The sequence below is a fragment of the Dermacentor silvarum genome, chromosome 2 (genome assembly GCF_013339745.2).
Source record: "Dermacentor silvarum isolate Dsil-2018 chromosome 2, BIME_Dsil_1.4, whole genome shotgun sequence".
NCBI lineage: Eukaryota > Metazoa > Arthropoda > Arachnida > Ixodida > Ixodidae > Dermacentor > Dermacentor silvarum.
Genome location: NC_051155.1, coordinates 81961550 through 82105728, shown reverse-complemented (window position 1 = coordinate 82105728; position 144179 = coordinate 81961550). Strand labels below are relative to the sequence as shown.

General features: G+C 46.2%; 3 protein-coding genes across 5 annotated transcripts; all 3 read right to left on the bottom strand.

The window, feature by feature from the left end:
- Window positions 1-26191: 26191 nt before the first annotated feature.
- On the bottom strand, window positions 26192-142488 carry LOC119441579 (uncharacterized). 3 transcript variants are annotated; one of them, XM_037705119.2, is made up of 5 exons: window positions 47318-47805; window positions 45990-46347; window positions 39329-39561; window positions 36437-36869; window positions 26192-26889 (listed from the first exon to the last, which is right to left on the bottom strand). In XM_037705119.2, exons 1-5 carry the CDS (start codon window positions 47382-47384, stop codon window positions 26595-26597), a joined length of 1386 nt encoding a protein of 461 aa, XP_037561047.2. In that variant the 5' UTR covers window positions 47385-47805; the 3' UTR covers window positions 26192-26594. The 3 variants fall into 3 exon arrangements, with proteins under 3 accessions (XP_037561047.2, XP_037562115.1, XP_037562114.1); XM_037706187.2 differs by lacking the exons at window positions 26192-26889; window positions 36437-36869; window positions 39329-39561; window positions 45990-46347; window positions 47318-47805 and adding exons at window positions 119226-120608; window positions 122406-122910; window positions 128501-128758; window positions 133824-134169; window positions 142372-142488; XM_037706186.2 differs by lacking the exons at window positions 26192-26889; window positions 36437-36869; window positions 39329-39561; window positions 45990-46347; window positions 47318-47805 and adding exons at window positions 119226-120608; window positions 122406-122910; window positions 128501-128745; window positions 133824-134169; window positions 142372-142488.
- LOC125943070 (uncharacterized) lies at window positions 62981-67274 on the bottom strand. Its single transcript, XM_049661421.1, has 2 exons — window positions 65752-67274; window positions 62981-64491 (listed from the first exon to the last, which is right to left on the bottom strand). Exons 1-2 carry the CDS (start codon window positions 67048-67050, stop codon window positions 63190-63192), a joined length of 2601 nt encoding a protein of 866 aa, XP_049517378.1. The 5' UTR covers window positions 67051-67274; the 3' UTR covers window positions 62981-63189.
- On the bottom strand, window positions 78018-89546 carry LOC119441004 (uncharacterized). The gene is made up of 5 exons (XM_049661422.1): window positions 89275-89546; window positions 83428-83780; window positions 81815-82043; window positions 80784-81201; window positions 78018-78382 (listed from the first exon to the last, which is right to left on the bottom strand). Exons 3-5 carry the CDS (start codon window positions 81954-81956, stop codon window positions 78088-78090), a joined length of 855 nt encoding a protein of 284 aa, XP_049517379.1. The 5' UTR covers window positions 81957-82043; window positions 83428-83780; window positions 89275-89546; the 3' UTR covers window positions 78018-78087.
- Window positions 142489-144179: the final 1691 nt, after the last annotated feature.

Sequence of the window (144179 nt, the reverse complement as noted above, 5' to 3'; positions counted from 1 at the left end):
TTGTCACAATATTTTGCGCTGCAAGTGTCGCAACCCATTGTCCTGTATTCACTGGACTAAACATTCGCGCATGCTGGGGATCAATCTCTATTCGAGAAGAATAAAACTTTCTGTAATGTTGGCTTTAGTCCACGTCGTCTTTCTCTGTGGAGGGTGGCGCTGTCCAGCTGTAAACAAGCGGAGAGACACCACCTCTTTCTTCTGTTTTCTAATTGGCCTTTCTTTGTTTGGATAAATACAGTTTCTGTTTGGATAATTTCACCTTTGGTATATGTAAGTTGCAGAGCGTTGCACCCTTCGCTCCTCACTTTATTTAAATTAACTCCACTGGGTGGTAGTTAAGAGGTGAGCTGCAGAATGCGCCGTCAGCCCACCGAAGCAGTTAACAGCGTGGCCACATTCACCAGGCGCAGTAATTTCTTTACTGTAATATCGCTGGAATCAGTCGACTGTTCAGGACCAGCCTCCAGACTTAATGACAATGCTGGCTACATAAAAATGCTTACCGAAATTTGACTTGCTCTGTGTTTATTATGCTACATTTCTGGACATGTTTGTGCTGTTTACGCTTGTGACCTTGTATGTATTAAAAATACTACCCGCACATTTATTGCTTTGAGATGACTGGCAATGTGAATGATATTAACACTGCACATTATTATTATGGGTGTGTAATTGGAGATCTGTTTTATCTTTTATGTCCATTATTCCGAAAAGTGGCACAAACCCACTAGTACTCACTTGTGGTATATACCGGATGGCTAATAAATACCAGGTGGCACCTACCCAGTGGTATAATTTCAGTGATAAATGTTGGTGTGAAAGAAATGCGGTTAGATCTGTACATAGATGGATATCAAAAAGTCAGTGAAGTATCTTACAAATGCTAATTGCATTAAAATGTGGAGTGGCTAAGGTGTAAACATACAACTGCCACTCTGCGTGACCGGCGTTCATGTTCACTCAGCGCTGTGTATTAAGTTTTTGTTTATGAACTTCTTTGACACAACTTTGGCATTACTGTAATGGACGCCAGCGGATGCCGGCGTCAAAGGCCCGATATCAAAATGACTAGGAAAGTCAGCCAACAACAGCTAGCGCTTTAAATACTAGTGTTTTAATTGTAACTGTAACTGCCTCTTACCTCACAGCCAATGTAGACAACTGGCCTCTTGCCGTGACTGAGGCTGACACCAGAGGAGTGTGGCTCATGAAAGAGTGGGCAGAAAGTGCTGCAATTTCAGCCGCCTTCGCAGTCATTTTTCGCAATAAAAGGGCGAAAAAGGAAGCTTACTCTGCGAGTACTCTCTTCATTCATCTCATTTTATAGAGAGTGTACCATATATGACGTCAGTAGGGCGAGCTATTCGATTGGCTGCCCAGGGCGCGTCATCGATAATTTTTCCAACATTATGGTGAACAAGTGTTGTTCGTAATAGTTGAAATGTTAGTTAATTTGTTTGTATAAAAAATGTCACAGTTTCGCCCTAAGGGCGAAGCAATGAATGCGATAGCAACACAGCAATGTCATACGAAGTAAGGTGAGCGGCTTTGGTAGCAACAACACGCAGAACTGTTGTCGACGCCATCGGCGTTTTGCCCGCGTTAGCTCAAAATGCGTGCGGCGTTGGTGACTGTTGCTGGAGCCTCTGATATAAATAGGCACTTGGTGCCGCAGCTAAACGTCGCCTCCCTTCCCTCCCCCACCCCCACGGCCTCTCGCGCGTCGGAAGAAGGCGCGTTTGCTCTACATATATGGTGATTGTAAAGGAGAAAAGAGACGCCTACTTCTGCAGCCCTTAAGCGAGCACGGCGCAGAACGCGCGTTTGTTCTCCGCCGCGCGTTCACTCCCCGTGATGATGATAAGTGGTTCTTGAGGGAAAGGGAAAGGTTGGCGCTATCTTCTGCAGCCCTTGAGGGAGCACGGCTCAGCGCCAAAAGACGCGCCCCTCGCGCCCTTTCACTCGCACATACAGCGTTCGGCGCGGCGACGATTTCATCTCCAAATGACGTCATACGGAACCTCACGGCGACGGCGACGGCGACGGCGACGCCGACGGCAGAAATCTGCTTTTGAGTGTCCATATAATCGCTATCGCAATAAAAAGTTGTCGCAGTTTCACCTGAAAGGCGAAGCATCAATTGCGATAGCAAATTTGAAGAGAGCTATACGGAGTAATGATAGCAGCTTTATCAGCTGTATAAACTTGGACATGCAGCAGCACCGGCAACACGCAGAACTGTTGTCGACGCCGCCGGCGTTTTGCCCGCGTTCGCTCAAAATGCGTGCGGCGTTGGTGACTGTTGCCGGAGCCTCTGATATAAAAAAAAGTTGTCGCAGTTTCACCTGAAAGGTGAAGCATCAATTGCGATAGCAAATTTGTAGAGAGCTATACGGAGTAATGATGTTAGCTTTATCAGCTGTATAAACTTGGACATGCAGCAGCACCGGCAACGCGCAGAACTGTTGTCGACGCCGTCGGCGTTTTGCCCGCGTTCGCTCAAAATGCGTGCGGCGTTGGTGACTGTTGCCGGAGCCTCTGATATAAATAGGCACTTGGTGCCACAGCTAAACGTCGCCTCCCTTCCCTCCCCCTTCCCCCCCTCCCCCACGGCCTCTCGCGCATCGGAAAAAGGCGCGTTTGCTCTACATATATGGTGATTGTAAAGGAGGAAAGAGACGCCTACTTCTGCAGCCCTTAAGGAAGCACGGCGCAGAACGCGCGTTTGTTCTCCGCCGTGCGTTCACTCCCCGTGAAAGAGCGCGTCCCTCGCGCCCATTCACTCGCACATACAGCGTTCGGTGGCGCGCGGCCACGATTTCATCTCCATTGACGTCATACGGAACCTCACGGCGACGGCGACGGCGACGGCGACGCCGACGGCAGAAATCTGCTTTTGAGTGTCCATATAATTGCTATCGCAATAAAAAGTTGTCGCAGTTTCACCTGAAAGGCGAAGCATCAATTGCGATAGCAAATTTATAGAGAGCTATACGGAGTAATGATAGCAGCTTTATCAGCTGTATAAACTTGGACATGCAGCAGCACCGGCAACACGCAGAACTGTTGTCGACGCCGCCGGCGTTTTGCCCGCGTTCGCTCAAAATGCGTGCGGCTTTGGTGACTGTTACCGGAGCCTCTGATATAAATAGGCACTTGGTGCCGCAGCTAAACGTCGCCTCCCTTCCCTGCCCCTCCCCCGCCCTCCCCCACAGCCTTTCGCGCGTCGGAAGAAGGTACGTTTACTCTACATATATGGTGATTGTAGAGGAGGAAAGAGACGCCTACTTCTGCAGCCCTTAAGGGAGCACAGCGCAGAACGCGCGTTTGTTCTCCGCCGTGCGTTCACTCCCCGTGAAAGCACGCGTCCCTCGCGCTCTTTCACTCGCACATACAGCGTTCGGCGGCGCGCGGCGACGATTTCATCTCCATTGACGTCATACGGAACCTCACGGCGACGGCGACGGCGACGGCGACGGCAACGGCGACGGCGACGCCGACGGCAGAAATCTGCTTTTGAGTGTCCATATAATTGCTATCGCAATAAAAAGAAAGTAACAGAAAGAGAATGCACAAGGACAGTGTATCACTAAACTCTTGAAAGCAATTCCGGCACCCAGGAAGTGTCGTCTGCTTGTGTTCATCCTGTAAAACGCCCAGTACACCTGCGCTTGCGTTTACCCGATAACCGGACACGCTAAACTCTATTGTGGATGTAAAAATGCTATTAACAATAATATTTCTACAGTTTCGTGATATATTTAAACCACAGGCATGCAATGGGTGCATCATATCTGAAGGAACCACTTGACTGGCCCTTCAACCCTCATGCACGGGTAAAGTGGAACAGCGACACAAATTAAACCACGTTCTGTCGCGAAATGTCTGCAGTAGTCTGCATTAAAGCAACCATAAAATGATTTTGACGATTTTGTACAAACGTACTAAAAAAACGTTTTACGTAAGTAAAAGTATGACGTCAGTAGGGCGAGCTATCGGGTTGGCTGCCCAGAGCGAGTCATCGATAATTTTTCTAACATTATGGTGAACAAATGTTGTTCGTAATAGTTGAAACGTTAGATAATTGGTTTCTATAGAAAGAAAGTGACAGAAACAGAATGCACAAGGACAATGTGTCACTATACTCTTGAAAGCACTTCCGGCACACAGCAAGTGCCGTCTGCTTGTGTTTGAACGTGCTCCGTGTTGACGAGAGCTGCGCTGTCAGTGTTGGTCTCGTTCTTTCTTTTCGCGAGCACTATTGTTTGCCCTTGTTGCGTTGTGGGCTGCAAACGTAACCACCGGAAATATGAAAACTGCGACATCGTGTCCGTCTGCAAGACAGCAGACGAGCACAAAGATGGTGGCTGCAGCACATCGGACGGTTGGTATCCGAACGGCGCCAGCATCGACGCGTTTTGGGCTGTCACTTAAGTTAAGAGTTAAGCGTGTCAGGTATTCAAGTCAACGCAAGCGCAAGTGTACTAGGCGTTTTGCAGGATGAACGGGGGCGCAAATGTGAACTGCTTGTACGGTGCAGCCACCTGGTGGCACAAAGCTCAAGCAAACACTGAGCTAATATAGCAGTAACCAAGTGTATTCAACTTTGCGGCTGGTGAAAATTTTCGGCAAGAGCGTAATCTTGAACACGTTGTCTTTTTAAATGTTTAAAATGTTTTACACTTGGTTACAGCAATATTAGCTATATGTATTGCTGGTTAAGCTCTGCGCCACTAGGGGCTGGACCGTGCATGCCAATCAGGCCGCTCAAGTACGTCTACGCTAAAGCTCCCTCATCACAGCGGTATGAGGGGACTTTACGCCTCCGCCCATCCGTCAAAACGCCCAGCTCGCATGTGGTTACCAGACACGCACGGCGCTACGACAGAAAGCTCGCAAGGCACGCTCCTTGGATCGCTCTCGCTGGGTATCGACGGCCAGGCAGCTAACGGAGATATGGAGAGCCTTCGCTCGCTGGCTCCGAGTCAACGGGAAGTATCGAACACGGGGAAACGCGATCGGCGTCAGAAGGAGATCTACGCGTCCCACTACCACATAACTTACTCCTCCTCTCCAACTCGCACCCGAAAATTTCGTGGCGTAAACACAAAAAGTTGTCGCTGTTTCACCTGAAAGGCGAAGCATCAATTGCGATAGCAAATTTGTAGAGAGCTATACGGAGTAATGATAGTAGCTTTATCAGCTGCATAAACTTGGACATGAAGCAGCACCGGCAACACGCAGAACTGTTGTCGACGCCGTCGGCGTTTTGCCCGCGTTCGCACAAAATGCGTGCGGCGTTGGTGACTGTTGCCGGAGCCTCTGATATAAATAGGCACTTGGTGTCCCAGCTAAACGTCGCCTCCCTTCCCTCGTCCTCCCCCCTCGGCCTTTCGCGCGTCGGAAGAAGGAGCGTTTGCTCTACATATATGGTGATTGTAAAGGAGGAAAGAGACGCCTACTTCTGCAGCCCTTAAGGGAGCACGGCGCAGAACGCGCGTTTGTTCTCCGCCGTGCGTTCACTCCCCGTGAAAGCGCGCGTCCCTCGCGCCCTTTCATTCGCACACACAGCATTAGGCGGCGCGCGGCGACGATTTCATCTCCATTGACGTCATACGGAACCTCACGGCGACGGCGACGGCGACGCCGACGGCAGAAATCTGCTTTGGAGTGTCCATATAATTGCTATCGCAATAAAACACCATACCCCATACCAGCTGTGCGGTAGCTTCGCCGAGCTGGGGGAGAGAAAGCTGAGACAGAGTGAAAGCAGAGTATAAAAATGTGGTCGCAGTTTCACCTGAAAGGCGAAGCACCAATTGCGATAGCAAATTTGTAGAGAGCTATACGGAGTAATGATATTAGCTTTATCAGCTGTATAAACTTGGACATGCAGCAGCACCGGCCACACGCAGAACTTGTCGACGCCGTCGGCGTTTTGCCCGCGTTTGCACATAATGCGTGCGGCGTTGGTGACTGTTGCCAAAGCCTCTGATATAAATAGGCACTTGGTGCCGCAGATAAACTTCGCCTCCCTTCCCTCCCCCTCCCCCCCTCCCCATAAGAAGGCGCGTTTGCTCTACATATATGGTGATTGTAAAGGAGGAAAGATACGCCTACTTCTGGAGCCCTTAAGGGAGCACGGCGCAGAACGCGCGTTTGTTCTCCGCCGTGCGTTCACTCCCCGTGAAAGCGCGCGCCCCTCGCGTCCTTTCACTCGCACATACAGCGTTCGGCGGCGCGCAGCGACGATTTCATCTCCGTTGACGTCATACGGAACCTCACGGCGACTACGACGGCGACGCCGACGGTAGAAATCTGCTTTGGAGTGTCCATATAATTGCTATCGCAATAAAAATAGCATCGACAGAGAGAGAGATTGTGGTTGTGAAGAGGAAGAGGCGCTATGCTCACAACCGCAATCTCTCTCTCTCTCGATGCTATACTCTGCTATCACTCTCTCTCAGCTCTCTCTCCCCCAGCTCAGCGAAGCTATCCCATAGCTGGTATGGGGCATGGAGTTTTGTGTTGACGCCACGAAATTTTCGGATGCGAGGGGAAAGGAGGAATGAGGTATGTGGTAATGGGACGCGTAGAGCTGCTGCTGACGCCGATCACGTTTCCCCGCGTTCTAGCCGAACGCGCCTTGTGTCCGTGACTGCAGCCGATGCCTCTGGTGGCGGCTTGGCAGGTTTCGACCAGACAACTGGACACTATAGTTGCTTCCGAAAGACTGAAGCGAGTGCTCGGGAAGCTGAAACCAAGCGTCGCAGAAGAGAACATCCCGACTTTCGCATAGTTCGTGCGTTCGCCGAGATTTCGCGTAGGAGAAGAAATGAAGATCCGGAGGCTTTTGAATGTGGCTGGTTGAATTCATCGCGATACTCCGCAGAACAGCGCGAAGAAATCCCGAGCGCCCGGAAACTATGTGTGTGGTTTGCCACTACTTTGCAAGGCTTCCTCCAGCCTAGTAAGGATGGGGAGACCCGTCTAGCAACTCATTCAGTTCATTCTAAGACTGCCATGGGCATTGCGCATGCGCCGACAGCGAGCAACGGCTATGTAACAAGGTGCGCGGCGGCGCTCTTTCAGATGTAGCCGTGGGTTGTATAAAGATAGTACGTACTCCCGAAGAAGAAGCGGCGATTCGAGAAGCGAGGCTTGCCGCTGTACGAGAGCCACAACGGCCGCGACGAGAAGATCCAGAATACGCGGCCAGGGAAAGGGAGAACAAGAAAGAGCGGCAACAAGATCCCGAGTAGAGTGCAGCCTCGTGAGCTGACCTCGCTACAGCCAAGAAAACGCCATTAAATCGGCCAGCTTCGCTGTGTCTTAAGCCTTGCGCGGTCGAGTGCAATATTTCGACTCCTTTTTTTGTGTTTTTTTTTCAATACCGCTTTTTTACCGTGAGAGCGCTAAGGGCCCCGTTTCGCAGGAAATATGCTGTCGGTGTAGGCGGCATTGTCAGTGAGCGAACTGTTGTATATGTATGTAATGCGTAGGATGCATAACCGGTGGACCATTACAGTTGCAGAATGGATAAAAAAATAAGGGAAGCACAGTCGAGGACGGCAGAAAACTAGGTGGGGTGATTAAGTTAGGAAATTTGCAGGCGCAAGCTGGAATCAGCTAGCGCAAGGCAGGGGTAATTAGAGATCACACTGCAGGGAGAGGGCTTCGTCCTGCAGTGGACATAAATATAGGCTGACGATGGGGATGATGAAGATATGCCACGCTTTGCCATATGAGATGTAGTATATGCGGGTTATATTGCGACACCATTCTATCAGTAAAGTTGCTCATACCTTGTCTTACATTCTTGACAAAGTTATTCCTTGGAACTTTGAGCATGGCAACCCACAAACAAATGTCATGAAGCGAAACACCGACAGCGCATGCCTTCTATGTTAAATCTTATAAGACTTAAATATTGAAAGTGCCAACAATACTGGAAATCTGAAGATGACGTAACTTTTTTTGGCACGGCTGTGCACTACCTTCGGGATCGGTCCACGCAAGAGGCCGCGTTTCTACCAGAAAACATTACGGTTTCATAAGCTGCAGTTGCCGGGAAGCGTGAGAAGCAGTCCGGGATCTGTGCATGCGGTCGCGTTCCACTCTTAAAGACGAAGCTTGAGCGCCCTCATAGTTTTTCATCAATAAGGTTGTGCCCGTAAGCGCATCTCCGTTCTTCATATTTACGAATAAATCAGAGCATAATATCCTCCAGTTCATATATCTCTCTTACTTTATTTCTCCCCTACACACCAATGCCTGTAATTACAGACCACTTGTTATTGAACTTATTGTAGAGGTGTAACACATAGGTTACACAGTATAACACTTTGTTTTATATACGAACAAAGCAAAATGCAATGATGGTATCGAAATAAGCTTATTGCGTTTAACATTTGGTGCAGGAATCATGCTCTGCCAAATTTCGGTACAGCGCAAATATGTCTGAATAAAGAACATCAAGCCGAGCATTCTTTTATTCAGAGCAATCTTCTCTGTGTGGTACGTTTATTAATTTACACTCCAACAAGTGCCCTGAAGAGCTGTGACTATGGCAGTGATGCCTGAAAGGTTAAAGCACATTGCCCTGAATAGAAACTTCTCTATCTCCATGCGTTCGCAAAGAAACATTCAGGCTGCGCTTTCCTAGTTTATAACAGCGAGTTCTGCACTGTTACCGCTGCTTATTCTCGGTAGTACTGCTGCAGGTAATGACATTTTCTTCGAAGACGTTCGATTGCCTTCCCGTGTAACTGCAAGCAATCTGCCATGTCGAGCGTCGAAAGCCGTGCGAGAGTGCCGGAACTGCTTGACCTTTTTTGTGTGATGGCGCCGGGACTGTTTCCCTTTTCCTCTACTTGACGGAAGACGAGTGGGAGTGGTTGTCAAGTGCAATGTTCGCGACGTTTTCTTCGAGGAACGCGCCCGCCTATGAGACCCAACGTTGGTCCTCGAAGCACGGCGTCGGCTGCGCCGGGAGCTCGAAGAACGTCGACGACGCGTTCGGTTTTGAGAGCGGCGCGTTGAAGTCGTGATCGGCACTGTGCTCTCCGTAGACTCATTCTCTCCCTCATCAGTTTCGGTATACCTGGTCATGATGTGTGTCGTTTCTCCCTCGTCAGTAACACCAACCGGGTAGTTACGTGACGCACCACGCGGTTCCGAGGGCGATTTGTCTACCAAGGGCCGCAGCGCCGCTTCCGTGAAGCTCGGGTCCTCGGCGAGTCCACTGCTCTGGAAGAGCCGTTCCGTGATCAGTAACGCGGCCACGATGCCCGCAACCAACACCGCGGCCGAAATGAGACGCTTGAGGGGTTGTGGTGTCAGCAACTTCCCTTGTGGACGACGCAGGAGGCTGGTGTCCGTGGAACCCGTAGCGGTGCCGTGGTCTCGCTCGGTATCCGGTATCAGTTCGTGATGTGGCGTCGGCGATGACTGCGAGCCGACCGCACATGACCGGAGCGAGGCCGTTGTCGCTGGAACCGGCGCTTGGTCGGGTACGTGGCTGACGGCGGTGCAAGTCAGGGCAAGAGGTGGCATCAAGTAGTATTCGGACAGGGCCGGAGCCGACAGGCTGCCTCGAGGATGCGGTGTCAGCTCAGCCCGAAAGATCTGCATGTCTTGTTGTCCTGCCGGTTAGATAGCCCGTAAGGTGCTCACGCAGATATGTGCTTTAGCTGGCTCTGGTTACCCAATGCGCTGGTGGTCGATGTTTTTTAGCAAGAACTTGGGAAAGCGCCTGGCAGCTCGGACAGCCAAAGATGGTGGCCTTCTTCTTCTTCTTCCGGTCTTCCTTGGTCGGTTCGATTCACGGCTTTCTTAGCCACCAACGCCAGCATAAAGGGGTGAAGAAAAATATGCAGGTTCGCCGTTAAAGCGAAGCAGTGGCCTTATAGCTGGCACAATACTTTCCGCAGTAAGTCATGCAATGTTTAGTCTTCTAACCATTTTACTAAACAACCGCACATGCACCACAACCACGTGCTGACATGAAGAAGAAAATTTTGCTCAGTGTTGTCTTTTCGGTTCTGGAGGTTGCGCTTTATCTAGATCCTTTCAAAACCACGGTGCTTTATAAATGTGAAGCAAAGAGCGGCTTCGGCTCTTAGCTTTTCAATCGAATTATTATTCGTTTATTTCCAGAAGCTAAATAGCCGGTGCAGTAGGTTTTGGACAATTTTGCGCGGTAGCGGCTGGAGCACACATTAGCTCTTGCGAGGCGGAGCAATTTTCTATCCAGAATAATAAGGCTTTATTGATTTTATCTTAGTGCTACCGGTGGTAAAGTGAAGAGGCACGGTTGTTTTTCTTTTCTCTCCTATCCTGCCTTGCGCACTTTGCCGCTTTGCAGCATTGCAGTGCTTATTCGTAGGTAAGCTGCTGAGTGAGAGAGAGAGAGAAGCAACTTTATTTAACCAAGGGATTAGGGCACGTAGGTCCAAGGGTCCCCGCACGACCCCACTGCACTACACGTTTGCGATTTCATGTAGTTCCATGACGCGGGCCAGTGGTGATCTTCTGCCTAGCCGGGTCCCTCGAGCGCAGCAGTCTCCCATTCTTCCTAGGTCGTCAGCAGCTCCGGGCCCCACCGTGGAGGGTCCTCCGCGCAGTCAAGGAGAATGTGCGTGAATGTAGCATTAGGGGTGGGTGCATAGAGTACAGGAGAGGGTGTATATGCTCCCGGATGGATGCGGGAGAGGAAGTAAAGGGGAGGGAAGGGTGCGGGTCTGCATGTAGTGCCAAAATATTTAGCGATAATTGTCAAGGGATTGCTGAGGTCGGGGGTATAACTGGTGTTCAGCGCGATATGCACTAGGTCAACTCGCTAAACGAGTGCATACAACTCCCAGGAAGAGCTCGAGTCCAATTCCGCTACCACCCGGTTCATGAGACCTCGGGCGCGGTCATTTGCTGCTTCGTTACCGGGATTCCTAAAGTGCGCAGGCACCGAAATCAGCTCCACATGGCGGGGCGGGTTTGTGGGACGACAACCAATCACTGCCAGTGGCGTAGTCGCGCTCTCCAGGTGCAGTATTTTTCAGTGAGGTGCAACGCTGAAGTGTGTGCACGCTGCTTAGGAGCAACCGCAGGAGTTGATGGCGGTAGTAAATTAAGGAATATGCTCAATTAAACTTTAGTTGTTTTTTTTGCTGTTAAGGATGCAGCATACTCTTTTTGAATTTGTTGGTGCTTTGCGCTTTGATGATTTTCCATGTGTGTGGAGTACCATACCATGGTAATAGCGTTCGAGTCCACACGACGACGCCTTTGCAAAGTCATTTTAACACGAAGGTGTTTTATGCCGGGGTCCACCAAGACTTCACTGACGTATTTCCGTCACGGAAATACGTCATAGAACATAATACAAAGAAAGAAACCAGAAGAAAAAGTTCCACAAACATGCAAAATTTGGAAATCGAACCCACGACCTCTCGGTCCGCGACGATATATCGCCGAGCGTTTAACCCATTGCGCCACAAACGCATTTGCAGAGAGCTACACAGACGCGCCTTATATATCTAACACTCCTCCGTGTACCCGCGCTCTTGCTCGGGGTGGTGCCGCCGCCTGCGAGCAGAAAAGAGAAGTACTGCATTATGACACTAACGCGCACCGACAGTGAACGCTTCGGTGGTCTCAGCACTACGACGCCTCGATTCCAGCATTCGAAGGGACGCTGGCATCAAGAAGCACTACCAACGCCACCTAGGTGGCGTTCACCGTACTCAGCACAGCGGAGCGTGGCCTCCGCAATTAGCTCTGAAAATGTTTCTGAAGTTGATCGCGGAGGCTGCAATTACGACGCGCTGTACGCGCTGATTTGACTCGGTGACGATTCAGTTACGTGCTTTGTCTTGCACGTTGTATTAGTGTGTCAGTTACGTGCTTCGTCTTTCGCGTTGTGCTAGCGTGTGCAGCGTAGTGCAGCTTCCATATGCACGACGGTTGCTCATGGTCATCGACGTTGGTAGTCGTGATGGAGGAGACGTGCCACCAGGCGTCAGCGTGGGTGCATCAACGCCTAAGGGCGCTTTAGCCACAAAACACCAATAGACATTATATATCAATGTGCAATAAACATTACACTACTTCTGTGAAGACACGTTTCACTTTCGTGTTCTATACCAATTCCTATATAAGAGGGATCAACCACATTTTTTGCAAGTCATCCTTACTTCACCAAACCCTGACCGTGACTCAGTGCTTCTTGCTTAGCCATTTTCACTCCTTGCCCATATTTTGTAGTCATTTTTGCAAGTGATCCTTCATTCACCAAGCTCGGGCCGTGACTAAGCACGTTTTTTTGCTAAGTCATCATCACTCTGAAACCACAATTTACAGTCATTTTTGCAAGTCATCATGTTTTTTTGCATGCCACCCTTCCTATATTTCACCCAACTATAACCTTCACTCAGCACTTTTTCCGCTGAGTCACTCCAACTTGGACCCTCTAATCTGACATATATTTTTTGCAAGTCACTCTCCCACTCCCATAATACTTTGATTCAGTCTTAATTGCCAATTGATTCACTCTTCATTCACCCTATCACTTTATGGTTCACCTTCTATCACACTAGCATCTCGGTTTTATTTCTATCACACTTGGTTTGCTCTATTACTTACAATTTCCAATTTTTATCACTCTTTGTTCACCCTATCACCACTTGATTCGCATTCGCTCACCCTTCAGTCACTGTCATTTACTATTCATTATCTCAGCTCACTCTATCCTAACATTACGTTTCGTTTCACACTTATAACTCAACTAAAGCCGTTGAATTCACCATGAATTCACTCTTAATCCACCTCATTCACCTCTATGTATACCCATTATCCCTTCAGTTAACTTGCGTTTTCCACGCTTAATCGCGGTTTTGTGCGCATTATCGCTTCTTCGCATGATCCCACCATCGCAAGATTAAGCAGATATGCTTGAAAAGCTTGCGGCCTCACTATTTCAAGTGTACCGTAGAGCTCGAACAACACCAAAATTATACTACTCCATAATAAGGGAGTCGTTAAAGAATTGAAGAATTATAGACCCACGAGGTTGTATTCAGTATTGTATAAAATATTCACCAAGATAATTGCCAATGAAATCAGGGCAACACTTCTCTTCAGCCAATCAAGAGAACAGGCTGGCTTCAGGAAGGGATGGATCAAAAATATATATCCACGTCATCAATTAGCTAATCGAGAAATGTGCGTAGTAGAATCAACCTCTCTATATGGCTTTTATACATTACGAAAAGGCATTTCATTCAGTAGAGATACCAGCAGTCATAGAGGCATTGCGTAATAAAGGAGTACAGGAGGCATACGCGAATATCTTAGCAAATATGTACAAGGATTCCACAGCTACCTTGGTTTTCCACAAGAAAAGTAGAAAGTTACCTATCAAGAAAGGGGTCAGGCAAAGAGACACAATCTCTCCAATGCTATTCACTGCATGCTTAGAAGTACTGAAGCTCTTAGACTAGAAAGGCTTAGGAGTGAGGATCGACGGCGAATATCTCAGCAACCTTCGCTTTGCAGATGACAATGTCCTATTCAGGACCAATGGGGATGAATTACAACAAATGACTGAGGATCTTAACCGAGAAAGTGTAAGAGTTGGGTTGAAGATTATTATGCAGAAGACAAAAATAGTCTTCAATAGCCTGGCAAGAAATAGGAATTCAGGATCGCCAATCAGCCTTTAGTGTCTGTGAAGCTTAGCACGTTTATCTAGGTCGATTACTCACAGGGGACCCTGGTCATGAGAAGGAAGATTACAGAAGAATAAAATTGGGTTGGAGTGCATACGGCAGGCAAGGCCAAATCCTGACTAGGAGCTTACCACCGTCGTTGAAAAGAAAAGTGTACAATCATTGTATTCTACCGGTGCTAACATATGACGCAGAAACTTGGAGGTTAACAAAGAAGCTCGCGAACAAGTTAAGTACCGCACAAAAAGCGATGGAATGAAAAATGGTAGGCCTAACGTTAAGAGACGGGAAGAGAGCGGTGTGGATCAGAGAGCAACCAGGGATAGCCGATATTCTAATGTACAATAAGAGAAAAAAATGGAGCTGGACAGGCCATGTAATGCGTAGGATATATAACCGGTGGATCATTAGAATTACAGATATAGATACCAAGAGAAGGAAGCGTGGTCGAGGACGGCAGAGAACTTGGTGGGGTGATGAAGTCAGGAAATTTGTAGGGGCAAGTTGGAATCAGCTAGCGCAAGGCAGGCGTAATTGGAGATCGCAGGGAGAAGCCTTCGTCCTGCAGTGGACATAAATATAGACTGATGATGATGATACCAACAGTGGAAGGGTTAACGCGAATAGGGATTGTAGGGTTTGATCGCTTCTTATCCTAAGTGGACCATTTCCCGGCGATGACGCGGTTTTGAAACGGTCTTCATGCGGAGACTTCACCATGGGACATATAAGGTTTTCACCTTAACGAAGTGGGTTGATTAAGTCATAGATAGTGCAGTGAAACTGTATGTAATGTTTCAATGTTCAGATACAATAATAGTTGCGCGTAATATTCTAAGCCAAAGAAGCATAAAAAAGAACGCTTTGCAAATGAAGATTAGTGTTAGGAGGCTTCAAGGCGCTTATTTATTTAACTCTAGGGAATTAGTAACTTTGCATTTTTTCAGTATATAGGGCTGGTTTTTAAACGAGGACTTTTTCACGCTATTTGATTCGTAAGTCTTCATTTAGAGCTGCATAACATCAGAGGAAACGAGTTGCTGTTTGTAACATATGCCTACTAGCATTTTTTTCCATTATCATGTGTTGACTTAAAGCAAGCAACTCTCAAGATCCATGCCGGGCATTTTTTTGTAACTAAAGCAAGCCTTAGAAGCAAGTGGTCGACGCAAAAAAAAATGCTTACACACACTCAGCGCCCGAATTCCGAAGCTTACAGTCAATGACCTCGTTAAGAAGCTGCAATTACACGCATCCATTCGAACAACCTACAAACCCAGGTTATATGACTGAACAGATGTTAAGTAAAGCAATGCTAAAGATTTGGCTTTCGCTTGAACGCCACTTTGGCCTCTTCAGTAACTGTCGTTAATTGTTGCCTCAGAAAGCTGGCCAATTCATTTACAGAGTGGAAGTTAGAGTTTCAATTTCAGCTGTCCCGCAGCACATGAGTAAGGAATAACCCTGTCAATGATATCCGCCTAGAGAACGCAGCATGCAGAAGGGTAGCGATCGGCCACCGCTCATCATCCAGGGTGTTAATCTAGAACGACGGGAGGTTGAAAGGCGGTAATATCGGGTTTCTAATCAGGGCGGCGTTGTAACTCGTGATGGCCGTGGAGGAGGCAAGTAGCCTGCAGCACGCTCAGCTTGATGGCACGCGTAAACATTGAGCGGCGCATGTTTCTGTTACAGTGCGTGAGGTTCATTCGAAATCACAATAGGTTATTACTTAAAGCGTTCTACACAACATCAATGAAGCAGAGTAAGAGATTGGTGACGTCAGTGAATGCTTTCACGTTGCGAACTTTTGCTCTTTCCCGTAACTTTGTTCCCAGTACGCGTAGATTCCAGGAACCACAATGACAGTTGGTTTCGTGAACGACAAGAATGTCTTCGTTACACCTGATGGCCCATGCCATCTCATACTATGTCCTTCAAATAGTTTAATGACATGATCACATTTCAGCACGTGATCAACACTTCTGTTTCGCCTGAAGGGGTCAATCCGTATTTCTTACCTAAATTACGTCCTCGTCACTGTTTTTTTTTCCTCGCACCACCACCGCTTTTTGTTAATTCTGTTTATTTATTTATTTATTTATTTATTTATTTATTTATTTATTTATTTATTTATTTATTGAATACTGGAGGCCAGAAGCTCTAAGCAGGAGGGCAAAATATTTAAAAATGTAGAAACAAGTTAAACTCTTCCGAGAGCGAAAGATACAAAAGTACAGAACACAAAAATTTTCGTTATTTCACGTTCTTTCATCTAGGTGTCACCTTTGCCTCCGCCACAGACCTAGTGTCTGTCAGCTTGTTGATTCCTCCGGCGTGTGCGAGACCAAGATTAAGTTTGTATGGCGCAATGTTTTTGTGCACAGAAGGCCTCACTAACGCCAGTGGTCAGGCAATCGGTGCTATAATATCCCAACATACGCCAGGACATGACGGTGGAATTGCATAGTAATGTTTATGAATATATTGATAACCAAACGTGGATACATTACGTCACGGTACATATTACAAATATTCATTTCAATATCTTAAAGCAATTTTCTATGCTCTCATCCGCTTCTGCTTGCTAAGTGAATAATAGCATGGTTTTAGCGGGAAGTATTTTCACACCGCATAGAGTTAGTGACAGCTGTCACACACTGGCTTTGGCGTCATGCTGCTAAATACGAGGTGACAGGTTCAATTCCCGGCCTCGTCGGGCGTATTTTGGTTAACATTACATAACGCCTGGTGGTCACATCATTTCGGAGCCATTCAGTAGGGCGTCCCTTTTAGCTCCAGTATTGTTTTTAACACGAAAGTGTTTTATGCCGGGGTCCACCAAGACTTCACTGACGTATTTCCGTCACGGAAATACGTCATAGAACATAATACAAAAAAAGAAACCAGAAAAAAAAGTTCCACAAACATGCAAAATTTGGAAATCGAACCCACGACCTCTCGGTCCGCGACGATAGATCGCCGAGCGTTTACCCCTTGCGCCACAAACGCATTTGCAGAGAGCTACACAGACGCGCCTTATATATCTAACACTCCTCCGTGTACCCGCGCTCTTGCTCGGGGCGGTGCCGCCGCCTACGAGCAAGTACTGCATTATGACACTAACGCGCACCGACAGTGAACGCTTCGGTGGTCTCAGCACTACGACGCCTCGATGCCAGCATTCGAAGGGACGCTGGCATCAAGAAGCACTACCAACGCCACCTAGGTGGCGTTCACCGTACTCAGCACAGCGGAGCGTGGCCTCCGCAATTAGCTCTGAAAATGTTTCTGAAGTTGATCGCGGAGGCTGCAATTACGACGCGCTGTACGCGCTGATTTGACTCGGTGACAATTCAGTTACGTGCTTTGTCTTGCGCGTTGTATTAGTGTGTCAGTTACGTGCTTCGTCTTTCGCGTTGTGCTAGCGTGTGCAGCGTAGTGCAGCTTCCATATGCACGACGGTTGCTCATGGTCATCGACGTTGGTAGTCGTGATGGAGGAGACGTGCCACCAGGCGTCAGCGTGGGTGCATCAACGCCTAAGGGCGCTTTAGCCACAAAACACCAATAGACATTATATATCAATGTGCAATAAACATTACACTACTTCTGTGAAGACACGTTTCACTTTCGTGTTCTATACCGATTCCTATATAAGAGGGATCAACCACATTTTTTTGAACTTTAAAGGGCCTGACAACCGATTTTTAAGGGCCCACTTTTTTATGGCGCAACGAAAAACTCACCCTCGGTAGTGCTTACACCTGCAGCGGTTACTTCAAAAAGCGCGTGGATATTTTGTAAGCAGAATTTTTCGATCCGAGTAGCCTCTAAAAAAGCAAGAGTAACTCCTCCAACAGCGCTGAGAAGTGTAACCAATGCCGATAGCCCACCTCGCAAATTCTGAAAGCCACCCATCGTTCTGCTTTCACAGGAGTGAGTGCAACTGTGGTTCACCACCTACGTTTTGACCTTTTGAGCCACTTTTGAAAATAACAAGCTGGCACAATAAGTTTGCGTTGTCGTACGGACCTTTCTTATTATTGTATCGCGTTTTCCCCCAAGTACACGTCTGCGCCATGGCTGGCTGGCCCCCGCCGTCGCCATTCTGTCAATAGACGACTCAAGCCAACTCATCGAAAACGGAGACGAAGGCAGCGCCACTTTTCTACTCCCTATAAACGAAGGCTTATCTGCACCATGTAAGTTAGAAAAATACTGTAACAATAAAAGGTATACGGCATTTCAATACTAATAAATAGACCAGGAACCACGTACACGAGTAGGTCACGTGGTAAACCTCATATGGATCTTCAGGTTTCTGCCGCGTTGGGCACTAGAGGTCATTTTTAGCGACTTTCAGTCAACAATTAAAGTATAAATTCACGTTTATGAGAAAAACGTGGCTCGTTTTAAGCAGTACGACAGGCAATGTTTCCATCAGCGGGGTTATCTTGATTCAGAATAAGAAAGCGTGCATCTGCTTTTGTCAGTAACTACCACCTGTTGTGTGTCTCATTGTCCTGTACAGTATACAGTATATTAGGTATGCTTTTCCAAGAGTCAGTGAAACTGTGCTACACATTGCAAAGCTAGACGAAGGCGTGGCTCACTGTTAGCTGAGGGACTACCGGCACCTGCCGGCAAGCGAGATAAATACTTTGAGCGACTGGCGGTAGAGGCGGGAGAAAGGATATCACGTGACGACGAGCGTGCGAGGCGTGAGGACGCGCCCGCCGAGATGCTGATCATGTAATCCGAATGCATCGTTAATAAATCAAGTTGTTTTTGGTCGTCGACGATGCCATCATCTGCGTCAACCACTGATATGGCGACGAGGATACGTTAACAATACAAACGCGGACACGCCGCTTGAAAACATGGATGAATCAACGCGAGCGAACAACGACGGAAATGGCACGTGACATGGCGGCACAGGCACAGACGAGCACGCAGCACGGCTTTAAATACTACGAATTAACAATAGATCGCAATATACAATGAATCACTGCATAGAGCTTTCGTTTTTTATTCGTGTCGTCGCGTTGCAAGATTAGGGGGCCACAAGGTACTACATGATTTTCTTGCTCGCCCATAATCTCTACAGACAGGCTGTGCAAAGCCCTTTTGCAAAATTGGATTCCCTTCAAGCTCTTTTTATTTATGCGACGACTTCTTCTTCAGTGTGTACTGAAATGCTAGTCAGACACTTCGTTTAGAGCAGAGTATCGCATTTTTGCGACTTCAACTGTTCACCACATACTTGAAGATTTTCCACTGTGTTTTCTGATGCATGGACTCTCTTCTTCCGAATCATCATTTTGATTCGGATTTCAGTTTTTTTGCAACTATACGTGCAGTCGTTGCAGCGAGTGTGACGCAGAATTAGCAAAGCCTCGATTAGTTGTGAACAGCCAAATTAAACCTTACCTTTATAGTTAAGCCGATGTGCGTAGGCGTTTGCGAAAATTATTTGCAGGCAGCACTTAACCTGTATGGTCCACTCACAACTGGATGGTATGTTGAAACAACGAGCAATATTTACATAAAAAATACACGATACATGCGAGATTCTACATCTTGACATATAAAGATGTTAAACTAGCAATTCGATAACTGGATTTTTTTATTGGGTTGAGTATGCTGTCCTATATTGAATGATTTGCCCTTCTTGCCAACGCTCTCGTGATTCCTGCAATGCTGCTAAAAGATTGGAGTAAAAGTAGATCGTGTACTTAAAAGAACACGATTCACTTTGTTGACGGACAGAGAGATGCCAGTTCTTCCATAGCACATCGCAGAAACATTTACTCTGAATCCGGCAAATATGCTAACCGGGAACTAGGTGACACAACTCTTCTAAAGACAATGAGCTAACATGTTCTTTAGATATTTTATTGCGAGTACTCCGAACAATCATTTAGCACCGACGACGTGTTCGTTCTACAGATATGCTAGATATGCTTTGGGCGTTACTATGAGGCAGATTTGATGACGTATCACAAATAACGGCGAGTACAGTGTTCGTAGTGCGCAGTGGGAAACCTATACTTCGAACGGTGAAGGAACGTCGCAAACGTATTTCCTGGACTTGCCAATTTCATAGTACTGTGACGTAATCTTTACGTCTGAACATACATAAAAACGCACAGCAATGCACAGCATTGGTCGATTGCGCGCTCACCGTGACGGCTCAGCAAAATTGTGAGTACAATTCGCAGTGAGCACGAAGTCGACCAATGTTGTGCGTTGCTGTGCGTTCGTATATATGTTCAGAGGTAAACATAAACTTTTCAAAGTGAAATCCACCCAAAATACTCAGATATGGCTTCAGATAACCAAGCGCAATACGCAAGGTCTGAAACGCTATCCGAGTTTCAGTTCAAAAAAAGAAATATCTGTAATAGAACTGAAATTGGGGCGAGTTGCAATCTATTACTTGCATTAAAAACCTGCAACCACAACGAGCCTAAAAATTACCAATTTTGAAATAACCATGATTAATTTACCACCAAAACTTTCACTTGTGAACAGAAAAAGCACCAACTCAAAACAGGGTAAAAAAAAAGGAAAAGCCAAGCAGTGAGGAGGAAAGGCCATCGGGGGCGTATAAGCATTTAAGCGTAAGGAGAAAAAAAATGTGGTTGATCCCTCTTATATAGGAATCGGTATAGAACACGAAAGTGAAACGTGTCTTCACAGAAGTAGTGTAATGTTTATTGCACATTGATATATAATGTCTATTGGTGTTTTGTGGCTAAAGCGCCCTTAGGCGTTGATGCACCCACGCTGACGCCTGGTGGCACGTCTCCTCCATCACGACTACCAACGTCGATGACCATGAGCAACCGTCGTGCATATGGAAGCTGCACTACGCTGCACACGCTAGCACAACGCGAAAGACGAAGCACGTAACTGACACACTAATACAACGCGCAAGACAAAGCACGTAACTGAATCGTCACCGAGTCAAATCAGCGCGTACAGCGCGTCGTAATTGCAGCCTCCGCGATCAACTTCAGAAACATTTTCAGAGCTAATTGCGGAGGCCACGCTCCGCTGTGCTGAGTACGGTGAACGCCACCTAGGTGGCGTTGGTAGTGCTTCTTGATGCCAGCGTCCCTTCGAATGCTGGCATCGAGGCGTCGTAGTGCTGAGACCACCGAAGCGTTCACTGTCGGTGCGCGTTAGTGTCATAATGCAGTACTTCTCTTTTCTGCTCGTAGGCGACGGCACCGCCCCGAGCAAGAGCGCGGGTACACGGAGGAGTGTTAGATATATAAGGCGCGTCTGTGTTGCTCTCTGCAAATGCGTTTGTGGCGCAATGGGTTAAACGCTCGGCGATCTATCGTCGCGGACCGAGAGGTCGTGGGTTCGATTTCCAAATTTTGCATGTTTGTGGAACTTTTTCTTCTGGTTTCTTTCTTTGTATTATGTTCTATGACGTATTTCCGTGACGGAAATACGTCAGTGAAGTCTTGGTGGACCCCGGCATAAAACACTTTCGTGTTAAAATAATTGGGGCTGAAGCCAGCTGACGATGACTGTCGAGGGTAATGCGTGAGCACCGAACTTGTTTAGCGACGCAATGTATTGCCACCGCCGACCCGACTTATGCATGACACGAGCACTGCAGCGGGGACTCCTCCTTCACGGTTCCCCGAGAACACTCGTCGCCATCGAGCGCCGCCGCCTCGAAGCATCAGGTGACATTCGAAATACAGGACGCGCCGGTGCGTGCCCATATATTGATTAACGCGTCATGCTGCGACCGAGCTCCTCCTCGCGCTGCTTTCTGGTCTCGCTGCAGCATCTAGTGGCACTGCTGAGAAGCCCGTGTGTGGCCTTCGAGACGACAAGCGTGACGCGCCGGTGCCTTTGAACGCTAAACGTGTTTCTCTCTCTTGCCACGCAATCAGTGGCATATACTCAGTGAACCATGTTGGCGAGAGGTTTATTAAAGTGTCACGCATACGCATTTCATTCATGGCGCAGCTCGCTAAAAGCGTTGGCGAAAGACGTTCATTGCGAAGCGGTACATACCCAGTGGATTGGTTGCTCAGCCTGCTAATGCATGCTAATGCATCGCCTGATAATGCATCGGGTTGCGGTGCTTGAGTAACTCCTGTGACGTGGGTTCGATTGCGCTTAACATCGGCGAAGTTTAAGGGATCTTTTTCGTCGTTGTAGAGAGGGGCACACACCTACTGGTACATACCCAGTGGCCGAAGTGGACGTCAAGAAGGTACTTTGGAGGCCAGCGCAGACCAAGTAGCGCATACCCCAGTACTCCAAGTCGGCGTCAAGGAGTTTTGTCGTACATCGCTGCCTACCCAGTCAAGCATCAACAGTGAGCCATGGCGGCGTCAACGAAATGCGTTGAAAAGTGACACGTGTGTACACATGCGTAGGATGGATAACCGGTGGGCCATTTGGGTTACAGAATGGATACGAAGAGAAGGACAGCGCAGTCGAGGTGGGCAGAAAACGAGATGGGGTGATGAAGTTAGGATATTTGCAGGCGCAAGTTGGAATACGCTAGCACAAGACAGGGGTAATTGGAGATAGCAGGGAGAGGCCTTCGCCCTGCAGTGGACATAAAATATAGGCCGATGATGATGATCATGATTATGATGTGTACACATTGCCACATACTCAGTTACCCAAGTTGGTCCGATCGTTGGTTTCGAACCATCTTATGAACAGCAGCCGGATGAGCTACCCATTCGTCCATGTAGGACGAATGGGTAGTGACCCCCCTGAACTACCCAGTGACCTACCCAGTGACCAAGGTAGCCTAAGAACGCTAAAGCATTAAAAGAGCGGAGGGAGTACATGTGGCAGGGAGATTTCAAAAGACGAGGTTGTGGCGAGTGGGTACAGTGATCTGTGCCTGAGGAAGGCAGTACCCCTGTACTTCTAAAGTGAGTAAAACGTCAAAACGGGCAAGTAATAATAAGGAGAATGCATACAAGGACTGACTTCCAACACGAAGCTTATTTCCGACTTCACAGATCCATCAACAAAAACCTATGAACATACATCTTTCAATGGCAACACACGTCGACAACAAGTGAGAGTGACGTAATTCGTACAATACAAAGCTAATGCAAACCTACACTATAGCTGCAAACGAACATTACATAAAACATTAGCCAGGTGTGACCGTTTTATCATGGAGATCAGAAATACATTTTCACTTCTTCCTCGTGCATTACTTATTTACTACTTTTCTGTGAAAAAGGGAGGGAAAAATTTCCAGAAACCTACTCCAAGAAATGGGAATATATGCACTACATCAGATGTAGAGGAAAACTAAAGAAAGAAAGTAGATTTCACCACATTCATATATTAACATTTTCCAATCTGAGAAAAGCGGCATCCTATCGGTAATGGAGCCTTAGTAAGCCTGAAGAAAAAGAAAAAGAAACACAAGAACGAAAGACAACTAGGTGGTGACGTCACCTTCAATTCCGAACATGATGCTCTGTGAGACGTCATGCATTTTGACTGCCACTGCTAGGTTCTAGCTAAATTTTGTTTTTGTTGGCAAAGAGGGTCTACATTGTATTATCAAAGGACCACAAACATAGCTTAGAGGCTTTTAAGATTATTGACGGGGGCCCGAAGATGCAAAAGTATTTTGAAGCCCGCGACTTTCATTCAAAATATGAAAAATATATAAGGGTTGGTCTTCCAATATTCGGCCTGTAGTCACGAAATTAAGGAAAATATCAGTTTTCAAGGAATACGTTTTCCGTCTGGACTGATTAACTGATTCTCCCTTCAACGTTTTTAACACAGTAGACGTAATATAATACGATGGAAAATATTTCGGGAAAATTTCACTTTAATATATTTGCTGGAGCACATGAACGCAAGGTTTTATTATACCCTTGGTTGAAGTATTCACTGTCGTTGTAGTGTAAAATTAAGCCAATGTTTTTTTCCGCTGCATTCATCACTAGTTTCCGGAATACTAGAAGATGAAGGCTTCTAGCGATTGTGCGTAAGCAAGATTTTATTGTACGGTCAATGCTATTTAGGTTGTAAACTCAGCGTTTAAAGTTTTTTTATTACCGCTAAATTGACTATGATTCATTTCATATTTGTGCTCTGACTTATTTCACAATTCTCCTAAATATTTCTCTCCAGTCCATCTATCTTGAGTTTTTCCTGCCTATTCCTAAGTTCAGTATTTTTTTTTGCAATTGGTATTTATCGTTTTCGTTTGATTTACACTGTTCTCACCAATCCATAGTGGGTACGTGCCACTAACTAAACGCATCTACATCTACATCTTTACTCCAATGGGCAAAGAAAGATGGCCTGTTGGTGCCAGGGTTGCGAATGATTTGCACTGCCAATGAGTGTATAGTACGGACATGTATTAATGGCTCGGCACTGCCGAGCCATTAAGGTTTCCACGCATTAATGTTTCCACGCATTTCCTCACATTAATGTTTCCCATGTTTCCACACCCTACCACAGTGTCCCTATGAAACCGAACGTCTGGAAGTCCTCTGGACAGGACTGCGTATCCTCAGAACTCTCTAACGATCAATAACGGAGATCAATGCACTTGAGCGGGTTACCTGCTGACTGCTAGCTGCTTAGATGGTAGTGTTGAGGGGGTAACAATAAAGTTAGTGTTGGTGCATTGGTGCCCAGTTAGTCGTGCACAATAATTGTAACAATCGCAATGAATGTCATGGTCTTCTACAATATATGCTATGCCGAACTTTTTCTGAATCGTCCGCACGTTTTAGTCATGGAATGCGTAGACGTTGTTGCCATGGTAAGTCAATAAACGAATAGAATTAAAACACGTTCTATCCATATAGCGGCGGGCAAAGCCCCTTAACGTGCGAATCTGCATATAGTAGCAATTATCACCGTGGCAGCGAGCCAATCGTATCACATTGGTTACGTTATACTTCAGGAGGAAGAAAGCAGGACAAAACGTTAAGAGAGACAGCGCCTACGCCCTTACTAAATAACAGTGCCACAGTCCTATTGTTCCCTCACATAGCCACAGATGGTCGTACAATCCAACCGTCTTCAACAAGCACAGACGGGTAATTTGCGTTTTTGTAAAGTGAACGAGACTACTAAAAATCAACACAGTTTACGGGTAACAGTTTACTTCGTAAATTGTGCACAAAATGTGTATGTGTGCGCAAAACAGGTACAGTGACAAAAAATAGAGATCGCGATGTTTCCGTTGAAGTTTTGACTTGTACAACATTCTCCTATTTTGTATTGGCTATTATGAATACAGAAGATGCTGCACGCTAGTTGATGTAAAGTTGGTTGCGCTTCAACATGTAGTGCTTGTATTTGCCCTGCGGTGCATTTAGTCCGTAGCTAAATGTCAAGACAACATGTTGCCAGAACGACCATTCGTATCCGAATGATCTTACTGTGTCCTAGATTGTAATCCTCAAGAACGGTGGTAAATAAATGCTGCGGCACTTTACCATTTGAAACATACAAGTTTTCTGTTCGCCTAGATAAGTGATTGTTGCGGGCAAGGACTTCCGGTGTAATATAATTCCCCATCGCTTCCGAACTAGGAACACTGTTTTCACTGTCAAATTTACCTACAGAGAGGGAACGCGTGTTCCAGCCAGAAACTGTACTAAGGTCTGCTCTAAAGTCGGATCTACACATACGCTTGACGGCGCGCCTACGCATGCGCACATGGTGCTAGGACAGATCATAGGCGTCGAAGCGCGGCACGAGCACGGATATCGATCCTGATAAATATGTGGCTATGGCTGCCTCACATTTCCAAGCGCCTGGCTAGGCAGCTGCCACTGTGGTACAATAAACACTCGGCAGATTTCTTCCATGCGAACATGTGCTTTTAATTTCAAAGCATTATATGCCCCATTACACGAAAATCCGTCGGTGTGAGCGAAAGATGGCGCCAGAAATGGCCGATGGCGCAAAGCAAAAGCACGTAAAAGAACACTCAGATTAACGTCAAATTTCCCAGACAGGTTCCTCTAAACAAAGTAAATTAATGGCTTTTAAAAGAAAACTTGGTACATTTCGGTCTGGGTGGGAATCGAAACCTGGCCTCCGGGGGGCGAGACGAGCACGCTTTCCCGATGGCGCGGTGGCTGCACGGTTCTGGCTGATTAAAGGTGTGCCTAGTGCGTGCGTCACTGCACACGTCACATCACAGCCATCTGGCTGGCTAGATTAGATTATGTGGTTTTACATGCCAAAACCACGATCTGATTATGAGGCACGCCGTAGTGGGATACTCCAGAAATTTGGACCACCTGAGGTTCTTTAACGTGCACCTAAATCTAAGTACACGGGTGTTTTCGCATTTTGCGCCCATCGAAATGCGGCCGCCGTGGCCGGGATTCCATCCCGCATCTGGCTGACTAAAGGTGTGGCCTTGTGCGTGCGTCATGGGGCACGTGACAGCGCATAAATGGGGAGGAGGTGACTTCATGTCATGAGTCTATAAATGAGTGCGTTCACGACGTTGCGTGGTCTACTAGCGGTATGATGCTTTCGCATTCCCACACGTAAGCAGTCTTAAGCTTCTCTGCCGAATGCTTTTTTTACTTATCGCGCTGACCTAACGGCTCTAAAGATAAAGCAATTGCGATTATAGATATTTCAGCATTTTGAAGCACTGTCTACAACAAATTATGATACGATGTCTGTCAAAACGCCTGTCAGCGAGCCAAGTGGGCTCGCATAGGCACGTGTCTCTTAGTAGATGCAAACCAACTTTCCTTATACCTCCTTTTATAAACAGCCATTCTTCGCGAGGCGCAGCAAACGCAGGGCGCGCCGTCGTGAGCTTGCGCGCACCAGCAAGCGTACGTGTAGTTTGGCCTTAAGACCCCTGTTGATCTCTAAATCTGCTATATGCTTCTATAATAGAAATATTCCACGGCATCCAAGGAGCGGGATCTTTGATGAATTCTGTAACTTCACCTATAGCTTTCTTGATGTATTTCTTCGAAGCAGTTTCCAGACTTTTCTCCTCGTCTGCCGTTAACAGCCTTCTCATGTGTCCATTGAAGAGTCGAAACAGCCGTCCCATGATGGATCCTTGAACATGGACTTCATACTCCAGTGGAACGGGAAAACTCAGCTGGTAATCTTCGATCTCGATTGTCGTGTTCTTCCTGTGTAAAAAGAAATCGGGGCATATACAGAGAACATGAGGCTTTTGCAATTTAATCTAATCAAATTACACATTTGATTTCAAACTGAGCAATATCTGAACACTCGTGGGACAACACGACAACACACAGCGCTGTGACACTGCGGAGACAAGAAACAGGCGCTACTGAGGCACAGCCAGACTCAACAGAGACTCCGCTGCAGTGTGCGGAATGTTCCTTATAAGAGGCATGACACAATAAATGCAAGAGAGAGAGAGAGAGAAGTTTAAAGATGCGAAATGCAGAGAGGTCGGCCTGAGGTAAATTCTTCTAGCCAGCTACTCGGCATTGGGGGAAGGGGAAGAGGGAAAGAAAGAGGGAAGGAAGAGGCGCATGATGGCTGACGATGACGAGAGAAGGAGGATGTAAAATACAAGACACACCTACCCGCGTGCAACCTTCCCGAAAAAAAAACAACAAATTAGCCATACGTCATTCTACGTATTCGGCGGCAAAGCCCGACATGGGCGGTACGTATCAACAAGGACGCCTTTACCACATCCATTGTACATGCATTTATTACTGAGACATCAATTACTCCTTTCTTTAGCGATAGGTGTGACATGCAAAAACGCCCACGTACGGTTCATTGGGTGCATGTTAAAGGCAGTAAAAATGATTGCGGGGTCACTACGGTGTGGTTCAGCGTTATATCGTGGTTCTTACTCGTAGAACCCCATAATTTAAGTTAGAATTTTTTCTTTACTCCTATCTTTAGCATTTTGAGTCCATTCTATTTCTTTTACCTCATTGCTGACCTTGGTTGAGGTTTCAGTGGCAGGCTAGACAGTTATGATGTGGCCAGCCCCAAGATTTCCTCTTCCCTGCCAACCAATCTGTCTTTCACTTGAGACACATTCGCGCCATTGTCCCCCGCGCCATCCTGCTATCATGGTATAGACGCGCATGGTTACAAGAAGCGCAGATTGTAGACGCGCAGGGTTAGAAGATCTTCCAGATACGGTTGGCGAAATGCGCTGATAGCGTCGCGGCCACGCTAGCCCACTCCGATGGGAAGGAAAACTCCACTCAACCGCGATAATAAAGGTTTATTCTCTCTCTCTCTCCAATACGCTAGAGACGCGTTACATTTGCCTGCAAAAATTAGGAAGTCAAGTGGACGCTCCGCTCAATCAGCTTTGCCGTGAAGCCATAGGGCAGCCTTCTGGCCCCCCGTTGCTGGGATGAGCGCTGTGCGCACAGAGATGAGCGTCCCTGCTTAGCAGTTGTGTGAAATGGCACCGGCCATTGTATGCACCAGGGTGCATACAATGGCCGGTGCGGGGTGAACAGTAAACTTCAAGCTACAGACCGTTTCAGTGATTACAAACATAGGCCCTGTACGGCTTCCGGTTTTGCCCACTGACGTAGTTGCTGAATGTATCTGGCAAATAAGAAACAATGCGTTTTCAAGCATAAACCTGATAAGGCACGTGACCGGAAGTTTCTTGGGGGCGGCACGCTCGCTGCTGTTATCGCGAGCATGAAACCGTCTATAAACGCTGATGCTTTCCTTTGGCCTCATCTCAACCAATTTTGAGGCGCAACGCCTGCAAAAGATGTGACAGCGCTCCTCACCAACGAAGCGTTGCGACATGATGAATATCTGCCTACGGCCGCGGGATAAGAAAAAAGACGTAGTTTAGCCCGAAAGCCGAATCATCGATTGCGATCGCAAAAAAAAAAAAAAGCCAGGCCTGCGCGGCACACGCAGCACACTCTCAGCGTAAACTAGACGAGCGTTTCGACAGTTCTATCTAGTAATTTGAGTGAATGCGTCAGGAACGCGCTTGTGACGCCGTCGCGCGTGCAAGCGTTCCATCGCCGATGGCTAGCTCCGATCGGCCCAGCCAAGCGGCCGACAATGCAACTACGGCCGTCACATTCGCTCCCATTGCAACGCGCCCGACGCGGCCTGCTTGTGACGCCGTCGCGCGTGCAAGCCGACGCATACCATTGCCGATGGCTAGCGCCGTTCGGCCCAGCCAAGCAGCCGACAATGCAACTACGGCTGTCACATTCGCCCCCACTGCAACGCGCCCCATCTAGCGAAATCAATGTGATCCCGAGTGTCCATTAGGGTGCCTCGATGCCAGCGCCGCCGAACGCTGGCATCGAGGCACCCTACCGAACGCTGGCATCGAGGCACCCTACGTCCGTCGGTATGTTAGCGCCATCTAGTTAAGCCGGCAGCAAGATTTACAGTGTCGTTTGCCGGCACCTTAACTAGATGGAGCCACCATTCCGGCAGATGCTTCGGACCGCGTTGTTTGCGTTCCGCGTCTGAATCGCATCTCGTCCTCTGCGCCTGCGCGCTTGCATAGGGCGCCTTTATAGGCGCGTTTCCCGCTCTAGGATAGCAAGTGCTTGCGTGGCTCAGTGGTAGAGTATCCGCCTCCCACGCAGAGGGCCTGTGCTTGATCCCGGCGGAGAGCGGGTACTTTTTATTGCGATAGCAATTATATGGACACTCAAAAGCAGATTTCTGCCGTCGGCGTCGCCGTCGTCGTCGCCGTGAGGTTCCGTATGACGTCAATGAAGATGAAATCGTCGCCGCGCGCCGAACGCTGTATGTGCGAGTGAACGGGCGCGAGGGGCGCGCGCTTTCACGGGGAGTGAACGCACGGCGGAGAACAAACGCGCGTTCTGCGCCGTGCTCGCTTAAGGGCTGCAGAAGTAGGCGTCTCTTTCCTCTTTTACAATCACCATATATGTAGAGCAAACGCGCCTTCTTCCGACGCGCGAGAGGACGTGGCGGAGGGGGGGGGGGAAGGGGAGGGAGGCGACGTTTAGCGGCGGCACCAAGTGCCTATTTATATCACAGGCTCCGGCAACAGTCACCAACGCCGCACGCATTTTTAGCGAACGCGGGCAAAACGCTAACGGCGTCGACAACAGTTCTGCGTGTTGCCGGTGCTGCTGCATGTCCAAGTTTATACAGCTTATAAAGCTAATATCATTACTCTGTATAGCTCTCTACAAATTTGCTATCGCAATTGATGCTTCGCCTTTCAGGTGAAACTGCGACAACTTTTTTAGATGCGAAGCATTTTATGGTCGGGGCTATGTCACTCCCTCCCTCCGCCGTGCGGCGTCCACACCCCTACTGTGAATGCGCATCCTCCTCCCCCGCCTCTCCTCTCCTTGTCTCATCTCCTCTCCTCTCGGCACACATGCGCATCCTCCTCCCCTCCTCTCCTTGTCTCATCTCCTCTCCTATCGGCATTCCTCCTCTCCTCTCCGGATTGCGCAACGAATGGCAAGATCTGCGGCTCCGCGCGCGATAATGCGAAGCAGCTTAGGTTAGAGGCGCGACATAGAGGCGCTGCATACTCCGCAGGGGGGCGCCACTGTAGCTCGCGGTATTATGATGCGCGCCCGGGCTCCGCTCCTCTCATTCTCCTCCCGCAACGCACGGTAAATATAACGGAAGCTACGTACCTCAGCCTAACGGAAACGACGAACTGAAAACTAATGGGAACTTGAGTCTACCCCATCGCTGCTTCGCATACTAGTCAGGGTTCCCCTATGGGAAGATGGCTGTAATTTTTTCGCATGCGATAGCGGCTACGGAGGGTGGGGGGGCGGCGGCATCATCATAACCCGAAACGGCTATTGGAATGAGCTCATAACAGCTTACGATGTAAAAAGTGGACAGCTTTATGAAGTAAGGATAGTAGTTTTATCGGCAGTATGAACTTGCAAACATAGGCATACTAACTAAATGAACAAGGATGGTGTCACGCGCGCACAAGCAAACATGAATGCATCTCACTCGATGATCGCAGAAACTCGCTGTCAAAACGCTGCAGTGAGTAAGCGCAGCAGCAGCAGCGAGCGAATTGACCTATGTGCCGCTACTCGCATCAACGCGAACTATGCGGCGAAAACAGAGCGCACAACGCTGATCGCTTTCAAGAAAGCGGCCGCGGGGTAGCATCATACGCAGCAACTGCGGAAGTAAAACGTCCCCCTCCCTTCCCTCCACCCTGTGCCTTACACGCGACGGAAGGCTGTTCGCTTCCTCCCCGCTTTCCTCCAGCGCACGCGCGAGATTGAGCCGCCATCGTCGGCTCCTCCGCACACTCTCATTCGCACATACAGCATACGGCACGCGGCTACGATGTTATCGCCGTTGGACTTCATATGGAACGTCACGGCGAGGACAGAAATGCGCCTCGAGTATCCACATAATTGCCATCGCAATAAAACTTTAAGAATGTTTAATTGGCCAACTGATATAGTGACAACTCCCTTGCCTGATGACAGTGCCTGCTACTCTCCCAGCTTGACGTTACTTCCGTCGACATTGGGACCATCGCTTCCGAGGAGCGCAAGGACCCCAGGATTTCTTCTTGTCATAGACTTCCTTGTTGACCCGTCATCGCAGCCAACCACTCATGCGTTGCGCCGTCAAGCTCGCCATTTCTGCATTTGCGATGACCTGCTTCACCGACGCAATTACACCTCTGACGGCCGCCAGTGGTTATTAGTAGTACCTCGAAGCCTCCGTTCTGAGATCGGCGCATCGTTCCACTCTGATCCACAGTGTGCCCACTCGGGACTTTTCAAAACCTACCAGCGCCTCCGACAACGCTACTATACTGGCGAGGAATGTACAACTACGTTCAAAAGTTCGTTCGCTCATGCCCCGACTGCCAGCGCCATAAATCTTCACCCCAGCTCTCTCCAGCTGGTCTGCAGCCTCTACCCTGCCCTACCCGGCCGCTCGGGCGCGTTGGCATCGATTTGTATGGGCCACTTTCCTTGACATGGGCTGGTAACCGCTGGGCCATTGTGGCAGTAGATCACCTTACACGATACGCCGAAACCGCCGCTCTCCCTGCAGCTACAGCGCGCGATGTTGCCTCATTGCTGCTTCGTCGATTCATCTTGCGGCACGGTCCACCTCAAGAACTGCTCAGCGATCGCGGACGCGTCTTCCTGTCGGAAGTAGTTGAAGCGATTCTCAAGGAGTGCCACGTTGTTCATCGTGCGACTACGGCGTACCACCGTCAAACGAATGGCCTCACAGAACGCTTCAACCGTACACTCGGCGACATGCTTTCAATGTACGTCACCTCCGACTACACGAACTGGGACGCCATTCTGCCCTTCGCGACCTACGCGTATAATACCGCTACGCAGAGCACCACTGGATTTTCACCCTATTTCTTACTGTATGGTCGACACCCTTCGCACACCATCGACACCATTCTACCTTAGCGGCCGGATGCAACCGAGTGTGTGCCTATTTCTGCCACGGTCCTCCATGCAGAAGATTGCCGCGACCTAGCACGGGCCTTTACTTCCGATGATCAAGAGCGCCAGAGGAGCACTCGCGGTGACGCCACTTCCACGGTCACCTTCGATGCGGCAGCGCTCGTGTGGCCCTCAGTCCCTTTGACTGCCCCTGGCCTCTCATCAAAACTGGTCCCGAAGTATGAAGGCCCTTATCGTGTTCTCAAACGCGCATCTCCTGTCAACTACGTAATAGAACCAGTTGAGCCATCTTCAGACATGCACCGCCGTGGACGAGACATTGTCCATGTCGACCGTCTAAAGCGTTACTTCGACCTGCTCATCGTGACGAGCTGTTAGGTCGCCGGACGGCTCCCTTATCGCTCCCGGGGGTGATTGTAGAAGACAGATACTAGTGGGTTCAGCACTACTGGATCTAAACGCTAGTGGGTCGAGCGCTCTCGCTCAGCAACGGCTCTCGTGCTTTGAAGCTGTAACTGCCCTGTCCGTCGACGTTGCGCTGCGCCGAGCTCTTTCAAATAAACACCTTTAGAATATATATATATATATATATATATATATATATATATATATATATATATATATATATAGTCATTATTGACTATATTGAGCGTCTTCGGCATGTTCGACAAAGAGCAAGGACACTGGAGTCTTGTTCTCGCCCGGCAGCGATGGCTAAGTAGTGCGTTTGCTGCGCCAAGTCCGCGCCATTGTCATAGACTACCGTATGACCCAGAGCGTCCATAGCCGTGGCACACTGCACGGCAGCGTCAGGATCCTGATGTCAGGATCCTGGAAGATGTGGTTAAACGAACGTCCATCCCATAGCGAGTCCAAAGGGTAACTGCTGACAACAGCGCTAGCGCGATCTCTACGTTACGAGACCCAGGGACAGAAACTATTGGTGGGACGTGCCGCCGCGGAGTATCGCGACACTTGTGAAAGAGGCATCGGCGATGGCGAGGGGTACAACAATGCGCCATCCATCGTCCGTTTTGGCACCTGTGCTAAGGACACAACTGGCGGAAAACCGTCACACACAGTGGAGGCAAAGCTAATGCTGATGATGATAGTTTTTTTTCCTACACGCGTACACCAACCTGGGGAACCTATCCCTTAACAGCGTCGCTGTAAAAACAGGTTTGAGCCGGGGCCTGAACTTTACGTTAGAACGACAATGGCATTGTACCGGGGCGATCAAACTATAAAACATCGTGGAGCTAGGCCGACTGCGTAGGTGGTACAGCGTAGCATAGTTTCTACATAGCATTAGCAGTTACGAGGAAAGTACTGGGGAATTTAGGAATATCCCGGTTACGGTGCCGTCTAACACAGCGTCTCAAAGCGCGAGCTCCCGCAAACAAAGAAAACGAGTAAATGGCACTGAACTGCGCACTGGACGAAGGCGATACATCTCAGAGCTAGTTGGCCTGCATGAGACGATCATGCGTACAATCATGGCCTGTTCTTGGTTGGATTCGATCAATTTTAACGAGAACGCGTTAAGGGACCCGTGTCGTGGTTTCGCCCTCAGCGTCGGCGGAGTTGTCAGTGAGGGAAAAGTTTCTGATGTATTTAGCTATATGTTTATGCTCCGGCTAGCTATATGACATGCAGGATAGGTGGGGTGTATTGCCACCCAATTATACCACTATAGTTGCTCATACTTTGCCTTACGTTCTTGAATGAGTTATTTTTCGGAACTTTTAGAATGACAGCCCATAAACAAATAGGATGAACCTAAACATCGACAACGCATGGCTTTATGTTAAATATTCTCAGACTGAAATATTAAACGTCCGAAACAATAACAGAAACCTAAAAGAATGTAATTTTCTTGGCGCGGCTGCGCACTACCTCCGGGATCGGCCCAAGCAAGCGGCCGCGTTACTGCCAGAACGCTCGCTTTCGTGCATAGCGTTCGCCGCCAGCTGCACTTGCCGGGAAGCGTGAGAAGCAGTCAGGGTTCTTTGATTGTTATCGCGTTCCATTCCATCCCCCCCCCCCTCTTGAAGCATCCCACAAGCTTTAATCCTCTTGTGCCTGAAAAAAAAAAAGACAAGACAAAAAAGAAAAAAAAACGGCGCAGTTTTTTCTCTAAAAAGGCAACGCATAGATTGCGTTAGCGCAGTATTTGACTGCTATTAGAAGGAAGGATAGTTCATTTATTGGCCGTATAAACTTCTAAAGCTTAGCTGACTAATGAAATTAACAGGCCTAGTACCAGGCTCATACAGGCAAAAATGAACACATCTCACTCAATCACCGCGGACACTCGCAGTTAAGACACTGGCCTGAGGTAAATCGGCAGCCGTAGCGAGCGAATTGCCCTTTGTACAGCTTCTCTTTTAAACACGAACTTAGCGGCGAGAACACAACGCACATGAAGGCATTAGTCCTTGGCGTGACGCAGATATATACCGGCCGCGCCATATGCAGCCACCTCTGCCGCAGCCTGTTGTAATTCCTTGGGCAGTTCCGCTTGAGTGTATTTATGTATACGTAGTTTTCCGGCAAAAAAGATAGAAAAAGCTTGGCATAATGGTTAGAGCACCGGGCAGCTGTTGTCGACGGCAGAGGTCCGATTCCTCCGTTGGTCCCATATCCTTTTCGTTTTATTGAAGCGTGTCAAGACAAAAATTTATCTACCTATACTCTGTTTCAGTAGTTCCGTGCAGCAGAGCCAGTGCTACGTGAACCATCGAGCGCAGATTCCATGCGAAGCGAGATGTAGTGCCATTGTTCGGAACCCGTTGCTTGTCTTAATGGCCTTAATAATTGGTCTAGTCGGAACATGTTCACTTGAAGGCTTCTCCGCATGTTCGAGCAGCGATCTTTTATGTGATTTTGCTTGGTATGCGCACTGCGATTCTCCACGCAAAGCGAGAACACTGCGTCCGTAACCTATTATATATTAGTCAAGGCGAATAATTTGACTTGGACGCGATGAGTCGCCAAATACGACTACCGTAGCGTTGCACCACGTCGAGAAAGATTGGTAAGGGGAACAGTAATTGGAGATACTCCCGCGCTGCAGTGCTCGCCGCTAGCAGACGGCTGGGCGCGGAAGGACACATTTAAGATAGGTCGCGCTACAGATTGGTCGAAGAAGCCTGTACCTTTCACAGTGTTGCACGGAACTACTGAAACAGAGTATACAGCAAAATGCCAAGAATGAGGCAAAGAATGCTTCGCATTAAAAGAGTTTTCTTTCCGGCCTCTTGCTCCACCAACACTGCCTCGGCGGACAGCTCAAAACGTCTTAAACCTGAACGCCGTTTAAAAGCCGCACGCTAATTGAGGTGCATGGAACGTTATTGCATAAGTTACAAACACAGACAGGGTTCAAAAAAGAAACGGACGTGAACATGGTTTCCAAAGAAGTGAAGTAGACCAAAGTTTCAAGATCCCAATCCATTTATCGCGTCTCACTGCTCAATTACACAAAAACTCTTTTGCTCGCAGGCACACCTTCTTATCATCTGCTTTATTATTGGCTGTTTACGGGACGTAAATCTACCCAATTCTTGGCTCGTCCTCCATTGTGCATACGTACCATGGTTTAAGGCACAACAACAACCATAAGCTGCCGATATTACCCAAATTAGCGCAAGATCTGCCGGATGAAAACGCGCCACTGCTTCTAGATTTCCTGAGACTGAGACGCATCGTTTGAATTTTGTGACCACCATGACTCTTCGTACACAATTTTGCACTTACCTGTAAAATAAACTATGCTAGTTTCTTGATTGTCACTCACCTATTTAGATTCACTGTTGCCTACTTAGAGAGCTTATTATGAAACGAGAATATTTTGTTCAGCGCAAGTTGCACACGGCGTATAAAAGAGTTAATACACGCATAAATTGCGTAATCACAACCTAGCGTTTAAATAGTACAGTATGATCTCTTAAGTGATAAGTTTGGGTGCACAACTGAACCTTCCAAGGCGACAGATTGTGAGAATTTTTCTTGTTACTCATTAATTGCTTTGGTGGTGGCGTATGAATTCTTTTATTAGAAAATGACTGTGACTTATGCAATACGTTTAACGTACGTTATTGTAGTTAACAAGATTGAACAAATATTACCCCATGTATACGCTTGTCATGCTTATGCGATGAACCTAATGTTGACAGCGGCAATTTAACGAGACACATCTGCTAATTCTACTCCATCATTAAAAGATATTGCCAGCTGCTCCATAAAGTGCATTCTAGCGCAATGCTTCAGAAACAGTACTCACTCTTTCACTTGGAGGACCACGTCAACTGCTTGGATTATTGCGTCCACTCTTAATGGAACCTGAGGCCGCATGGTGCTGGCGTACATTTGGACACGAATGTTCTCCAATGAAAGTGCAACGCGAGCGTCGATGCCGCAGGGCGTGACAGCAGCGTAGTTGTCACTACCCCGGCGCATGTGGCGCAGACCCTCGACGGTAACGTTGGATATCTGGAAGTCCCAACCTTGCCAGGTGACGTCGTCTACATCAGTGAACACAATCGGATCCAGTTGAGACGCCAGCACGATTCGCTTAACGATGCGGTCGAAGATTCCCCACTTGCTGGTATCCTGCCATAGGCCCAAGGGAAAGTTTGAGGAAGAAGCACTGGCTCCAGGTCTCGGCAAACTGATGGCAGAAATGTGAGCCGGATCCGGTTGTGTTTTCATTAAACCTATAAGAGAAGAATACGAGTAAAGGCTGTACATATATTAGTCATACAACTGTGGCCAGCCAAGTTGTGCGCAGAAACCCTTCTAAGTATGTACCTTATGGAAGTGAATGCGTCTTGTGCTGGTGAATTTCGCAATATTTTGCGTTCATATATTTCTACACGTTCTTTCATAAATCGTAGAAGAGATGATGCGACAGGCAAAGGCCGCTCTGTCATGGTACAACTTCTCGTTCATTCTAATGCACATTGGATGTTGAACATAATCTTGAGGATGTTGAACATAATCTTCGTCGTAGAGTGTTGTAAACATCGGAAGCTATGAAGCGCGTCTGGTGTCTTCCTTGCGAAGCGTGGCTCAGGCTCAAGTTTGGTCGGTGCTAGTGAAGCGCGTCTGGTGTCTTCCTTGCGAAGCGTGGCTCATTGCTCAAGTTCTTTTTGGCTGGTGCTGCAATATCTAATCGATAACACATGCATAAAATCTACATACACAATAGTAAATCGAGTAAGCAGTGCTTTATGCTTTTTTGAGAACGCAACAAATGCGAATAATAACATTACCTCCAGTTTTCCAGCTATCACGCGCATAAAAAAAAAGACTTGAAAAGTGCCATAGGCACTGAAGAAGGGGGCCGGTGGGGTTACGGTGCGCTTGCAGCATAAAACTCTGGCATTTTAGTGACTACGGACATCAGCACATGCTTTTGGTTCACAAATTGCTTTGTCTTAAAAAAGGCGTTTATGGCGGCGAGAGAATTGTTTCTAAAGACTGCATGCAGCTCTTCTGCAGAGCCGTGGTGAACGAGACGGACACACGTCGTTGCAGTAACAAGGTCTAGTTTATTTCTGTACAACAAAGAGAGATTTTAGGGGGCGCGCCTAGCGCGCCAGATGTGGCAAGAGCTTTAGAGAGAGAGAGAGAGGATAAAAAAGGGAAAAGGTACAGGGAGCAGTACAGTGCGCGCAGCCAGTGCGAAAGGAAAGCAGTAAATAAAGCAATGAGAAAAAGGGAGCTCGCGAACTAAACGACGTCTGCACGGCGGGTCGCATCATGTGTCAATGTGTCTGGTGAGCTGCACTCACGACGGTCCCTTCACGGCAGGCCAGCGGGACGCCCCGCGGAGTTCTTTATGGCTGTGAGGGTGGTGCGCCATCGCCGCGCCTCTACACTTTCGAGCGTTTTCATGCTTGAGTATTGTGAAGCAACTTTGAGTAGCCTTATGTGCGAGATCGTTTAATAGTAATGTAGAGGATGTGAGTAGAACGTGGACGTGAAATATTTGGAGTAACTGTTACTAAAAACACAATAAAACAATTACCGATCTCTCTATGGCAAAGAACGACAAAATATGAACTAAAAATGGCCCAGAATCCAACTATATGTATTACACGGAGTACAACCACTTTGGCATTAATGCTCATGGAGAAATGAATACAATGGCCACTGGTTTGCGCAATAGTGCCTGTTCAGTTGTAGAGGCAAACTCGCCCTGACGCACACAGCTATGTTGAGCGATAGTGCTGCTACGGAACTCTGCTTAGGCCAAATATGTGGAATACGAGACACCAAGTGTGTATAAACTGCAGAATATTGCTGGGAGATGTTATCAAGATCAAACAAGAATCCCTATTGTACGAGTGTGCGTCACAGGTGCGTGGCTCAGGCTTGTGGTAATTGGTGAAGACTCGTTTTTGTCTTCTGTATGAACTTGAAGCACTGGCGTGTGCATCATGAGGAACAATCGGGCTTTCTGCAGTACCACTACAGGTGAAATACTACGTTATTTTTTACTACAGTTACTCTAACTACTGATGTAATATCACTCAACCCACATTACTGCCGCTCATAAGTTTAGGAAGCGCGTACTTTTTTTTTTTGCTCCCACTGCGCATACTGTTATCATAACGACGTGTCTATAATCCTAAGAATGCGCTTTTGTACAAATGTGCTGAATTCTTCTGAGATTAGTACGGCTTTCAGTGGTCTCCTATAAGGAGTATTAAAGATTTCGAATAAGGAGGGCATTTGGATATCTCTTCATTAGGGAAGTGTGAAGATTATTCATGTGCCTGATTCTTGTGCGGCAGAAATTCTAGGTTGACCGGATAATTAAAACTGTTACTGTATATGTGAGAAAACATCGTAAACTCTGTGACATGGCTTACTTCGTGTGGCTAAAACAATGTTGGAACAACTACTAAGAAGTTAGCATGGATGCACGTTTTACGGAAGCAACGTGCTAATGGAATGTTCTTACATACGCAAATTTGTGACTATGTGGGAAAAGGTTTTCATAGAGAGCTTACAGAAATGAAGGTAAGTCAGTTCAAGGTAGCGCGTACTTCGCATTCAGCACACTCCCATGCTTTAGTTTATTTAACTTGTACTTAAAGAAGTTTAAATTTAACATTCTACGCCATCCCAAATTCATGTCTTTAAAAGAGCCGCTTGAACTTCATACCTCCGATTGTGGTTCCGTCCCGGGCAAATAGCTCAACGTTGTTGACAAACTTTTGGACGATCTGCAGCATAATGGCATCCATGTTCTTGTCAATGGATTTCCCAATAGAGCTTCTGGCGATGGAATGTAGATAGTCAAACAAGGTGGAACTTCCAGTAATCTTGAAAGCATTAAAACGCACAGGGGCGGCCCAGAAGCGGAAATCAGTAATTCTAAGATGGTTTGGAGATGACCTGCACAAAGCACCGGTTGAAGAAAGAGATTGACGGTAAGCATATTTAGAAATCTCACACAAAGTTAGAAGAAATCAAATTCATTCCGCAATTACGTTCCCACCACTCGAGAAATCCCACAGCGTGGCTATACTCCGAAGCACAGGGACAGTGAGAGGCATCCTTGTGCATCGTCGAGCAGTATGATTTATCCATACGCCAAAGCAACAACACCGTCATAAAAAATGCACTTTTCCATGCGTTAGAGTTTACTGAAACGGTAATTTTCTTCCGTAATGAATCTTTAGTAACTTCTAGCCACATAGGTTCTCAAACCTGGGGCGCTATAACGTAAAATGATTCCAAACTGTTTTGATTTCAATTTCTGCAATCAGACTCCACGATTGGTCAAAACATTTTCGGGCCACTCCCAACTTCGCCTGTCTGTCACGCTACGTCACGAAAACCGCGATGGCTCCCCATCTGATATAACGTGTACACACTGATTATGCATGATTAAACCGCACAAAAGAAAAATAATTATTCCTGATTCGACGCCTTTCACCATTAGCCCTCTGCTATTGGTCCAATGTTTTCTGGCTACGCCCACTTCGCCTGTCTGTCACGCGACGTCACAAAACCGCGAAAGCTCACCACGTCAAAATGACGTGTACGCGAAAGAAATGCATTAACATGCCGAAGAAAACTGGGCCGGTATTTTGTAGCGATGACTTTAAAGTAATAATGCCTTTTCGCACTTATCGCGCTTTGTCAGTGGTCAGAGTGACGGTCTGCTCGCGTTATCAACGGGATCAGCCGGCCGTGAGCGGTGGATGATGGGACTATTCCAAAATAAGTCATAAGGCATCGCTACATAATCGCGGCCCTGGAAAATTTCCTGAATAGCCACAGACTGTCCCGTTCCGAAAGGAATAGAAGATGGCTGCCCGCCGATCGCTCAGGCCCTCGCTACTCTCACCTTCCGGTGAGCATGTATTATTTGCGCATAATCAAGCCGTTTGCGTGGCAGTAAAACGTTATCCAGCCCTTTGGCATGCATACGACATCGCTCTGCCAACTGTTCCTTGCTGATGATCTGTTTTAGCGAAAGTCTTATCGTTCCGGTGCACGCCGCCGCGATTTTCGACCAGCCACCGCAAGCTAAGTAAGGCGAAACGGACTAATCCGAGAAGCCGGCACCACCACCCTCTTCATGAGGTTATCTATTTTCACTGTGCTGGCTCGGCCCCATCGAAACCCTCTCCACTAGAGCGTGCTCCTCGACTCTTGTCAGCCAATTAGATAAGAAAAACCGCTGAGTGTAGACAATCTTATTGGTTTTGAAAGCGAACAATTGTTACCTCCTGTAAACGAGGATAAACTGTTTGATTGGGTTGCTCAGACAACGCTGCGGGTCACCGCCTGATGCTTTAGTCGCTGGTTAAGTAAATTGGACGTCAGTAGTTTGGAATCAAAACAGTTTGGAATCATTTTACGTTATAGTGCCCCTGGATAATGAAGGTCATAGCTTATTCTGCAGTGCAGCCAACTACCATAGGGCATGATTTAAATGCCTGAAAAAAAATCAACCATAAAGGTTAATAATGGCACCTTCCAAAAAATTTACACTTGGTTGATGTCAAGTCTCTCTGATAGCCTTCTCCGGAGTGATGGCATTTGGGGTGGTTCAAGACCTCTTCCCATAAAATATATCTCTTAATAAAAAATGTGCTCGAAAAATTGGAGCCACTGGCCGCACTGAACAATTTTTTTTCCACAAACCCTACGCAGTGTTAATTTTGAGTCGTAATGTGGCTGGCAAACGTAAACATTTATAGGCTTGAAAACCTAGAGAACTACGTGTTCACTCACGGTATGGATGCGAAAACAAAAAGACACACAGAAAACGCAGACCCACATCATGTTTTCTTTTCGTTTTTTCTTGTTTCTGCACTCACCTTCTTTCTATCTGATTTACAGATCACCCGTGTATATATCCCTTGCTTTGAATAAATAGACTTTAGAATGCACTTGTTGTGTCTCGGTTTTCTCTGTCTACATTTGTGATCAGTGATGTGCATTTGCCATGAGTATATATTAACTAGCTGAGCTCTCCACCGTTTTAAGGCATATGTGTCGCGTTTGGCGAGTTTGACAAGCAGTATCAGATACGGCGTGCTCGGGAGCGTTAGACAAATAGATTTGCCCTGCTACTCCAATCTTAGCGCACAAAACAGCTGGAGTGCAGAAAGTATGGACGCGTCATCTACGAATCCTATATTAATGAAATAATAATAGCAATTTCTGACAGTTTCTTGCGCTCCTGGGCACCCAGTCATTTTCGTACCACGCAGACTGTGGACTCACACATCTTGTATGAGTAAACTAGCTACGCGCGCTGGTGAACCGCGAGCTGTTGTTATATCTGAAAATTCAGACTGAAGTGGCGTCATGGCATCCAATGTTATAGGCTGATAAAAAAATACGCTATATAATTTTGTTCGAATTACAATTAAGTGATGCGTGAAACTGTAATAATATTTCTTATCTGCTAAGGTACATTGATGTCGGGCTTAGGTGCGAACAACCTTAAGGTTCCAGTCTACATATTTTTATGCTGTCTCCGTGCCAGCACCGAGAAGGTGCTCAAATAAAGGCGAACTGCCACATTCACGTACGTAGATGACAAGTTGCCAATACTTCAATTCCGCCGTGGGAGTCTGTTCCTAAAAAAATATTGTTGTGCAAATATATTTCTGGCCCCATGATAAATGTTTCAAATAGAATCAGTTAACTCGCACTCTCAGGACAGTGTATTGCGCCCTTCCACTAAGGAAGGAAGGAAAGAGTGGAGAAGGAAAGGCAGGGAGGTTAACCAGTTCAGCACAACCGGTTCGCTACCCTACACATGGGAGTGGGATGAGGGGGAATGAAAGATGGGGAGGAGAGAGAGAGAGAGCACATAACACAGCACACTCATCGTCAGTCACAGTCCGTCACTCTTGCGTGGTGCGTGACATCACTGTCACAGCCGCTTGTCCAAGCCCGTTTCTTTAATGATATTAGCTTTATCAGCTGTATAAACTTGGACATGCAGCAGCACCGGCAACACGCAGAACTGTTGTCGACGCCATCGGCGTTTTGCCCGCGTTCGTTCAAAATGCGTGCGGCGTTGGTGACTGTTGCCGGAGCCTCTGATATAAATAGGCACTGCGTGCCACAGCTAAACGTCGCCTCCCTTCCCTCCCCCTCCCCCACGGCCTCTCGCTCGTCGGAAGAAGGCGCGTTTGCTCTACATAAATGGTGATTGTGAAGGAGAACAGAGACGCCTACTTCTGCAGCCCTTAAGCGACCACGGCGCAGAACGCGCGTTTGTTCTCCGCCGTGCGTTCACTCCCCGTGAAAGACGCGCCCCTCGCGCCCTTTCACTCGCACATACAGCGTTCGGCGCGCGGCGACGATTTCTTCTCCAAATGACGTCATACGGAACCTCACGGCGACGGCGACGGCGACGCCGACGGCAGAAATCTGCTTTTGAGTGTCCATATATTTGCTATCGCAATAAAACTTAAGTAACCCCTGCGTCGCCTTCAGCTGCGATGTCTTCTGTCGACGACACGTGAGAATCGTTTCAATTGACAATGGTCGATTGTCCAAGTGCGCTAGAACGGACGCCAGGGACTGTCTCGGAACATTATATTCAGGACAGTCGCATAGAATGTGTTCTAGCGTCTCCTCGCAAAGACAGGCATTGCAAAAAGCGTTGTCGGCCATTCCATTGAGAAATGAATAATATTTCGTGAATGCCACCCCTAGTCATAAGCGATAAAGCATAGTGGCCTCTTTTCGGCGGAGTACAGTTGGCATACAGAGATGCATCAAAGAGGGCAGGTTGTAGTGATGATTGCTCCGGTTGGTCTGGGTACTTGGTGTGCACCATAGAGAGAGCCCTCCACTAAAATACGCTCATAACCACTAGGGCTAAGAACACGCATCGGCTCCTATCCTTCGTAGTCACAATAAAAGCAAATGATTCAATTTGACTCGTTTATTCTTCACCACGCGTAAATGCGAAACACCACAAAAAATGAAAGGCACCATGGCGAGACAGACCTGCTTAAGGCGTAACAAAGGGACACGTTCGGGACGAGAAGAACGCAGTGTAATAATATATGGTATCCGGAGTGAAAAAAAAAAGCCTAAGCAAATGATGACAGTGCTCCGTGCGGGGGCGAAGAGGGAAGCGGGGAATGACAGAGAGTATCCCGTGGGGTGTGCCGTGAGCGAGATTCGGCGTTCGAAGGCAGATTTTCTCGCTGGGCGTCCAGCCCATGGGAACAACCGCCGCCCACGTCACTAGGCCTGCACCAGAACCAACACTCTCACCAGCTGCGAGACCACCTCGGCTGGTACTTCCGCTGGACAACTGGTCCAGGAAGGCTGCCATTGAATGGGCTGAATGAGCGTTCGGGAGACCGGAACGAGGGATACCGTGCCGGCTGTGAACGTGACGCGGTGGGCAGCAGCTGTGTGCTCCCGAGCACAACCCCGCCGTCGGCAAATTGGGCACGCAGAGGCTCCGATTTCTGGCAGGGCCACCTCAGCTCTACGCGGTCAGGCGACATGTAACGCCAGCCGTACGACCCTAATATCCGAAGCCAGTGTCACGACGTCCCCGACACGGCGGCTTGCTGCTTCTACATGAACTGTAGGCTGCATGCTTACCTATGACTAATTCATAGATATCCGCGTGTCCTCTGAAATGTAATTTGGAGAACAGTCGCGTGTGTGTGCTGTTTCTATGTGTGAAGTGTGTAATACAAGTCTGACATGTGTTTTTACTTCTGCGTACTTTCTCTATCTCTTTCTGGAGGGATCCTGAACCAAATACAATCACAGACTGACAAGGTGAAGCGCATCACCTGTCCTTTCTTGCGCCTTAAAGAGCGTGTACAGCAATAATGTTTCATCGACTAGCCCTTTCCCAGAATTACTTGGGTCAGATGCAATCGCACAAGAAAAACGCAAACAGTTTGAAACATTCTAAAAAAATAAGCATAAGGTAATTCAAGGAGAAACTCAGTGCACCCTTCAATACTCCATATCAGAAGTTCTTTGCAGCACTGCGGAGTGGCAGGACTGCTTAACCAATAGGAAGGCAGAATGCCCCTCGAGGTGCGTTGATCCCCGCCACGTCGTCTGCTGAGCGTCTGCTTGTCATCCTCTCGATACATGCTGCAGGCGTTGTGGATTGATGCAAAAACATGTTTTGGTGTTGTAGCCATAACCTGTATCTACATGAAAACGACAGTGATGCTTTGTTTCATCTGTATGCTTTCTCAGCTGGTCGTTGCCGCCTCCTTAGCCAGTAATAATGGCTAAGGTCCCCAGAAATGTTCACCTGCGCCGCATCACTTGCTCGGCGTCTATTAGGTCTTTTCTCGCCACCATTATCACGTACCATGCTGGAGCGGCAGTAGTAAATAATTGATGCAGTGAACAATTAGGCATTTATCGTAATCCGCATCGTCAACACATCAGTGCCAATGCTGTGGTGCCATCTGCTAACTGAAAATCAAACCAGTTTTACGGCTTAGGCGACGTCTCTGGAGTCTTAGCTGCTTCAAAATCAAACAGTTTACCTTAATGATTGCGACAACATATAGCTAATGCGCCACCCTCAGTGTGTGATGACACTAAGCTTTGAAGGGTTTTATCACTTATTCCTTGCTGTCAGCGGGGAGCACCAGTAAAAAGCGCGAATTCGGATCGAAGCGGCTGGTCTGCGTTGTATGTGCGTTGCCATGTTGCTACGTAATCACCATTAGGAGGGCTATTGCGGTTACCGATTGCAATCAGTAATTCGCGGCATAGGATGTGTGTGCGCAAAGGTCCTAACATGCCTTGTAATGCTGTACCGCGACATGCACCAATCAGTAATAAAACGCTGTAATCCCACCAATATTCAGACAGGCACGGAAGAATATTCCGCTGCTCAAAGATATTGTCTATGTATGCCTTGCGTATTCGGCAGTGCTGCAAACGGTGAGTGAGATGCATTATAGAATGAAAGAAGACACTGAAAATTGAAAGATGGAAGTGAAGCTTTGCCGTAAACGAAGAACGCCCTCTGTAGACGCTAACGCCTTCCTTAACCTATCTGCATTAGGAAACGCCAGGGTTGTAAATTCCTGAAACCATGCAGTGGTGCTTGTCTCAGGTTCAAATATTGTTGCGAGAGTTCCGTTAGTCCCAGATGGAAAATGTTTGAGCTCCTGTTCGCCCAGTCAAAGTGAACGCAAGCTGTTGCTGTGTACAGGAAGTACCAATAATTCTACCAATATTTAAATAATAAAATAACTACCAATAAACAAAGTACACACTCCCGCAAAACGAGTTGCAACGCTGCGTTTCTTATTCTAGGCCAATTTTGATGCCTGTGTACTCACTCTTCCACGTAGATGTGCATGTAGATCTGCGGAATGTAGATGTCTACGTTTACCTGGGCGTCCATCAGAACAGAGCGAATGCTGCCCGTGTAGGTGACGGCAAGGGGTCCACCAGTGATATCGAAGTGGGCAACGACTCCACTGTCGGTGACATTTATGAAGTTTCGGTCACGCCGTCTGATGTTTTGCAGGCCCAGGAGTTTGCCATCCCACAGCCACACTCGAAACGTGAAGAACTTTCTGAACGTTTGGCGGATCTCCTCCAGTCGAAAAGCTATGAACGATGACAAGCCGAACACCCTGCTCAGCCCGATATCGAACAGCGTGTGGTGATGATGAGGATCATCACACGAGTTGTCTGAAAGAAATAGAATGTTGGAGAGTATGCTTAAATTTAGCATAATCGAACTACTCAGTCTGTGTGCTGCCTGAGTCTTTTCGCCGAAATCAATCAGGCACTCAGGCCTAGTTGCGTACGTATCTAGCAAAGAACTCTTCAGCGTGCGCCCTCTTTCTATATTGACAGTGCTTTTCAGCAATTGTAGACGCTTATAACAACACCGGGATAACTCTTCCATTAAATGTAGAAAACTCAGTTAAGCATTGGCGTAGCAGTGCCAATGGTCGTTCGTAAATTATGAAATTCACGCTAAACGGGTCTTCTTAGTCCCGATAAACAAATGGGAAATGCCATACGTTTGAAGAACAGCATCACGTCAAATAAAATTTTAGACTTCTTTCAAGATGTGGAGTTAGCTTTCTAGCTGTATAAGTGGTATATCTTTACAGAAAAGTCAACAGTGCAAAATGAAACAGACAGTGGAAGATGACGACAAGCGCTGAGTCACAATTTTTTTTTAAAGTGCAGTGGCTATACAACACGGAAAGTCACGGGTGCGTGCTGTGAGCTGGAATCAAAGCTAAACAGTAAGACGAGCAAGAAAACTAAAAGAAGGTGTACTGTAGTGCAATCTCCTTTTAAAAAGTGCAAGATGACGCATGATTTAGTGGTAAAGAGACACACTTCCTCGTTTCGCGCAACACACATGGCGCTTTCATTAAGCCGTTTCTGGTATTGTTAACTTATTTCTACTAAAGCCCTTAGAAATAGGGGACTGGTTCTAAATGCAGCGTCTTTGCTTTACCCATATATCTAGAATGTACGAAGAAAACAAATCAATGAAATAAATATTTGTTCTTTCATTAACAAAATTCGGAGACTAGTGTGCACGTCACTGCGAACATTGTTAAATTCAAAACTTCACTAAATATCTGAGCGAGAGGGACGGCTCATAACGACAATGAGAAATCCAAGAATCCAGACTCACCAGTAGCGGCTGCTGCGCACGTCATTGCCGCAAGCAGAAACAGCAGTGACAGAGTCACTATTTTCATGGTATCTTCAGAGTCGCGACGGTTCCAAAAGACTCGATCGTTGTGGCAAGGGTTTTGGCCCACGATAGATGAACACAGCTTTCGTGACACGCTTCCGACCTGCTACAGTGCGACTGCTGACTGCATGACCATAGATGGAGTAGAACAATGTACACCAGTGAAAATCGCTGGTTATTCTAGTTACATTTAAGGAGAGTCGCGCGATGCATCCCGCTTCTACTTGGCCCGAGCGCCGAGTCTCTGGCCGAGAGCCCTAGAGAAACGAATGTTTACACTAGAACGGGGGCGTCGCACTAACATAGACCATGGCCCCCAACAGGAACCTCTGCTTCTCGCCGTTGCGTAGTGTTGGGGGGTACTCAGCGCACGCGGCTCGAGACGTGTAGTGTTGTGAAGCACCACTATACCCGCAATGCGCAAACTCTATGCGAAACCAATTTCTGGTGCCCTCTGTAAGTCGAAGAAGGAACGCTGACGACTGGTAATGGCAATCGTTGCTTTTACGCGCCTCCGTTTTAGTCTTCTTTTTTTTTTGTTCGGAGAAAATAAGGTGGGAAGGGGGGAGGGGTAAAGAGAAACACTTCCTCGTTTCGCGCAACTGAGAAGCCACAAGTGCATGGAGTTCATTTACTGAAGTGAGATAACGAGTGCAACACAACCACCGTTCTTCCAGAAGCGAGCCTTTCCGATAAGGAGGTGCTGAATGAAGGAGAAGTTGATCGCGCTGATTCAAGGAACAACTGAGCTAAAGAGAAAGAAGCAAAAGTTGTGACATGTAGCATTTTCCTTGAAACGGTGCTATCTCGCTCAAGAAACAGGCGCACTCAGTTGCGTCTGCGAGGGTGACCGGGAGAATTACGCAGCACTACAAGCATGTAGTCACACATAAATGATGCATCCAAGAACGTCAATACGTAAAACACCAGAATAACATCCGGTGTATTCTCTTGAGGAAAGCAGGCTTAAGCCACCCCTCTTCGTACACAATGATCTTGAGCAGAATGTGAGTCGTGGTATTGGACACCTATGCCGTGCGTGTTGTCTTACGCATAGCCAAAGCCGTATCAATATCAAAATCTGATTGGTGGCATTTTTTGTCGCTGTGTATTCTGGTGTGTGCTCTTCTGATAAACTCCGTGATTGATTTGCTTTTGCCTGGCGAGTGATGACTAGTGGCACGCGGAGACTGTTTTGAGCACCGTTCAATAAAAATGTTTTAGACCTCGCCTAGGTAGTGACCACTACATAGTGGCATCTACTATAACTGCCAAGAACCTCATAGATAGAGGCTGGAAACCGGTACAAATTCCGGACTGGGACAATTCAAACAACTCAGAGATCAAACCGCAGGGAATGAGATGAGTAACCTAGAGGAATGGGTCAAATATCTCATCCATGATGTTAAAACAATAACCAAATCAATCCCCTCCTCAGAGGCACCACAAGCTGTGGACAGTCGGCTGCTGCATATGTGGGAAGCATACGGCAGTCTGCAGAGAAGGTGGCAAACGCAGAAACTCAATCGACCGCTGCGCATTAAAATTGCAAAGTTATCCAAAGAGATAGAAGATTATGCACAACAGCTTGCCAGGCAACAATGGGGTCAAGTCTGTGACCAAATGAGTGGCAAACTTGGACTCAAGGATACATTGGCACCTCTTCAGACACCTGCTGGATCCTTCGAACAGCAAAATAGCGCACAGCAAAAACATCATTAGAGTAGTGCATAACCATGCGCTTACAGATAAATAACTCGTCGAGTAACTCAGACAGAGATACGTAGACACATCAAACAAAGTCTCTCTGCCGAGCTACTTGGGAACCCCGAACCACAAACTGGACGAGGAAATCGAAGAGTCTGAAGTGCGAGCAGCGCTTCAAAGACTTCGGACCTCCTCGGCTCCAGGCGCGGATGGGGTGACAAACAAATCACTAAGAAACTTAGATGATGCCTCGATCGAAGCAATCACTAAATATTCCAACGATTGTTGGGAAAGAGGGGAACTCCCCTCATCCTGGAGGCATGCAAAGATCGTCTTCATCCCGAAACCGGGAAAGAAGTTTGACATTGCAGAACCTCAGGTGCATATCTCTCACCTCCTGCTAAGGCAAAGTGCTCGAGCACGTAATTCTAAGCAGGCTACAGAGCCACATGGATGACAAGAATTACTTCCCGCACACAATGATAGGCTTTAGAGCAAATATATCAACACAAGACATCATTCTAAGGCTCTCAGAAGAGGTCTTACACCCTATTCACAGGAAAAGAACTGGAGCTGTCTTAGCCCTAGATCTAAAAAAAACCTTTGACAAAGGCGTTTGTTAGATCAAAAACCTTTGTCAAAGACAAAAGCTTAGTCAGTCATCGATAGGCAATAAATAGCTGATCGATATACGACAAATAATCAATATTCTCCGGAAAATGCTGGGGATGACTTGGTAGTGCTTGCCAAGCCCAAAAGCCAGGACTAGCTAGGTGCCCATCAGCTCCGCTGTCTCTTGAGCATTGCGCCTCCAGTGCTAGCGACGCATTTTTTTTTATAAGAAACGTTTATTAATTTATGTATATGCATCAGTGTGCATGTGTTGTACAACTGTATGTTGAGTCAAGATGGTAAAAAAGAAAAAAGAAAGTTGGCGTGGCTCAGTGGTAGAGCAGTTGACCCAATCGCATCGGGCCCGGTTTCGATCCCGGCGGGAACTGGCTATTTTTTTTCTCATTCCCGGCGACATTACCACCGGCAGCGGCGACGGTGGCAGACACCATCGCCAACCGAAACGGCTATTGAAATGACCCGATAACAGCTTACGCTGTGAAACAATACAATTAGAAGCGCCGTATGGTGGAGGACTATGGAAGGATACAGATCCTCTTAAGCTCTTTATTATAACCTCAAAGGGTCTGACACCATTATTTTACAGCGTAAGCTGTAATGGGCTCATTGCAATATCCGTTTTGGTTGGCGATGGTGTCCGCCGCGTGTCCGTAGGAGGTATAGCCGGGAACAAAGAAAAAATTCCTGCCGGGATCGAACCCGGGCCCGCGATGTGGGATCAGCTACCCCACCACTGAGCAATGCCAGTGCTTTTTTTTTGCATGGAAGCAGAATCTTCAGCAAAACAAGAAAAGACAAAGCGCTACAGTCACCTTAAATTTCGGGAGCTACGCCAGCGCTTGCCAGCATGCAGCGGAATAATGCCGTATTAACGCGTTCTAGCGCGAGAGGAGACACGCGATGTGACATGCGCGCCGCGTAGCGTTGATGCGTGCACATTTTGAATTGCAGTTGCATATTATTACACCAGGTAGACCGCCATGAAGCAGATGCACAGGTAACGGTACAAGATAGTTAGAGAAGTCTCGGGGAATGGAAAGAAGATTATAGAGATGTATATATATTGCTGTAATTACAACATGTATAGCATACCGGATTAAATCAAGCATGTCAGTTGAATATTTTCAACGTCCCGTTTCAAAGGGAATGCCCTCAAATCATCATTATCATCGTATCGTACCACTTGTCAAATCAAGCTGTCTAGGTGACTGTGTCACCGCCGCGTTTCAAAGCAGATGCCAATAAATAAACATCATTATTAGCATCGCATCGTGCCACTTGTTTTGTGATGTGAGATGCGCGCCGCTTAGGAGTTATACGTGCGCCCTTTGCATCGCAGTTGCACCAGGCTATTACACCTGGTGCCAAGCCTTGTAGCTGCTGCATAGTAGTGATACAAGGTAGATAGGGGAGACTTGACGAAGGAAAACGAGGTTATGGAGATGTACAAATATTGATGCAATGAATCACATGTATTGTATACCTGATAAATTCAAGGAGGCTAGGTGACCTTTTGTGACTGTCCCGTTTCAAAGAAAATGTAATTAAATCATCATTATCATCATTAGCATCGTATCGGCGCCGCGTAGCTTCCAGTACGTACAAACTTTACATTGCAGTTCCGTTATATTCCACCAGGTTAACATGCCAACTACATGCATGCTGCATGTAGCTGGACCTGGTTAATACAAGCAGGCTAGGTGACTATTTGTCAACACCCCGTTTTGAAGGGGATGCCAATAAACCATCATTATCATCATCAACAACAGCAAGGTACCGTACCACGGGTCAAGGGATGTGACATGTGCGCCACGCTGTCTGGATACTTGTGTTTACGCTTCGGTACACGTTATGGTGCCTCCTCGCAAGGTACGAACTGCTGCTGAAGAAGCGAATCGTAGAGCTACGCGCGCGGCTACAGCCAGGCAACGGTGGGCTCAGCAGACCGCTCTGCAGAGTGCAGGACAAGCCGCTGCACAAGCCGCAGCTCGCTGTCGTCACCGGGCGGACAGTTCAGATCGTTCTCGTGGAAACGACGCGAAGAGTGATCGCCGCGAAGACCCTGTAGCGCCTGGTGCAGAAAATGGAGCTGCTATGGAACCGCTCCGCCAGATTACGCTGAGACTGTGCGGCGTGTGCCGCGCAGACCTGCGACTTTTTTGCATTACATTTTCATTGAAATGGGACCACCGAGGCCATGTAAATGCCTTGCGATAACCGGCTCAATAGCACGTAGTTAGCCACATAGTCAACACTGCGGGCAGAAATACGGGAAAAAGGGGTGTTAATAATTCCCAATGTTGCTATTTTGGCGGATTCAGCTGTATATCAAAACGATTCCAGGATCACTTAGCGGCATTTATTGTCTATTTGTCGTTGTCGACCTGTATGTAGATTGTTCCCCGTTGAATGCAACAATCGGGGTGTCTCGTGTACTGCAACCTCCATTTATATATCAGGGACTCCGTAAATAGTTTCAGTGTACCGCTGTCTTCCAAATATCCGAAACAAAATAAGTATATGATGTTGTTGCATACTAATATTTGTACGCGTTCCTTGGATACATCTTTAATTACTTTTGCCCCTTCTGCTTGGGCCCTCTTGCAGGTCTGCAGTATTCTTTAAATAAGTAATACTGGAGGTCTGTTTCAATATATATGTATATTTCAGAACGAAGGAGCACCCTTACGATAAAAGTATGTTTACTTGCTTAGGTATCGCTCGCGACACGGTCTTCGTCAAAATAAGGTTTACTCTGATGAAGGCCGTGTCACTCGCCGAAACGTAACCAAGTATGTTTTTTTCGCATATGTGTGTACAGAGTGTCCCAGCTATCACGCAGCAAGATTCAAAAAAAGAGGAACGGTGTTAGGCGAAGCCAACCTTGTGCTTATTGTTTCCAGTACAGTGGAGTAGCCGCCAGTAATTTTTTCGCTACTGAGATTTATTTAATTAATTGTAATTATTTATCTAAGTCGAGAAGTACTGTCCTAATTATGAAAGTGTCAATGAGAAAGTTGTAGAGCAACATGAAAAACTCTCGATACAGCTTTCTGTTGCTCAATACGTGCTACATAAATGTGTTTTTCTGAGTGTGAAAGAAGTCCGCGAATACACGCAGAATTGCCGCCCGACTGGCCGCTCGAGGCACTTTGCGTGTATTCGCCGGCTTCTTTCATGCTCGGAGACAACGCTGAGAACAATAGAGAAGACGACGACGCTCCCTGATGTCTCGCGGACTGGTTTTACATCTTGTATGCCATGTATGCCAGTCGGCGCTTTGTAAATATTCTGTAAATATAATTTAAACCTCCCTTTCTAAGTAACATTTTCGTGGAAGGTGCTGGATATCTCAGACGCACAATGGATTTACGCAGTAGGCGCTCCTTGGCTGCAGCGGCCATGCCAGCTGAAGGCGAGAATGCTTCGGGCTCGTCGCCACCCGCGCCCACCGTCATCCTGGCACAACAGCGTGACGCTGGCACATTTTCCGGAACGGATAACACCGACGTCGAACGGATAACACCGACGGTAACACCAGTCACTAGGACCAGACCGTCATGCTCGCCATCCTCCTCTTTTACCTCGCGGGAACGGCACATCTTCTGTTTTCAGACCCACGAAGAGGAGCTCAGCAGCTGTGACTTGCACAAACAAAAGCTCACTTATTTGTTTGGCAAGCCTGTTGGCCGCTGGCGTGCCGCGCAGAAAGACCTTGCTTGCCGAGTTCAGACTTCCACTGACTCGTATGTTCTATTCAGGATGTGCTTGCGCTTTGTCGCAAGGTAGACAAGAAGATACCGGAAACAGAAAAGGTCTGACACATCCTCAAAGGCATCACGGACGACGCGTTTAGTCTCCTTGTTTTAATGAGTTCTTCGACACTGCAGGAGATCATTGCTGAATGCCGCCGCTTCGAAGAAGCTAAAAGCCGTCGTATTGCTCACTTTGGCCTTCCTAATACGGCTGCAACATCTACCTGCGAGGACCTCCGTCTCCCGCCCACGCCGGCTGCATCCGACAGTATTGCGCGCATCGTCCGCCGGGAGAGTGAAGGTGCATCTCCAGTTCCTTCCCGGATTCGGGCCCCAGTCGCGCCCCAGACGATTCCCACGCAACAATATCTCTCATGCAGACCGTTGTACGGCAAGGGTTGACCAATGTCGGTCTCCACTCACTTAGCCCAGTCCACAGACCCGACTATCGTTCACCCGGCGTACCCGATCTACCACGAAGTTCTACGCTCGTTTTACTTATCGAAACCCGGAGGAATGGCGCACCTCTGATAACAGGCCTATCTGCTTCTGCTGTGGACGCGTCGGAGATATTTCTCACAACTGTCGCAGTTCTTGCAACTCGCAGCCTTGGTAGAGCTATCGAAATACGCAGCGCCCGCCTGGCAGTCTCCGCCCCCCGACGCACATTGGAGAATACAACGCGTCAACATCTCTGCCCACACGACCAAACCGTTCCCCTTCGCCACGCCCACCTCTTTCTCGCTCACCTCTGCCTCGTCGCTCTCCGTCTCCTTCGTACTCCCGCCGCTCCTCGGAAAACTAACGGGCGCAGCTCCGAGAGGTGAGCTTGCCATGACCACCGGACCCGAAATTCCTCTGCTTACACCGCCTAGCCATCACAACCTCATCAACGTGGACGTGGATGGTATACCTGTAACAGCACTTAACTGACACAGGAACACACATATCGGTTATAAACTCGAACCTCCGTACTGCGCCTAAAGAAAGTTCTAACTCCTGCCCCGCTCACCGTCAGTCCACGTAGCCGACGGTGGAACTCCAGCTGTCGCTGGGATGTGTGCCGCCCGTGTCACTGTAGCCGGATACCATACGTCTGTTTGTTTTATGTCTTGGAGCAGTGCCAACACGAAATCATCTTAGGACTTGATTTTCTGTCGGCACATTCAGTCCATTATTAACTGCTCTGCGGGTGTTGTCCAACTCGCCCTACCGTATGCCGTTGACCCTCCTGGTCCTACGCCCAGTCGACTATGTTCCACCGATTACGTTCGCCTACCTGGCCGAGCCGTGACCTATATTCCCGTTTCACCTGATCCACCTTTTCCAGCTGATCCGCCGACTGCGATTATGTCGTGTCGCCCAAATCTACTGTTCTCCTGTCGCAGGACTCCGCATTTCCCCACACGGTTGTCTGCATAAAAGACAATGCCACCTGTCTTCCTGTAGTGAATTTAGGCATCTGTCCTCAAGTGCTACCTCAGGGCATACCTCTTTCAACCTTAGTCCCCGCTTCCGACTACCATATTTTTGGCTTATCTGGTGATACTGCGTCATCGGCCTCTGCTGGTTCGGGCCCTACAACCCGAGTTTTAGAACCTTTGACGGCAATGATCGCTCCTGACCTTCCGGCCCACCATGCGTACGCACTTCGTAGCCTTCTCGTCTCGCACCGCGACATTTTCCATCTCGATGACCGGCCACTGGGTCAAACGTCCGTTGACAAACATCGTATACACACGGGCGACGCTAGCTCGATACACCGACGGCCATACCGCGTCTCCCCTACTGAGCCAAGTCATACAGAAGGAAGTCGACAAGATGCTTGCCCGAGATATCATTGAGCCTTATAGCAGTCCCTTGGGCTTCTCCGGTCGTGCTCGTGAGAAAGAAGGATGACAGCTGGCGCTTCTGCTTTGACTTATCGCCATCGCAACAAAGTAACAAAAAAGGACGTGTATCCCCTGCCGCGGATAGATGACGCCCTCGATTGTTTACATGGTGCAAAATATTGTTCTTCGATAGACCTTCGCTCCGGGTACTGACAGATTGCAGTTGATGACATGCACCGTGAAAAGACCGCTTTTATTACACCTGATGGCCTCTATCAGTTTAATGTGGTGCCTCGTTTGGGCAGTGGGTAAATTTTGCCTCTACGTGTATGGCCGGCCGTTCACAGTGATCACCGATCATCATGCCTTATGCTGGCTTTCATTCCTAAAGGATCTTACTGGCCATCTAGGTCAATGGGCAGTTCGACTCCAAGTGTATTCATACACAGTTGTGCATAAGAGCTGCCGGTAGCATGAAGATGCCGATTGCTTGTCGCGCCATCCAATAGACCCACCGGAGCTTTCCGACACGTGCGAGTATACCTGCGTGCTGTCGCTTACGGCGTTTCAGAACATCGATAGATGAGCAACGCCGTGAGCCCTACTTGCGAGATGTCATTCTCCGGCTGACTTCTGAGACACATTCCGCTTCTCTGAGTACGTTTGTGCTGCAGGATGGCGTCTTGTGCTGCAGGATGGCGTTACAGCATGTACCCTGACGGTCCTGAACTGCTCTTGGTTATTCCTGCACACATGCGTCAAACTGTTCTCACACAGCTACATGACACTCCTACCGCGGGTCACCTCGGAGTCCCTAGGACCTATGACCGTGTTCGACATCGCTTCATTTAGGCCCGGCATTTACCGTTCCATCTGACATTACGTCGCTTCCTGTGAAAAATGCCAGCGCCACAAGAAACCAGCAGTACTCCCAGCAGGCCGCCTTCAACCCCTTGACGTGGCGTCGGAGCCATTCTTTAGGGTTGGCCTTGACCTTCTTGGCCCTATCCTGCTCTCTGTCTGAGGAAATAAGTGGATAGCAGTCGCTACTGACTACACGACCCGGTACGCGATCACTCGGGTGCTTCCAACCAGTGTGCAACCGACGTTCGCCGACTTCCTGCTCGAACACGTTATACTTCACCACGGCACTCCTCGACAGCTCCTCACAGACCGGGGCCGCTATTTCATATCGAAGCTTGTCCAGGACCTCTTGTACTCCTGCGCTACAAAACACAAGTTCACAACGGCGTACCACCCTCAGACCAACGGCCTCACAGATCGTCTTTACAGAACTATCATAGATATGCTTGCTATGTATGTTTCCGCCGACCATCATGACCGGGACGCCGCTCTGTCCTTCGTCACATTTGCGTATATTTCCTCCCTACATGACTGTGCGGGTTTTTTTTCGATTTATCTCTTGTACGGAAGAAATCTCACGCTGCCATTTCACACACTGCTTCCCGCCGTTCTTGACTCGACGTCAGAATACGCCCGTGCCGCTTACTTCCGAGCTGTCGAGGCCCACCACATTGCACGCCTACGCCTTACCGCTTCGCAGGATAAGCAACGACGCTTCTATAATGCCTGCCACCACGATGCCCACTTCAACCTGTTGATATGGTCCTTCTTTGGACACCATCACAGCGAGTTGGCCTTTGCGAAAAGTTGATTTCGCCATAATCTGCCCCGTACCGGGTCTTGCGCCAAGTGACCGGCGACACATATGAGATCACGCCCCTCGATTCCACCACGTCTCGATTTTCCACCGATGTCATCCACGTCACACGCCTTAAGCGATACCACTCACACGATCTAGAATCCCGGCCATGGCGGCCGCATTTCGATGGGGGCAAAATGCGAAAACACCCGTGTACTTAGGTTTAGGTGCACGTTAAAGAACCCTAGGTGGTCCAATTTACCGGAGTCCTCTACTACGGTGTGCCGCATAATTAGATCGCGGTTTTGACACGTAAAACCCCATACTTTGATTTTTGATCTAGCAAGCAATGCTCGAGACAACGCTAAGGACAATACAGAAGACGACGACGCTCTATGATGTCGCGCGGACTGGTCTTGCATCTTGTATGCCTTGTATGCCAGTGGGCGCGTTGTAAGTATTCTGTAAATATAATTTAAACCTCTCTTTCCCCGTAACAATATAAATACAACAAATGATTGAGGACCTTAACTGAGAGAGTGAAAGAGTAGGGATGAAGATTACTGTGCAGAAGGCAAACATAGTGTTCAATAGCCTAGCAACAGAACAGGAATTCATGATAACCAGTCAACCTCTAGAGTCCGTAAATGAGTACGTTCATCAAGGTCAATTACTCACAGGGGACCCTGATCTTGAGAAGTAAACTTACAGAAGACTAAAAATGGGTTGGAGTGCATACGGCAGGCATTACCAAATCCTGACTGGGAGCTTACCAATGTCGTTGAGAAATAAAAGCGGGCGATAATTGCATTCTAGCGGGGCTGACATACGGGGCAGAAACTTCGAGGTTAACAAAGAAGCTCGAGAACAAGTTAAGGACCGCACAAAGAGTGATGGAACGAAAAATGTTAGGCCTCACGTTAAGAGACAGGAGGAGAGCGGTGTGGATCAGAGAGCAAACTGGGAGAGCCGATATTGTAATGGACATTAAGGGCAAAAAATGGTGCTGGGCAGGCCATGTAATACGTAGGATGGATAACCAGTCAGTCTTTTGAGCTTAGTCAGCTCGGGAAAGAGTCGCTACTCCCGCCTGCTGCCCATCTTCAGCCTCTCGACATTCGATATGAGCCGTTTCATAGCATCGGCCTCGACTCGCTGTCACTGTGGAAATATTGTATATATTTCTTTTTTGCCTTCTCCCCGTAACTTTATATACTTAGCCGCGTTAGTGGCAACCACACTGCTCTGACCGCGCTGCCTGCGTATGTGAATGTGTGCTGGCTCTCTGCTAATGTGACGTACATTGAGGTGCATCTGCTCGCTCGACCTACATTCCTAATCCTAATCTACCTTTGCCACAGTGCAGTGAGAAATTGTAATGACACAGTATGCACGATTATAAGCCTTCTTGTTGGCTTTTGCACATGACGCTAAATAATGCAGAAGCTTAAATGTGATGAAATGTTCCACACATAATCCATGATCTGATATTAGAATCCAAATTTTGCCGCTTACCACGGTGGTCCATTGTTTCCCTACCATTTTCATCAACAGGAAACCTCTGAAGACTTGAGTCTCCTAGGTCTTTCGGGGCAACGTAGCTCATAGGCGTACTGTGCTTCTTTCGTTGTAAAACCATAGAAGAAGGACGGCGCCTATTGGACCGCACACGCACCAGCGAAACCCAGCGGCTATGATGAGAGACTTAGCGGCTTGGGGGCGCAGTGCCTACCGTGCGTAAGTGGTGATGATGATGATGATTTATTGGCATCGCCTTTGAAACGGGGCGGCGAGAAATATTCACCTAGCCTGCTTCATTTATTCAGGTATACAATACATGTGCTTTATCTAGCATTTTTGTATACCTCTCATTATTCTTTTTCTTTTTCAAAAACTTATCTTGTACCGCTACCTATGATTTTAAGAGACCAGGTCGTATCCATCTTTTCCCTGATTTTTTTCCACCAGTGCTCTAATCGTCTCTTGCTGATCTCTACGGCTGATCTGTTTATGTTTCCTTCCACTTTAAACCCAAGCGCTTCTGGGAGTTGCACGTTACCTACGGTTCTCGCTGGGTGGATCCCGTCGCATTCCATTAGGATGTGCTGAGTGGTCTCTGGATCTTTACTGCAGCATACACATGCCTCATCTAGTTCCGAATATTTGTTCCGGTATGTTTTGGTCCTTAGGCAACCGGCTCGAGCCTCAAATAGCAAGGCACTGCCCTTTGTGTTGTCGTATAGATTTTCCCTTCTAATTTCTTTCTTCTCATTCTTGTAAATATTCATGGTCCTTTTTGTTTCCATTCTTTGCATCGAATTCACGGTCTCTATTTCTCTCACTTTCTATCTGATGACCCCTGGTTGTCTATTTACAGTTTCGATTATGCTGTACTTGGTTGCCAACTTCCTTGACCTCTTCCTCCATTCTGTGTCCACGCTTTTCATGTAGATATACTTGCGTACTTTAGCCGCTCATTTATTTTCATCCTTGTTCCTGAGCCTTTCTTCAAAACTAATTTTGCTCTGTGCTTCTCTGACTTCAAAAGAGGCCCGACCCATGTCACCCTGCACTGCCTCATTTGTGGCATTACCGTGGGCTCCCAAAGCCAACCGGCGTATACTGATCTTTGGTTAACTTCCAAACCCGACAAGATATCCGATTTTAAGCATATAATGGCATTTGCGAATGTTAGCGCTGGCACCATTACTCCTTTCCAGATTCCACGCACCACCTCATACTTATTGTGGCCCCACAGTGCTCTGTGTTTCATTAATGCTGCATTCCGCTTCCCCTTTATTTTCAGATTATCTTGGTGGTTGCTTGAGTAATTCTTTCCTTCGTTTATGTGTACGCCGAGGTACTTATATTGCTTCACTATGGGTATTACTTGCTGTTGAATTGACACCACGAAGTTACTCGTGTGTTCATGAAAGATCATAATCCCTGATTTCTCTGTGCTAAACTTAAGGCCTAGATTTGTCGCTGCGTTCCCGCAGATATTCGCAAGTATCTGTAAATCTTTTTTATTGTCCGCTAGTAGCACAATGTCGTCTGCGTACATCAATCCAGGGATCTTCTGTTGCACCATTTGTCCATTACGCATGTAGGATAAATCAAAACCTAATTCGCTGTTTTCCAGTCGTCTTTCTATGCCCTTGACGTAAAGCGTGAACAACAATGGTGACAGAGGGCATCCTTGCTTCAATCCTTGGTGAATTCCCACCATTTCATTTCCTTTTCGACCTTCCCATGCCACTTGTACTTGGTTGTCTCGATATATCTCCCTCAGCAGCTCCACGAAATCGTCATCTACGCCTTCGTATTGAAGAATATCCCACAACAATTCCCTGTCTACGTTGTCATAAGCTCCTTTAATATCTAGAAATGCTACCCATAAAGGTCTTTTCTGAGCTACTGAAATCTCTATGTACTGAGTTAGTACAAACATATTGTCTTCTAAGCGTCTGCCTGGCCTGAACCCATTCTGTAGTTCCCCCAATACACCGTTTTCCTCCACCCACTTCGACAGTTCTACTTTTATGGCTTGCATTGCCATTCTATATATCACCGACGTTACTGTAACTGGCCTGTACGAGCTCGTCTTATCCTTATCTCCTTTGCCTTTGTAGATGAGATTCATCTTGCTTTCACGCCAGCCAACGGGAATATTCTTTGTTCTAATCACTTGCTCTATGGCATTAGTCAGCAGTGCCTTGCTTTTTGGACCGAGGTTTTTGATTAGCTGTATTGGGATTTCATCGGGTCCTGCAGTCAGTCACTCCCGCCGACAGCGCCACCGCAGCTTCGTCACGTAGCGCCGTGGTGTAGGGCTGTATGGCCGCGCCTGTGTACGCGCACGCATTGTTGTCTATGCGTGCTTTGTAAAAAAAAAAAAAAAAACCACCTGTTTGCGTGTATGTATGCGTGCGTGTTCGTTCGTGGGTGTGCATGTATATGTTTTTGTGCTTGCGCGTGTTTGTGTTAGCATACGAGCGTGTGCGCGCCTGTTTCGTGCGTATGAGCGCGTAGGCGTGCGTGCGTATGTTTGTGTGTGTTTGTGTAAGTGTTGGCGCTTGAGTGTTTGTGTGTGTGCGTGTTTATGTATATATGCGTGCGCGTAGGAGCAACTGTGTGTGCGTGCATATACATTCGATACGATTGGTAGAGTTTAACCGACACATTTATGTACAACAAAATCCTGCAGAACTGGTCCGGTGATTCCCCAGAAAAATGGTTTCGGCGATCATATTAAATTTAGATAAGAGCTTCTAAGTAAACCTTCCTTTTAAATAGTTAATTTAATTTGATGAAACGTTCTTGCGAATATATCAGAAAAAAGAGCACTCCTTTTTGCGCAATTCTGACTTCCGACTCACTTTTCTCCCGAGCAAATGGATCATTCCACGCCAAATCAACCAGCGTTTTTTTCGACCGTCACAGATATAGTTGAAAAAACTTCCACGTGTTTGTTAAAGTTCAGAACTCAATGTCCCCGTTTATATTGCTTCCCAAGAATGTTCTACCATTTTGGCGAAAATTTATTGTTCTTGCCCAGCTGACCAGGAAACATAGATCAACATTTTTTTTTATCCGACACATTGTGTGATTGAGTCGTTCAAATGGTGCGTATGGCAAGAAAATGAAGGGATGTGACTGCCAAAATAACCAATATTCCAAATATTTGAATATCTTGGGTGCGATTGGCACCGGAAAGAGCCGATAAAATTGCGAAGTTAGAATTTTTTCTTGGAACGCGGGAAAATCCAGAAGCCACAAATTAAATATAGAATAGTAGCCCGGTATACATAGCATAAACGAAAATATTTGGAGCTTTGAAGATTCAGCCGATCGCCTGAAAAATAACTGAAAAATATATTTTTTTAAAAAGCTTCGTGTTCAAGGTAAAAAAAAAGTCGCTTTGATGGTCGGCTTAAAATTATATGTGATAAATCATTGGATAGTTCTACATGTTTGCTACTCACGTGATAAGTTACACAACAGTAGAATTATTTTTAACGCGAGAAAGAATTTAGTGAAATTTTGGTACGCGGATCGCGCAGACAGCATAAGTACGAGGAAGTCTTGGCGTCTAGCAAGCAGAGATTGTTAATAAAATGAGCCCGAAATATGTTCAACAAACTGTGACTGGCTTTTTTCTTTATTAATATAAATGCACATATAAAGCAGCGAACAAAGTGTCCTGCTCCCTCTATGTCGCAGTGCATTGCATGTCGCAATGCGTGTTGACAGTGTTGCCAGGTTTGGCTATATATAGCCAAATTGGGCTACGGGAAATTTTTTTTGGCGTCGACTTGGACGAGTTGGCTATGTGGCTATATTTGAGCTACTGAAAATCTGCGACTTGGCTGTGTTTGGGCTATAAGTGGTGCCCTAATCCACGCTCCAGAGGTGGCTCTGATTGCGTAGAAGCAAATCTCGAAGGCTCTATTTTAGCTGGCTGAGCCGGGCGCGTGGCTGTGCGTGTATGCGTGCCCGAAATGACCCCCTCCCCCCACCTTTCCTTCCCTCTCTGCGTTGTTGTCTGAGCCTGTGGCTTTGATATTTGATGCACCTAAACTTACACCCTGCTTGACCGTTAGGCACCCGATCCCCGGACATCGGGATGAACCTGGGAGTAGTGAGTTTTTCACAGTACACTGTACTAACATGGCTATGCTCAGGAAAGGAGAGCAATAACATAGGGTCGGGGCCGTCGGGCGATCGTGGCACCGACATGAAAGAAGGGAAGCACGGGTGGATGACACGCTCCAGTGTGTTCATGTCCATGTCTTCCGGATGAAGTATCGCGCCGGGCACAGCTTTAGACCTACTCCACGTTTCGGGCACGAAGCTTTACTGCCATTTTCCTTTTCCTGCTTGATGAATTATTCTTCGTGCTTAGATTCGAGATTCATTTCGATAGGTTGGACGTAAGATCGGATCCTCCTCAGAGAGAAGAATCCAAACATGGGGAAGTGGGCCAAGTATGCGAGAACGTATATGTTACGATGCTTTCGGGCGGCGGCAACGCCGCTCCAGTAGTGAACGACACGGTCGTACCATGCAGAAGACCCCGGGTTTATTCACGCTCGTGAATATAAAGAAAAGTCAAGGGGAGAGGGAAGGCGTGATAGAAATCAAGAACAGATTGCGCACATGTGCACTAGAGAGAATAGCTTGGTCGTCAAGTTCAGGGGTTACAGCATTTCTTCACCCTTAGTAGCCAAAACGCATGACCGGTTTCTTTGATCGCGTGGAGCGACGTAGCTCCTGGGGTTGCGCTTCTGGTATTCTTTCGGATGTGTCAGCCGCCCTTGGGTCCTGCATGACCGGGGAACCTGGTGTTGGAGGCCTCGACAGATCGACGGCTGCGGGGGTTTCATCTGGGCTCCGTTTACGAACTTGATCCAAGTGGCGACGGACAAGCCCGTCCGCAGTCTTAACATCCAGGAGGCGAGCGCCGGAAGTAGCTTCCACCGTGCCCGGGGACCACTTATCACCGGCGCCGTAATTTCGCACGTACACAGAGTCTCCTGGTGCAAAAGTCCAGCCCGAGTCATTCGAAGCGTTGGCAGGGCAAGCTCTGGAAGGAAAAGACATGTCCAATCTTGTGCGCACACGGTAACCTAATAGCATCTCTGAAGGAGAGGGGCCCGCTTGGTGTGGTGCGTTTCGATAATTGCACAATAGCCGGGCCAACGACGTTATGAGGCAACCGCCTCCTATCTTCTTCAAGCCTTCTTTGACTGTGCGCACGGCTCGCTCGGCTAGGCCATTACTCTGGGGATGATAAGGAGGTGTTCGAATATGTGCGATTCCATTGCGCTGCATAAACTGCTCGAACTCCCATGCTGTGAATGGCGTCCCGTTGTCGGTCACCACCGTGCGCGGTATGCCGAAACGGCTAAATATAGTTCTGAGGGCATTTATTGTGCTGTGAGAGTTCGCCTGTGACACGGGAACCGCCTCAATCCATTTTGTGTGTGAATCGACGACTACCAGTATCATTGTCCCTTTGATTGGTCCAGCATAATCAATATGCAAGCGCGACCACCTTTCGCGCGTCTCGGGCCAATTTACTGGTTCTTTCGCCTGAGGCATCGGTAATGATTGCACGCAGTTGTGGCATGTCGCAGCAATGCGCTCGATGTCCTGCTCTAAGCCAGGCCACCAAAATAAAGATCTGGCTTTTGCCTTCATAGTGGACACGCCTTGGTGAGCTGCATGTAGTAGCCTTAGCAGCTTCCCTCGCGCATCTTTTGGCACTACAAAGCGATAACCCCAGTAGAGCATTCCTTCAGTAACAGACAGCTCATGCCGCTTTTTATAGAACTCGGCCATTTCTTTCGTTTCCGTGTGAAAACTGTGCGGCCAACCTTCCAGTGTGTACTTGCGTACCTGTGCGAGTACCTCATCAGTGACGGCGAGTGCTTGGAGTTCCTTTAATGGCACGGCTGACTGATCCCACTGGTCCAGGGTCAGTACGATTTGGGCCTCATCTTCCTGGTCCGCTTCCTCCTGCAATGGTTGAGGTAGACGGCTTAGAGCATCGGCATTGCACATGAATTTTCCAGGCTTATGTTGTAACCGATATCGGTAGGCCCCGAGTATGATGGCCCATCGCTGAATGCGGGCAGCGGCCATAACCGGCGTTTGCCTGTCCGCTCTTAGGAGACCCAACAATGGCTGATGGTCAGTTACCAGTGTGAATTGCCTGCCCAGCAGATAATCTCGGAATCTCGTGACACCGTAGACAAGAGCCAATGCCTCCCGTTCTATCTGTGAATAATTTTTTTCTGCGGCAGTAAGCGTCCGAGATCGGAATCCTAGGGGCTGATACTGTCCTTCAATTCGATGGAGTAGGGCCGCTCCCACACCGTAGGGTGACGCATCACACTCCAAAAATAGCTCTCTTCCCGGGTCGAAGTGAGTCAGCACCGGAGCGGAACACAAAGCGGCTTTAGCTTCCCGGAATGCATCATCTTCAGGCCCGTCCCAAGACCATTTTGATTTCTTTTCCAGAAGTCGGTATAAGGGGCTGAGAAGGGTGGACAGATTAGGCAAGAATTTGTTATAAAACGTAAGCATGCCCAAAAAGGACCGCAGCTCCGTAACATTCCGAGGAGCTGGAGCCAGCCTAATTGCCTCGACATTCTTCTCCGACGGATGCAAACCTGCCGCGTCAATTCTATGTCCTAGATACGTAACGGACGCCTCGCCTAGTCGGCACTTGTCCGCCCGGAGCTTGATGCCGTATTCTCTGAAACGCTGTAGAACTGCTTGCAGGTTCGTATTCGGCTTATCATTCGCATCCGCTATTAGGACGTCATCTAAGTACGCTTGAACCCCTGGAAGGCCTTGCAGAACATACTCAATGGTTCTTTGAAAAATCGCAGGTGCGGATGCAATTCCAAATGGCAGTCGATTATAACAGAAGAGGCCTTTGTGAGTGTTTATAACGGCCAATTTACGCGAATCTTCGTCTAGAAGAATTTGGTTGTAGGCATCGCGTAAATCCAAGATGCTGAACTGCTGTCCACCGCGAAGCGTAGCGAAAATGTCGTCTACTACGGGTAAGGGATATCTTTCCATTTCACAGACTGGGTTCAGGGTTACTTTAAAATCACCACAGATGCGAACTGTCCCATCGCCTTTCAATACGGGAACTATCGGGGTTGCCCATTCTGCATAGGAAACAGGCGAAATAATGCCCCTGGCCACGAGTCGGTCTAACTCGGCGGAGACTTTATCTAGCAAAGCGAATGGAACGTTTCTTGCCTTGCAGAACCTTGGTGTTGCTCCGTCCTTTATATGCAGCCGTGCGGGTGGCCCCTTGATGAGTCCCACGCCGTCCGTGAAAAGGTCAGCATAACGGTCCATCACGGGTGCAGCTCCTTGACTCTCCAGCTTTACTTCGGCTGACTGCGACACGATGTGAAGAAGCGGCGCCCCTTGTATCTCAAGTTTCTGCAATAAGTCACGGCCGCAAAGGCTAGGACCTTCGCAGTTTAACACGACGAGATTGCAGTCAACTGTCACTGACTTATAGGAAGCTTGCATTTGCAGAACGCCAAGCACTGGCAGCTTTCCAAGATAACATGAAAGTGTTAACGCAGCCTCACAAAGCGGTGGCCACTTATGACGATGGGCTTCGTATACTGCTTTGGGCACCACGCAGACAGGTGAGCCTGTGTCGATTATCATCTTCAGTGAAATTCCATTCCACGTGACAAGCTTCCGTAGGGGCGGAACCATACATTCATTACTTTTTACTGACCAAATTTGCAATGCATTGCTGCCGCTATCTTCACTTCCCGCTGAACATTCGGTTATCGCCAAGGTTCGATGGGCGGAAACTGTTCGAGAGCATACTCGCGCCAAGTGACCTTGTCGCCCGCATTTGTAACATCGGCGCCTTCGCAGCGAGCACGCAATGGCTTGATGCCCCTGTCTGCCACAGCAGTTACATTGGTGCGATAACACGCTCGGCTCATTCCTTATTATTGCGGGTTGTTCCCCTTTCCGCTGAAAGTTGAGCCCACCGACGGCGTCACCTTGCCTGTCCATTTGTTGCGAACCTAGCTCTGCGCTTTCTGCTGCTAGAGCAAGTGCTTCGGCTTCCGAAAGTGTCAAGTCCTTCTTCGCTAGCAGCTGTTTCTGCAAGTTTTTCGACCGCACTCCGCAAACGATGCGATCCCTCAGCATTCGCTGCAACATCGAAGAGAAGTTGCAGTTATGGGCTAGCCTACGAATCTCGACGATAAACGCCTGCATAGACTCTCCTTCTTGTTGGTTTCGATGGAAGAACTTGAAACTTTCCGATATCTCGTTAGGTGACGGATCATAGTGCTCATTCAATGTTGAAACGACTTCTTCATAGCTCAGCGAGCTCGGTTTTCTCGGTGCTACTCTACCGCAAAGAATCTCAACGGTCTTTGATCCTAACGCTGCCACCAACAAGGCCCTCTTCTTGGCATCGTCTGTAACCTCGTTTGCTTCAAAGTAAGCGTCGACTTTTACGAGATACGCGTGCCACTTATCTGTGTCCTCTATGAAATCCGGAAGCTTGAGGGCCATGACTGCGGTTGGGCCGATGGGTGTCTTCGTCTTTTGGCTGGTACCCGGCAGCTGTTTCGTATCGGTGGGAATCCTCGTCGCCAGTGTTACGATGCTTTCGGGCGGCGGCAACGCCGCTCCAGTAGTGAACGACACGGTCGTACCATGCAGAAGACCCCGGGTTTATTCACGCTCGTGAATATAAAGAAAAGTCAAGGGGAGAGGGAAGGCGTGATAGAAATCAAGAACAGATTGCGCACATGTGCACTAGAGAGAATAGCTTGGTCGTCAAGTTCAGGGGTTACAGCAGTATAAAAAAGAATGGGAGCAAGACCGCGAGCAAAAGGTGGGCTCTGGTGCTTTTACTTCAAGATGGTATGCCCGTAACGTCATGGATGCAGATATTCATTTTGCCAATATCGAAACATGTTTGCCACGATGACATCAGTGCAACACGTCACATAAACTTCACCTACCATGTTAGCTTAGCTTGTGAGGTGTCGGGCTGATGGCTCGATGACGCGGGTTTGATTCCCGCCACGGCGGCCGCATTTCAATCAAAGCGAAATGCAGGAACACCCGTGCACTTAGATTTAGGTGTAAGTTAAAGAACCCGAGGGGGCCAAAATTAATCTGGAGTTCCCCCACTGCATCATGCCTTCCAATTATATCGTGGTTTTGGCTCGTAAAACCCCAGCAATTATTAGTTTTAGAATATGGACCTCAAACGTATTGGAGCCCCAAAGACATGGCGTCGAAGCCACTGCACATGCGCACGACAGAAACTGTGTTTGGGTTTTGCATCGGGCACGCTATTTCATCGATTTAGCGGGAGCCCCAAAAGCTACCCCAAAAACTTTCGACAACAAATATGGCGGCGCCCATTGAAGCAACGGCTCCAACCTAGCACAAAACTGTGCTCGATTCGTGGTAACGCGTGAATTTCGTAAGCCAGAAGAAGTGATTGCGGTGATCGCTTTCTCTCAGCTAACATGTGTAATTAAGATTGATTCATTATACACCGATGATTCTGAATTCAATTGTCAATTTCATGACTCGTAGGCCTATCACGGATTGACTTGGATGAGTGAAGGTGTGTAAAGTTGTAAAGTTGGTTACTCAAAACTAAGCGCAATAAGTTGAATGCTGCTTATAGAATAAGTTCTAAATTGTAATTAAAGGCGAGTACACGAAAGGCTAAGTTACTTTTCTTATCATAAAATGGTATATTTTATTTTAATATTTGTTACAGCTTTTGTTTGACGCCATAGTAACGCTGTAAACGCTACACGCTATCGGCAAACGCAAAACGCCTATTCCGAAACTCTTGATTCCTACATGCCCTAACGCTAACACCGGCAAAGCTTTTTGGGGCCCCAAACTTTAGGGGCCCCTATTCTAAAACATTATTAGCCATCAACATGGTTCGCTTTTTGACAGTAACCGGTTTTCACAGCACTACCACTGTTATCAATTAAAAGCCGTCGCGGCTTTTACCATTTCGAGCGAGTTAGTTCGGGACGTGCTCGTCGCCGAAAACGACTGCGCGCTTCTTACACTAGTGTGCCGGTTTGCGCAGTAATCTTTTAAAGCTCCGCTTACACTGATTCAGAAAGTGAGTGGCCTCTGTTGCCTGTCCTTTTTCTTAATGATTGTTCTTGGCGTGCTAGAGACTTAAGATGGCGGCCAGGTTGATGTAAATTGACACTATATAGGTAGTGTGCGCCCCAGCTATTCCGGGACAAGCTAATTGAAAAACAAAAACAGAAAAAAAGCAGAAAACAAGATAGTACAATGAGACAAATAACGCGAGATTTCATAGCGCGAAAGACTTGTTTTAGCTCATCAAAAAAGAAGCCGTGAACACGTCGCCGTCGCAGATCACTGGACAGCTGAACTTCTACGCCGTAGGCAGAGATAACGTGAGAGATCGATGACGCTGAATATTATTTTGTGTCCACGACAGCTAAAAAGCAGAGTTCGTAGTTAATATTACTGTAAATAACTAAAAATAACAACTTAGTACTATCTCTCATAAAATAAAAGCAGTGATTCGCTCTCTGCAGCGATTCGATGAAACTTAAGAGCTTCCGGCAGTGTTGCCAGGTTTGGCTATAAATAGCCAAATTGGGCTACGGAAAAAAAAATTTTGGCGTCGACTTGGACGAGTTGGCTATGTGGCTATATTTGGGCTACTGAAAATCTGCGACTTGGCTGTGTTTGGGCTATAAGTGGCGCCCTAATCCACGCTCTAGAGGTGGCTCTGATCGGGTAGAAGCAAATCTCGAAGGCTGTGTTTTAGCAGGCTGAGCCGGCCGCGTGGCTGTGCGCGCGTGCGTGCGCGAAATGACCCCCTCCCCCCGCTTTTCCTTCCCTTTCTGCGCCGTTGTCTGAGCCGGTAGCTTTGGTCTTTGATGCACTTAAACTTACACCCTGCTTGACCGTTAGGCACCCGATTCCCGGGCGCGACTTTACAATTGTTAGTAGGTACAGCGAGGGCGTTGCACTGTGGGTCAAGTAACTTCCGCTTAACACCTGTTGTCATGGCAATCGTGGAGCTACTAGGTGCCTTAAAATAATCACTTAGGGACTTTTGATGCATAGGTCTGCGCGGAGGCTCACGCCTGCGAGAGAGCAATAATGGTATTCCTAAATGAACGCATCACTGTTTTGATGATCCAAATATAACCTCACTATCAGGGAGGGAGCAGTCGACCTGACTGGAGCAGTATGTTTTTATTTGGGGTGTTGCTACGCAGCGCTGCGCAACACCCCAACGACCGCCGCTTCTCGTCGGCGCCCGGCCAACCTATCCATTTCGATAGGCTGGCCAAGTATGCGAGAACGTATAAAAAAGAATGGGAGCAAGACCCCGTGCCAAAGGTGGGTTCTGGTGCTTTTACTTCTAGATGGTTTGCCCGTAACGTCATGGATGCAGATACTCATTCTGCTAACATCAAAACATGTTTGCCACGATGACATCAGTGCACCACGTCACATGAACTTCGCCCACCGTGTTAGCTCAGCTTGTGAGGTGTCGTGCTGCGGGCTCGAGGACGCGGGTTTGATTCCCGGCCACGGCGGCCACATATCGATCAAGGTGAAATGCAGGAACACCCGTGTACTTAAGTGTGCGTTAAAGAACGCGAGGCGGCGAAAATTAATTCGGAGTCCCCCACTGCGTCATGCCTCCCAATCATATCATGATTTTGGTACCTAACACCCAAGCAATTATTAGAGCTTTAGAATAGGGGCCTCAAACGTATTGGGGCCCCAGATAAATAGCGTCGAAGCCACTGCGCATGCGCAAGACGGAAACTGTGTTTAGGTTTTGCGTCAGGCACGCTATTTCATCGATTTAGTGGGAGCCCCAAAAGCTGCCCCAAAAGTTTTCATCAACAAACATGGCGGTGCCAATCGAAGCGACGGCTCTAACCTAGCACAAAACTGGGCTCGATTCGTGGTAATGCACGAAGTTCGTAAGCTAGAAGAAGTGATTGCGGTTATCGCTGTCTCTCAACTAACATGTGTAATGAAGATTGATTCATTAGACGCTGGTGATTGCGAATTCAATTGTCGATTTCATGGCTCGTAGGCCTAAAACGGATTGACTTGGCTGGGTGAAGGCACGTAAAGTTGGTTACTCAAAACTAAGCGCCACAAGTTGCTTGCTGCTAATAGAATAAGTTCTCAATTGCAATTAAAGGCGAAAACACGGAAGTCTAAATTACTTTTCTTATCATAAAATGGTATATTTTATTTTAATATTTATAACAGCTTTTCTTTGACGCCGTAGGGACTCTGCAAACGTAACACGCTATCGGCAAACGCAAAACGCCTATTCCGAAACTCTTGATTCCTACATGTCCCAACGCTAACACCGGCAAAGCTTTTTGGGGCCCCAAACTTTAGGGACCCTATTCTAAAACTTTATTAGCCATCAACATGGTTTGCTCTTTGACAGTAACCGGTTTTCACAGCATTACCACTGTTATCAATTTGGTATTTACCATTGCTCTTTGTGCGCCGTCGCGGCTTTTACCATTTCGAGCGAGTTAGTTCGGGATGTGCTCGTCGCCGAAAACGTCTGCGCGCTTCTTGCACTAGTGTGCCGTTTTGCGCAGTAATCTCTTAAAGCTCCGCTTCACCGATTCAGACAGTGAGTGGCATCTCTTACCTGTCCGTTTTCGTAACGCACGTTCTTGGCGTGCTAGAGACCTAAGATGGCGGCCAGGTTGATGTAAATTGAAACTATATAGAGAGTGTGTGTCCCAGCTAATCCAGCCCAAGCTAATTCAAAAACAAGAACAAAAAAGCAGAAAACAAGATAGGACGATGAGACGTACAAATAACGCGAGATATCATAGCGCGAAAGACTTGTTTTAGCTGATAAAAAAGAAGCCGTGAACACGTCGCCGTCACAGACCGCTGGACAGCTGAATTTCTACGCCGTAGGCAGAGATAACGTGAGAGATCGATGACGCTGAACATTATTTTGTGTCCACGACAGCTAAAAAGCAGATGTTCGTAGTTATATTACTGTAAATAACTAAAATAATAACTTAGTACTATCTGTCATAAAATAAAAGCGCTGATTCGCTCTCTGCAGCGATTCGCTTGGACTTAAGAGCTTCTGGGGCCAACCAAAAAGTGTTCTGTGCAAGCATGATGTCGCTGTTGTTGATGTAAAGGGCCGACCGTCACGGCGGCACGGACATTTTGTTACGACGGGTTGTGCAAAAAAGGATTGCCTTAGTCGAATGTGGAAATGTATACACAAATAAAATTGCAAATCAAAATGGCTATATTTGGCTACGAAATATTTTCCACTTTTTTCTGTTTGGCTACATTTGGGCTACAACTTCTCTAGCTTTTGGCTACGCCGCCTCATTGCACCTGGCAACACTGCATGATGTCGATATGTCGCACTGTATTGCAGTGCGACATTTCTTTTCAAATGCTTTGCGTGAACGATATCAGTGCTCCTTCTGGATTTACTGGCGACTTAAGTGCAAATATTTCTTTTTATAAACTGCGTGAAACGGGCATTTTAACTAGGCAGGACTCCCTGACGAATTTAACACATCGTGATATTCCATGTGCGTTGGTTGTATGGTTCACCTGGCACACACCAAGCGAAAGCCGCATTACGTTAGAGCGTGCATCTCTCGGCAATAAAACGCATACCATGACACCGTTTCTCTGTCATGTGCATTGCGGACGAAGCCAGCTTTATCTTCTGCAAACCAGGCCGGCAAGCTTGGGCGCGAGTCTGAGAGAAGCCGTTGGTGAGACAAAAATTTTAAAAAAAATTCGCGTTTAAAACATAATAGCTTTTTTTAACGTCACACGGGAATAGTAGGCATGTACAGCCATCTAATGATATATCACATACATTTTAAGCTGATCATCAAAGCTACTTTTTTTTCCTTGAACACGAAGCTCCTTGCAAAAAATTATTTACAGTTTTTTTCAGGCGATTGGTGGAACCTTCAAAAGCTTCAAATATTTTTCGGCTGTTTTATGTCAACCGGGCTACCATTCTATTTTTAATTTGTGGCTTCTATATTTTCCCGCGTTCGAAGAAAAAAATGAAGCTTTGCAATTTTACCGGCTTTTGCCAGTGCCAAGCTGGCAAAAGCCGGTAAAATTGCCATAAGTGCTCAACGTAAGTGCCCAAGCCGGTAAAAGCCGGTAAGTGCCCAACGTTTTCAGATATTTGAAATATTGGTTATTTTGATCATCACATCATTGTCTTGCATTACACACCGTTTGCACGACTGCCTTATACAGTGTGCTTTTGCAAAAAAAAAAAAAATGATTGATACCTTCTGGCTTCAGCTGGAAAGAAAAATTTATTTTCGCCAAAATGGTAGAAAAATTGTGGGAAGGCAAATAAACGAGTAGAATGAGTTTTCAACTGGAACAAGCATGTTGGAATTTCTCAGCTATATCTGTAGCGGCCGAAAAAACGCTGGTTGATTTGGCACGGAGTGAGCCAAATATGTACAGTTCCAGAAAAATAACGAATGCTTTCATAGCCCTCCAAGACGGAATGGCAGAGGTGTGATTGAAAAATTCGTTGGCCCTTCCCCTACCGGGAAAAAGGGGGGGGGGGGGGGGGGCACGCGAAGCTTGTCGTACGCTCAAAATTGGGTGTCGCTCTCCCTGGCCTCGGGGTTCGCTGCCGTTCGGTAAGAGGGGCTTTTAACGTGGGATCCTCTGCCTGTCGCTGTAACCGCGCCTGAACGCAAGATCCGCACGGCGAGCGCGAGCCCGCTCCCGGCGACGTTGACGGCGTTTCTCGTCGAAAGCGGCCTGTTCCGCCGCCGACCGAACAACGCGTGGCATTCCCATCCACTTGCCGAGCGTGCACTGAAAAGGGTACTCGCCGCAACGCGCGCGAGTCCGTTTCCTTCCCTTGCTCTACCCCCGGCGCGCTCACGCTCCTGATTGGGTGCGCCCGTCACTTGTTGCGGGCGCGTGCCTCACGCGTTTTACCACGGTCTATTCTTAGAGCCTTTCCCGCCATTTTCCTTCATTTGTGCGACATGTTTTTCTTTCGGTCGCACCTACAACGGCACCAACACTTGTGAGCCAATACAAGCTTCGCTTGAATATGGCGACGGTGGCGATTGTGTCCATACTGTGAAAGCCGGGCTTTGTTTCGAGGTACCTTAGCCTCCCCCCAAAAGCAGCGCCCGCAAGCAGGCTCATCGGCGGTAGTCACGAAATATGCAAAGAAGTCTTGCGACGCGAGATATAAGTGAATGGACACTATTTCCACGACGTGCCTACAGCTACCGGCACTCGTTCCTTACCAACTCGGAGCCGATGCACTATCTCGGGTGGAACGCAACGGATAAAGCAGCATCTCCTCAACTGATTATGTTCTTGTTTTCTGTTTTTTAGCAACTTTCAGTGAGCCTGTTTGAGGGCACTGCGTTCTGGAGCGAGTGGATGCCTTTGCCAGTGATTTCTTTTATTTTTAAATTTGGGGGGGGGGGGGGGGGGGGTTCTTTCCAAGCCGAAAACATATTCACGCCATAAGCATCTTCGTCTTCTTTCAGGGGTTTTACTTGCCAAAACCAGTTCTGATTATGAGGCACGTGGTAATGGAGGGCTCCGGATTAATTTTGACCACCTGGGGTTCGATAGGCGTGCACTAAAACTTGCCGAAAACGTAGCAAATAGATGTTTGTTAAAATTGTAAACTCTTTATTTGGCCCCTTGACTACCGAAACCGTATTTCATGAGATAGATACTTGATAATGAAATGATTGATTGTCATCAATGAAACAAATTACTTGTGGATTGTCAACCAGACTATGAACGACATGCACTTGATTTTGTTAGCCTAAAATGATTTATTTTACTTCAAACTGTGTCCAATGCAGCTGCGATACCCTGCATACGGGGTGATCATTTTTAAGTTTTACGGAACTTTAAAGAATCTCCTGTGGCAGGTAGCATGAGGCTTGTCCCGAAGAAGCGGACATTACTAGCATGAGAAATCAAAACACATATGCAAATTATTATAAAAGTTCGCTAATGAATTCCTAATTAAATACTTTGCGCAATTTACGTATTGCAGCCGTTGATCTCAAAGCAGCTGTCATTCTGGAAATTCATTCCAAATAGATACGCCTTCCACATTCCCTGGGTTCAATTCCTAAATTGCGATATGTGCCGTAATGTAATTGATTAAGGAGGTAATTCGTGATTTTTGGTATTTCGTTTAATGTGTGTTTCGATTTCTTTTGCAAGTAATGCCCACATCTCTGAAGTACACTGCGCAAGGGCTACAATTATCTCACATTCAACAGGAAATTTAAAAAAAATCCCTAAGGCTTCAATATGATGAACCCGTATATGATGAGCGTGCTAACGATTGGCCTCGACAGGATCGCTGACTAGAGGGTATCGTAAATTCACCGCGTTTCTGGCAAATTTATGAATTTGCGGCAATCAATTTTGCCTTTGCCACCACCCCATTGTCAAACTAAACACAGCTGTCGACTTTGATGACCCCGTTCAGTGTACGAGTTGGCGATGCTAAACGAGATGCGTTAGAAACCAGGCATCTCAAATTACAAATAGCCAGGCATCTCAACAACGCGTTTGGTTTTGATGTGATGTAATGTATGCTATTTTAGTCATTGATCGTAGGTATTTTCGAATACACGCATAACAATAGTTTACTAGCTGTAAACTTGACCTAAACATGTGTTCCAGCCACTGCTGGACAGCGCCATTCGGAAAATATGGCGGGTAGCAATCAAACGCTTCGTCGCGCACGTCGACTCCTGCAGTGTGAATGGTCTCTTCTTATCGCCTGATTAGAATTTGGCCTGCTCGCGTGATAAACGCTGCGAGTATAAACACCCGTCCTTATTGACAAAATGGTCAGCTAGGGCAAATAGGAACACGTTAGCATATAAAACAAATTACAAATAGCGGTAATTGCCAAAACAAAACGAAGAAGACGAGAGGACAGATTGAAACGAACCCAATCAAACCTAAACCAAACAACGCCCTTTTAGGTAGTAAGGATAAGAGTTATAGACCGGTTTACACCCTTATTCACATTTGAGGGTGTAAACTTTCTTACAGTGTACGTCGATAGTGCGTGTCAAGCTGTGCTTGCCTAAGGCTTCCTATATTGTAGCATGATTGCGCTAGAATTTCTCACGTAGGTCTCATATTCAGCACAAAAGTCCCACGGCTGCACGGAACTCGCAGCACAGTCACATGGCAAGTTTGAGGAGCGCCTCCATAGGAGCTCTATTTTTGGCAGCACGCACTAGAGGGTTTGTGCCTTGCGAGGAGGCGTTATAACAGTGTACAGATCAATAAGCACAGGTATCCAGACCACGCCAAGCACAAGTCACATCCCTTGACCCGTGGTATGGAACCATGCTGTTGATGATGATGATGAGGAGGATGGTGATTATATATTTGTATCCCCTTTGAAACGAGGCGGCTACAAATCAGCCAGCCTGCTTGAGTTGACCAGGTCCAGCTACACGAATCATGCAGCTGCAACTGATACATGTCGGGACACTTGGTGGAGTACAACGCAACTGCAAGTCAAAATTTGTGCGTATCTATCCTACGCAGCGCGCATGTCAAGTTGTGACAATTGGCACGATATCATGCTGCTGCGGCTGGCGATGATGATGGTTTATTGGCATCCCCTTTGAAACGGGGATACATCTTCTTAATGGTCTTTTTTTTCATCAAAATTTATCTGTCTACCATGTACCGCTACCTGTGCAACTGCTACATGGCGTGTCATCTGGTGTAATATTATGCAACTGCAATCCAAATTGTTCACGTATCGACGCTACGCGGCGCGCATCTCGCATCGCGTGTCTCCTCGCGCGCTAGGACGCGTGCATAAGGCATTTTTCCGCTACAAGCTAGGAAGCGCCTGCGTAGAATGTGTGACTGGTGTGACAGGCAGGCTGAACCACCGCGAAGCACTCGGTCGTTTTTTCGAGAATCTGCTGCCTACGTTCGTAGTGTGTACGCTGCACTTGAAACAGCGCTGGACAGGATGCCTCTATTGGACGCTTGCACATGCTTCCCTAAGTTTTGAATCTGTACCTGTAACGCTTTGTTGTTTCTTGTGTTTCAGAAGATTCTTCTCCCATGTAATAAAAAAAAGATGGCGCGACGCAGTGGTAGAGTATGAGACTCCCACGCCGCGGGCCCGTGTTCGATGCCTGCGAGAACTGGCAGTTTTTTTTTTCGCATTCCCGGCGATAGCTGTTACGCACGCAGGCGGCGGCGGCGACGGCGGCCACCATCGGCAAACGAAACGGCTATTGAAATTAGCCCATAACATCTCACGCTGTAAAATGTGCGAAAAGGACGAGGAACAAATTTATTTAGAACACCAGCCAATGAACGCCAGGAGAGAAATCCATCTCCGCCGTCGCCCTATAGCCGTCGGCCGGAATAGCTTGAGACAGTGCAGCAGAAAGGGCTTGACCGATGATGTCCTGCTGGACGTTGGGGTCTGAGCTGCCGAGCAAAGCCTCCCAGGATTCTAGACCGCGCGAGCTAGCATGCTTAGACGGACACGTCCACACCATGTGAACCAGATTTGCTGCCTCATTGCAGAATTTGCACTTTGACCTGAATACTCCTGGATGCGACTTGCTGTAGAGTACGGGGTTTGGAAAAACCCCGTTTTGTAATTTCCTCCGCATATCCTCCTCTTTCTTACTGAGCATTGTGTCCGCTCCCAGGTAAATTTGTCGATTTGGTCTGTAGCGTACTGCGATTTTCTGGCATGTGCGCATATCCTCTCTTCTGTATAGAGTTTCAGTGAGGTCGGAGGTTCCGGTGGTAGACCGGTAAGTGAGACTTCGGGCGACCGAATGAGCCTCCTCGTCCTCTCTAAGTCCCTGAAGATAATTTATTTATATATCTGTGAAAACAAAGACGCATGAAAAGCGAGCTAGCTGAGAACCGGCTTTTGCAATAGATATCTGCTTTCCGGTTGCATAGAACAGCTTGTGTCGAGTGCGTGTTTATGAGGATGCCTACGTTGAAGGCCAAAAAGTAGCCGACACTCATTGGTGTTACATTCATGACATTTTTATTAGCGAAATGGTATAGATTCTTTAAATAAAATTCTTGCGGCAGAAAAACTGATCACGAGGGCCCATAAGAATATCCACGATGGCTACCATCTCGGCTCTCTGAAAATGATCGAATGTTCATTATCTTCGAATAAACGAATGTAACTCTTGTCGATTTAATAACACGACATCGTAATTCGGGGGTCAAGGCGTTATGTAATAGAGACTCAAATACCGAAACTGACTACTACTGCCCGGATTAAATATAAGCTCCCCTTTCGTGCACCACAATGCTTGGTCTCTCTTGCAAGCATTCTCTATTAGGAAGCTTCTCATCGGCGGCACACGATAGGCACGTAAGCATGCTACAAATATATGTTGCGTGGGCAATAGTAGTATAGTTGCAATCAGAATGGGTGAGCAACCTGCAGACAAACGATCTAAGAGATCTAAGGCTTCTATGGAACTAACTTCGGTGCTGCTCGCTGTATGTGCGGTAGGCATCGATGATGGAGATGTTCCATGGCATCCAAGGAGCTGGATCCTTGATGAATTCCGTCACTGTCCCTATGGCCCGCTCCAAGTACTTCCGCGAGTGATCTTCCAGTTTGTTAGCCTCGTCTTCAGTTAATTGCCTCCGCATGTAGCCGTTAAACAGTTCAAACAGTGGGCCAATGATGGGGGTAAGCACATACACGTCGTACTCCACAGGTACCGGAAACGTGAGCTGGTAGTCTTCGATCTCGATTGTCTTGTTCGTTCTAAGACAATAAAGGACACAAACAGACCAAAGTTAATAGAGTGCAACAGGGTCAGCGTCACCGTGGCAGCCGCGCTGTATTGTCGGTAGTGTCATTGGGACAGCATCACGATGGTACCACAGATTTCCCCAATCTTTTCCCCAAACAGTTAGTCCATCCAAACTGCTGGGTGGACTAACCTGCAGGCATAATATCAGCCTAGATGCAGCAGTGTTTCGTGTACCGTGCTGTTTGCGCTTGTTCGCGTTGCAGAATGCCATTGTGCAGGGTATGTGCGTGTCTGGACAGAATTTGTGTGCCGTGAGTCCTTGTCAAGAGAGCTGTTAGCTGTCATGATGAAATATTGAGTGTGTTTGTTACCTTGATCCGTTTATGTATTTTAAAGTGCTCCATAATCACATGATTCATGTTACTACAGAATAATTATCTGCCCAAGCGGCCATCACACCCCTGCGACGTATAGTAGGGCAGTGTAAAATAAGCCTTGGCTTTGGCTATACGGCTTGATGAAGCGGTTCGTCTCCCCCTTGCTGCTGAAGTAAGTGCGCATCCCTAGGAATCGGTCACAGCCATGTGGAATAACTTCGTGGCAAGTGGGTAGTGCGACGACCGCTTCATTTTCGCAAAACTTTTAGGTAACACCAGGATTGACCTAATAGCGGCGTTTCGCGCTTCTGCATGCATACTCAAGGTAATTTGAACGAATAATTGAATGCCAGTTGTTATGGCCCACATGGCTCTTTTGAAATGCCGAAACAATGTACTTGACTTTTAGGCGATTCCCGTCAACTTTTCGATCTAAATATGCTGATATAAGGTCGGTAACAAGGAAGTTAATTGTGCGGTTGCTTTAATAATTAACTGAATTGCTTTAGTTTTTCTTAGAAATGGCGTCCGCCTGGGTAAATATTTCATCTGTACTGACGTAATTCGAGTGACTTTTGTAGTTTTGGCTATCTTAAAGCGTTCGAAGTAAAAAAAAAAAACAACAAATAACTCACTGAATGTGTGCGTTGCAACAACCACTAGAGAAAGGAGCCTGGTATTCACTACGATACAGCAGCTTCGGTTCTTCCTAATATCTACGTTAATCAAGCATCAATGCCAGAAGGAACGTAAAAGTAGCACACACGTCTTGTTAGTGAAAGCGGTGAGTGTCCCAGCCAGCACTAAGGGCTGGCTTTACTTTACTGATATATGAGTGGTACCCAGCGCTTTTTGAAATCGTGAACACATGAGTACTCGATTAAAAATAAGCCACGGGCAGATCAGCGCCGTCCTCGACATTCACGACGTTCTTTCATGGTTTTCACCTATTTCACAAAGTGGTCCTACGATTCTCAACAGCTGAATTTAATAATTCGCCTTTAAGTAAGAATATCAAGGGCTACCTTACGCACGTTTACTCGTAATACTAATATGAAACGCCTCGACCATGACACCACTTCTTTCTTCTTAGATCTCAAAAGAACTTTAGTATCCGTAAATTTAGGAGCACACGTGCAATCCCTCCAGTGCAACAAAGGGTTGGACGGTGCGTCATTGGTCAACGGTCGTTCTTACGCACTTGATCTCTGCGTTTGTAGTCCTTCTTGTCCCTCTTGCGACCATGATTTACAGGCCTGTCTTTCCCAACGACGAATTTCCGCGTTTTATTGCTCAATAAATCTGACTTTTTGCTTTGACTTCATGCTTCCTGAGCCACGAAACAAGCATGACCATGCAGTGACTCTGACACACGCCTGCTGCACACACCCTGTCGTGCTATAATTGCAACCTTTCATTTGAGTTGGTTTATAGGCTTTGAGTTGCTCACGGGTGACGAATCTAGTTCTGTTAATAAAGGTGGTGTGCAGTTATTGTGCGATAGACGCAACCGCAGTCGTCTAACCTTGCGTGGTGCAACACGGCCGGGCATATTCCTGTATTTTCATAACGTCGTTTCTCTGGTTGTTAGAAACTGCGTGGATGTGCGCTTAAGCGCGTCAATCGTTAACGGCGCACCATATGGGCAACCAAGTCAGATCGAGGCTGTTTGCTAGGAAGGTATGAAAACTGGCGTCGTATCATAAGCAGTTTCATAGAGAATGCATGAAACCGCGACCGGGCGATATGTCGGGAGCCGTGGTTAAGGTCAGCTCAGATGGTGAGTGCATAGTCCCATAGAATGCATTTATCGGCAGTTATGTAATATGCTTTGAAATCATTAGTCCTTGTGCATAGAGCTGCTATAAATTCCACTGAATATTTGGTCGAAATAAGCTTATTTCGTGTTACATCAATGAAAATACGTGATAGGAGGTGTATACGGCGAAAATTTCTTTTCCTCATTGCTCTGTAACGAGTTAGGGCTTCACTTGCTAAATTTATCACAACGTGAATGCCGTGCAAGAAGACTTACTCTTTCACCTTCAGGACCACGTCAACTGCAATGATTCGCACGTCCATTCTCAGCCGCAGACCAAGTTTCTGCGTGGTGGCATATAATTTTACCCTGATGTTATCAATTGAGAGCGCTACACGAGCGCTGATGCCACAGCGATCGGTCACCGCGTAGTTGTCGCCTCCCCGACGAAGATTTGAGAGTCCATCTACGGTCACGTTGGATATTTGGAAGACGCGGCCATCCCAGACGACATCGTCTACGTCAGTGAACACAACTGGGTCGAGGTGTGAGGCGTATGTCATTCGCTTGACGCAGTAGTCAAAAATTCCCCATTTGCTGGGGTCTTGCCAAGGGCCCAGAGGAGAGTTAGAAGGACCATCAGGCATTATCCACACTGGGATGAGGACAGGGTCTTCTCGTGGTTTCTTAAGGTCTGAAATGAAAAAAATAAAAAATGACTGTCCAGCCGGTTTGCCACTTAAGGAGTACTCTTTTGCCTGAGGGCGGGGACGGCTGTATTCACAGCAATTTCGACACCTTGTGACGCTTTCTTTAATACCAACGAGTTAGGCAGGTTCCTAAAGTACATATGGGTGCTTTTATCGAACAAAAAAGTCGCAGTTTTGCATGAAAGTGGAAGCATCGATTGCGATAGCAAATTAGTAGACAACTATACGAACTAAGGATAATAGTTTTATCAGCCGCATGAACTTGTAAACATTCGCTTGCTAATTAAATTAACAAGCATGGTGTCACGGTTGCAATCTTGTGCATAGTAGTAATTTGTAAATACGCGATATTCCCGTAACACCATTTTAGGAAAGCCCGATGTCTAATATGCCAACTCCACTGAAGAATTGAGCACATTGAATCTCGTTGTTGCAATTTAAGCTGCGCCAAAAAAAAACGTTAATTTTTCACGACAGTAAGCAACTCTATTTTAGTGCTTAGTTAAATAGGCAGTTTTGGCGCTCATTGGGCCGATGATCTGGCGCCATATAAGCTCACCAATCATCAACATCGACAGAAAAACTGGCACATCGCACCTCCGATCTTCGTTCCGTTTCTGGCGAACAGCTCCACCTGGCCCAAGAACTGGTGCACCACTTCGAGCATCAGCTCGCCCATCTTTCTGTTGAGCGCCTTCTCGATGGAGCCTTCGGCGAGCCAGTGAAGAAAGTCGAACATCAAGCTGGTTCCGTCAAGCTGGCGCGCATTGAAAGTCACTGGGGCAGCCCAGAACCTTAGCTCAGCGAGGCGTAGGTCGTTAGGAGACTGGCCTGTGCGGGTGGTTGAGCGAAAAGAGAGGTCCATTCCATGCGTGAAGAGAAACGACAAGCAGTAAATGTCCGTCTTGTAAATTCAGGAAAATGAATCAATTAAGATAGACATTTTGTTCATATGTCATTCGCCAACTCGCATGCTTTACTCGATGCTGCAATAAATGGAGCTATAACACGCGTCTTACCTTGCACAACCCGCTAGTAGGATGTGAAAGCAGCAAACTGGGAATTTCCCGGCATCTGATTCGCATGTTACTAAGTACTGTTCGAGCTCGTCACTCTGCAACGGTGCATGTGTGCCTTCGTTCGTACTACAAGCTATAGCGAGACGCCATTTCTGCCTCAGAATAGCAGCTGACACTTCATCGTCTACAACACTGCCAGGGTCGGCCGTATTGTGCTTGGAAGCCCACTATAGCCGCATGTACACAGTTCAATCAATCCTTCATGTAGTTCGGGATATGAAAAAAAAATTAGTCGGATTGTGACAACTTCCGCTGCGACCACTTGATTTGAATAATAACTCAGGTCATGGTCTTTTCTAACGAATTGAATTGAATTGAATAACATTTATTTTATAAGGAAAGGGTAGGGGAAGCAGGTGGATGGGGCCCATAGTCCAGAGCTCAACTTGCTTGGTCGAGAAGTGCCTATTGGGCCTTCTCTTCCTCGCTGGTGAGCCAGGTCTCCCAATCCTCCGTCCTGAATTTTTGCGCCGCAATGTGAGGCGTAATAATTTTAGGTGGCCTAAGCTCGCATTCATACGTAATGTGGGCGAGAGTTGGCTAGCGTCCGCACCACGGGCAAGTGCCCACGTATCCCTCGCACTTCTACCTTTCTGATTCACATAAAGACGTTGAGTATTTGATGCTTGCGACTTGAGTGAAAAAGAACGCGTCGGCAACACACAAATGCTTACATTATTAGATCATGAATCAAGACGTTACTCCGTCGTGAATGACAAATTAGATGTATCATATTTCATCTGAAACCTTCGCCTGTTGTCAACATGAAATGACTGCGACCAATTGTTCCACAAGTGGTCTTTCTTTATAATGCTTAAATACCGGTCGCGGCTACGGCGTTGCGCTACTAAGCCTGAGGTCGTGGGATAGAGTGCCGGCTGCAGTGGCCGCGTTTCGATGAGAGTGAAATGCAAAGACGCCTGTTTACCGTGCATTTGGTGCACGTTAAAGAACCCCAGGTGGTCAAAGTTAATCCGGAGTCTCTCACTACGACGTGCTTAATAATCAAATCGTGGCTTTGGCAGGTAATACCCCTTGATTTATTGTTTACTTTATTAACAAAAATACTAGAAACAAATATACAGCAAACACGCGACATTGCTTCTGACCACAGTGGATATGTAATCAAACTCACTCCTCGACGTAGATGAACAACTCGATCCTGGGAATGTAGACTGCGACCTCTACGCGGGCGTCTACCAGGATAGAGTTGACGGTGCCTTTATACGTGACGCCGAGCGGGCCTCCCTCGATCTGGAAGAGGGCGGTGACACCGCTGTCGGTAGCATTGATGAAGCTGCGGTCATAGCGCTTCAGGTTCGGCAGGCCGTAGAGCTTTCCTTGGGAGAGCCGCACGCGGAAATCAAATACCTGCGTGAACGTGCGGCGGATATCTTCCAGTGGAAATGCCTCGAAGGATGGCAGTCCGAGCACCTTCGTTAGCCCGATGTCGAAGAGGGTGTCGCTGTAATCGCATGGACGGTCTTAGAAGAAAAATAAAGGAACGGAAAAGGAAGATTATTACAATAGGCATTTAGATCAAGCCTATGTCAAGTGTTTATCGATCTAGCTACTCACGCACAGGTGCATTATATTAGACAGGTTGTATACTGCGCCAAAATGTCTCGATAGCTATAAGGTTAGTTTGAGTCACCTTCTTATACAGAGTGTCCCAGCTATCATGCACCAAGATGGAAAAAAAAACGAGCAATTGCGTTACTAGACGAAAATACTAGTGCATATTGTTTCCAGTACAGTGGAGTGGCCGCGAGTAAGCTTCTCGTTCCTGTAATTTTATTAGCTATTGTAAATAGCTAACTAGAGAAGTACTGTCCTAATTATCAAAGTGTGAATGAGGAAATTAAAGAGCAACATGAAAATCTACAGATACGCCTTTATGTTGCTCAACACGTCCTACAATAAAGTTCTCTTCCGAGCGTGAAAGAAGCCCGCGAATACAGGCAAAGTGCCTCGAGTGACTAGTCGTGCTGTAATTTTGCGTGTATTCGCGAGCTTCTTTCACGTTCGGAAAAACACTTCTATGTAGCACGTATTCAGCAACAGAAAGCTCTATCAGGAGCTTTAAAGCGAAGCTGTATATGACTAAGATCCGGGGTTTCGTGGTGTCTGTGTGCAAAAACTGTCATCACAAGCAACGGCTCGAGCGTTGTCGTCTTCTTCCACAGCTGGCTCGTTGGCGCCCTTCTAGCGCAACCGCGCGAACGCGCTCGTACCATTGCTCACGTTACCGCTCATTATTACAGCGTAGGAGGAGGAGGAGAGATAATTTATTAGAAAGGCAGAGAGGTTCAGCGTAGAATTTCACTTCTCTTCTGTCCTCGGAATGGGGAGGCTCCGTTTACGGGGGTATGAGTCATTGCTTAAGGGGGTGTGAGCCATTTATTGTCTTTCGTGACGGACGCATGTAATAACAGAGGTGATGCGCGAATATGTATGCGCGTACCTATCGTCATGAGCACCAATTAGGACAATACATATGTTCGTATACCTTTGTTCAAAATTCTGTGTCACCTCGAGTTGTGGGCTAAACTAAGTTTCACTTGTCATCCACCTTCACAAAGTGAAATGGCTGATTAATTTTTTTTCATGTTGCTCTTTAATTTTGTCATTGACACTTTCATAATTAGGACAGTACTTCTCGAGCTAGATAACTAATTACAATTACGTAATTAAATCTCAGTAACAAAAAATTACTGGCAGCTACTCCACTGTACAGGAAACAATATGCGCTAGCTTTTCTTCGAGTAACGCAATTGCTCTTTTTTTAAGTCTTGGTGCATGATAGTTGGAACACCCTGTACACTTTGCCTCTGGAAGACCAGCAATCGAACTCATCTTCCACAATTCAGAGTAGTGTTCAACTGAACTAATTGGTTCGTGGTTTAAGGTGAGCTTGAACAGCTGAATTGAAAATATGGGGCAAAGGAAGAAAGGCAAAGACATCGCTCACTTATAAACTGACTTATCCGTTGTTAGTTCAGCAACGTCCTTGACTGTCGTCCTTGTCTCTCTTCTCAGTTGAGCTGTTTCATCTCGCCTTTCCCATAATTCGCACGATTAGAAATTGGCTTCTAACCGACAGGGGCATTATATATTTTTTTTCATGAATTCGCGCGATTACAGATGCTATGTTGCATCTCTCAAACAATGGTGGCTGGCAAATCTAAAACGTGCTTTGCTGACTGTGCAGGGAGACCCTAAGCTAACGTTCACTTCGTACGTAACAAAGTTCTCTGAAATGAAACTGTAGGAATCAGTATGAGTAATTTTTGCAATGTTATTATGCCCCCGGAGCCTGCCGTACTGGCAAAAAGTATGGCAGGCAAACAAGGAGGAATAGTTGATTATAAATTGCAGATGTTCGCCTGGAAAGGCGCCTCGGATGGTGCTCGAGAGGGCATGGGTGAAACTCAAAACAACATTCTAAAGGCAATGAGAAAGACCGACGAAACGAAAAGTCTGCATACATCAATAGTAGGCTTCGCGAGTGGCATTATTGAATTGAAGGAGGCCCCTTGTTTATATTTGTGGAGTTAGAATGCGTGTTATGGGTAATTGGTATATAAGCAGCTTCAAGCCTATTGATCAATTGCATCCTTTAGATTAAGTTGTTTAAGAAAGTGATTGAGACAGGTATTGGTGTGTTTATTACTTTTTTGTTTATTACTACTAGCCCAGACCAGGCAATTATAAAGTAGCAAGCTATACGTTTTGCTGAAACTATGGTATAAAACACTGACTGCCATGAAACAGTGGCAATTAATATTTCCTTCCTTACGGTGGTACACATGCAGTGCAGAAATATTCTTATAACGTTGTTGGGGATAAAGCGCCGTGAGCTGTCGCTAGTAATTACCCAAACAGAAACAGTTCACCCACTTGATATATAAAGCGAGAGAGAGAATCGAAACCAAGGCATGAGCATCAAACAGACGCGTGTACAGAAAGCTACCTTGCACAGGAAAAGAGGTTAAGGAATAAAAAGGAAGAAAGGAGAAACAACACATTGGATGCCGCTTCATCCGGAGAGGTGTGCATAGATCCTATGCGCTCTTCAAAAGGACAAAAGAAACATTTTTTACCATGTTAGAAGTTATCGCTCATCGATTTCTGCAAGCTACAGTACAGATCTAAGTTAAACACTAACTTTTATCGGCGCAAGCGGGAGCTGCTTGCGTGCTGCGCTGGTGAAGGTGACTATTGTCTGAGTGCGCGATCAGGGGATGGCGTTAAAAAGTTACGGAAACTCAAATTTGGACTGACTGGTATAAATGCGCGGTGACATCATAGACAACAAGAAACAACTAATCAAATCACCGTTCTCCGTCCTCTTCACTTGTGTTTTGCTTGCGGCGTCAGATACTAATATTAGACAAGGAGACTGCTGCCAAACAATGGCAACAACACGCTGCTGTATGACCAGCTGTGGACAGTAAAATTAGGCGTGCCACATATGTCAGCCGCCTACCAAGTCTCTAGAAACTTCGAAATTGCTTGTATAATTACTTGAGTTTTGTATATCTTGAAAAATCCTACGCTCGCGTCTGCTCCTCTAAGTAGTAGTTTATTTCATTGTACGCCAATGCAGTTTTTGTTGTTTGATCAGACAGCGGGATTTAGGTCTGAAAGCAAAACCGGGGCTAGCAAAGACTTGGTAGAGTTGTCTGAATTATTTTGGACCACGTTTCTCTTTCTAAACCTGTACAAGTGCTTTTACATATCCCGCCTATCCAAATGCGGTACATAGTGCTGAGCACGCGAACGCCATCGCCAGTGAAGCACTGTGATAGGTGCAGTAGTTTGTATATTGGCACCCTACGGTGCTCCTATTACCTACCTGTTCACTAAGCACTGTAAAGAAGCTTTCAAAAATTATTGCACCATAAACATCAAGCTTCTCGGAAATTTGTCAGTACTTTAGAAGTGCTCTATTAAGAGCTGACAAGTAGTGGAAACTAATGCATAACTCGCATATGCACGCATGATGTCCTTGGCACTTCAACGATAAGCAGCACTAAGGCTATCTAGCCAGGTAGCAGGTTGAAGAAAATTTGCCGGTAATATCAAAAATATTTGCGGCTGAACATCGCTGCAGTTGGTGCCGAATGGTGGATGGCACCAACTCCCGCTTTAGAGAAGTCTAGTAAAATATTAGGCTTTCCACTTAGACATTTTTTGTCGTTTAGGAGACAATCTTTTGCAAGTATAACTTTGTGGACTTTACATTCGCGAAGAGCAGCGCAGGACCTTTGTTTATTGCTCCCGCAAGAGCGCGAAATCCTGCCTACGTATCTGAGCTTTCGCACGCTCAAGGTGTATATAATACAGTTGATGTTGTTGGAAAATATTGCAAATGTATTCCAGGGTTCTTTATTTTTTGTTTGTTTGTTTCGTCCCATCTGCACCCTGTTGCAGGGAATCCAGTTCGAATATCGGTAAAAGCTATCTGGCTCAGTGCGCGTGAACATATCGCTATGAATTAACTCTATGACTAACAACTCCTTTGAGTACACACAAGCTGCGATATAAGTGAAGGGACTTTTTCATTTATTCGTGAAAAATATGTAGTATGCGGAAACATCGCTGTGTGGCGCGCATTTCTCTGTGCCAGCCATAAAACGGTAAATTTTGTACTGAAGTGTCATGTCGCACTATCTCTTTCTACTTTTCGCCCGGTCACATGCAATAAGCAATTGCTGACTGAAAAATAAATTATTGAATTTTACGTGCCAAATTCAAACAATTGCATAATTAGGAATTTGGGCACAGTCATTGCACTTCGCACGAGGAAATAAGCCTATTGGTCGCATCCCACGCCACTCCTTGCCAGAATGGTAGAACCATACCAAACCGCGAAGGAGTACTCGTCCAGCTATTACACAATGTGCAGCTGCAAGATTGACTTGGGAAGGTGGTCATTTCGAGCAAATGATGTATTACGTCCCCATATTATCTGAATGGCTGATAACGAACGCTGGAGCGTCAATCGCCCAGTTTATTTCAATGCCCTTCTCCTTGAGCTGAGGCTGCTGGCTTACTCATATTAACGTATGTACTGTGTGTTGCGCGATTACTGTTCGTTGTGCATCGTATGAACGAACATCGGATCTAAAAATTTCGTTCGCCAACTCTCAATTTTACATCGAAACTGCTTCGCGGCCAACTGCCTGCCTCTTCAGCTATGTGTTAGCGGTTCGACATCTGCTGCTAATGGATTGTACCGCTAAGCCAACGCTCGGCTCCCTGCAGCGGTGAGCTGCTTGGAAGATGACTCTGCGTCTTCGAAATCAACTTTTCTGCCGCTTCAAGTGGTTATTTCCCCTGTGGCATTTCAACTTTAGCTAAGCGTCGGTTGCACCCTCGGGTTGAACATGCCAAGTGAGTCCGAACACTATCCGTCCTAGTTTTTTACTGTTTTGTGTGGGTTTGTTTACAGGATTCACCAGTACTTTAGGAGGAGGCTTCACAGAAACGGTAACTTATCAGGAAAGCCAACATCTGAGCCTGGTTACACCTATAGGAATCTTGTCTGCTGCAAAACAAACGGACCCCCCCCCCCCCCCCCTGAGTATCTGAATCCCTTACCTTGGCATTCTAATCATTGGCTGAGTCTGCTGCGATCTGTCAGTATCTGCACTAGGCCGCCGAGGTTTTTATATTGCCTACAGGTTAATGTTCATATTTCGTTCTACAATTTCTCCCGTTAAACCTCATATAGCCAGTTAGTAAACGAGCGCACTCATTTCGGTCATAATGACTTCGTGTTCGATATAATTTGTATTGCGTATTTCATACTCGTTCAAGGGCGTGCTATGAGCGCCGGTGTGGTTGCTCATGGAAAACAAAAACAAAACTACATCCACTCAGACAAACCTGACGCACACACCAGCTGTGCCGTGTCTCCTCCCAGACTCTAAATTCACAAAAAGACAAGAATGTAATTGGGATCCGACTCACCGACTGCTAAAACAGCAAAGGTCAATGTGCACAGGAGCAGGTGAAGTGGGGGAAAACGTGTCTTCATTGTTTGGCGAAGAAACTTCTGCGGCGTGCTTCGAAGTGCCGGTGCCGCGGGTCGCAGCGTGCTATAGTCGTCTGAGTCGTAGTTTCGAAAACGCCGATATATGGCTGCACTCAATTTCTTCTGAGTTACTGCGTTGAATTCATGCCTAAACTTAGGACGCCGTCTAGGTTTCTTTGAGTCTACTGACGGCAGGCCCCACCAGTGGGCGCTTTTATGTTCTCACGTGCACTATCAAGAGATGAAAAAACTTCCTCCTTATGCGGAACATTCGAGCACAGAAAACACGGATTGCGTGTTGCGCTGCAAGAGCTAAGTTTACAGGGTCATCGGATTAAAGTAGCCATTTTGAAGTGATACGGAGGTTTAGGCTGCGTACGCAAGGGGGCGGATCAAACAAACGTCATAAAAAAGCTGCGCGAATTGGAGAAGTCTTGTTGCCGCGCCCATCAGGTTCCGCTATCATCCTGTAGGAGGGGGCGCGCTCGCGTTTCTTGGGAGGAGCTATGAAGGGAGGCGGCGAAGATATGCAATTATTAAGTAACGTTTTCTGCTTGCCGGGAAATGTAAACACGCGACGTGTGCCTTGCTGGACCAACCACAATTTAACGTGTATTACGATTATCTTTATTCGCCCAATGGACATAGTGAGAATTAGAACAACAATGAAAAAGGCAGACAACATTTTAAGTAAATATTCGGATTGCCAGCGCAAAAAAATACTGGTGGCTTCTCAACAATACCCTAAACAATATGCACTTGCTCTTTTTTACGCATAATGCTCTTTTTTACGCATAATGAGTTTTGTTGCGTTTAAAGCACCTGCAGTGGGACGAAAATGGATATGGCTTCACGTTTGCGTCGCATGTAAGAAGCAGTCTGATTTCTCACTTACCGTTGCCTGGCGGGGTATTTCCCACCACCCAGAATTATTGCATTTGATAAAGCACAACTGTTTACAAGTTCATGACAGGGCCATTCACGCCATCGCATGCTCATACACAATTGCCTATGCATGCATATTTTGGTGAGCGGTCCGTTACTATGTCCTCTGACGAATTGTAATACATGGTACACGTGCCTGTCACTTACGCTAGGCAGCCATTTTGATTTCTTAGTAGTTTTTATTTCGTGTTATTTCTCACCATCTCCATTAATTCCTCCTGAAGACTACACTGGGATCCTTCAGGCTCACAGTGTAGTCTTCAGTGACTGTGAGACACTGTGAGCCTTCAGGACACTGTTAGCCGCCCACTGTGACTTCAGACTACACTGTGGCTTCAGACACTGTGAGCCTTCAGGCTCACAGGAGAAGTAACGACAACGAAGTGCCGGTGTCATGCCAGGAAGAACAAACAATTTCTGCCAGTGTCTTGTCTTCCCCCTTATGCTTTTGGGCTAGCCATTACAACGCGGTAGGGTTGTGGATGAAACGCCCTTCGAGGTCCTCGCAGCTATAGGCGAAATTTGGTGAACGCAAAAGTAAATGGTTATGTCTTACCACCGTTCGTCCTATAAGGGAGTGGCGGATTTTCATGTTCCGCTTTTGCGTAGAGCACGTGGCCAGTCCTCAGTTCCTTTAGCTATATCGACGCACATCCTTCGTAAAAACTTGATCAGTAACAAGAATCCTGGCTTGTCCTTGTCCTTTCGCATAGTCACTCTTAGGTTAAAAAGTATTCAGTATAGTGTAAGCCATGCCTTTCTCTTATTTAGGGCGATAATTATATAGTTTTATAATGCCACGAAAAATGGTGGTCCAAGCCGAAAGCGCTGACCTACGCCATCGTCAGCATGGAATTAGGTCAGAAAAAGGTATCTAACAGATATAATAACAATGCGTTAATTTGTGCCGCTATCATTGTATCCATAGGTTAGAACGCTGCGCGATGCAAAATATTGTGCAATACGGATCGGAATAGGGCTGGGATCGAGTAACATTGAGTTCAACAGTAACAGGCAAACAACATGATAATCACATACATGGATAGTCATTGCGGCTCCAAAAATGCGACGTGTGCCAAAATACCATTGGTAAAACTTTTTTGAAAAAAAAAGCCTTTCTTGTCTACAGTTTCTGGCTCATTGTTCTTTCTTATGCCTTATACTGCTTTCGTTCTACGTTTTATCATCTTTTTTTAGGGGGCTATAAAATTGCGTTTTGCTATAAACAACTGAAATTTCCAGTACTAGCTTTTGCTCATCGCTTCTGAGCTTGTCCTCTGTCCTTTGTCATTTCCTCGTACTGTTAATCCAGCAGTATTTTAGTGCCACTATAATCGACATCGGTGGTGTTTATGGTAAAAAGAAAAGCAGTGATCAGTACACTCTTAGTCAAGTCCCAGATAACTTCCAGTACATATGCTGTATATTTTTGTTCCAGCGTAAAGTACGGCATATAAACGGATTTTCAAGCAATATTATGCGTGACAATAGCTGCGGCGGCAGGCTAGGCTCGCTATATGCGGCCGCGAGCCAACGCAACGATTATATACAGCCGTGCAAATTTAGGGCGCCGAAGTTACAAAGCAAAAGCTGCAAGGAGCGGTGATAGAGATGCTTTGAGGGAGCAAGAAAAACGAAAGGCAAAAGGAGAGAACGCAGAGAAAGAAGTCCTCGCCTCTGCGTTACTTTGATGACGAGGAGGAGGAAAGGCTGCGACGGTTGGCAAGGAGTGAGAACATGGCGTAAGCCGGCGGACGAGGCGATTGTTTTCGGCGGAAATGATCGTCATATCTTTGTACCGACGACGTTATGCGACTGTGTTCGTGTTGTGAAGTGATCTGGCCGCGTCTGTGAACACTCTCGGTGAGGTCAGTGATGTTAAAATTCACCGTTGTTACCGGAAATTGCAAGAAGCCAGTTCAACTTCGACAACTCGTGCGAGTACGACGGCCACACGCGCGATCAGCGGCGGCCGGCCGCCATGTGCCCTGGATAGGCAGGCCCAGGAGTGCGTGCTGTGAAGCTGCGACCCTGTGTCTATTTGGTAGGTTGATTTTTGCTTCCTATGCGCTACGCTTACAAAATGCTTAATTTCTACCATTGCACTATTATGAGCCAGCAGTTAACGAATCTCGGTGATTTAAACAACTGAACGTGTAGTACTAATTTGAACACGCGCATTGGAAGTTTTGGCCGTTGAAGTAGCTATAACTGCAGGCATAGCTCAGTTTCTGCTTCCTCCAATTGTATTATTGCTGGCGATCTTCTTTTTTTTTCTTACGTAGCCAGCTGTAAATTTGTTGAAATTTCATGAGCAAATTTTGATTAGGTATTGCGTTTTATAGCGCCGCTGGTAATCGCGTGTAGAGTAGTTCTATGAAATCTGCTATTTTTTAACCCCTTTCGTGGGCTTTGCGTGATTGCTTCATTGCGGTTCGTAGTTGCAGTTTGTCAAACGACGGTATCATTCTGAACAAGTTTCTGGTGTGTTACGCACTTTCCTTTGTGCAGGGTGTCGATTTGAGTAGATTTCTGGCTTTCCTGTTCCATGCGTCGAGTTCACTAAAATGCAAAGCCCCATTTAGCTCGAAGCTTGCATGACACAACCATAATCATATAACTCCAACGAGGCAGCAGCTCCGAAGTGTCGGTTTGCACTAGCCGCAGGATTTGCCATAATATCTTACGGAGATGAGCAGTACCCTCGTTACTTGTAGAAGGGGCGAAGTTCTATGCCACTGGCAAAATTTCAACGGCGCAATATGTCACGTCGATTGTCGCAGTTTCAAGTTATATAGCAGACAGAAAAATCTGGTTTTAAGTACTTGCGTCGTTTCATAATAGCTACAATAACTATGAAGGAAGCAAAAGAACATAACAAGTTGGACATTTTACTTTTGTGTGGCGATTGCTAGCAGGGTTTATTTGCGACTATGAGGTACCTGTCGCAGAAACGAGACGAGACAGCTGCGTTCGATGCGAACGAAATCAAGATTCTTCTTTTTCTTTTCTTTATTGCTTTTCTTAGCGCGCGCGCCTTTGGAGTCCGCCGTCTTCTTCTTTCTCGTCTTGTCCACTCTCATGAGTTTCAATAGCTTCCGGCCACGAAAAGTTTCCTTCTCATCAGTGGAAGCAACCTTCGAGTGTGTATAGGTGTTGAACAGGTCTCCGAACGAGTTTTCCTTTGGATTTTAAGAGAAAGGAGCGCGGTTTCCCGTCGACTCCAGAATATACTTCAATGACCTTAGCCAGGTTCCAGAAGGATCTAGGAGCACGTGCACCGATCAAAACGATATCTCCTTGGTTCACTGTCATTTCTTGCTTTCTTGCGTTACACTGCTGTCTCAGTTCTTTCAGATATTCCTTGTTCCATCTCTTCCACCAATCTTTCGTAATTTTTTGCTTATTTCTCCACATTTCTTCTATGCTGATCTTTTTTTTCACTTTCTGTGCTGTCTTTGATCCTATGCTTTCCACCTATTATATCAGCCGGCACTATAGGTAGAGGTTCATCTGGTTCGCTGTATACATAGGTCAACGGTCTGTTATTAAGGGCAGCTTCAACTTCAGTTGTTAGTGTTTGCATCTCTTCTCTTGATAACAGTCTTTTCCCAATAACTTTCCTCATTGTTGATTTCATGCTTCGTACCATCCTTTCATAAAAGCCTCCCCACCAAGGCGCTTGTTCTGCAATGTACTTCCATTTGATTTGATCCCCTTGGCTTGCTCTTTTGGAGACTTCTTTCTATAGTTCTTTTATCATACGATTGATGTCTCTGTTGGCCTTCTTGAACGTCCTTGCGTTGTCACTATAAATGATGCAACATAGCCCTCGTCTCGCAGTAAATCTTCGGAATGCATGTAAGAATGCTTCTGTTGTCGTGTTGTCCGCAACTTCGAGATGTACAGCTCGTGTGGTAGCACATACAAATATTGCAACATACTGTGTTGTAGTACCTTTCATCGCGTCCTTTACAAGTAACGGACCCGCGAAATCCACTCCGATCACTTCAAATGGTTGTCGCTCGTTGACTTTGTCAGCAGGAAGTGGTGCTATTTCTTGGTGTAGTGGTCTAGCGTCAAATCGTTGGCACTTTAGACATCCATGAATTATCTTCTTCACGAGCTGTCTTCCTTGTATTATCCAGTACTTAGTTCGAAGCTGTGATAATGTTACGATTATTCCTCCGTGCAGCGTGAGTTGATGGATATGGCGTACCAGCAGCTTTGTACCAGCCGTCCACTTTGGCAGCACAATAGGATGCCTTTCGTTGTATGATAATCCACTTTGAAGTAGCCGACCTTTGTGTCTTATCAGACCTTGATCGTCTTCAAAGACTTCCGTACCATGAAGAAACAGCCTTGTTGTCTTCGTAGGAATGCTCTTGCTCTGTACTATGTTTTCTCGTATATGTTGTTTTTCTAGCTTGATTATTGTCGTCTCAGCATTCTTCAGTTCCTCAAAACTCAGATCTCCGATGATCGGTCTCTTTTTTCGTATATTCCGGATATACCTGAGAACCCAAGCTGTGACTCTGAGTAAGCGTATGTATGTGCCATACTTCTCCGCGTCAATCACTGCCGTATTTGAGGTGCATGTGTTAATCGCCGCAAAATAGGCCGCACTAGCCGCAAAATAGGCCTTAATAAGACATTTCTTATGAGCTTATGCTTCTCGAGTTACCAAATTTCTGCATTTTCTTTTTATTCTCCCTTAACTTAACTTTTTTTCTGTGCACGATTAAAGCGGGAGGTCGAGACTGATAAGAACGCCACGCAAGAAAGCAGAACCCCGGGCTCTCCAGTGGAACCTTAGAGTGGGCCACTGCACCGGTAAGCGAAAATTAGGCCCAGAATGGCTGTTCATAGCAGTGCGGAAGTAGCATATGCTTATGATGAAGCAAACGAAGACAAAGCTCATATTTTGCCAGCTCAAAAGTTGTGTGGGGCTGAGAAAGATGCAAGTGTTTACAAGATTGCTCGCATGCGGGTGACATTGAAGCACTTACACGAGCTGTATTATCACTACAGGTAGACACACATTCGAGAGCCCTATCACTCATTTATGCTGATTTCACAATAGTGGGAAGTCACTGAATTAGTTTAGGCGAGTCTAAATGAACGCAAGTGCAGTTGAATGCCAGTGAGTGTAAGGGTCATGAAAGAGTGTCCCGCAGTGCCCACTGACAATGTGGACCAATTAATTGTTAGCTTCAAGTGTGATGAAATATATCTCTGAAATAAACTATAAGTCCAAGCACATTTAGTTGGTTTCGAAGTGCCCAAGTATTAGTGAAATGTGCTGTTTCATAATGGGAAGAACGCAACTGAACGTATTTTGCTCACTTTAGTTGCTTGCTCAGAGCATTATGTGTGTGCGTCTATTGTGAGGGCGTGATTATTTTGTTTACACAATGTATGCGCTCGTTGTATTCAGATTAAATAGGGATAGACTTTAGGGCTAATAATGCCAGCGAAATTTCAAATACAATGATCTGACTTCAAAGGTCGGACACATTCGCCATGTCGTTCACAATCTCTTACGAGTTATTCACATGTGCAGTGTGTGATATAGAATGCTCTGCTTTCTGCAGTAAATCATGGACACCGAGTTCAATAATGCTTACACATGCTCTTGGAGGAAGGAGGTAGAAAGATAGGAAGACAGGCAGGTTCACCAGTGTAAATACAAACGACTATGCCGAGGAAGGCGTATAAAGGGAATGAAAGGAAACAGGAGAGCGTAGATTTAGAATAGAAAGGAAGAGAATGTGTGCACATCAATGCGGTGCCGTGCACTACAGCAACAATCCACATGTCAACTAGCAGGGCAATGCAAGGGTGTTGAACAAAATCTGAGCAATGGTTCTCTCCCCCAACAAGGTGCAATTAAGCGCAGTCAATGTGGTTTTTTAGCCACACCAAAATGAAGGCAGTCAAATAAAAGACTTCAGATCGTTATCTCGCAGCATCAGAAGTTTACGGTTAACATTGAAATCTGTTTCGTGAAATATCACTACTATATTGGCCTCGAACAACTATAGAAAAACATAGCCCTAACAGGGCTAAGGTGAAGCTGTTTTTGGAATTGTCTAACATTGAGCCGAATTTATTTTTCCTTCCAAGTACGACAGTAACCTGGAGGTCCAAGAGTCATCAGGATAAATAACTCTGAACGTACATGATTGATACGTAATGTGTTTGTGAGGACGGATCAATTATTTCAAAATGAAACACGTATTTGAAAAGTTTTTTTTTCTCTTGTAAGCAATGCATACATAAAAAACTTCACTTGGATCTCTTTGCATTCACCCAACCACTGCGGAATGTATACGGAATGGGCTCCGGAGGACAGAACATTTTTTATGTTGCTTGGCTCGCAAAAGAGTTCTTCAATTCAAATACGTACGAGGTGTGTTCGAAAAGAAACGAAGCATTTGCTATAACATCTTAATTGCTTATTGTGCAAAATGTTAAGCACTGTCTCCCTCAAAGTAGTCCCTTCTTCTGGCAAGACAATGTTACCATCATTTCGTCCATTTTTAGAAAGCCTCCTAGAACGCTTTTTCTGGGTGCGTAGGCTTCGTGTCGCATTGTCTTGAAGTTTCTGTTATGGCTTGCAGATGACGTCCTTTCAACGTGGTTTTAAGTTCGGGAAACAGGAAAAGTATTCTTGGGCTACGTCTGGAAAGTACAGCAGATGAGGCACAACGAGAGTGTGATGTTTTGCTAGACAGCTGCGTTACGGTATCGGTAATATGTTACGGTAACGATTATGTTTCTGGTTCTGCTTTAGCCAATCTGTTTAACAATTTTTTCATTAACCGATTCACAAATAACGCAACACAGCAACACAAAAGAATACAAAGACCCTATTTTTTTACCCAACAGACGTTCAAGCGGTGGTATCCGCAATAATAAACCTTAAAAACAGTAACGTTTGTGACGTAGACAACCTACAATTAGGACCACTTAAGTACGTGGTGCATGACATAGCGCTTCCATTAACGCACATTTTTAGTCTTACCCTCTCCACTGGTGTATTTCCAAAAAAAACATGCAGATTGCAAAAGTAACTTTAATTTTTAAGCGCGGTGACAGAAATGTATTGAAGAACTACAGACCCATGTCGATTTTACCCGTTTTTTCCAAAGCGATAGACAAGCTCTTGTATATAAGGTTGTCTAACTATTTTTCTAAGCAGTCATTACTACACAATTTTCAGCATGGATTTCTTCAGCATTGTTCGGCTGAAACTGCGCTGCTAAAGCAAAACGGAATAATCTTTAAAACTTTTCAGACCGTAAATTAACACTGGCAGTATATGTAGATTTATCGAAAGCCTTTGATTCATTACAGCATGAAATACTACTTGATAAAGTGCAGTCATACAGTGTACAGGGCATTGCGTATGACCTCCTAGCTTGTTACTTAAGGCATTGTAAGCAATACGTATCAGTAGGAACATGTACAGATATTAAATGCATAAAGATGGGAGTACCTCAGGGCAGCATATTGGGGCCACTTTTATTTTTTGTTTGCTTTAACAATCTACACTCTTTTACCTTAAATCCACATGTAACATCAATTTGCTATGCTGATGACACTACCTTATTATTCGCCGGTAAAACATCTGACGATACACAAAAGATATCTGATGAAACAATGCCGCTGTTACTAGAATGGATTAAGTGCAATTCCTTACTTATTAATACCGCAAAACAGAGGCAATACTCTTCAGACCAAAAAATAAGGTTGTAAACTTGCCGTTGAATAAACATGGTCACAATGTGATTAAAATAGTAGAATGCATGAAAGTGATTGGCGTATATTTTTCAAGTACCTTAGCTTGGGATGACCATACCCGCGAAACTCATAGAAAAATGTGCAAGACTACGGTTATGCTAAACAAATGCTGACATATCATTCCGCAACGTATAAAACCACTACTATATAACTCGTTAAACCTTTCTCAGTTAACCTACGCCCACCTAGTATGGGGCACCACAACAAAAACAAACCTATAAATGTCCATGATTTTAATAATTATCGTTTACTCCAGACAAACTGTTCGGCCACAAAAAAGAACAACTCCTTTTACAGCGATATTTCAGAATTAAGAGAAAATATTGCCCTATACACTACGCGTCACCACAATATTTGGCACATACCTACTCCTCAAAACAACTATGCGAAACAATCAATCGCTTTTACTCTTCCAGCTCTGCTGAATAATTTTGCCAACAAATCTGTAGATGTGTCACAGTTGTCCAAAAAAAAAACAATGCGAGATTAGTTTCTGCGAACTATGTTGTATTTATTTATCTATTTTTTGTATTTGCTCATTGAATCTGAAGCTTGCCTTTGTATTTTGCAAAATGCTTATGTTATCTCCTGCTATCATTGCCTGTACCTATGTGTAAAAGCAGTCATTTGTATAAACATTGTTTAATAACTGCTGCTGCTGCTGTGTAAACGGGTAGCCACCTCGTAAAGCTACTAATCTCAGTAGCTTTTTTTGGCTACTCCTTCCTTGTGTATTTGTTCAAGGAAAATAAAATTCAATTCAATTAAATTCAGACAAGGAGCGACGCGTGAGCTGGCGAATTGTCACGTTGCAACAACCAGGTATGGGTTTCCCACAATTCAGGCTTCTTACGGCACGCACCATCCCGCAACACGCTAGAATTTCTTGAAAGACTTCATTGTTTACCCTCTGAACACGTGGTACAAATTCCAAATGTAAAATGCCTTTGCAGTCAGAAAACAGCACCATTACCTTGGTTTCAATATCACAGCCTTAATCCCACGTCTCTTCGCCTTTTATGATGTTGTTAAGGAAGTTTTCATTGTCATTGCCAGTGATCGACAGTCAACAAACGCGGCACGAATTTTGCACTGACACGATGCACCTCAAGTTTGGCACTCACAATAGGATGCCAGGATCCTACGATGATTCCCACTTCGTTAGCTAATTCGCGAACAGTTAAACGGTGATTTCCACGAATCACAGCACGCACTCTGTCGACATGGTCATCTTCTGTGCATGTGGAAGGTCGTCCATGCTTGGGATCGTCACCAACCGACATTCTGCCTTGTTCAAAATGCTCAAACCACTCATAGCACCGAGTACGACTCATAATGTTTTCCTTGTATGCTTGGTTAAGCTATTGAAATGTCTCTGTGAAAGTATTCCCAAGTTTGTAGCAAAATTTCACACACACACATTGTTCTTCAAGCTCTTTCATTGTTACTTTGTCACTAATCTGACAAACAGCCTGTGCACGTGCTAACTTCGGCGGCTGTACCTCACCAAATAACGGCCAGAGAGAACCGCGGCAATTGGCAGTTTCTTGTTTAAAACCGCTGCTACATGCTTTCAGTATCCGCAGGGTGCTCTCTCTGCCTGTTGGCGTGCTATTTCAAAAGTTTTGTTTCTCATTCAACACGCCTCGTACATTTTCATGCAGCATTTTCATTCTTTCATTTTTCATGCTAGTCATGGATAGCTATTTTTTCATTAAAGCTGCGAGCACTTAGCTGTCTAAATTCCTCATTAGATAGCTTATCTATAGAAAACGTGACCTTACAGTAAGTTTAGTACATATGTGTGTTCTATTTGTCATGTTGTAGTTATCTGCTATTTTACGTAGTTTTGGTTATAAACAAAACTTTTTTTAATGAACGAGAAAACGGTGAACTGAGAGACACAACTCTTCTTGGTCACAACTGCATGAAGTTCATGAAAGTTCATGCGTTATGCTTGTTTCGCATTTTGGAAGTTGCAGACACTAACACTGCCTATTTTCTTTTGTATTTCCTGTTGGAGTTTGTCTTTTAATTGTTACTTTCAGAGCTTGGTATATAAGTCCCAATTCTGTGTTAAAAACCTACAGTGAAACTATGCTGGGCACTTTGTTGTATTGTAAATAAATCACTCTCCTTTGAAAAATATGTTTTGTTTATGTCTGCTTGAACGCGTCTGCATGAATGTACAGTATGCTTTCAGATGGTGTACACAGATGAAGTGGGCATTTCGCAAAAGCATACTTATTGTGGTGGGAGAAAAACGTGTGCTTTTAATAACTGTGTATATAGGGCAGAGTTGATATGACGAAGGCAGAGGCACTCAACTAATGTACACGATATCTAAATCCGAATTCAATTTCTCCTTCGAGATAATTAGGTATAGTAGCGTACAGTTAATCTCACCTGCTTGCAACCACATCATGGCACACCCTCCTTTGCCTGACACAGCTGAAGCTGTGCGTGCCCACCTTATGTACAGTGTGTGCACTTTAATACAGTCTGACCCACCGGGGTTGCTCAGTGGCTATGGTGTTGGGCTGCTGAGCACGAGGTCGCGGGATCGAATCCCTTCCACGGCGGCCGCATTTTGGTGGGGGCGGAATGCGAAAACACCCGTCTACTTAGATTTAGGTGCACGTTAAAGAACCCCAGGTGGTCCAAATTTCCGGAGTCCCCCACTACGGCGTGCCTCATAATCAGATCGTGGTTTTGGCACGTAAAACCCCATAATTAAATTTTTAATACAGTCTGCACGATGCTTTCTTTTACATAACTAAAAGTAGTTTGTGCGTGTATGCGGCTCGTGTTGCGCACGGAGCATCACTTGCATGCCAGATAGCAGAGAGTGCTCATTGCGTTGGCGCTGATCATACAAATGCAGCGCAAGATACAATGGGTAAATTGCGGTTATTCCACGTTCATTTTGCGCCGAAGCCATCGACTTGCATGGCTAGGAATGGAGCCGTTGCAGGCTTCGACACGCCGGCAAACCCCGCCTTGTTATACGACATTTCCAACAGCTGATTCGCTCTTTCAACGACAGTCACCGCAGTAACAAGGTGACTATGGCGTTTCGGCCGCACCTGTCGCATTCCGACGGAAATGCAAAAACGCTTGTGTCGCTTTTCGGTGCGCGTTAAATAACTCCTGGTGGCCACAATTAATCAGTAGCCCTGCGTCCCTTGCAATCCACAGCTGTTTAGGGACGCTAAGCCCCACAATATAAATTCTTTAACAAATAGGGTTGCCAGATGGCCCCATAAAAATAGCCAAATGATCTCAAAATGTAGCCCAAAGGTAGCCAGACCCAATTTTTTTGTGGTCCAAAAGTAACCCAAAACATAGCCAAAAGTTTGATGATCTTCTGCAGGTGTCTTATAGATGGTGCAGATGGTTCACCGCGTATTTCCGGCTCCAAAATTACTTCCCCCGCATGCAACCAGCACAACAGTGGCCTCAAGACCTGCGTAAAGAATTCTAGTGAGAGCTGCCACTCAGACGTGGATTTGGACACCACTTATTGTTACCAGCCGAAGGATTTTGTTTCCGATTGGTTGATGACGCTATCAGTATGTACTGAGCCACGTTGTGAGCTAACTTTTGTTCACGCCTCGCTTTACTCAAGGCATTTTTCTATAAGTGTCGGGCAAAATACTGCCAGCACCAGCCTCTAGGGTCAGCTTCGGCTGGTCACGATCGACTGCCCAAGAGGCGGCCCGAGCTCAATGCATTTTAGAATAGTGGTGCCTTTCCTAAGCTCGATTCATAAAATAAGCATGTTATTTCTATTCCGCTCTTTCTCTTTCTCTTTCTCAATTATGTATTTTTTACTCGAAAGCAGCTTGACGCTGAGTTAGCAAATGCTGCCGCTTAGAGGCACACTGTACTCTGGAGAAAACTTGAAACCTTCTCGCATTTTCTTTGTGCGAAGAAGGGACAGCTGTGACTGCAAGTCGCCTTTGAGTGCAAAAACGGAACGACCTACTGGGCCGTAGCAGAAGAGCTGAATAGCCAAATATAGCCGTATGCAGTTTCAATTGCCACCTGGATTACGGCGCTGGCAATAACCCAGGTGGTATTATATCGAAGCGTTGAACTGTGCAATATTTAAACAGGGATTCCTAGGCAAGATTCGTGCAATCTGAAAACGTGTGCGTAAGTTTCCGTGAATGCAGGCACGAATGCGTGTGTTGCCAAATTTCCGAGGGGGGCTGTATACCTTACCTTCAGTGTGACTTGAAAAAAATAAAGAAATGTAATTCCACTGGGAACACATACGCGCGCGGCGACGATGTTACCGTGTTTGAACTTTAGACGCAACCTCACAGCGACGACCACGGTAGAAATGCGCTTGGAGTTCCCATATAATTGCAATCGCAATAAAAGGAAAAACCTCTTGCTCAGTTACCTGTTATCATAGACAAGCACTTGTGTTAAACCTAGTGAAAGCATTCTCACGTTCCAAAAATACTCATTTTACGGGTGGTCAGCCCGCCGGGGCAAACAACAGTAAAGGAAATGAGCCCGCGCACTCTGATAACTCGTTCTTCGCGAACACACTCGGCTGGATTAGGCTGGCGCACCCTCCGTTACCGTCACTACGTCACACTAAGTGAAAATGGCGCACCTACGTTCTTATTTATGCAAAAAGGAAACGCAATAAATATCCTATAGCGCATTCGATTATCCTTTCTTTAATAAAGCCGGTGGGCCGGCAATATCTGTGTTTCCAAAGACTAGAAGGGCAAGAGGGGACGGAACGGCAGCGGTCGTCCACGCGCACCGTGCCGTGGCTACCGATCTTGAGATAACGGCAGACGAAGAGCCAGTACGAAGTACGTCCAGCGCAAGTACGAAGTGCGACAGTGCGCTCCTGCCTGTGCCGAAGTTCGTGATCATGTGGGAGCCTCACGCAAGACCTTCGCGCTACCTTAAAGCATCCTCATTCTCAACTGCAATATTTTAAATTCTGAATGGCTTTATGCTTTGCAGATGCAATAGTTGCCTTCGAATGCGTAATGAATTTCGGACATTTTGTAATAGAGTAAGAAATTTGCCGAATTTCTTACTCCATTCCGAAACAACGCACCACCAGACGCTTTTAAAACCAAATATGCGCATAAAGTAAAATTTACCTTTGAAAGAGGCGTTCTTCTACCATTCCTTCTTATATGCACAGCTGCATTTCGCCCACTTGCCCATGCTTAGTTTTGAGAACGGTTTTCTTACTGAACCACGTGTGAACCAGCAGCAGATGGCGCCGAAACCAAAACAAAAAGAGTGCTCAGCCTGGAAAGACGTGTAAACACGGCAACGATGACTTAACGTCATCCACTCAGCGCCTACATTGCCTAAAAACACAGCCTTCGAGATTGCCTACATAACTTTTTCGCAGCAATGAGCTTTGGGTTTTCATAAACCGGCGTTCTCAATTGTGTCAGTGCTGACGTCCTTAATATAAAAATAGCCCAAATATAGCCATGTAGCCAACTAGAAATTTTCGACGCCAAGCCGCTTAAAAAGTAGCCCAATTTGGCTATTAATAGCCCAATCTGGCTACCCTATTAACAAAGCCTCGATTTGTTTCCTCCCTTCATTCCTATACGCTCGACGGCGCTGCAGGTATGGCCACGGCAGCTAGTAGCAACATCGCGTGCATGTGCCTGGTAGTTAAAGAGGTGAAAAGAAGCTAGTGTGTGAAAAGCAGTGGAGCTTCCGATATTTGCAATGCAGTTACAGTAGGCTCACGGGCGGAGATACCGAGGCGCTTTGCTGCTTCAAAATAAACACTGAATCATTAACTACAACGGAGCAGCATAATAGGATCAGTTCGAGTGCATTCTTCTTGATACTCACAAAAGCTATATATGTCAGTCTTTCGGACAGGGCATCCCTGTTGAGGCCAGCGGAGGTGAACGAAAATATTTGTCGCTTCAACAAACTTAGGCGGGTCGGCAATATCCCGCCCGCTTATTCGACGTCTCAGAATATCGGAGCCGTATGCCATTATACAGCCGAGGCAGCGCAACAGCGCAACCTTGAAGCAAGCGCACTTAAATGTAGTTGCAGATGTGCATGTTACCGGCGGATCAGTTTTAACTGAACCATGTGAACGAGGTTGAAAGCTTCTCAAAGTCGAGTTCCCGGTTAAACAGCGATTGCAGCTGCAGCATAGCGCATAAAGTGAAAACATTGCAGAACAACATTCGCCTGGTGGAGCAGTTTTTCTTTTCGTGCAGCTCCCATGCTCCATAATCTTACCCTGTATAGCCTTTCCGCCCTACAATGAACCTGTTGAAAGCGCTAGTTGTGTACTACTACTCATTTAAATACATATACTATCACCAACCATCTAAGCATCGGTAACAGCTACACAAACTATATGTATACTACGCACTCTCGCCGGCAGTGAACGATTGACATAAGACGACAGCCTCGGAACCACAAATGTATCTACAAATAGTTATGCGAGTCCTCCGCGCCACCGTAGAGATGTGTTGTAGTGATTAGCGTGTTTGGTTCTCCCGCGGTATACCCGGGTTCGAATCCCAGTGTTTCTATGTTTGCGTGATGTGCGTTGCCATGCTTGTGTGCTGCGTGTTCTCAATTTCCTATAATGTGGTTCTATGCTATGTGTATGAATCAGCGCGCAAAGCCACTCTGGAAGGCTCCTCTCTGTAAATAAGAAATATCCACTGCGCCGTATAATCTGGAGCCGCATAAGTTTTGAGCTTCTTAGTGAACCGAACAGATTTGATCTAAAATACCGCATAAAAATTTAGGGTTATGCGTGCCTTCTTCCAAGCGGCCCGTCTACATGCGGGCCGGATATGTTAGAGCCGCTTAACATAGGCCGCATACACAGTAGGCCACTTGCAGTGAGCCATTTGTAAGCGTCGAAAATTTGATCTACTTCCTGCGTTATATGCGTTGCTTTAAGCCGGTATGAAACCTTGAAACCTTGACGCAACAGCCACGTCATATCAGGGAGAAGCTTTGCGCCGGTCCTCACACTTCTTCTATTCCCCTTTTCCCTCACCCCTAGTGCAGGGTAGCAAACCGGACGCTCTTCTGGTTGACCTCCCTGCCTTTCCTCTCCTTGCTCTCTCTCTCTCTTAAGCCGGTAATGACTAAGAGTGTAGTTGAATGTATTCAAGCGTTTGATCAGACAGATAGACATCCAATAGAATCCCCTGATTACAAATGCGTGTCAGCTTTTGTGTTTCTGTATAGTAATAAATGGGTATAACTATCTTTTTCTTTAAGGTTTTGCCTTGTGTTAGATAATAAACGGCACGGGTACAGTACGTTACACAATATTTTTTTGTTAGTTGATCATTGGGAGCTAATACGTGCAGCTTATATCACTTGATCATTAAAATTGCATGGTTACCCAGAAAATTAAACAAAACGTGAATGAAACATTTTTATTTATTGTTCGTCCTTATATACACAGTATCGAAATATATGTGTGCATCAGCTGAACGGCTCTAACAGCTTACTGGAGTCAATGGCTTGCAGGATGCTTCGTCCTCCTTTTCCTGAGTGCATCTGTATCTGTAGCTGCCTGGCGTCAGGATTCCGCACTTCTCACTGAAAGTTTGCTTGACCTTTTCTGGAACATCTTCGCTAACAAAGCTTTGAACCACGAATACTTCACATCGTGGGTTACCTGCGCGAATACGAGTTCAGTATTTAAAAAAAAAACTAAAAGAAAAGTTGGTTCACAAAAAGCATGAATGCACTGTACCCGCACACAACATGTACAAAACATTGGAAGGTTAATTCACTATGTGACTGATCGAGCCCTTCCTGAGATTTACGTCCTTAAGCGAAACAAGTGCTACTAGAAGTGCCGTAGAGTGCAGGACTATGAAATTATGCAGATCCTCTTAAGCAATTTATCATAACCCGAATGGTTCTCACAGAGTTATTTTTGCATTATATCTTCATAGAAATGGTGCCACCGCTGCCAGGGAAGAGCCTCGGATACCATGCTCAACAGCACGTAGTTAGCCAATGAGCCTACACGCCGGGAGAAATATGGCAAAAAATAGTTTTTATGAATTATTGATGTTGCTATTTTGGCGGATTCAGCTGTATATTAAAATGATTCCAGGCTCCCTCAGCGGCATTTGTTCTCTATATTACTCGTTGTCAACCTCTATATTTACTGTTCTTCGTTGAAGGCGACACCAAGTTGCCTCGTGTACTGTGACATCCATGTACATTTCAGTGACTCCGCAAACTCATTCAGTGTACCGCTGTATTCCACCTAGCCGTATACTGGATGCAGCTTTGAAAATATATGTATAGTTCAGAACGAAGGAGCGCACTTACGAGAAAAGCATGCTTACCTGCCTAGTTTTCGGTCGTGGCACGGCTTTCATCAAAGTAAGGTTACTCTGAAGAAGTCCATGTCATGGCGAGAAACGTAACCAAGTAAATATGCCGTTTTCGTAAGCGCGCTCCTTCTTGCTGAACTACGTGCGAGCAGTATCCACAGAACATTTTGTTTGACAATATATATATATATATATATATATATATATATATATAAACAGTGAGCTTCATTGTATATACAGGTGTTCAAATTAAGCTGTGTGGTTTATTTCTTAAAATTAGGCACTGGGAGACACTTGAAGACCACCTGTGCAAATAAGTTATGTGGCCAGGGGGGCACAAAGTGGAATAATAATTGTAGCTGTCAGCAGCCCATTTAACTAAAATTGAACAATTAACGCTTTGTTGACTGCAGTAAGTGGGTTTGTTTGTATTGAAACGTTAGAGGCTGTCGTGTTTCTGCACAGTATCAGTTGGAATAATTCTTCTAGCGTGTCTGTGCTCCGAGATATCCGATTCCAGTTTTTAATTGTTGTTCGCATGATTGCGCATGCAAGAGAGTTAGGATCGGCGCAAAGCTCCTCCCTGATGTGACGCGGCTGTTGCCTGCGGCCTTTAGTCTGACAACAGGGCAGAGGCATTGGCAAAGTTGATAACTGTTCCGCTTCCCCTCTCGGCTGGCGAAATAAAAAAAAATCAAAGAACTCGGAACCACGGTCGTAACACGCGACTGCGCAGCCTGCAACGTTGGCGGCAGCTGCCATGCCGAGATAATGGAGCGAGTGGAGAAGCTGGAGGGCAGTGCGCGTGCGTAATGGTGACACCGTGCTGTCTTATAGTATCTTGATTTCGTCAGCCGAGAGGTGAAAGGGAACAGTTATCATCTCTGCCCATATGCCTCCGCCCTGATGCAAGACTAAACGCCTCACGCAACAGCCGCGTCATATCAGGGAGGAGCTTTGCGCCGATCCTCACACTCTTGCATGCGTAATCATGCGAACGACAATTAAAATTGGCAGTCGGATATCTCGGAGCAAAGACAAGCTAGACGAATTCTGCCAAGTGAAACTGTGTATCAACACGACTGCCGCTAACTTTTGAATACGAACATAAACACTTACTGCAGTCAACAAAAAGATAATTGTTCAATTCTAGCTGATTTGGCTGCTGACAGCTCTAATTATCATCTCACTTTGTGGCTCCCTGGCCACATAACTTATTTGCACAGGTGGTCTTCGCGTGCTTTCCAATCTTGAATTTCAAGAATACCACGAGACTTAACTTTGAACACTCGGCATATACTTATATATAAACACGACAAAAAAGGGAAAACGAGGGGGTCCGCTTTGTGAATCGTGATCATATAAAGCGAACAGGCAGTGAAGCCCATAATTTATATATACAGGGTGTCCCAGCTATCACACAGCACGATTACAAAAAAGAGGAACGGCGTTACGCGAAGCAAACCTAGTGCGTATTGTTTCCAGTGCAGTGGAGTAGCCGCCAGTAATTTTTTGGTTACTGAGATTTATTTCGTAATTGTAATTATTTTCTAACTCAAGAAGTACTGCCCTAATTATGAAAGTGTCAATGAGAAAATTGTAGAGCAACATGAAAAACTCCTGATACAGCTTTCTGTTGCTCCGTGTTTGTTTAGATGCCGAAGACAGGACACACCTTCGCGATAGTGCGGCTCGTGAAGTAAGTGGCTTTGTCGGTTATTAGTGGCGGTGGAAAACCAAAGCGCTAGAAGACATTGAGGAGACAGTGCCAAATTTTCCGTGAAGTAAGTGCACGCCACCGGTATAGGTCAACCCACTTCCTAAAGTGCTCAGTAACCACCAATAGGTAGCGGTTGCCCTGCGAAGCACGAGGGAAAGGTCCCATGACGTCACATTCGATGTTTTTCCAGGAGCTTTGACTAAGAACAGGCTGCATCAAGCCCGGTGGCAGACCACCAATGTGTTTTACACGTTGACAAATCAAACAGCAGCGTGCATACCGTAAAATATCCTGCCGCATGCCTGGCCAAGTAGCAGTTTGACAAAAGCTATCATACGTCTTACTGGCAGAACTGTGACCAGCCAAAGCAGATTCATATAAGTACCCAATGAAGGCTGTTCTGAGACTTTTCGGGATCACTCGCGGAAGGGGGAGTTACCGTCATCCTCGTCAGCTTGTGCAATATAGCGAAGCAGAAGGCCATCGTCCGCGAGTGCATAAGCATCGAACTCACCGATGCTAGACGTTGCTAGATGCGCACTAGAGCTACCTAGCTATTCGAGGACACGCCGGCAGAGGCTGTCTTCGCGTTGCGCCTCGCGTAGGCGCTTTCTGCTGACCAAGGTACTCCGAAGGTATATATACAGGGTGTCCCAACTATCACGCAGCATGATTTAAAAAAAAAAGAGGAACGGCGTTACGCGAATCAAACGTAGTGCGCATTGTTTGCACTACAGTGGAGGAGCCGCCAGTAATTTTTGGTTACTGAGATTTATTTCGTAATTGTAATTATTTTCTAACTCAAGAAGTACTGCCCTAATTATGAAAGTGTCAATGAGAAAATTGTAGAGCAACATGAAAAACTCCCGATACAGCTTTCTTTTGCTCGATACGTACTACATAAAAGTGTTTGTCCGAGCGTGATAGAAGCCCGCGAAAACACGCAAAGTGCCTCGAGCGGCCAGTCGCGCGGCAATTCTGCGCGAGTGGCCGTATTTTGTACAACTTTGCAGACCCTGCAAATGGCAGTTACTTACTTTCTGTATTGATTTCCTTGAATATAAACCATTTATCACAATATTGGTATATGATCTCAACTGTCCGTGCGTGTTTTTCTGTGTAGAGAATGGAAAAATGCATTTGAACAGCATCAAAAGGACGACTCACATGGTTATCATAGAAAACGTTACAAATGAGTGAAAGTTGCGGAAGCATAGATAACGTAGTTACACCCATGATGGATAACGTGTTGCGCCAGTACGTTTCCCATTGTGAAAGAAGGTGCTGGTTACGGCAGAACTTAAACAAAATATGGCTTTTTATAAAATACACGGCAATTTTCTGTCTTTAACAATTAAACCCGCAAACATATGTCTCACGTGCTTTTTTTCTCCTAGGCGTAGCCATGATTGCAGTTTTAACAAAAGAGAACACATTGTTCTCTTGTTAAAACTGCATTGTTGTCAATGAGAAATCCGCCCCCAGCTGGTTCCGCGTGCCGCTCCCATGCGTCTAGGTAATCTATAAAAACCTTCTAGAAACTTTTCATCTGCATTACCTGGCTTCAGAGCCTGTTGGCTCGTCCTTGAGGTCATTATGCGGATAAGCTCGTTCATTCGCTTGATTAATTTCTCTGTTGGTTGCACATTTTTGTACACTGAATGTATACGTTTCCTGTGCACATAGAGTCCTTTGACCACCTGATCACCAAAAAGTTGGAACGCTAAATCTGCTCTCATTTTTTCAAAAGAATTCGGCTTGAGCTGAGCACTTGATATGTTGGGCATAGCTTTCAGTGTAACATTTTCACGGTCCGACTCCCAGGCTGTCTCGATAATACCACTGTAAGCGTGGCCAGATGAGTCCCGTAACCCTTGGACACAAATTAATTACGCACATTTTTCAAAAGGTGTGGGAAGTTTGAGCCGAAGAAAAGTTGTGTTTTAGGGTTCACAGGGTGCTTCGTGCTGCTTCTCAGATGAACAGCAGAACCTGGTAAAAATATATTTTGTACATTAGTTAAGTACGAAATGAAGCGAGAAGGATTTTTAAGAGCCAGCAACACATGAATAAAGTTGTGTAGGGGAAGCCTACATAGTGTCTGAGTGAAATTGAGTAGCACATTTTTTATATCTACAACTGCGGCAGGATATCAAACTTTAAGATTTTGAATATAATAACAGAAAAACAGAAAATACACACTTTCCCATTATGAATCCATTGCCGCCTACATTTAAGAAGTTCCAATTATACAATAAATGAAGTGTACTTGTCAGACGACTGTGTGGAAATTTTAAGTAACTAAAATTTTGCTTTAAGGATGTTCATTATGCCTACACATAGGCTGACACTAATAAATGAGTGAAATTAATATTTGCTCACTATGCATGCCAAAGATCCTCCACATGCTTCTGTTCCAGCTGGCGCCGTCGAGAGTCATGGAGTCGACATACAAGCCCACTTGTTCAGCCAGGACGGTGCATTCGACTATAGATTTTCCCAATGTGGTTCCTTTTACATTGCCTTTCGAGGCAAAAACGCCAAGGATTTGCGTCCAGCTCCCCAAAAAATGGGAGAGACCAATGATGGTGTGAGATAACCATGATGTTAATGCCATGAGTTTGACAGCAGACTCTGCTAAAACCACTTACAGGTGTAGGCTTGAAACAGCACAACCATCCGGTGGTCTGCAAGCACATCCTTGTGGTCACTGGCAGTGTAATCCCCAAGATCCACGAAGCCGTCAATGTTGTACTGCGAGAGCTTCCGTAAATATCTGCAGTAGAAGCATGACTCTCCTTTTCTATCGGTGGTCAGCAAGCATTTCTCTGCAAAGTACATACTTCTGTATGAAGTGTGCTTGCCTGCAACAGGTACCATGCCACATCTATTGCAGAGGTCAGGCGGAGCAACTTCTTTGACCAATGCCTCGGCCTCATGAGGGCTGTGCGCACGCGCTTTTCCTTTTCCCTTACTCGGAAGTGAATTGTGGCAATTGCCGAACCGTGCTCACGCAAAGGTTTTCCAAAAGTCACCATTCTTTCGATGAATAGCTTAGAGAAGTCACTGGCTTCAGTCTCGCCACAGGCATAAGTGAGTGTCATTTGACGCAGCAGGCAACTTTATCCATGTCACCGGAATCTGAACTCCATCGAACGGGTGCTGAACATCACTTGGGCACGGCGACTGCGGTATGACTTCACCGTCACACACTGGTCTTGTAGCAAGGTATGTGTTCTCGGAATCGGAACGCTTCTGGAGTTCCTCCTGTGTACCACATGCGGCGCAATGAGAGTCAACCCGCGTGTCGTCATCGTTGACTGCAGAGCACAACTCGGGATCCGCCAGCTTGACATTTCGCTTCGGTGGTCTAGGTGCCGGTCCTTGGTCGCAAATGTTTCGCACTTTCCTTTTCACCGTCTTCTTAGGCACAAGATGCGTAGGGTAATTTTCGAATACTGCAGGGACAGCATCAGGCTTGAGACCTGGCTTCTCTCGGGCGAGTTCGTTCACGACACCGTTCACCGTAATCTGAAAAGATCGTTCGATGCAGTCGTTCTCAAAATGTCTTTCGCACACCACAGCCTTCGGCGTCAACCTTCTGTCTGCCCTCTTGGTCCTATTCTCCCATTCAGCAAGCCATGCTGCGTCCGCCGGTGCGGTGAACACGGACACCTTTTCCTCGTTCGACCGGTAACCACTTCGGCACAACGGCACAAAACACGTCCTTTCTTTGCATTGCCGCTTAGCCTTTAACATCTCAGGATGTTGGTGCTCACATTTAGCGTCTTCCAACTTCACAATCCAAGAGACGATGCCTGTCAAACATTGATTTCACAGGTATGAAATTCCCTAAGCAATCGGGCGAGGCTCTGGCAGCAGTGGGACGACAGGAGCTTCGCGGCTTCCATACACCCACTCGGCACGCAGCGCCCCTTACGGCCTCTGCGCGCAGTCATCGCGGGCGGGGCCGCCCTCTCCCGTACGGAATGCGCGTGCTCCGCACACTAGCCAGTATATTCTAGGCGCTATAGTAAGACAATGAATGGTTCATACCCCCGTAAACGCGGCCTCCCATTACGACGACAGAAATTCTACGCTGGAATGATGAGCGCCTACGGAGCCAGCTGTGGAAAAAGTCAACTACGACAAACGCGTGAGCAGTGGCACAAGCCTGTTCGCGCTTTTGCGTCGAGGTGCGCCAATGAGCCAGCTGTGCAAGGAGATGACGATGCTCGAGTTATTGCTGATGATGATAGTTTGTCCGCACAGACGCCATGGCCATGGCATAGAGAATTTCGCTGTAAAAAACTTATTCTAAACAATTCTCAACAACGTTTGCTAACATTGGGAGTACTTGTAGACTTCTGAAAAGCATTTTATTCTATAAATCATGATCGCTTGCGTAGTAAGATCATGATCATTTGTTTTAAATTTCAAGTTCGGTCAGTCAATGTACCTAGGTGTACCCCAGGGCAGTAATTTAGGGCCACTTCTTTCTAATATTTTTTTAACGATTTAGTAAGCATCGATGTTGATACACGCTATGTAACCTATGCCAAAGACATAACGTTCTTTTTTCAGATAGCCACTCTACCAAATTCATTACAATCGCTAACGGAGTTTTGAATAAACTGCACACATGTGAATTACTGACGAGGAAGATTTAATAATGAACAACGCTAAAGTTGAACTTGTAAATTCGGTTAAGTCTTCTGTTGTATTTTTTATCAGACCATGACCAAATCGGTGTGGCATAGCCACATCGATTTCTTGATCGTAAGCTCTCGCAAATCACTGGAATACTTTATTCCTTAAAGTACCTTCCCCGTTTTTTTTAAATACTTAATGCGTATTCACTTTTTCTAAGCCATTTATGTTATTGTTGTCTTGTGTGGGGTATGACATCTGGAATTAATATCAACAGATTGTACCTTCTGCAAAAGAAGGCTCTTCGCCATATTTGTAACAAACCATAAGAGTTCCCTTGAGCATCTTTATTTCATCAACTTAGACACCGAAATCAAATGCCCTTTTAAAGTATCGTTTAGTGCTTGCGTATAAAAATGAGAAGAAAGGAATTTTAAATTACAATTATTACATGGCTCACTTGAAGCCACACGAAGCCACAGAGTACAAGAAAGCCAGAGTATTGGCACGTACCAAATTCGCGCACTAAATCATCATCATCATCATCATCATCATCATCAGCCTATATTTGTGTCCACTGCAGGACGCGCACTAAATACGCATCCCAAATGTCGCGTTCCAGAATACCTTGGTTGCTAAATGATCTCACTATTAATGAAATTGATTTCGCGTTTCGCTGTCCTCCTGATATTCTTGCTTTTTTTTTCTCCCGCATGTGTCTTCTAGGCTATTATATCAGGTTGAAAAGAAAGAAATCACGTACGGCGCACGCCCGCATTAGATATGCTACACGCTTTATCAGGGATCACGTGACACGCGCTCGACCAATCAGGTTCGTTTGGTGTGTCGCGAGGAGGGACATGGAAAAAAACACCGCATATCCACGGGATGAATAATGATGAGTGCGCGAAGCTCCGGAGGGAATCATCGGTAAACCGTGAATCTTCCGTGTAATTCGCCCAGTCTCGCCGCACTAAATCGAACGATTGACTTCCACCAATGACACGCGCCATATCTGACGTCATTCGTATTTTATAACAGCGCCCTTCATTATAATTGCACCATCTCCCGCTTAAGGGGACGCTAGCACAAACGCGTTAGAAACGTGCAGTGCTCTCTAGTAAGGGGGAGAGGCCACAGCGTCTTACGCAGCCGTTTACACATGCCGGAACGTGCACCGCGTTTGCCGACGCCATCGCAAGGCGGAGAAGCCACAGCGTCTTACACCAGCTTCTTACACGGGCCGTAACGCGCTAGCACAAATGTGTTAGAAACGCGCAGTCTTTCGTTAATGTTGGGTATTTATTGTCATCGTGGTGTGTGTCCATGTGCGTTTCGTGGCGTAGTGGTTAGCGCCGCGCATTCGGAAACGAGGGGTCCCTGCTTCGGTTCCGCGTACGGACACAGCTTTCGGAATTTTTTTTCATAAAAGTAGACGTGGCTACCTACTACTACGACGACGACTACTACTACTACTACTACTACTACTACTACTACTACTACAGAGGAGGGACAGACCCACATCCTAAGGGGCTTCGCTCCTAAAGAGCGGGTTGGCGCGCGCTCCACAGGGCTTCCCTCTACTCAGATCATTTTCGGTGAACAGATGGGAAGGCCACGCGTTGTGTTTGCACTCCCAGAGTATGTGGGGGAGTGTTGCAGATTGAGTTTTACAGATCTTGCACGTGTGGCTTGGGTAGATGTCGGGGTATATGATGTGATAGCGTGTGAGAGAGGGGCATGTATTGGTCTGTAACAGGCGAAGGGTGGTTGCCTGTGCTCTGTTTAACTTGCGGTGAGGGGTGTGGAAGGTTCTTCTTTCGAGGTAAAATGACTTCACAAGGTCGTTGTATCTTGCAAGGCGGCCGCATCCTGTGGGTGCACCTGCACCGTCTCCGGCACGGTTGACTAGTTCTCGTGCTAAGTAGTGTCTAACCTCGCCGAGGTTGTTGAGCTGCGGGTGGACATCACCGCCGTGTGCTGGGATCCAGACGAGGGTGATTTGATTTTCAGACGAATTCGGGGCTTGATGTAAGATTATGTAAGGTACGGATGATGCAAGATACAAGCAGGCGAAAATACCATATGAAACTACCCCATTCTTGACCAATCCCCCAGAGTGAGTATGTGCCACGAACATCTAGGCTCTGCATCTACATCTAAAACATGAAGGCCTTCACTGTGGCCGAATGCTTCTGTCGCAGTAGATGAGTACAGATCCGAAGGAATCGCTTTGTTCAGCTTTTTTTTTTTCCAAAGAAAATTCTATGTTGGAATCTGCTGCACTGATTGCATCTTGAAAAAATTGCGGCAGAACCCATCTCACGATGACTGTCGACGGTAATACGTTAGCATTGAATTCATAAAGCTGCACAACGCATTGCCGCCGTCGAAACAAGGTATGTATTTGGCCTGTGCTGCAGCGGGACTCCTCCTTCGCGCTTCAGTAATAACACTCGGCGCTATCTAGCGCCACCGCCGCGAATCTAGGGCATGGCCTCCGAAATGCATGGCGTGCCGGTGGCTGGGAACGCTCAGAAAAGAGCCATGCACCAACCGGTCTCCTCTCTCATACTTATTTCTGCACTTGCTGCGCTATCTAGTGGCACTGCGGCGAAGTCTACGCGTGGCCTCCGCGACAAGAATCGTGGCGCACCGGTGCCTGATAACGCGCAGAATTGTTCCCTCCCTCACCGCATACAGGGTGGCCCGTACTGAGTAACCTAAGTTAGCGAGATGTTCATTGAAGAGCAGCACCTACCTAGTGCATTCGTGGCGCCACTCGCTAAAGCGTTGTCGTGAAAGCCGTTCATGGAAAAGCGGCACATACCCAGTGCATTTGTGGCGCAGCCTGCTAATGCGTCGTGTTGCTGTCCTTGAGGATCCCTTGTGAGGTGGGTTTGATTCCGCTTAGCATCGGAGAAATTTAAGACATCTTTTTACAGCGAAGCTCTATGTGGCTATTCGATTCCTCCCTCTGTCGCCTGTACGCCAAAATACTATCATCATCAGCAATGGCTCAAGTGTCGTGGTCTTCTTCCACAGCTGGCTCGTTGGCGCAACCGCGCGAACACGCTTGTGCCACTACTCACACGTTCGTCGTCTTCATCGTCTACTTCCACAGATGGCTCCCGTTGCTGCTCTTCCTTCACTTCTTTCGTCGTAATGGGGACGCTGCGTTTACGGGGGTATGAGCCATTGCTTGAGGGGTTATGAACTATTTATTGTCTTACGTGACGGACAGATTTAATTTTGAAGCAACCTAATTTTTAAGAATCGCAAACGGCAATGCGACAATGGCGGGCTGCGGGAATACCCTCAATGACGTCGTTGTCGCCGTCGCAACCGAACGTGTGTGTATAACCTCATTAAGAAACACATAGACGTAACCAATAATTCAGAAGGACTTTAATCAACCGGCGGGATTAAGCCAATGATGAACACCAGGGCCATACAATTTAGCTTCGCTGGTTAACGATCTGTATAAGGAGTGCTTCGTTGGTCTTTTTTTTTCGTCATTGTAGAACGGCAAGTTCCCAATGTGGCATAGCTAGCTGGTGTCAAAGACGTTCATTGAAGGGGGGCACACATCTACTGCACATACACAATAACCCAAGCTCGCATCAAAGAGGTTCATTGGATACTAGCGTTGGCCGAGTGTCACACACCCAGTACTCCAAAAAATTAGGGTTGATCCCTTTTTCATAGAAATCGGTAGAACACGTAAGTCAAACGTGTCTTCGGAAAAGGTGTTGCATGTTTGCTTCGCGAATTCACGGCCCGCTGCAGCGAAAGACGAACGATTTGCGGGCCGGCGACCATGTTGCAGTTTTGTTGGCGCGCGGCGCCGTGCTGGCTTGTGACTTCGGCGAAGGCGCGAGCATTGCGATCCGGCTCCGCGGAGGCTAGGGCAACCAGTCGAGCTGCGACGCGCTCAGCGACAGGAATGCGAGTGGCAGAGCACGCAGCGTGCACCGAGAATCCTCTAAGGTGTTCTGCTTCACGCTGAGTGTCTTTCGCCGGCTGGGGCAAAGCGAGATTCGCCCGGCGCAGCAGCTGTCTTAGGTGCTGCTATCGAAAGCGAAACCGTAGGCGATGCACTTCTGATGCACGTTGAAGCCGCAATCCGTAGGCGACGAGGTGCCATAGGCTAATCCGACGCGAAAGCGAAACCACAGAACCCCTATATGGCCAAACCATGTGCGGTAACTGCCTAAACGAGGCCACATACTCTGGCTTTGCAATCGTTCAGCCACCGTGGGAATGATGGAAGGTACATGAATTTGTCTGATCTTCGTGCTTGTCGATTTAGACATTCTTGTGATGGTTTATTGTGCTTCATATGCTTTAATTGTCGTAAATTTCCAAGCAATGTATACTTTTCGAATTGCAGAAGACGCTGCGACTACACAAAATCGCTGCTAATTACAACGGTTCAGCTTGGCGAGGTGGCCAAATAGAACAAGTGTCTCAATGCACTGGCTTGCCGGTGATTAATTGATAAGTCTGTTTTATGTCACGTATTGAGGCGTTCGTCCGTGGCGTAATGGTTTCAACATCGGACTTCTCTTCTAGCGTTCATGTGTTCGAATCCTGCCGTCGGACAATATTAGCGTTTTTCATTGCATGATTATTCGTTATATAATTATTGTATGAAACTATACACTACGCTATACTTGGTTGTTTATTCTAGGGCTACACAGCGTTTGATCCTCCGCTGTGCTGTTACTACCGAAGCGCTCCCTGTCGGCGCTGGTTAGTGTCAGAATGCAGTGCTTCGCTTCACCTCTCCTAAATGGTGACTATTGCATCCGTTGCCGGAAATCAGTCGGTAAACCCGCGATAAAACAATTTCGTGGTAAAAAAAATAAATTATGGGGTTTTACTCAGCAATCACTAACTACAGCAAAGGCCGTATTTCTCCTCAAGCTCTTCGTATCCTTAGCCAGGCATCACACTCTAAAGACAGCATGATCTCCCTAACATGGATCCCGGCCCATGCGGGCTCTGTCCACACACACCGTCCCAACCTCAACGAGGTCACCCACTCCATTGCACGAGGCCTAGTCAACCGCGCCCGAGACACTGGAGACGTGTTGGACACCACGGACAATCTGACTACTTATAACGATCTCGTTAAGGCATTTTACTTTAGTCACCGAACCTTCCCCCCACATCACCCCAAGTTCAGCCGGGCGCAGGCTACCACCCTGCGCCTGCTACAAACAAATACGTACCCTTCACCCGCCCGCCTCCACCTTATATTACCTAAAGTTTACAGTACCCCCAACTGCCGGTGCTGTGGCACTCACCCGGCTACGCTTCCGCATATGCTGTGGGAGTGCCCAGCGCAGTACACACAAATTAACACCACGACCCTATCGTCGAGGTTGCGTGAGGCTCTGCGGAACTCCGCCCTCGAAGACCAAACCTGGGCGACCCAGCACGCCCGTGAGGCTGCGGCGAGGCAAGCCCTCGACGTCCCCTCATAGAAGGCTTAGGCTCGGCCATCATAAAGTGCTGGTTCCACAATAAAAGTTTATTCCTCCTCCTCCTGGAGTTTTACGTGCCAAAACGCCCATATGATTATGAGGCACGCTGTAGTGGGTTACTCCGGATTAATTTGGACACCTGGGTTTCCTTAACGTGCACCTGAATCTAAGCGCACGGGTGTTTTCTGCATTTAGCCCCCATCGAAATGCCGGGATTCGAGCCGGGATTCGATCCCGCGATCTCGTGCAAGTCTGTGTCAATGAGCTTCTTCTACCTGCGGTACCTACCCAGTACTGCGTCTACCGTGACCGATGTCGACGTGAAACAGGTTCAACGAAGAGCGGCACGTACACATTGTCGCATCCTCATTGACCCAAGTTTGTCCGATGGATGGTTTCAAACCCTCTTACCTCAGTAGAGCAGCCTGATGCACTGCCCATTCCCACACTGACTACCGAGCGACACCGGCAGTCGGGAGAACGGTTAGATACAAACAAACATAGATGCACAGATAGAAACGCACATACATAAATAAATAGCCCCCGCAAAGTGTGTGAGTACCGTAAGAATGCTCACGCATTAAGAAGCAGCGCTGATGAAGAAACAAATTCGATGACGAAGAACGCCGGGGTGTGTATAGGCTTATTTCTTGCCTATTTTTCGACCCGAGGACGTACCTTTTGTCTGATAACTACTTTCTTGTTCTGCGGCGGAGCACCATGGCCGTACACATATCTGTGCGCGTATTATAGCCATTTGTGAGTAAGAAGCATTGTAATCGGTGCCCATATTTTCCAGAATAAACGTGTACTGCATGCTCAAATTTTCTGGCCTCACGACTGATATAGTATATGGGCACCTCGCAGTCAGAGAAGGGCAATTCCGCAAATCAGTAGTCCAAAATTCATATGAAACAATCGTTGTTACCTGCTTCCTGTTGGAACAGTGAATGGCACACGGGGAGTAGGTTTGAAGAATCATCGAAAAACACAAATTGACGTTTTATTTTTATGTAAGAGACAAAGACAAATGTAAGCTGTATGAATAAAAACCAGGCGAGGGCCCGAAGGAATCTCAGCACTGCCATTATACATGGACAGAATGCTCACAGCGGGGCAAATAAAGTACATGTACATATGTTACGTGGAGGAATAAAATAGCTACAATACCGCAATACTATTTTTGGCGTGCAATGTGAGGTTCATGTGCACTTGTTCAAATAGGTACATTTTCAACAGAGAAACTGTGCAATCGTTGCGAAGTCTCGCATGTAGATATGACGCGAGTTTTATACTTAAAAACCGACAGCGTAATAACGTAGGTTATCTATACATGGGCGTTGATTTGGAACTTTTATTGAAATCTAGATAACCTACAATAAATTCAATGATAGGGAACATGCGTTACTTTTAGAGATTAAAATGTGACCTAAAATTTATGGTAATTGATTTCCTTATAGCAAGAGAACTACTTCTTTTGTTCAATGCTCGGCGCTATCATAGTTAAGGAGCATTACATGGTGGTAACTTTCTAAGAAGTTAATATGTTCTAGTTAACATCAAGACTGATGTAGCGTTATGTCATGATTTTGCAACCGACATACCAAAGGTGAGTTTTGAGTTTTCCAACATTTTTCATCTTCCATGAAATCAATAAAACGCTTGAGGCTTATTTGTCGCAGCATATCCGGCATTATTGCCGTTTTACAGCCGCAGAGTATTTTTGCACAATCTACGAACATTTTCTGCAGGTATATTGCGTTATGGTCCCTAACTTGCGAGTACAATCCGCTCAAGTATTTAAGAGAAGTGGAGGCTCCTTCGTACTGATAAAAGGAGAATCATTTATTTATTGTTAATACGCTGTGATTAGGAGCTTCCCAAGAGTGTAGATTTACTGCTCGTTCACAGTAGGGCGTTGTCGCGAACTTATCAGTAACCTTGAGCCCACAAACACAGTAAGTGTACGTATATGCAAATGCTTTGGGGTAGAAATACTTGAAGTGAAGAATAAGAAGTCTTCATCTGCGATATGTACACATCTATTGAAATCGCCAAGTCTACGATGTATACTTTATGGTTCCAGAAGCAGTGGATCGGAAATAAAGCTTTCTGCAGTAGGCAAAAATTGCTGCAGACTATTGTGGACAGCTGACTTCAGCTCCTCCAGGTCCTGTTCGCTGAGCACGACTTCAGGTGAAACGCTCACAATGTTTACCGAGCCATCTCGTGCAATGCTTGGCGCCGTCACTTTGACCGGTCCCATGAATTCCATGTGGTAGGAAATAATTCGCAGTTGGTTGTTTATCCTGAAAGAATAAAAACATGTTTCTGGAGACACACGGATAAGTACTTAGAAGATATGCATATTTCAAACAAAGTTGGCAGCCAAACATTCGTCGCCTGTAACGGTGCAGTCCTGAAACTCAATATGACAGAAAAATGCATAATTCTAAATCATGTTGACAATTTTCACATAGAGCTTGCAACGTAGAACGTAGGGCGCTAAACAAACTATGTAAGGAAAACATGCACGGATGCCAGTTTCTTTAGCAGGGACAATCTGCTTGCTCTGACGTCTTTTGCGCTCAACGAGGAATTCTTGAAGCACATTGATATTTGTGATGATCTTTGAGCTTTTAAATAATTTTTGAACGAATATGTTGCACACTCTGTGTCCTAATAATTGACATAATCGTATTTTGCAGAAGACTGCGCCAGCATAAGACATCAACAGTTCTATCTTCATAGAAGATCAGATCCGTTGTATACCAAGCTGTAATTCATGTTCGTGGCGCCATGCTGGACGCTTGTAACTTATATTTTTGGAACGCCGTCGCTATTCGTTTCTTACTGGCGGTCTGCAGTAAAATTGTGTCTTAATCTTATTTAAGGTATGCGGCCGGCTGTGCTTCCAGTGTTAGGCTCGTACAGATACACGAGAGTATATGTAAAGACAAAAATATTTCTGAATGAAAAGAAACTTTTAAATACATCCTGTTTTGAATACTGCAATTCTGTCCCATCTGACCAACTACTTGCAAGACGAAGTTCTGAGTGATATGTTTGGTAATAACGGAGATACACTAATTATATTACTAACCACACTTACCATTTGCCGAATTGACGATCAGCAGTAATTTAATCATTTAGCACTAATATACTTTGTTTATTACTAGTTTCAAGAAATACGTCTGTAATATCGGTGGCAAAACGCCAGTCATGTTGCACTTCACACTAATCAGCGCAATTGCAAACTTGGTACCGACGGTAAAACACGATGACACATGCAGCGCAGTGAGAAATTGCCCGTAATTCTGTGGTAGGGAAATCGGTATCTTGTGAGCCTTGTTGCCGCCGATGGCACGCAGAAGCACTGCGTTGGTGGTTGCAGGCAGCCTATAGGCCATCATATGTGCTCCCCTCACTTGTCCATCAAACCTCAGACGGGTCAAATTGGTTTTATTATTATTTTATGACTCCTTGTTTCATCCTACATACGTGAGCTTCTCGCGGCTGAATTCACTTTTCGTGGCTGAATTCACTTTATGCTTCAGTGACGTGTATTCCATCATTCCATGCCACCGCCAGGAATGATGGCTGCATTGGCGTCAAAAAATTCATTGGAGCTCGCACCTTCTGTCGTATCCTTTGATTCAAATACGAAATAGTAATATAATGCTTTTCAAGTAAGAGTTGAGGCATCATGCCTGAAAAGGTTTATACATAAATTATTGTATACATCATGACTATCGTATAATGATGAGGTGACATTAAAGTGTAATTGTGCTACGGCAAGATCCATCAATCAAGTCACTAACTTGTATATTTATGTGTACTAGATCTAGCTCTGGGACTGTTACCGAGCTCAACTCCGGGACTGGCAGGCGGATGTGGAACACCCTTTTGTGCCGTATGGCGTCCCGTAAGATGTGAACTTACGAGCAGGTATTTAACAAATAATCCCTGGTATGCTACCGTAGTGATCGCGCGTAATAAAAAAAAACGAATAACGCGGTCCTTAATTTTCGCGTATACAGCAAAAAAATCTCCAAAGTTTCTGTGCGGCCTATTTCAAGCATCGCAAATGAAGGATGACCACGTACTCGGCAATGTCTAGGGCCAACTCCACGGCAGGAATGTGGACGTCTAACATTGCAGTTCTGGTGCGGGAACGTTCGTAGACCGCAGCCGCAGCTCTGACCAACAGATCTTCAAATCCCAAATTCAGACGTACTGCCAGGCCGCATTCGCCGAGAACAAGCGCGCAGTCACCGCTCCTGTAGACGCTCGATAAGCCCGTCAGGTTGCCTTCGTATACGGCGAGGCGTCCAAAGGAAAAATTGAGGTCTCCGATATCTTGTGGGAGCGATACCGGGTCGAACCCTCTGGAAAGGGTTAAGGTACGGAGACAGCCGTCGAAAACTCCACGTTCGCGCTCCACTTCTGCGCTGCGAGGTCTCCTTTGCCTTTCTGGCAGCGGCCTCCTTGGAGCGACGTCTTCATCGCTGCCGCCACTACGTGAACCACCAGGGTGCTGGCCACGAATCAAAGCGAGGTAGCTGGCGGCACTTCCGAGAGCCTTGGTCCAAGTGCGGCTCAGCACTGATTCTGCGACAAACCGCAATGTACAGCTGAGTGATACGAAAGCCACTTCTGTTTGTTCGTAATATCTAGCCAATAATGTAACAAGGCTGCCTGAACAACTGTCAGCCTCAACTATCACAACTGCTTATGAAAAGGATAAGGCCTCTTGGCATGAACACGCAATGAAAATTTTAGCCCATCTTTTTACTCTATTTAACACATTCCTGCAGTCAACTTTAGAAATTTATTTCGGCCATGCATGCTCCACAGTATACTTTGTAGTCACACTATAGACGATACGATAAAGGTACCGCAGTGCCGGCGCTGCCTACATTAGGAAGGCCCAAAATTTGTGGACGATCTAACTCATTTAGCAATCTGTTCCTCGTGAACGTCGTGGTACAGCGTACTTTATTTTTCTTGTAATCAACCGCTGTTTCCGGACGTTCAAAGCAGGGCGAACTGCAGTTTGGGGATGCTCATGGAATAATATTTAATGGCGTTGCTTGGTCGCGTGAAGTGGTGTTTCAAATATTTAATGCGCTGCAGACACCTTCACTGAATTACGCACAGAGCTCTGGAATGTCGTTACTCGCTAACGAAATTGCAAAAATAGTGGCTAAGCGTATTGCACATGTACACTTGAAATTAGCGAGTAAGTTTGTCAGAACCTAACACCAAAGTTTATCAGTTCTAAATTACGATGAGATTTGTTCAGAGAAAGCACGTAGCACATACCATGGTAAAAATTCTCACGACCTCTGTTAACGCTACCTAACAAATTACGAATTTTGACCAGAAGTGGTTGTGAGTATTTCACGGGTTGGTAAGAGACTGTATAGAGAGCCGACGATATACCAATCACTCAGAAATTAACGACGTGCAGCACTGCGCAACCCATCCCCGTCATTATTTGCACTTTAAACTGTAATTATATAAATACTTTCATATCCTACATTGTACTTTCTTTAAACCTTCGTTAGACGCGAGAAATCTACTCATGCTTTCTGCTTTACCTTTTCCAAATTACCTTCACCACAATAAATAACAGCAAAAAATTTTCTACACAAGAATATTATCTGAAAGATCAGCGGGACACTTGTCCCACAAATAACTTGGAGCCATGAGCGAAAGGACGGACACATGTTGTCCCTTTGCACACCTTGGGTGTCATTATTGCAGGCTATGAGGTGATTACAGCTTCTCATGAAAGGCTTCAAAGCGCGCAGTGCCACGAGGCACGTGGCAGGCTTTACACATATGCTTTGAGTCTGTTTCCCGCGAAGTTGTTGAACACTATCGGCACCTTTTGTGCCTAGTGGCAAGGAGGGCGCCCTTGCCCATTGAGCCGAACGTTTGTTGGAACCCCTTTCATAATTGAGCAGCTCTTGCTTCCTCTCTTGTGATAACTAGACGGCACTGACCCTTGCAAAAGCTCCTGCAATTGATGAGCTGTCTGCCCAGTAGATCCCGAAAGAACAGGTATGTCATGTTGTTTCTGTAGCAGCGCTGCACATCTTTAACCGCTAGGTTCATAATATTTGCAGGTATCTGAAAACAATGGCTCACTCTCACGCCACACCTGTGTACATCTGACCTAACTGCATTACTGGAGTTCAAGAAGTAATTTTGTGACTTACCGAGCAACTAATTCGTTGCAAAAGAGCAACCAAGTTCACGCACTTGAAGAGCGACGACAGCCAACGAAACATAGGAAAAGGAAAACAACTCGAACTATTAGTGCCACCTACCAATTAAAATAAAAACCCAAAGTTATAGTTCTTCTCAGATCTTTATCTTCAAATAAATGGCGCTACCTGTTTATGTGGGGTTACGTATGTCCCTCTACACACTTGAGACAGTTTTCACTTGTGGTTGCAGGTAGGACGGATATGTCCAATGACCAACAACGTGATTTAAACGGTACCCATTTATTTAAAAGGGTGATTCCATGCAACTGTCCCAACCTTGGCGCTTCACCATCAGCACTTTATTTGAAAAAAATTGAGGACTATCTATGTAAAGCAAGAAGTCTTCCTGTAAAACATTTTTGTGACAAAAAAATTGTCAGCACCGCTAGGAACATTTGAAGTTTGTATGAGTCGTAAAAAGCATTATAAAAAATTTGCGCTTCGTAAGTTAAGCAAGGACAGGATTTTCTTTGAGAATGAAGCTAGGCTTTTCAGTACAAAAAGGTTTTATCGATATTTACGTTTCCATGAGTTTTTATACTGCCCTAAATATGCAAAATTTGGTCCACATTGGGAATTCTTTTGCAGAAAGGTAACTTTCCAAAGGTTATATTTTATAGTAACTGATTGCCAGTAAGTTGTACTATAAACGAGAAATAATTTGGGATAGATATAACGTGAAATCACCTGTAGAGGTGGCGCCAAATTTGGAGAAATATTAGTTTTAGCCGATGTTTAGTAGCAAATTTAGGATTGAGGTGGTGAGGGTAAAAATACGCCAAATAGTGTATTTATTAGCAACACCCATCGTCTACAGACTGAGAAAGTTTTATAAAATACGTTTTGTTTTAGGCAAGAAAAAAATTTCTGAAGTTGTGTTGGACCAGTCTCTGTGCTTGCACGTGTTTCCCCTACATAGGAATAGCGTCCTAGTGGTAAGTAGAACTTGCGTGGATGCAAAATTTTCTGAGTCAATGGAGGAACATCGAGACAAGATAATCAGCGCCTAAACTGTTTATTTGAGTGCTTTATTAGCCAGTATTAGCCTGGCCAATAAAAAACGCGAGCCACAATAGAGCGCATTTACCTGGATGTCGCTGCACACCGAGGGCCTGCATAGCGTCTTCATGCGGAACAGGGAAGTTACGCTGGTGTGTACAGAATGCACTTACGTACACTAAGATTTATAAATGGGCAAAAACATTATAATTTAGAAGAGAATCTGCTACTTTATTAGGCAAATATGTAGCAAATATCAGCCAGCACAATCATGTTTTAGCAACCATGTTTCTCCTGCAATAAACAAATGACAGAAGAAACTGTACGATGCCCTAGTAGGCAGACGTCCTAGTAGACGTGCTGGGATCATTCCAAAGCAAGGCTGCGAAATTTTGCAAACGACTGCTAGATATCCGCAGTGTGGCTTGTACATCGAGGAACGGCGGCTCTTGAGTCGGCGATATGTAGCAGTTGTGCCATTGGAGAAGCTGTATCCATGACATTACCTGTACACGTCTTGTCGGCCTCATTTTGTCCGTGTGGGTTAAGGCAGTTTAACTATACCATACATTACCTGTACATTTACACTTTTGCGAAGGCCCTTGCATTTTGTCATGGAAGCGTCTACTCGTCCTTCCATACCATGTTACGATGGCACTGACGAAGGTATTCTTTTCTTTCGGTTAAACCTACAGTCTTGAAACCAGCGGATTGCCTCATTTGGTTTGAATATAACATTTAAAAACAAGAAAGACACAGAGGGCGACTAACTAAACGTATTTATTTCTTTCCACCATCTTTTTAAATGCAGTAGGTTGAACCTAAGTATGCCAACGCACTTAAGGACGAGTCGATATCACTCCCCTAATGTCATTTCCAACATGGTTGCTAAAACACGATTGTGTTGGCTGATATTTGCTTAATATTTTCCGTAATAAAGCAACAGATTCTCTTCTTAATCATAATGTTTTGATCACATCTAAATCTTAGTGCACATAACTGCACTCTGTACGCACCGGCGTGTGTACAGAGTGCAAGAATTTGCGACCGCGCGGGTTCTACGTACGGCTAGGAGACTTTCCTGCGAAGGGGAAACACGTGCAAGCACAGAGACCAGTATAACACAACTTCAGAACTGCTTTTCTTGCATAAAATAAAAAGTAATTTCATAAAAGTTTCTCACTCTAGACAATGGATGTTGCCAATAAATACACTATTTGGCGTACTTTTTCCCCGACCACCTCAATGCTAAATTTACGACTAAACGTCGGCGAAACCTAATTTCTTGCAACTTTGTCACCAGCTGCACAGACCATTTCACGTTATATCCGTCCTAAATTATCTCTCACTTACAGTAGAACTTGCTGGCAATAAGTTGCTATAAAATATATCATGAGGGTAAAAGTTATCTTTCCACGAAAAAATTCCCAATATGGACCAAATTTTGCATATTTAGGACAGTATAAATTACTCGCGGAAACATACAGAGCGATAAAATCTTTTTTGAGTGAAAAGCCTCTCTTCATTCTCGAGGGAAAGTTGTGTCCTCGCCGAACTTAAGAGGAGCAAATTTTTTGACAATGCGTTTTATGACTCATACTTTCGAGCTTTCTAAAAAACTTCAGATGTTCCTATAGTGAAGCTGAAAATGTTTTTCCGCAAAAATGTTTCACAGGAAGGCGTCTTGCTTTAAATAGATAGTCTCATTTTTTTTCAATGAAGTCGCTCAAGGTCGGGGGCCAAGGTTGGGGCAGTTGGCGTGGAATGACCCCAAAAGAACATTTCCTCTAACTGCTTTGATTATGCCTGCGCAGATAATAATAAGGTAAGCGAAAATACAGAGAAACGTGAACATCACTGCGTGAGCGCAGTTTCCGACTATATTGTTACAAACACAACCTAGTAAAAATTGAAAGTAGAGAGGTGCCACCAACAGGAAGGAAAACTGAAAAGAACTTACGCCTTCCAGAAAATACGATACCGCGTGCATTATTATGCCTTCGATTTCACTTTTTATTGAAGATTAATTCTTTCTACATTTTAGGGTATTGACACATTTTGTGTTAAAATAGGCCGCATTAGGATCGGTTACATAGCTTTTGCGTTAGTGTATATCATCGCAGTGTCGTATATAGTGGGCTCCTCCTAAAGCTCAATCTAAAAAAATTATTTCGTTTGTAAACACACGTACGCTTGAAAGAGAGAAAATAATAGCGAGGACCTGACTGGACAACTCACTGTCTAGAATGCATAGCTCATATGCAGTTGTTCGAAGCGACTTCTCGTTCTGTTGGCTTTTTTGAGATACCAACCTTTAGCAGTAAGTTATCTTTCAATAATTGCTTTTTGCGGTCACTAAAATGTTCATGGACTGCTTCATTGGTTTTCAGTTTTAAATATGATTTCTTCTTCTTCTTTCTGGGGTTTTACGTGACAAAAACAAATTCTGATTATGAGGCACGCCGTAGTGGAGGGCTCCGGATTAATTTTCACCACCTGGGGTTTTTTAACGTGCACTACAACGCAGGCATACGAGTGTTATCGCATTTCGCCTCCATCTAAAGGCGGCTGCCTCGGCAGGGATTCCATCCCGCGATCTCGTGCTCAGCAGCGCAACGCCTTAGCTGACTGAGCCACCGCGGCGGGTATGTATTATTTGAACTAAGTGATTGAAAGTACTACTTTTGGTGCTCTTCGGCTCTTACAATATGACGTGCGTGCGTTACACGCAATAACGATATCGATACACACGTAGAAGGACACACCGAAGGCATCAGCGGTTGGGTAGCATGATTCAAAGAAAAGCGACGATTAAACTTCGCCTACTGGATACATTATCACTGAGAGTACTAAGGCGTGCCGACATTCATTCAAGACTTCGATTGAAATGTATATACATTCAACATTTGTAAGAATCACCGTACCCTCTGCGAAGATGTCTTCGTCCTCGCTACTTGCAGTGTAGACCCTGACGGTTTTGAAGGCCTTCACAGCAAAGTTACGTAGCTCCCGAGCAAGGAGCTGAGCAACTTTTGTTTCCACATACGGCCGTAGATAGTCGATGACATAGTCGTAGATGAAACCACTGAAGCTCGCATTGTTCAAAAGCAGGCGTATTCTGGACATCCGCATTCCGTAGACCTCAATACGAAGGTGGTTGGGTGAAGGCCTGCAAAAGTAAGCTGTACGCAGTTTTTGCAGTCTTTTGTTATGGTAATATACAGTTTGAAGTAGTAAAAAATTTACCATTAGGCTTATTCTACTAAAAAAATTTGCGGGGTACAAAGCAGCCCATTTGTCTAGTAATCTACCTCAATATAAATATCGATGATCTGATATATCTGTGTCATGTTAGTAAACAGTTCTCGAGGACGTGTAAGTATTTGTGTCTATAAGTATGGTTAAATTGGGTAAAAGAAATTTTGGCAGCGGAGCTGTTTAACCGGCCGTAATATGTCTGCTGAATAAAAAAAAAAAAAAACGTCGTCGAGCCATGATTCACCGCGTTGCCTAGCAACGGAGCGCCACCTCCTCGTCCCGCCGCCGCTCGCGCCACAGCGCTACTTAGCGAAGCCTTGCGTAGCCTCCGCAGTAGCGCCACTCACTCTTTCGCCATAGCTCTGCCTAGCTTCTCCCCACAGGAGCGTGGGGACGAAGCTAGGCAATGACATCACTCCAGAGTATATAGCTCCGCGTCGCCGAGGTGCGGAGACACTTTGCCTGGTCAGTTTACCTGCGGAGCCGCTGCCAGAGGCATCGGCTGCAAGGACGGACTCCAGGCGCATTCGTCGCGAACGCGGGGAAATGTGGTTGGCGTCGGCAGCAGCTCTACGCGTCCCACTACTTAAGAGAAGTGAAATTCTACGCTGTAATGATGAGCGGCAGCAGAGCCAATGTGTAAGACGACGACGAACGCGGGAGTAATGCCACAAGCACGTTCGCGCGGTTGCGCCAAGGTGCATCAACGTGCCAGCTGTGGAAGAAGAGGACGACGCTCGAAAGAGAAGCAAGTTAAAGGTGAGACGGAAACAAGTTAAAGCTAATGAAAAGCCAAGGGAAGGGCCGCCAGCTTCGCTGTTTGCTCAGACTTCGCGCCACTAGTGTGAAACTGCGCAAAAAGTTTTCATCCGTATTCCTATATTTTTCACGTATGAACCGACGCAGTTCAGGTAACACGACCTTATTAATGCGATTAGCATTCTTTGGGAACTGAACGCGCTTTTAGGGCACTATCTTTTTACTAATCAGACCATTTTCCTGCTCTATTTCCCTGCCAACTTGGGTCGATGGATATCCATGGTTAGTTGATTGGCTGTTGTGCTGAGGAAACCCGGTTAGAAAAGAACCATCGCACCAGCTTGTGTCACTCGTTAAGCACCCAGGGTTTGTGCTCCTCTTCAATGAACCTTTTTGACGCCAACTTGACTCTGTGGGTATGTGCCACTCAGCATGTGCCGCTCTTCAGTGCACCTATTGAACGCCAACTTGGGTGTCTGGATATGTACCCCTCATCCTGGAACCTCTTTGACACCATCAAGCAAAAGTTATTTATATTAAGACAGTCTTGTCTGCATATATGTTTCCACACGCGCCCACATGGTGATGATGATGATTTATTGGCATCCCCTTTGAAACGGGGCGGCGACAAATAGTCACCTAGCCTGATATAGTTACATAGGCGCCACACGGACTCCTAGGTGGCACCACTAGGTGTGCAGCGTGTCCAGAAAGATATCTGCTTGCTTCGCTGAAATGATGTCGAAAGACAATAGTCTTCTTTCGCCCCTGGTACGTAACAGCCTCTCTTCTCCTCCCTCCCATCCCTCACGCTCTTCCCCTCCCCTCTCACTCCTCACATGATGGACGAAATAGAGGTTTTACTGAATTCAGTTCAAATTTCCCGTGTTCGCCCTGCTCTCGCGCCATCTGTTGGGACTATTTATTACTGTTGGCTTCAAGCCGGCTACAAAGCCGCGGCTTCAGTCGGCTTGTTTTTAACGCGTAGCGTCTTTTCGACACCATTTCTAAAGCATTCATTTTTCATTTACTAACGGAAAAACCAGATCAATATGTATTCCTAATTAAACGAACACTGCGGATCACGGTTATGTACATATACGCTCGTATTTTGATTCAAGTATGCCTGAGGTTTCCTTTGCGCTCGATAATGTTGACGTGTATGACCCCGTGCCACCAGCGCTAGTAGCTCACTTGGTTTTTGCCGGGCGGTTGAATCGAGTGACAGACAGAGAGGGTATTTCGCGTTTAGGTAGCCCAAGAAAGACTACCGTCATTAAAATGCGCGACAGTAGCCCGACTGCATACACGACTGATACATGACGCGTGTCTACGGCGTCACTACGGGGTGCCGCTACATTGCTTCAATGCTAATCGCATTAGCGTCGGCATTGATCATGAGATGGGTTGCCTCCGGCCGTTTTTCATAGCGATACTTACAGGACGTGCCACACCTAATTTAAAGTAAAAATTAAGATTGTGGCGCATACACGCATAGCGCGTTACTGGCCTCTCTATGGAGCTATTTTAATTCTGTATAACATTGTTTACAAAATTTTGTTAACTGTTGTGTAGGTTTAAAATATTGAGGGCACATTTCGATTAGAAGGTTAAAGATCATAGCCGAAAGTTTAAGATCCTTGTGTTGATAAAATTATTTCTCTCGCATGCTCGTAAAATTTTGGTCCTGCTGTAAAAAAACATTTCCTGCGATAATAAAGAAAATCCCGTAAAGATGCGCCTGTGTTAGCAACTTTAAGTGCTGACAAACGCTCAGAATATCAATGGCTTCCTCTGCCATCTCGCTGTCGTGCTCTTCAGAAAATGAATAGGCGCTGACCCCAGCACTCGCCTTAAAATTTTTATAAGCAATCTGTCACGCCTCAGCAGCCTAATAACTGTAGTCTTGGGGGTGCCTGACAACGCTAAGACCTTCCGTAATGACTTATCCAATCCCTTGCAAACGTGCAACGCCTTCATGAGGCGCAGAAGCAAATACGTCACCAAATTTAGGGGATGTAAGCGTAGGCACAAGACAAGCAGCAAAATATTTGTCACGGCTCTCTAGAACGGCGCCTGACGTAATCATAGGGCGGGGCCATAACAAGACAATAAAGCTTAGCGGCAGTTACACAAAAAATGCATGAAGGTTTCAACATTACCAGACTCAAATCTTATCGATTTCATAATAAAGGGTACGTTCTTCTTCAACATTACCGGGAAAGGTGAAATCTAATTAAATAAATTCTGGAGTCTTACGTGCCAAAATCACGATATGACTGTGAGACGCGCCGTAGTGGGGAACGCCGGATTAACTTAGGCCACCTGAGGTTCGTTAAATGGTAACCAATGCACGGCACACAGGTGTTTTTTGCATTTCGCTCCCATCGAAATGCGGCCGCCGCCGCTGCCGGGAGTCGATCCCGCGCTCTCGGGCTTAGCAACGCAACGTCAAAGTCACTACGGTGCCGCAGGGGGGGGGGATTGACGAAGTTTCCGCGAACATATCTTTGTTGTGCACGCCGAGTACACGCCCCAGCGTGCACCGCGGGTTTGTTCAGAATGTCTGATTTCGCGTGCACCATTTCTACTTGCCCTTTGCGCCAGAACGCGTTCAGAACAAGTATAACTTGTTGCATATGATTTAAATATGTATTTGATTTACAGATGTAGAAGCATCACATGATTTTTGTTCACAAGCAGTATTCTCATTTAAGAATTAAGCTTCTAATCGAAAGTCGATATTCCCAAGGACTTCAACATAAACGCCAGACCACCCGCATTTTTTTTGTCCGGAGTTAAATTGAGAAACTGTCTACGTCGTGGAAAACCCAATACGTTAACTTTCATTAGCCTGGAAAGTTAAAATCGCTTCGATGTCAGACCGTCACGTGTAATTTTATCTCCTACGTTAGCGTACTTTTTTGTATGAGAACAGTCATGCGAGTGGCACACGGAATTTTTTTTATCACCTGACAGAATATTCCATATTTCATTTACACATAAATTAGAAAGACAGACAGTGCCAGGAATAGCCAACGGTATTTCAATATGCTTTAATATTTGACAGTATTAGCAACAGAAGCGTGCGACGGTCCCATTGTATTATCTGGTGGTAGCGTCCGACTGTGGAGTTCAAAAATGTTGAAGAGACACCCAGCGCATCCACCAAATGCAATGGGGGTGTGTGCCTAGCAGCACTTTGTGTAGTTTTGCAGCAGTAGGACTGAACAAGTCAGTCTGAGCTATGGCGAAGCGGGCGAGCAAGCGCGGCATGTCTTCTTTTACTTTCACCACTACCATGGCCAGCGCCTTAAGTGCACTATATGTTTTGTATATGGCCACCGATGAGCAATCAGGTGCAATTAAATGCATTGTTTTATTTTAGCATAACACATTCTACTTTACTAACAAGTTCAGCTTGTGCACGTATGATCAAAAATTTATTTTAACAAAATTATTTACCACTCGTCTTTAGTTGGCGTTCAATTAGTCATCAAAATCATTTTAGCACCAGAACCATATGGCGATCCTGCAATGAAATGATCCTGTGAAATTTAAAAAAATGAACTAGTGGCGATTGTGAACAGAGGCAATATGTAAGTCTCGGAATATGTATCCCACATAAGATAGCTTCTTGTTCGAGAGGGCTATTGAAGGCTTGCTTACCGCATTGCTCGCTTCAATTGCCGCTGCTTCTATTATGACTTTGGTGTGGTCCAACATTGTTCTGAGTGCGGGTGTAAGCCTCTCACGTATGATACTACTGTTATTGCTATAGGCACAGACATGACCACACCGGACTTACCATAGAAACAGCGGCAATTGAAGCGGGCAATGCGGTAAGCAAGCCTTCAATAAGCCTTCTCGACGAAGGAGCTATCTTATGTGGGATGCGGAAGATGTGCCCGCTCCTTGGCAATGACTGGTGTCGGGCACTGATGTTTCGATTTGTTTTGTCATAGATATGAGCCAGCGCTGGTGTAAAATCGCGCACGTTTACCCTATATATATGTTTTTTTTTCTGAAATAAGAATTCAGTTGGAAGTGAGCGCTTGTCAACGCCTGTCTCTTTCACTACCCTTTGTCTAAATTCGTGCTGTTATACGTCGTGGATCAAATAAAGTATCGATTTTTGCCCATACACAAATATGTACCGTTCCTATTCATGTGTAATTAAGTGTTTGTGTCCCGTTTAGGTGTCGTTAGAGCATAGCAAGAGCAACTCACTCTTCAGCGCTGAGCGACGCCCGAAAGGTAGCCAAATGCGCAGCTGTGCCGAAACTATGTCGCAGAAACGACGAGTTGAAGCCAGCGACGTAAGAAACTTCCACGGGTCCACCTTCAATGTGCAAATTAAGCCTACATCCATCGTTATCAGCACTAACATAGCTGTGTCCACTCCTCTTGATAGTATTCAATCCCCGAAGTCGGCCATTGGAAAAGCCTATTCTAAAACCATTTTCGTCTGGAGCACTATTCATGAAGTCCGGAAGCGGGACTTCGAGAAATTGGTGCGATAGTAGGAGTTTTCTGAGGCCCTTGTCTATGAGAGAATCTTGCGGCGTGCAGGATTCTGAAAGATAAGAAAAATAGAAAGGCTTGAAACAACCGTTAAATGAGCCGTTAGAAGCAGCATAAATTTTAAAGGCTTAGAAACAGACAAACACGTATGCTTTAGCGCCTGGTTTTGACATTCTTACGTGTTTGGTATGCACTTTAAAAATTGTTCTTCCTGACTCGTTGTTCGAGAAAACGCAAAACACTTTTCAAATAGGTAAGATGAAATAATCACGCTATTTTCTCTGAATTGCTTTTAACACAGTTGTAGAAGCAATCTCGAAGAAACGGGATGTTTTGAATTAGGATCACCTAACTCACTAATTATTATTGTATATTGACTAATAATGCGGAATCACACTGATATGTATGCCACTGTGGCACAAGTAATTCCAAGAAATTCGCTGGATTGTTCCACCAACCTAAGAATTTCGAATGCCGTTTTTTAGAACGCACTGTACAACAACGGCTTTCCTTATAGGATATCATATGCATATTTTTCAGTGCTCACTACGCACAACAAGCGTAAACAACCTTAAAACCGGAGGGATCCCCTTGCTCTTGACAGTTTAGCATACAAGCGCAAGTGATTTCAGAACAAGAAATGACTGCCTATAAAAGCATACACTGATAATGTGCATAGCCTCTAAAAGACGAATCGAGCATATGCTGCTCCATAAAAGGCGGAAATATTACGCTGTCTCCATGAGCGTCAATTTATCAGCAGACTAATTTGAATCAACGAAACTAGCTATTGGCTAGATTGTTGCCCAACTACAACAGGAAAAAGCGCTTAGACAACTGATCACTGCCTCAGCTTTCAACGCCTATATGCAGCCGTAGACAGCCCTGGCTGACCTTTAACGGGCAGCCGGTATAACGCGAGGTGAAAAACAGAAATAAATAATTACTGGTTAAAACAAACTGCGCACCGTTGAATGAGACATGAAAGAGACATACGCAAAGTAACTTTTATTTATAGGAAAGCGTCAAACAGGCCTTTGAGCGCCAAAGTCGGCGTCTGTCGTCTTTAGCAGTGAAACGGCACATGAACTCGCATTGCCATTGGCTGTGACACCACGTCGTAGGGTTGGTAATTTTGATGAACAATTAACCGATTAAAACTATCCCGCAAAACGAATAATCTTCATCGATGTCCACTTTTGATTCAAACGACTTAATCGATTAGACATCTTCGATTAATCGTTTTCGAGAGTTTGACAGGAGTGCGCGAAAATTTTGAAATCGTACTGGAATGGCGGTGCACGAGCAGGCACTGTGCGTCTGTGGTAGTGCGACTGTCGACTGTTTTTACGAGTCCCGAGTGGTGCTGAGCCGAATGCTTCCCCTCTCTTCACCCACACCACACCCGCCACCGCGCCACCCGAAGCCGGAGGCTTGAAATGAGGTCGCAATTCAAGGCATATTATAGCAACTCAGCGGTTGATCATCGTGTCACTCTCAGTCTACTAAAGACGTGACACAGAATGCGCGCCGGTTTGGAGCTCGTATTTGACATAACGATGAAGTTCATGTGGATTCCAGCAAATCAGTAGCTTCCGAGCATTCTCGCATGCTGGGTGTGTGGCCATTCAAAGAACGTGTTGGTTTTATCCGAACATCTCAGCCAATTTGCATTCCTTCGCTTTGTAGAAATGAGGACGTGGCTTAAAATTCTAAACCAGGGCTTTGGGGGCGGTGGATGTTCCAGCAGGCCTGGCATGAAGTGACTGACATGACTTTAATATGACTGACATGACTTTAATATGACTGACACTTTATTGATGTATTTTACTGCTGTAACACCCAGTTTGTATCTTTGATAACCTTTTGTTGTAACACCAAAATTCTCTTTGTGATGCCTTAAAACCCACCCTGTAACGGCCTTATGGCCAACAGTATCGTAAATAAATAAATAAATAAATAAATAAATAAATAAATAAATAAATAAAGTGCGACGTCCTCAAAGCCTGGCGTGAAGTCCGACGTCCTCAAAGGTCCTGTGCGAAAGATGACTCTTTTGCAGGCTGTCAACCATCGCGTTTCTTTCTATGCCGAACTGTGGGCCGAGCCAAACGAAATGTTAAATGTCGCCGATATCACCACAGAAAGCAGAGAGCGGGGAAGCACAAGGTCTAGTCTTGAATGACCAAGTCCGGGTGTACGTGGAGTCTGTTCTGATGCGGTTCAACAGCGTCGTTTCCTCGCGAGTAAGTTCATGGATCACACAACTTTTGTGTCGAGCCTTGTGGATCACCCTAACGTGATTACGGATTGCATCCTTAAAGTTCTAAACAATGCTTGATGCTCTCACTTTTCGGACACATGTCAGGATTAGACGTGCAGGAGCGTCAGCTATTTCGTTTCAATTCCTACGTCAGATGAAATTCATTGAAATTTTACGGAACAATTTTTTGCTCATTAGATTTTTGATTAGTACTACCGCTTGCTTTGTAAACTTGTAAACTTCCCTTGAGTTAGGCGAAGATGTAGTCGTTTTAATGGTGACTTTGAGTGCGTCAGCACCAGGATATCTCGTGCAGAATTGGCCCGTAGTTTTTGTAAGACCGTGGTAATTGCGGTGCTTTGTAATGTTTTAGACAAAACTGCGCGATTCACGCGGCCAGACCATGATACATCAAGGAAGGGTATGCAGAATGCCGCTGCGCAGATCTGTTTATTCACACAATGACTCGTGTGCGTACGCTAGTAGGTGGCTTTGATACGGTGTGCTGAAGTGTTCCAGTACAAGGAACTGAGGTTCGGCAGTTGAAATGGAGTGATTCGCCGTAGTTGGGCTGCATCGATGCTGCAGGTAACGTCCAAAAAAGACCATGGCGGGTCCAGACTACCCCGTTTAGGCCATTCCAATCCTAAATATCGGAAGGTGTTCAGCGCCGCATGGAAATGCGAGTGAATTCTTGTTCTTAGCCCCCGGAGAAGCGCCGTGCCTGCGAGGGACTCGCCCAGCTTTAACAGCTGGGTGTACAATGCCTGAGATATCATAAGGCGGAGTAGGAGCGATTGCTTCATTAGTAACCTTCTTGCTTGAAGCTGCCCGAGGAATACCCATCTCCAAGCGAAGTCCCTTTCTATATACTGCCTCCAAGCACTCGAATTGACTCGGTGATGGTGATTAGAGCGGGAACTGATAGAGAATGCGGCTTGTTATCAGTGCAGCGTTCAGTGCTGATTGTTCGGATTGTTCCCCCACCGTACACCTGCCTAGCGACGAAGTGCGTTGACTCTGTGCACTTATGCAACCACAACACTTTCAACCACTCTTCGCCACAGTAGCTTGCTGTCTATGGTGAACCCAGGAAACGAACACTAGTGGCACGACCAATTGGATGGCCTCTGATATCCAGCGTCAGACGTCTTGACTTCCGCCTCACTCCAGGAATTTTCTTTTCCCCGGTGCATGTTGCAATTCCTTCCAAATTTTAGTTGGACTTCTTTCCCTCCTGCGGTTTTTCTTATTTCTTGTTTAGCTGTATTGTACGAGGATTCACTAGTGCCATTTGCCTTTTTTAACGCTGCTCTAAGTGTCATTTTGTATGATATAATGTTTATATTTTTAAAGGCCACTAGTGCTAACTCTTAAGTGTTAAACAAATTAGAGATTTAATTTTGTGCCCTTGTATATCTAACTTGCTTCCACCTCTCGAGCATTAAAATAGGTTCCTACAAAAGTAGATAACTGTGTTTGAACGTTTATAATGTGCCTGGCAATAGTTTAGATTATTCGATGAAAAAGCCTGCATCGAAAGCGATTAATCGACTAAAGGATAAATTGATGAACGATTAATGGGTATTCGAATAAATATTGTCGCAGTTTCACTTGAAAGGCGAAGCATCAATTGCGATAGCAAATTTGTAGAGAGCTATACGTAGTAATAATATTAGCTTTATCAGCTGTATAAACTTGGACATGCAGCAGCACCGGCAACACGCATAACTGTTGTCGACGCCGTCGGCGTTTTGCCCGCGTTCGCTCAAAATGCGTGCGGCGTTGGTGACTGTTGCCGGAGCCTCTGATATAAATAGGCACTTGGTGCCGCAGCTAAACGTCGCCTCCCTTCCCCCCCCCCTCCCCCACGGCCTCTCGCGCGTCGGAAGAAGGCGCGTTTGCTCTACATATATGGTGATTGTAAATGAGGAAAGAGACGCCTACTTCTGCAGCCCTTAAGGGAGCACGGCGCAGAACGCGCGTTTGTTCTCCACTGTGCGTTCACTCCCCGTGAAAGCGCGCGCCCCTCGCGCCCTTTCACTCGCACATACAGCGTTCGGCGACGATTTCATCTCCATTGACGTCATACGGAACCTCACGGCGACCGCGACGGCGACGACGACGGCAGCAATCTGCTTTTGAGTGTCCATATAATTGCTATCGCAATAAAAGAATAAATCAACCATACCATGTCAGGAGCGTGCATCGAGGGAGCAGAGTGGGCGAAAGGTTACACCTGCTGCAGAATTAGCGCGCCAAGTGTTGCGTGAGGGGACAGCGCATCGCCGCGTCGATGGCATGCGGCGTTGGCACCGCAGGCTGCTGCTGCTCGGTGGCTCGGGCAGCACGTACGGCTATTGCTCGGACCACTCAGCGTCATTCAATTGGACATTTATGTTTTCACATTCACAACTCATAAGAAAGGCTTAGGTGCCCTGTGATTAATTTATTATGATTGGCGGTTATGTTTCGAAGGAAAGTAGGGGCTCGGACCCTAGTTGCATTGCAATTTCATTTGATTTTGGCCTCGCTATTCGCATGCCAGCCTTCACCGCCGCAGGAAGACCATTGCAGACCTCCCTTTAAGACCTTCACTGTAAAATAAAAGCAAAGTATTGCACGTGAGTTGACAACTGATTTGTTGAAAGTACGTGGAACCCTGCGATTAGGCACCCCCCTAGATGCCTTTACCGAAGCGCCGGTACATTCGATGCATGCTCCGTCTCTTTTATTTTATTTTTAGAGAAGTATTATCTGCAACAGAGGTTTTGTCCCTGTAGATGGCGTATCATCCTTGTTTAAATGAACATATATTTTATTTCTTTATTTATTTAGTTGTGCTCGCGGATAACTTTCTGTGGCTATGAAGGGAAAGCTTCGAGCGCGTGGCTTGCCGCACGTGTGTTACCGCGCCAAGTAGTCCGGCAGCGTTTGACAATGCCTTTGGTTACTCGGGACAGACGCCGAATCAACGCAGCTTCCACGTGCGACAGTTTCGCGTTTGCCCAGACGCCGAAGGGAAAATGCACAAAATAAGTAAACTTTAACACTCAGTGGCGTGTTTTATCTTATTACAGCGAAGCTGTGAAGGGCTAGGTTCCAGGAGATCGCGTCCGTAGACCGACCGGCGTGTACAACAATCTCGGCTCCATGTGCATGGCGGTTTCCCGCCAGTTCTGCCTTAGCACAGATGTCAAAACGGATGACTAGCATGACTGATAGGTCATGACGTCAATAACATCGCAGGCACGTCATTTACGTCACGATTAACGATAATAAAATCACGTGTGGCGCATACCCGCATCGCATATGCGGGTATGACCCAAGGGCCAGGGATATACGGGTATGAGCCAGGGACAAGACAGAGAGAAATAAACAAACAAATATAGAATGACAGAAAGAAAGAGTGGGTAGGAGCCGCCGAGAGCAGGAGCGGGAGAGATCTCACAGGATCCTGAAGGCTGACGCTGCAGTGCAGTGTGCGGCTAAGAGCGCTCTGGCTCATACGCCAGTCTATGACGATGGGGCGGACTTGTCTCAGCAAACGCACTACTTGGCCATCGCGCCGGGCGAAAAGGAGACGCTGGTGTGCTTTTTCATCGACGAACGTGCCGAATGCGCTCAATATAACCAATCATGGTAATATATAAATTCACTATAGCAATATTCACTACAGCAGACCCACCTAGTCACAGCTTCGCTGGCTTCCGTGCTCACAGTAGTGGAAGGGCTCTGAAGTTTTTAACTGTTGCTAATAAGGTTTTTATCCTTTTCCTTGCGCAGCCTAAACAGACGTGGATTAAAGCGCGGGACTCTTTTTCAGAAGCGCTCTCACTTGTGCGCGCTTTGCCTCCGTAGCTTTCCCTTCATAGCCACAGAAAGTTATCCGCGAGTATAGTTACTTAGTTGTTTATTTCATGATTTATTTATAAATGACAAATGTAATTCCGGCTGGAGCCATTCGAATATCAACGCGCTTCAAGTTTGTTAAAGCAGAAAACGGCCAGTAAAGGACAGGAAGAGGGTAACAGGGCAGATGGAAGTATCCGCTCGACTATGCTTTATTTTTTTTTTTTTGCAAGTGCAAGTGCTTTATTTTTCTTCACATAATCATAATTGTACAGATATCTGGACCGATAGCCAGGGAAGGCTAGTTTCCGGTCCAGTGTCAAAATATAACAGACAGGTCAGGTGCAGGGGCGCTATAACTTAAAATGATGTCAAGCTGTTTTGATTCCTAACTCCTGATGTCAAATTTACGTAACCACCGACGCAAGCATCGGGCGGTGACCCGCAGCGTCGTCTGAACAACCCATTGAAACACTCCCGTCGTTTATAGGAGGTCACATTTGTTCGCTTTCAAAACTAATAACATTGTCTACACTCAGCGGTTTTCCTTATTCATTTGGCTGCCAATAGGCGAGGAGCACGCTCTAGTGGAGAGGGTTTCGATGGGGCCGAGCCAGCACAGTGAAAATATATAACCGCATGAAGAGGCTGGTGCCGGCTTCTCCGGTTGGTCCGCTTCACCTTACTTAGCTTGCGGTGGCTGGTCGAAAAGTGGGCGTAGCCAGAAAATATTGGACCAATAGTAGAGGGCTAATGGTGAAAAGGCCTCGAATTAGGAATGATTATTTTTCTTTTGTGCGGTTTAATCATGCATAATCAGTGTGTACACATTTTGTCAGATGGGGAGCTATGGCAGTTTTCGTGCTGTCGCGTGACAGACCGGCGAAGTTGGGAGTGGCCCGAAAATGTTTTGACCAATCGTGCAGGCTGATTGCAGCAATTGGAAACAAAACAGTTTGGAATCATTTTACGTTATAACGCCCTAAATTTTAACAGAAAGGTATTCCGGAACACGTCATGATTTATAACAGACAAGAAACATTAAGGAATATTCCTTATTAATCGATGCAAGTTAGTTAGTGAGGCTGGTCATCAAGAAAAAACAATTTGCTACACTGCTTGAAATTACGTGGAGTTTTAGCAGTCTCCTTGTCATCTTATTCTCGTCCCGGCCTGATCTTAATATCTTATTATTTTTATTACACAGAAACTAGACTTGGTTCGTGCAAATATCGCCAGACAGCACAGCTACCCTGTCTTCACAGCTACCCTACCCTACCCTGTCACGTATGGACCACGGATTTAAGGTCCAGCCTCAAGCTTCCAGGACGGATCCCTTTAGGTATTAAATTTTCCTGAAGACTCTTAATTTACCTACAGATTTCAGTATGAGCGTTGGTAATAAGCAACATACAAGAGGAGTGCGGTCAGCCGACTGAAGATATTATGATAGGAGGGTAAAAGTTTGCCATTGCAGTCTTCACGCAAGCTGCCTAATTTATGTCGTAGCGCCTTTCCGGGTGTACTTGTGCGACGTAAATGTGGTGATGTATACATCTTAAGAAGCGCACTGGCTGAGAATGCACTAATCAAGTAATTCGCAACTGAAGAAGAAAAAGAAAGGAAAATGGCTGTACTCATTGGGTATTGGACAACTTATCGAGTGTCCGAGGGCATGCAAGAATAGTTTTGGTGCTCCTGGTTAAGTTTTGACACAGTACAAGATAATCAAGACTCAGGATGTATACTGTAAACGGTGCAAGAAAGAAGTACCCCATAAATTATCCTGTGTATGTCGGCAGTATGGTTGAGTATATACCGATATTATGCTGCCGGTTTTGAGTGCGGGAGAAGCGGCAGCTGCCTAAAAATCTCGCTGCGCAAGCACGCATATAGCTTCGAGGGTTAACCGGGGCGTTGTTTTGATAAGTGGTGGAAAGACTGTGGCGGTGATCCCGCGTTCCGCGCCAGTAACCAAGTCGCAAAAACCACACACCAGCTGATGCGTAGGGCGAGAGAGGAAAACACATTCTGCTATCAGGCTATGTCGAATAGATGGAGCACGTTTCACTCTAAAAAGCCAGGGAACCCTGGAAACAAAAAGTGGCGTCACGATGAAAAAGCATGCTTGTCACTTACCAATGCTTGCTGCTGCTGAATGAAAGCAACAGATGAATAGTATAATAATAATAATTATTTCGGTCATTTTGATCGCTTACAATTGAGGATTGTGAGTGTGCGCTGTTTGCTTGCGGGGCCTCATCAGCTACACGCTCAGACGAAGACGGAGCGAACGTCGAGAGAATCGTGGTCACTTATCTCGTCCCAGCGTTTCTGCGATAACATGGATGGGACGGACGCTCTCGTATTTCCATGTTTTTCCACACTACGCTTGAGCGGTGTTGCGTGACGCACTTGCCACTTCCGGAGCTTATGACAAATCAGAGAACACAGGAATTTATTGCGACAAGGAAAACGGAATACTCTGTTTCGTTGTCCCTGTGATGTTTTGACTACGTAAATGTATGCGCTTCTGGAGCCTCACAGGAGGTATATTGGTACATATATATCGTTGTTCCACGGGCTTCTGTGATAGGGCATAGTAAGTGATGAAGTAATAAACTTGACTGCACCACCTTTCATTAAGGCAAGAATGTCATTACGGTTGGCAGAACTTCCAGTGAAATAGGAAGAATATCACACGTAGCCAGTCATACCTACTTTTTTTCTTAAACGCCGCGCAGAGCTAAGGCACGTGCGTTTGGACAAAACCCTGCGTGTATAGCTTGGTTGCTTTAGTAACTCAATGAATTCACTGTAGCGCCTGCAGTGGCAGTATAAGCACGCGTGGAAATAAAAGTTAACTGCTAAGTGACACATTCCTAATAGAGTCTTAACAAGGGTATTCAGAAAATGAGATGTCCAATTTCTTTTTCAGCAACACATTGTTGTGTCCATAATATGTTATTCAAAGCATATGGTGTTCTGTAGTATGCATGGGCATGGCGGCCGCCGGATAAAAAAAAAAGTATGGGCATGACCTGCTGGAGAATATGCTCAATCAAACCAATTTTGTTTAATACGCAGGAATGGAACTTCTTTTTTTCAGAAATATAATAATGGCTATTATTGTTTAAAAATGGAAAATTGCTGTAAACGTTGTCGGCATGTTCTTTTAAAAATTTAGGTGGTCCAAATTTCCGGAGTCCCCCACTACGGCGTGCCTCATATTCAGAACTGGTTTTGGCACGTAAAACCCCATAATTAAATTTTTTTAAATTGACAACTATGATTCTTTTAGTGAAGGTGAATTCCCAGTAGTTTCAAATTATAATCTCACAGCACACCCAGTAATCTAATGAAGAATGTATCATTTGTTTACAGAAGCATGCTCTGGTACCATTAATTCTGACGAGCAATTCTTCTCAAAAGGTTATTGATCCTTTCAGACACGACGTCCACATTTGTAGACGCGACCTATTTTTGCCATTTCTGTGCAGGAGTAGCAATGAAGAGAGTACAAACATTAAGCTTAGGGTAAATTGAATATTATGATATCCTGTATTACAGCCCTGCACGGGCCGATTTTTGTAGCCCGGGCCCGGCCCGGGCACGTTTTTACATTGGGCGGCCCGCCCAAGTCCTATCAAAACTTTTATGGCGAAACCCGGCCCGGGCCCGGAAATAATCTACGTTACCCGCTCGGCCCGGCCCGCCACCATTTTTCCTTAGGCCCGAGCCCGGCCCGAGCCCGGCCCGAGACCGAAAAATAGATCTTTTTCAGAGTTGAGACGCCCGAGAATAACTCGCTGCACGTGTAATGCGCACCACCAGAAAGCCCGAGCCCGGCCCGGGCCCGGGTCAAAAAGCACACGCCGTTACTGAGCCCGGTCCGAGCCCTTGAAAAACTGCACTACCCGACCCGGCCCAGCCCAGGGGGGGGATCG

Bases quoted from the DNA above. Each gene is read 5' to 3' on its own strand.
- LOC119441004 (XM_049661422.1), bottom strand. From the start codon at position 81,956: ATGTTCGACTTTCTTCACTGGCTCGCCGAAGGCTCCATCGAGAAGGCG. The intron at 81,202-81,814 runs GTGCGATGTGCC...TTTTCATTTCAG, and splicing joins AAACGGAACGAAGATCGGAG to ACCTTAAGAAACCACGAGAA. The intron at 78,383-80,783 runs GTAAGTCTTCTT...TTATTGTCTTAG, and splicing joins GTGGTCCTGAAGGTGAAAGA to AACGAACAAGACAATCGAGA.
- LOC119441579 (XM_037706186.2), bottom strand. From the start codon at position 142,438: ATGACCGAAATAATTATTATTATTATACTATTCATCTGTTGCTTTCAT. The intron at 134,170-142,371 runs GTAAGTGACAAG...CTTATCTTTCAG, and splicing joins TTCAGCAGCAGCAAGCATTG to AATCCTGCACGCCGCAAGAT. The intron at 122,911-128,500 runs GTACGGTGATTC...GGTTTGTCGCAG, and splicing joins CGAAGACATCTTCGCAGAGG to AATCAGTGCTGAGCCGCACT.
- LOC125943070 (XM_049661421.1), bottom strand. From the start codon at position 67,050: ATGGCCCTCAAGCTTCCGGATTTCATAGAGGACACAGATAAGTGGCAC. The intron at 64,492-65,751 runs GCAAGAAACGTT...CAACCATTGCAG, and splicing joins CAACACCAAGGTTCTGCAAG to GAGGAAGCGGACCAGGAAGA.